This window comes from Hevea brasiliensis, chromosome 14 (genome assembly GCF_030052815.1).
Source record: "Hevea brasiliensis isolate MT/VB/25A 57/8 chromosome 14, ASM3005281v1, whole genome shotgun sequence".
Lineage (NCBI taxonomy): Eukaryota > Viridiplantae > Streptophyta > Magnoliopsida > Malpighiales > Euphorbiaceae > Hevea > Hevea brasiliensis.
Genome location: NC_079506.1, coordinates 45,045,659 through 45,189,837, shown reverse-complemented (window position 1 = coordinate 45,189,837; position 144,179 = coordinate 45,045,659). Strand labels below are relative to the sequence as shown.

Here is a 144,179-nt window from a genome sequence, read left to right as displayed (position 1 = left end):
TGTTTGTCTTGGATGTATTGATCCAACCACTTCTTGAGATAAGTCCAATAACTTCCATGCGTGTTCCCTTTGACAGTTTGCCTCGCCTTTGCTTCTTCTGGTGGAATCCCCAGCATATGTGCGAATCGTTTCCAGGTTTGCCTATGCTCGAGGTGCAGGTAAATCCGATTCTGCGCCGCATAAGGAATTTCTAGCAATGCCTGATATTCTTCCATAATGGGAGCAGTATCGATATCGTTGAAAGAGAACACCCCATACTTAGGATTCCAAATTGACAACATGGCCTTTAATGCCGGGACTTGAACTTTAACCCGTATCAAGGTTGCAATCCTCCCATACCTCTCCTCAAATCGTGCTTTGACTTGATCGGGAAATGACTTCCAACCATTAACCAAACCCTTGAGACTGCTCATTCTGACCTCAATTTTGCTCAGGTCCAATGGAGGTAATAAGCTAGTGTCACTTTGTGAGGGCATTGAACTATAAGGCGGTTCGGGCCATGGTTTAACATTCTATTCTGGTTTAAGAACTTCTTCTGCCGACTGACTCGAGGATGCCATGTTAAAAATGATGCTTATCCTTTTACAGACCCTATTTTGGTGATGCCTGCAGGAAAGACTTGTTAGCAGGATAAATTTAGGTAGTCTTGAATTATACTGTTGGCAAAGTGACACCTACACATTTATCAAAGTAGGAAAGTGTAGGTTTTCTTAACAGTATGATTCAAGATTACCCTTAAAAATAAGAACAAAATAAACACAAGCAAAATAGGGTAAGAGTAAGTATGCTCCTTTTGTCCTAAAATAAGGAGAGTCCTAGTACCGGCTAGGTGCTACCTAATTGGATAGTTCTTTCTTATAAGGTAGCTTGCTACGGCTCCCAGCTATCGTGACAGTTTAGCTCAAGGTCTAATTTTCTAAAAGCCACAGGTTCCCAAATTGCCCCTACTATAAACAGTAGAGCCCCATTCTATCCCCCATGATACTGTCGGGAAAGTTCTACGGGTATCACAGTAGATAGAATGAGTTTCAATCTGAGCAGAAGCCTTCACAGATACTAACGGGGTAAAACCCACGGGTACCGCTACATGACCCCCTCCTACTTTCCTAAAAGGGTAAGAAAGCCCGGGTATAGGGCTGAAGTGTGTGAGGACATCGTGTGAGTGTTCAGTATATGAAGGGACACCTTTACCTCTTCCCAGTATGGGGAAATTTTCTCTTTTTTCTTTTAAACGAAGAGCGCTGTAGGAAATAAAACAAGCAAGACAAGCAAAACGGTTAGCAGGAATAACAATAATTAACGTATAGAATTTTGCGGAGTGAGCCCACCTAACTATGGTTTGATCGCAAAATTAAATCTACGTTTGGACCTCTGGACCGGGGTTAAGTCAAAAGTTATCCCCAGTGGAATCACCAAGCTGTCGCAAGGTGTTTTGCGGTCGCCTGGACGAACACTCACCGAAGTGCGAAAGAGTGAGGAGTCGCCACTTTAATTTTGAGAGAAATTAAAGAAAACCATTTGTGAAAATAAATTAAAATGAAACCACTTCAAATATAGAGATTCTAGGTTCGGGGTCCGTAAACGGGTGGGGAAGGTGTTAAGCACTGTAACATCCTCACTTTAGCTAGTCCGTACAGTCTACTGTTCCGGTAATCGGTGTCAGTCCGAACAGCTAGAATGTATGAAAAAATATTTAAACTAAAGTGAGGGACTATAATTAACTCAAATATTAATAAGAAAAATTTAGCAAAAATTTTAGAAATAAAATACAACCAAGTTAAATGAGCCGCTGCCCTAGCGATGGGTAACCTAGTGAGAAGTTGCGGTTCTCGCAACTAGGAGCCCTAGACCTGGGGGAAAAATTATAAAATAATTTTTGGGACTCCAGAGAAGGGTTATTGAGGTTCTTATGGCATTAGAATGCCAAGAAAATACTTAGAAAAATTTTTCAATCGATACAGACAATTTTGGCCCGTTAAGCCAAACGGAGGGCATTTTAGTCATTTCGCCTTCAGAGGTGATTTTTGGCCGACTTGTCCAGTTAAGTAAATAATTATTATGACATAAAATGTGAATAAATATTACTAAAAGTTGAATTGAAAATGAGTAGAAAAGAAAAGAAAAAAAAATGAATTAAATGGGAATTTATGACATCACATGATGTCATTAGTGTGCCTTCACCCACTCAAGTGTTGACACATGGCATAAATATGTTTAAAAAGACAAAATGGGCTGAAAAATGAGAGAAAGAAATCAGATTTCCATTTCCTCTTCTTCCTTGCCGTAAACCAATTTTCCCTAACCTCCATGGACAAGCTTTTTCAAGCTTGATTTTCCCTAGCTTCCATACCATAAAAGCCCTAGTTGTCTTCACAAAAAATTCACCCCACACCTTGAGGAAGCTTTGGGCAGCAAAATCTTGAAGAAAAATTAAAGTTTTGGTTGGCTTGGATTTGAGCTAAAAGAGGTTAGTGACCAAAACCTTAAATTTAAATTCAATTCCATGTTTAAGCATTATATTGGTGATTAAATGACAAAGAAACTTGATGAAAGAAATTGGTATGCCATCCCTTATTTTTGGCAGCCATGGTTAGGGTTTGATGGTGTTGAGTTTAATGAAGTTAAAAGGGTATTGGGGCTGCCCACAATGTGTATTTGCTAAGTAGATTGAAGAAATAAAGTGCAAAATGCAAGTTTGATAATGTTGAGTTAGGGTTTGGAGGGGGGAAAAATGAGACTTTGATCTTGTGATGATAGAAGTAGGTTTTAATGGTCAATTAGTGACCATTTGGTTTGGTTTGAACCAGAAATGAAGTGAATTGGGTTGTGGGATTTGAGGTTGGAGTGGCTGCCTTGGGTGACCTGCAGGTGTGGCTGTGAGTCCAGCCTGTTTGGACAGCCATAACTTGAATTGTAGAGGTTCAATTGGTGTTTGGTCAATTGGAAATAAAACTAGACACATAATGGCACAACTTTGATGAAGAAACCATGCCCAGAAAACCAAACCAACTTGACCAAAAGCTTGCCCTAATTCGGGTGACCTGCACTCTGCCTGGGCAAAATGACCAAATGAACAGTGTTTGGTCATTTGGCCATAACTCAATGTAGAAAGGTCTAATTGACCTAAAATTTTACCAGAAACAAGGTGACATATAGACCAACAACTTTCATGAAGAAACCTGACCCAAATTATGATCATAACCTAGTCAAATTGCCAACCAAACTTGAGACACCAAATCTGGCAGAATCAGTTTTGCCCAGAATTTTGGAATCTGCCCAATCCGGCAAGTTATGGTGTTTAGGCCATAACTTGAGCTACAAAACTCCAAATGGAGTGATTCAAAAAAAGAAATTCATCTAGATAAAATAAGGAACAACTTTCATGTTGATCACTTTTCCAAAACACCACTGAAAAGGTGACTAATGGAACAGTAAAGTTAAAGCATGAAAACTGAAAATTTTGTCTAATTATCATTAAGCTTAGAGATGGTGTTGGCAACCAATACCAACAAGTTTAAAATGTAAAATGTGGTATGTTGATGATATTTAACCTAATTTACCTATTGTCAATGCAAAAGTCAACATTTTGGTTGACTAATGAAATGAATAGTAATCATTAAAATTTCAATTTCAAATAATTACACAAATTAAAAGTGTTAAATGCCCTAGTAGTCCTAATGTGATTAGTTTGGATAGGTTGGCATGCCAATAGGGTTACATTAGCGATCGCATATGGCTTCATGCCGTTACGTATTTCATGGCATCCCATGCCATTCTCAGAACATAATAGCCTTTGGCTATGATAGTGAGTTGTTATACTTTGGTTTAACACCCGATAATTATTACGACTTATTAGTCGCATTACAGCCGGAGACACAATGTGACCGATGGTGTGATGGTCCAAGGTACTTAGTACCTGTGCGGTTACCGTTTATCCATCCGATCAACTAGTATAGGTTACTCGGGCAGTGTTAATAAATCTTACTCAACTTTAATCGAATAATATTGTAATAAATATTTGAAATTTAGTCCACCCAAAAACGTAAACCTATATTCTGCATATTTTATTATATTTTATTTTATTCTATTTTATATTGTCACCACTAAGCAGAATTGCTTAGCGCGTCGCTTTTGCCACGCGCAGGTACTGGAGATTTAGCTTGGGAGTCCAGCAGACCGCATACTGGGTGAGCCATCATATCTGCACTCAGAGTTCAGAGTCACCTCACATTGCAGTGCATTTGGTAGGACATTAGGCCATCTGGGATATTTTGATATTTTGTTATTTTGTATTTTGTAAACTTTTGTTATGTATATTATAAACTCATGTACTTAAATTTTTGCTGTAATTGTCTATGAACTGTGTTCAGAATTAAATATGAGTATTTCTCATTGAACTTGGTGAATATGAGTTGAATGTAAATTTTGGAATACTGAATTGATTTGAGAAATGATTGAGATTGAGATTGTAATTATATTGGGAGTGTTTTTAAACAGGTGCAGAAGAACTGTTTTCCAAAATATAGCCGGCACTCTGCCGGATTTTCTATAAAATTTGCGGTAAATATAGATTTTTTTCAAAAATTGTAAATAAATAAATAAAAAGGGATAAATTGAAATTAAAACATGAATTGATGTTCCAACACACTGAGTGGCATAACTTGCTCGGCTACACTGTAGACGGGTAAGGGGTGTCACATTTAGTGGTATCAGAGCATCGGTTTAGGTTTTTCTGGGCCTAGATAGAGTACATACCATTGCATTGCATTTGTAAATGTTGAGGTGACACTGATGCAGTCTGTTTGTCTTCTTATTTTGAATAGGACATGGATCCTGCTTTGCAAAGACCAATTGATGAAGAGGTGGAGAGTCATGCTCCACCAAGGGCTGAGTCTGGGGGCAGGGGAGAATCTGCTCCACCAGCAGCTGAGGCACCTGCTCAACCTCAGTTTGCGCTATTTCAACAAATGACCGAATTCTATCGGCAAATGATGGGGGCAATTCCACCACCACAGCCACAGCCACAACCTCCACCAGCCCCACAGAAGTCCCAATTGGAGAAATTGCGAAAACATGGGGCTGTAGACTTCTTCGGAAAAAGGGAGGATGGTCCCATGGCTGCAGAAAATTGGTTAGATAGAACCATCAGAGTACTGAAACAGTTAAACTGCACCCCCGAGCAGAACCTGGTGGGTGCTGTGTCCCTACTTCAGGATGACGCATATCAGTGGTGGGACACAGTAACCAGTGAGGTGCAACCTGAACGGATCACTTGGGAATTCTTCCTTACAGAGTTCAGGAAGAAATATATTAGCAAAGTATATTTAGAAGAGCGAAGAAGGAATTCATCGATTTGAGACAAAAAACGATTGTCGATGGTGAGTTTGAGCGTGAGTTTGTCAGACTGAGCCGGTATGGGAGGGAGATAGTCCCTACCGAGGCGGAGAGGTGCAGACGGTTTGAGGAAGGGCTCAATGACAACATCAAAGTTATGATCACAGCACTAGAGATTACGGATTTTTGCTAAACTGGTAGATGCAGCATCGAAAGTGGAAAGGGTCAGAATCAATGAACAAAATAGAAGGGAAAGACAGCAGAAGAGAGTGCAGGTCGATCCAGTGCATTTTCTGCTCCCCAAGAAGAAGAGTAAGGGTCCTCCTCTGAGAGTTCAGGACCACCACAGGTCGTGGGCCTCGTGGGCCTGCATCATGATTCACACCGAGGAGAGGCTAGCCCACACCATCAATGGGCAGCTCTCCAGGGACGGTGTTTAGGGGACCAGCCCCTGCATCTTCTGCCTGTCAGTACTGTCAGAAGTGGCATAAGGGGGAATGTTGGCGAGTGACTGGTGCATGCTTACGGTGTGGATCAACAGAACATCAGATCAAGAATTGTCCGAAGAGGACTACTACAGTTGCTCCAACACAAACTGATAGACCTGCTCCTGCACCACAAAGAGGTAGGAAGCCTGGTAAACTTGAGACAGCTGGTCCATCACTGAGGCCTGCATCCGAGTCAGCTGGGAGGCCAGACACTAGAATGCCAGCTAGGGCTTATGCCATCAGAGCTCAGGAGGAGCAAGATGCCCCGAATGTCATCAGGGGTACGTTTTCCCTCTACAATACTTCTGTACATGCATTGGTGGATCCAGGATCCACTCATTCCTACATTTGCATCAAACTACCCATAGAGAGGGGAGTTTCAGTAGAGGAGAGTGATCAAGACATTCTGATCACAAATCCACTAGGCCACAGTGTGGTAGTGAATAAGGTGTATAAAGGTTGCCCGTTGAGGATTCAGGGGTATGAATTCTCGGCAGACCTAATTGAATTGCCCTTCCACGAGTTTGATGTGATTTTGGGTATGGACTGGTTGTCACGTCATCAGGCAATAGTTGATTGCAAATTGAAGAGGATTTCTCTGAAAACTTCTGAGGGTAATGAGATCATTGTTGTGGGTGAAAGGACGATTTCTGTCAATGTTATCTCAGCCACAGTTGCAAGAAGAATGATGAGAAAAGGCTGTGAAGCTTACCTAGCACACGTGGTTGATACAAGGCAAGCTGAGCCAAACTTGTGTAATATACCCACAGTAAGAGACTTCCCAGATGTGTATCCTGAGGAGTTGCCTGGTTTACCACCAGAAAGGGAAGTCGAGTTTGCTATTGAGGTAATGCCTGCACAAAGACCCATTTCTATTGCTCCTTAGAGGATGGCACCCACTGAATTGAGGGAGTTGAAAACTCAGTTGCAAGAGTTGCTTGATAAGGGGTTCATACGCCCCAGTGTGTCACCGTGGGGAGCTCCGGTGCTATTTGTGAAGAAGAAGGATGGAACCTTGAGATTGTGTATTGATTACCGGCAGTTGAATAAAGTAACTGTGAAGAATAAATATCCATTGCCCAGAATCAACGATCTGTTTGATCAGTTGAAAGGAGCTGGTGTATTTTCAAAAATTGATCTCAGATCAGGATATCATCAGCTGAGGGTAAAGGATACAGATGTGTCAAAAACTGCATTCAGAACTCGGTATGGGCACTATGAATTTCTAGTGATGCCGTTTGGGTTAACAAATGCACCAGCAGCATTTATGGACCTTATGAACCGTATCTTCCATCCATACTTAGATCGGTCTGTAGTGGTCTTTATTGATGATATTCTGGTGTATTCCAAGACCAGGGAAGAACATGATGAACATTTGAGGATTGTTCTGCAAACCCTGCGAGAAAAGAAGCTGTATGCTAAGTTGTCCAAGTGTGATTTTTGGATGAGTGAGATCTCCTTTCTTGGACACATAGTGTCAGCTGAGGGGATTTGAGTAGATCCCAAAAAGATAGAAGCAGTGATGGAATGGAAGCCTCCTAGAAATACAACTGAGGTAAGAAGTTTCTTGGGGCTAGCTGGATACTACAGACGATTTGTGAAGGGGTTCTCTCTCATAGCTGCTCCAATGACCAAGTTGTTGCATAAGAATGTGAAATTTAGCTGGAACGACAAGTGCCAAGCCAGTTTTGAGAGGTTGAAGGCTATGTTGTGAAGCACAGTGTTAACGGCCGGTGTCGAGAAAAGACTTTGTGGTCTATAGTGATGCCTCGCATAATGGGCTAGGTGTGTATTGATGCAAGAAGGAAAAGTGGTTGCCTATGCTTCCGTGCGATTAAGGCCACATGAATGTAACTACCCTAATCATGACTGAATTAGCGGAATCATCTTCGCATCAAGATATGGAGGCATTATTTATATGGTGAAAAATGCTACATTTATACAGACCACAAGAGTCTAAAATATTTGCCAACCCAGAAGGAGCTCAACCTTAGACAAAGGCGATGGTTTGAGTTCCTGAAGGACTATGATTGTGTGATAGATTATCATCCTGGGAAGGCAAATGTAGTGGCTGATGCTTTGAGTAGGAAGTCCATCACAGCTTTAAGATCACTAAATGCCTGTCTGTCCTTAGCTCAAGATGGAGCTATTTTGGCTGAGTTGCAAGTGAGGCCAACTCTGCTACAGCAGATACAAGATGGGCAGAAGGCAGATGAAAAACTAATGGCCATTATGGCTAAAATTCCTGAGGGGAAGGAAACTAAATATGAGGTGAAAACAGATGGATGTTTATACTACAGAGGGAGAGTGTGTGTACTAGATGATGGGGAAATGAGGACTAATATTCTGAATGAAGCACACACTAGTGTTTATGCTATGCACCCGGGGAGCACAAAAATGTATAATGATTTGAAGCCTCATTATTGGTGGCCTGGTATGAAGAGGGATATAGCTGACTATGTGACTAAATGCTTGACATGTCGAGAAGTTAAGCGTAACATCAAGTTCTATCGGGTTTGTTACAGCCTATAAACATACCTGAATGGAAATGGGACCGGGTCACCATGGATTTTCTTAGTGGTCTACCTCTCACCCAAAGGAAGCATGATGCAGTGTGGGTGATAGTGGACAAATTGACGAAGTCAGCACATTTTCTGCCAGTTAGGACTGACTACTCACTAAAGAAGCTAGCAGAATTGTATATCAGTGAGATAGTTAGGCTGCATGGAATCCCACTTTCTATCATATCTGATCGAGACCCAAGGTTTACATCAAGATTCTGGAAGAAATTGCATGAATCCTTGGGTGCACAACTCCGTTTCAGCACAGCTTTCCATCCTCAGACGGATGGGCAATCAGAAAGAGTAATCCAGGTAAACAACTGAAACCAATTGAACTAATGCAAATATTGAACTGAAATGATAATAATAACATGAAATATATGTCAGGTCCTTAAGGATATGCTGAGGAGTTGTGTCATTGAGTTTGAGAGAAGTTGGGATAGATATCTTCCACTGGCAGAATTTGCATACAACAATAGTTATCAAGCTAGCATCCAAATGGCCCCGTATGAAGCACTGTATGGGAGGAAATGTAGAACTCCAGTGTGCTGGACTGAATTGAGTGAAGATAAGCTGGTAGGGCGGACACAGTGAAAACGATCGAGGAAAAAGTGAAAATAATCAAAGCTAACCTGAAGATTGCCTCCGATAGACAGAAGTCTTATGCCGATCTGAAGAGAAAAGAGATAGAGTATACCGTTGGTGATAAAGTGTTTCTCAAAGTCTCACCATGGAAGAAAATATTGAGGTTCGGAAGAAAAGGTAAGTTAAGCCCTAGGTTTATTGGCCCATATGAAGTCATTGAACGTGTGGGACCAGTAGCCTCTGAGCTAGCTTTACCACCGTAGTATAAGATCCACAATGTGTTCCACGTGTCTATGCTAAGACGATACCGCTCAGATCCTTCACATGTCATCTCCATGGAAGAAATTGAAGTACAACCGGATTTGACATATGAAGAGGAACCCATACGAATCCTGGCTCGGGAAGTAAAAGAGTTGAGGCATAAGCAGATTCCACTGATGAAAGTGCTTTGGAAGCACCACAACACCGAGGAGGCAACTTGGGAAAGTGAAGAGATGATGAGGCAACAGTTCCCTCAACTGTTTGCATCAGGTAAATTTCGAGGACGAAATTTTTATTAGAGGGGAAGAGTTGTAACATCCTCACTTTAGCTAGTCCGTACAGTCTACTGTTCCGGTGATCGGTGTCGGTCCGGACAGCTAGAATGTATGGAAAAATATTTAAACTAAAGTGAGGGACTATAATTAACTCAAATATTAATAAGAAAAATTTAGAAAAATTTTAGAAATAAAATACAACCAAGTTAAATGAGCCGGTGCCCTAGCGATGGGTAACCTAGTGAGAAGTTGCGGTTCTCGCAACTAGGAGCCCTAGACCCGAGGGAAAAATTATAAAATAATTTTTGGGACTCCAGAGAAGGGTTATTGAGGTTCTTATGGCATTAGAATGCCAAGAAAATACTTAGAAAAATTTTTCAATCGGTACAGACAATTTTGGCCCGTTAAGCCAAACGGAGGGCATTTTAGTCATTTCGCCTTCAGAGGTGATTTTTGGCCGACTTGTCCAGTTAAGTAAATAATTATTATGACATAAAATGTGAATAAATATTACTAAAAGTTGAATTGAAAATGAGTAGAAAAAAAAAGAAAAAAAAATGAATTAAATGGGAATTTATGACATCACATGATGTCATTAGTGTGCCTTCACCCACTCAAGTGTTGACACATGGCATAAATATGTTTAAAAAGACAAAATGGGATGAAAAATGAGAGAAAGAAATCAGATTTCCATTTCCTCTTCTTCCTTGTCAGAACCAATTTTCCCTAACCTCCATGGACAAGCTTTTTCAAGCTTGATTTTCCCTAGCTTCCATACCATAAAAGCCCTAGTTGTCTTCACAAAAAATTCACCCCACACCTTGAGGAAGCTTTGGGCAGCAAAATCTTGAAGAAAAATTAAAGTTTTGGTTGGCTTGGATTTGAGCTAAAAGAGGTTAGTGACCAAAACCTTAAATTTAAATTCAATTCCATGTTTAAGCATTATATTGGTGATTAAATGTCAAAGAAACTTGATGAAAGACATTGGTATGCCATCCCTTATTTTTGGCAGCCATGGTTAGGGTTTAATGGTGTTGAGTTTAATGAAGTTAAAAGGGTATTGGGGCTGCCCACAATGTGTATTTGCTAAGTAGATTGAAGAAATAAAGTGAAAATGCAAGTTTGATAATGTTGAGTTAGGGTTTGGAGGGGGGGAAAATGAGACTTTGCTCTTGTGATGATAGAAGTAGGTTTTAATGGTCAATTAGTGACCATTTGGTTTGGTTTGAACCAGAAATGAAGTGAATTGGGTTGTGGGATTTGAGGTTGGAGTGGCTGCCTTGGGTGACCTGCAGGTGTGGCTGTGAGTCCAGCCTGTTTGGACAGCCATAACTTGAATTGTAGAGGTTCAATTGGTGTTTGGCCAATTGGACATTAAACTAGACAAATAATGGCACAACTTTGATGAAGAAACCATGCCCAGAAAACCAAACCAACTTGACCAAAAGCTTACCCTAATTCGGGTGACCTGCACTCTGCCTGGGCAAAATGACCAAATGAACAGTGTTTGGTCATTTGGCCATAACTCAATGTAGAAAGGTCTAATTGACCTAAAATTTTACCAGAAACAAGGTGACATATAGACCAACAACTTTCATGAAGAAACCTGACCCAAATTATGATCATAACCTAGTCAAATTGCCAACCAAACTTGAGACACCAAATCTAGCAGAATCAGTTTTGCCCAGAATTTTGGAATCTGCCTAATCCGGCCAGTTATGGTGTTTAGGCCATAACTTGAGCTACAAAACTCCAAATGGAGTGATTCAAAAAAAGAAATTCATCTAGATAAAATAAGGAACAACTTTCATGTTGATCACTTTTCCAAAACACCACTGAAAAGGTGACTAATGGAACAGTAAAGTTAAAGCATGAAAACTGAAAATTTTGTCTAATTATCATTAAGCTTAGAGATGGTGTTGGCAACCAATACCAACAAGTTTAAAATGTAAAATGTGGTATGTTGATGATATTTAACCTAATTTACCTATTGTCAATGCAAAAGTCAACATTTTGGTTGACTAATGAAATGAATAGTAATCATTAAAATTTCAATTTCAAAGAATTAAACAAATTAAAAGTGTTAAATGCCCTAGTAGTCCTAATGTGATTGGTTTGGATAGGTTGGCATGCCAATAGGGTTACATTAGCGATCGCATATGGCTTCATGCCGTTTCAGTATTTCATGGCATCCCATGCCATTCTCAGAACATAATAGCCTTTGGCTATGATAGTGAGTTGTTATACTTGGGTTTAACCTCGATAATTATTACACCTTATTAGTCGCTCTGCACACCGGAGACACAATGTGACCGATGGTGTGATGGTCCGAGGTACTTAGTACCTGTGCGGTTACCCGCTTATCCATCATCCAACTAGTATAGGTTACTCGGCGTGTTAATAAATCTTACTCAACTTTAATCGAATAATATTGCAATAAATATTTGAAATTTAGTCCACCCAAAAATGTAAACCTACATTCTGCATATTTTATTATATTTTATTTTATTCTATTTTATATTGTCACCACTAAGCAGAATTGCTTAGCGCGTCACTTTTGCCACACGCAGGTACTGGAGATTTAGCTGGGGAGTCCAGCAGACCGCATACTGGGTGAGCCATCATATCTGCACTCAGAGTTCAGAGTCACCTTACATTGCAGTGCATTTGGTAGGACATTAGGCCATCTGGGATATTTTGATATTTTGTTATTTTGTATTTTGTAAACTTTTGTTATGTACATTATAAACTCATGTATTTAAATTTTTGCTGTAATTATCTATGAACTGTGTTCAGAATTAAATATGAGTATTTCTCATTGAACTTGGTGAATATGAGTTGAATGTAAATTTTGGAATACTGAATTGATTTGAGAAATGATTGAGATTGAGATTGTAATTATATTGGGAGTGTTTTTAAACAGGTGCAGAAGAACTATTTTCCAAAATATAGCCGGCACTCTGCCGGATTTTCTATAAAATTTGCGGTAAATATAGATTTTTTTCAAAAATTGTAAATAAATAAATAAAAAGGGATAAATTGAAATTAAAACATGAATTGATGTTCCGACATACTGAGTGACATAACTTGCTCGGCTACACTGTAGACGGGTAAGGGGTGTCACAGGCACTCCACCTCGTCCCTCAATAAGGGTGAGCAGATTAAACCTTACGTTCTTTATAAATTAAAATCGATAGTTAGGGGGGTTCGAATGGAAATATTAATCCTTCTGATAAAAAGGAATATTTGATTTTTCACTAATTCGGATTACCCAGATACATAATTAAATGAGACAACCATAGTGAATTGGAGTTGCGTTGCGGTTTTCTTTTGTAGGATTACTTTGCGTATTTGTTAGAATTCAATTTGAGAATCGGATAAGAACTCTCCTCCGATCTCTTTTAGATTAAAATTTCGATTGGAGATCGGATAAGAACTCTCCTCCGATCTCTTTTAAATAGTTATTAAAATTTTTGGATTGAGAATCGAATAAGAACTCTCCTCCGATCTCTTTTAGATATTTGTTAAAATTTACATTGAGAATCGGATCTCTTTTAAGTATTTATTAAAGATTTTTGGATTAAGAATTGGATAAGAACTCTCCTCCGATCTCTTTTAGATGTTTGTTAAATTTTAGATTGAGAATCGGATAAGAACTCTCCTCCGATCTCTTTTAAGTATTTGTTAAAATTTAGATTGAGAATCGGATAAAAACTCTCCTCTGATCTCTTTTAAGTATTTGTTAAAGGTTTTGATTGAGAATCGGATAAGAACTCTCCTCCGATCTCCTTTACTTAAATGGGAGTCGGATAAGGACTTTTCCGACCTCTTGAAATCTTACATATCGAGAGAGCCTAAGGCTAAGGGTTCTGGCATTCCAAGATGTCGGGGGCCTGAATAAGACTTCTTTTGACTCATTGGTACCCCATGGCTTGACAGGGGGTACAGACCGAATTTCACCGACCTCCTAGGTAGTCGCCTCAATAGCACCTTTTGGCAAGCGATACCCGATCTGTCCCATTTGCTTATCTAAGGTTTGGTTTTACTCCGCCTTGTGACGTCTTACCCAACCGTCTTTTGTGTTATTCTAGTGATTCTACTTTATTATTTTCCTGACTTATTATTCAGACCTTTTATTATTTTAAAGAAACTCTTAAGAGACAGTCACCTACATTTTATCCAACTACTTATACGCTACTCGAGATTAGGGCACTTACATTTAGAAGCAACAAAGATTAACAAATAGAATGGACTGATTAACAAAGAAGCAAACTCGAGAATAACCTTCTTCGTGTTTTTTAACACAATATAAACTTGGTGAAAATTACAAACATAAAAACGAAGGAAATACGCAAAATAAAAATGAGCACTTGATAAAGCAGTGATATGAGCACTCACCTGTAGGGAGCCGAATCTATTGAACTAACTACGGAATCACAAAACATAAAAGGACTGCAGGCTGATAGCCTGAGGGCTAAGGTTCGCCTTGAAATGAAGGATGCTTCGCTAAAATGCAGTCAGGTCAAAATAATAACCGAGTTTGAATGAAGTTGAGCTTGGACAATGGGAGTGGAAATAAAGATAACAAAGAACTGAAAGTGAGAGTGTCACAGGATAATGAACGAACTGAAAATGGAGAGTTTCAGTATTCAAAAATCCCTTTGCAAGAAAATACTTCAGAAAATTGGTTTCTAAAGTTTTCCTTATGCAAGCTTAAAAATAGCAGAGTAACGAACTGAATTAAGTTTCAGAGTCCTTCCGCTATAGTCGCCACCTTTTTTCTTCGTCCTCCTTTGAACAGTTTTCATGCAGGTATTTATAGGAATCGGGTGCTCTCCATGAAGGGTCAGGATTTATTTTGAGGGAGATGGAAGGTTAGGATTTTAAAGGAAATGATCTGAGGCTCAGGAATTAAAGAGAATCAGAACGAACGGTTGAGATCCCTTTCAGAATATTTGTCCTTTCTCTCTTCTAATCTGACGGCCCAAAATTTTCCTGTCAAGGGCGATCCGAGGGCTGGGAGTGAAAGGCGCTGGTCTTGTCGTCTTCTTCTTTGATCCAAGGGCTCCAGACTCGTCCTTATAAGTAAGATCAACGGTGGAGATTGGGATGTACAGCACTGTCATGACATACTCTGGCACATGTCAGTAACGCGGGCGATTTTGGGGCGTGCGGTGGAGATTTCGTCTGTGACGCTTTAACTACCTCGGCTCTGATTATGACGATAGTTAGTGGAAGTTGTCTTATTCTCTTTGTTTTCTGACCTCCCCTCCCTTCCGATCTTTCTAACATGATCCCTTTCCGATCTCTTATGCCGGGCTCCCCTCTTCCGACCTCTCCTACTCCGGTCTTTTCCTCTTTCTGGTTCAGTTCAGTCAAAGCATTTATTCCTTCGATTTCCGAGGCATCCGCTTCGTTTTCTGCTCGCAATAAATGCTCAGATTTTTCCTATATATACCTTCAACGGGAAAGCCCTCTACATTTGATTTTCTCCTCTTCCTTCTCACATTCCTTGTTCTAACTGCTCCGACAATGGTCCCGGCCATGATAGTGGCTTTTGATCTTTTCCCGATTGTCCTCTTTATTCCTCGATTGAAAATTTACAATCCCGGTGATCGGGAAGTTATGATAATCTCATTTGATGATAGTGAGAGAACTGGACTAATTTGCCGACATGGATCGAGGACTTCGATCGTGTCGATCTCGAATCGTTCGACCGATATAATCGGCGAACTGATTTCGGGCGAGAAGACTGCTAATATTCCCTTTAACATTGGTGACTGTCCCTTGAAGTTCATTCGGCTTCTCTCCACATTGGGTGTCCCGACAGCGGCTCGGTTCCGAGCAATAACATTGATGATGACCTCTCTCATCTTCATGAGAGTCATAATCCCCCCATCTGAGCTGTACATCTATCCGATGTCGATGGCTGGTCTAACACATCTTTTGATTCAGCCACGAGACTAGGTTTTGACATAGGTCTTTATTAGATGGGATGCACTGCCAATCTCTAGAGATCGCCCAAATGATGTAATTTGACTTTTATGTAACCCGATCTCTGGAGATCGCCCAAATGATGTAATTTCACCTTTAATGTAACCCGATCTCTGGAGATCGCCCAAATGATGTAATTTGACCTTTTCGGAAATAACATTTTATTTTGACAACTATCATATTTATTATTATTGCATTGACTGTTTTCCAATCTCTGATGTGTCTTTCCGATCCGGTTCCTAACTGTACAACATTTAACCGATCCGCCTTAATTCACCGATCTGTAACTAGCCGATCTCTTTTATTATGGAATTTCTGAAATATTCGTGAGACGTGTCAGAAAAAGCTGGCGAATCCCGCGAACCTATGTGCTGCTTGGGACATCGTGAGCATTAAATGCTCAGACTAGTATAAATAGGGGATGAGTTCGCCAGTCGCTTATTTATGTCATTTTCAGCCTTTCGCGAACAGTTCCAAAATCCTCTCGTTTTTCCAAGTTCTTCTGACACCGATCACACTCCGGTAAGGGTTTTGATCTTTCTTTTATTTTAAATTTCCTCTTTTCTTTGAAAATGAGCGGTGCCGAGGGTCAGAGAGCGGCAAGCTCCCTTTTCGTTCAGGTCTCGTGGTCGTCAGATGAGATAGAGGCAGTCGGAACGAGCGGGCGATCTGAACCCCCTAGGACTTCCATTCCAGCCCACGGTCAAGCAGCCTCCTCGAGGCAAACACATTCTTCAGGGAGAGAAAACCTTCCCATGGACGAGCTTCCATCAATCCTTCAAGAAACTGACCTGCAGTCGTTCAGCGAGGAGTATAACATTGAGCCTGATTCATACGAACTTATCCAGTGTCACGGCGATCTCCGAGCCGATCACTTCTTTGAAGAGAATGACATGATTATGGTATACGAAGAGTAGTTAAAAGCCGGGCTGCGGTTCCCTCTTGACGACTTCTTCAAGGAAGTCTTAAAATTTCACCAAGTGTGCATAGCCCAAGTTCACCGAACTCATGGCAGATCCTAGTAGCCTTCAGAGGCCTTTGCCGAGCCAAAGGACTCCGTCCTGCAGCTAAGGTGTTCGCCGAGCTACATAGGCTAACTCGCCGAAAGGACGATGAGTACTGGTTCTTTCAGGCGAAGCCACATTACGGGCTCTTTATCAATCTGCCCTCCTCCCTGAAGAATTGGAAAAATCGCTTTTTTATTCTGAGGAGCAAAATTCCAAACGGCTTTGAGGGTTTCCCTCGCAGCTGGCTACACCAGGGGCCCTTACTTCCGAAGCGGATCACCTTGAATAGGGAAGAAGGCCTAATGGTGATGGAACTGAAAGTTCAGACGGCCAGGCAGAAGTTCTCTTATTTAGATGCAGTGACGGCCGAACTACATCATTGGACTATGCAGCTGATCACCGGTCAAGAACGCGGGCTTCAACTCTCTGACCTCGGCTTTGGTACTTTCTATATCTCTGATCTATGGGCCTTAGCGATCTCATTGACCTTTTCTCTGTGCAAGTATGGCAAGCGGCGAGGCTTCTAAAGAGAGCAGAAAGCGAAAAAGAGAGGTCTCCCGGAAAGTGCAGGAAATGAAGCGGGCCGAGCTGCTTGAGACGCCAAGGCATGATCCTGGGGAGATGCAAGGAGGCTCGTCTCAACCCTCGGGACAGCCGATCTCCGACGTGGAAGTAGTTCGGTCTCCTCCTCATCAAGAAGAGCCGCCACCACCACCCTCTCCAATTGCTTCGAGTACGGAAGGGGGTCCTTCCCAACCACCTGTGAGGACCCTTTCCCGCAGCGCCCAGATCCTGATCCACTCGCTGGAGAAGAACCGCACGGTTCGGGAGAACCCGGGTTTTGCTAAGGTCTTGGGGTCCTCCATCTGCCTTCGGGAGGATCGGGATAGGCTAACCCCGAACAGCCTTGACAATATCCTGACACAAACCATGAGCCTAAGCGTGGAGAGTCTGGTGAACCAACATATTATCCGGGAGAAGGCTCACCGCTTGAGGCAGGATGTCGAGAAGGTGGGTCAGGAAGCTGCTTCCCTTCGATCTCAACTTTTGTCCGCCCAAAACTACATATCTGAAATTGAGGGGCGAATGAAATTTTATGAGGATAAGCTGGCCGAGTAGGCTCATGTTCTTGAAGAGGTTCGGGCGCTTCGAGCTGCTGAAGTCGCTCTCCTCACTGAGGAGCTTAAAGTAAAAGAAGAAGAGGCAGTGACAAGGGAGACTAGAGCTTATGTGAACGCTCATGGGGATCTTCTGGCCGAGTTCAGGAAGCGGTATCCCGAGGAGGACTTCTCTTGGATGGTGGATCTGGCTCCCCAGGATGAAGGTGAAGATAGTGAGGAGGAGGCTGAAGATGAGAGGGGAAACGAACAAAATGTAGAACAGGCTAGGGGTGATCCTCCAGCCGAATGACTTGTATCAATTTCAATTTGAAATGAAATGAAATTCCCTTTTTGTTTAATGAATGGATGGGATCAGAAAGCATCTGAATTGCATAAGCACTTGATTGTCTGAACATGTCACAACAACTAAAAGTGATTATTAATCTAAGTGTAAGAGGTCAGAAAACACTATAAGCATGAGATCGGCTGAGAACAAACGCTAAACGAGACTTGATTAAAATTAGAAATTTGATTTGAACACTTAAGATCGGAATCATCATTAAACTGGATTGGAATCTTAACTTCATTATTCCCAAACTTTTGAAAGGGAGATCGGCAATAAGACTGGTGACATAAAGGTCTAGTGTTGGTTCAATTTCACTTGACAAGAGAGATCGGAAATGTAATTGACTAATCAGGAGACTTGACAATTGGTTTGAGAGATCGGTGATGCTTTAAATGATATGGGGACTTAGCATTGATTCGATTCCTTTTGAGGGGAGATTGGAAATGTGATTGACTGGTTAGGAGACTTGATAATTGGTGAGGCTTTAGACTTAGTATTGATTCGATTCCTTTTGAGGAGAGATCGGAAATGTGATTGACTGATTAGGAGACTTGATTCAGGGGATCGGTTTCATAGTTTATTGATTTCGAGAACCAGCCAAAATATAGTGTCGACAGGTGGAGTTCGGTAATTCATTAGGTATGCTAGGGAAACATGTCATGTCTTGCCAGGGATAAAGTGTGACATTCCCAGCCCTTGGATCATTTCTGTAAGGCAGGACTCCTAACCGTTGGATGAAAGAATGAAAGGACAGAAATTTTAAACTAAATCACAACCTTCGATTTTAATTCTCTTTAATTCTAAGACGTTGGATCCTATCCTTTCAAATCTGGACCCTCCATCTCTTCCTTCTGAAATCCTAACCCTTTATTTTGAGTACTCATTCCCCATAAATACCTTGCATGCAATATTGAAGATGGGGATGACTGTGCTGAGAGAAAACTCTGTATCTAAATATTGTTGTTGCTTTCATTTTGGGGGAGCCCTTAAGAAACTAGAGACTTTAGAAACAAGTTTTCTAAATACAAAGAAAAACGAAAAATCGAGAAACAGACAAAAATCGGTGTTATCGAAAAATCGGGAATACAATCCGAAGAGGGGCATTTTGGTCATTTGACATCGAGAGTTGCCTTTTGACCTCAAGGTCCATTAAAGACAAATGATATTACACTTTAGAAATGTCATAAAAAATTTAATTGTTATACATTATGTAAATAGTGAAAAAAAGGAGATAAATGTGCAAATAAAGGAAAACTTGTATAATTAAACATTAAATTATTGTTTAGTGCTCCACTAACTACATTATGAAAGACATAAAATAAGTCTTAGTGGGCAGAAATTGGTCATCTTCAACCTTCACAAGAACCAACCGAAACTCTCACCATTGAAAGAACTCCATAGCCGGCCATGGAAGGACCTCCATGCAACCTTGATCAAGTCATCTTTTTCACTAGGTTCCTTCACTAAACCTTGTCTACACACCTTGGGCAGCATACTTGGAGCAAAAAGAAGGAAGTTTAGTGAGGTTTGAGTAAGCTACAAAAATAAGTAAGTGTCCACTTCTCTTTCTTTCTTTAGTAAAAGTGATGCTTGAGTTAAGGGATGTTGTTTGGTGAAGAAAATTTGATGAATTGTTGAGTATTGGAATTGAGCCATTTTCTGCAGCCATGAAGGTTTGTAGTGTTTGAGTTTTTCTTACCTCTAATGGATGGAAATTAAGGTTGATTAACTCAAATGAAAGATGTAGTAAGTTAATATCCAAGGATGTGCATGTTAGTGCTTGAATTAAAGGTTTGAAAATGGGTCTTGATACTTTGGTAAACTGCCATATTTGGCAGCCTATAATACTGTAAAATTGTATGGGAGTTTATGTGAATTATTGATGAAATGTGATGGTGTTAAATAGTGGGCAGCATGGGTAGTTTTCATGGATGTGTATGTGAAACATTAGTGTTGAGGTATGTTGTATTTCGGTGGAATTGAATGTTGGACTTTAATGGTGAATTGTGTGCATTGAGCACTTGAATGTTCTACCCAATATGCTTGCTGGAATTGTGTTTAGTATTTGTAGAAGTGCTATGAATAAATAATGAAGTCATGAGGAGGAGGAGGAATGTCAAAATGGAAGTGCAATTGTCTTGTGCAGGTTGTATATTGTTGGCAGTAGTTAAATTAGGTTATAAGTGCAAAACAGTGAACCCAATTGGTATGAGGCTAATGGGGGGTGAAACTAGACACCAAATAGGCCAACTTTCATGTAGAATTGTTGCCAAAATTCTACCTAGAAACTGACCTTAAAAATGACCAAATCTGGAATGACAACCTTGCAAACCCAGATTTTTGATCATATGAACAGTAATCATTAGGATGACCATAACTCACTCAAAACAGGTCCAATTGGCCTAAAATTTTTACCATGGATAGCTTAGACATAGAGATACAATTCTTATGGAGACAACAAAGACTAGAAATGGCCAGAACTAAGTCAAATAGCTTGCACAAGTTCGGGTACCAAAACTGCCAGAACTAAAAGTGACCTAAAATTGATCAAATTTTGCACTAAAGGTGCAATCTGTCCAGCTTTAGTAAATTGACTATATCTTGGTCTATACAACTCAGAATGACCTGAAATTTTGCCCAGAGTGCAATAAGACATAGAGCTACAATTTTGCTTCTGTGACCAGAAGCTAAAGACTAAGAGAAATAGGACTTTAAAATAGACCAATCTAGCACACAAAAATTGAGAATTTGACATTTATATATAATGATGCTTGAGGTAATTTGGCAATGAATGCCAACTTGTAAAAAGAGTCAATTGCATTATATTGACAGCATATTGAATTGTAAATTGTGACATGTTGGTGCTAGAATCAACTTATCCATATTTCCTAAAAAGGTCAATATATGCATTGCCTTATGAAATTACATAATAGCTAGTAAACTCTAGAAATTGAAGAATTAAACAATTAAATTATAAAATGCCCTAGCTTGCCTAGTTGACTAGTTTGGATAGTTTGGCATGCCAATAGGATTCGGACAGCATTTCTATAAATGGCTTTACGCCATACTGTGTTTTTACAGCTTATTATGCCGCACTGTAACTTTAATAGCCTACGGCTATATGTATTGTGTTATTATACTTGGCTTATCGCCAGATTGACTATATGGCTTTTTAGCCGCACTATTTGCACATCGGTAGACACTTTGTGACCGATGGTGTGATGGCCCGAGGTACTAGGTACCCAGTGCCAGTATATCCGTTTACCTAGTCTGGCCAGTAGATAGGCTACACGGGCAGTTAATTTAAGCACTATTAAATTCAAATGGCTAAATCCAGTTTTCTGACATACAGCACCACCAAAATTAGCACAAATTGAAATGTTAGTAAATAAAAGTAGAATCAACAACTGTAAATAATAACGATGTCATAAATTCATAAACAATTCATGTACTTTATTTTAGTGTATATTTCTCTATATTTGGCACCACTAAGCAAAATTGCTTAACGCGTTGCTTTTGTAACGCGTAGGTATTGGAGACACAGCTGGGGAGCCCAGCAAACCTACGACCGGGTGAGACATTAGATCTGCACAGAAGTCTAGAGTCATCTGCACTGCATTGCATACATGGTAGGACTTAGGATATCTTGTATTTTGTACTTCTGTTGTATATTTTGAAATTCGGCCCTTTATTTTGTAATATTATGAAAGCTCTAAAGTTTATAATATTTCGTATATATTAAATAACATGGAGATTTTTTGGATATATTTAAATTATTATGGACTGTATTATGAAACTGTTTAATGACTATAAAAGTCTATTGACATTACTGAGAAATTGAAACTGTGAAATAGTTGAGATTTTGATATTATCATATTGAACTATTTTTAACAGGTTTGAAAGGATAGTTTGTCCGAAATACAGATGACACCTTGTCAAAATTTTATTACCATTTTTAAAACACTGATTTTATTAAAGTATGATAATTGTATCAACATGATATGAATATTACATAAAAGACTTCTTAAAAATCAATTGAGTTTAGGAAATGAGTTGATTACAGACTAGGTGCTCTGGCATGCCGTGTAGCACGCACTGCTCGACTATACTGTAGGCGGGCGAGGGTTGTTATATTTAGTGGTATCAGAGCACGGTTTAGGCGTTTCTGGACCTAGATAGATTGCATATCATGCATTGCATTGTAAGCGTCAAGATGACTCTAATGCAGATCTTTTGATTTGTTTTGTTAGTTTGATCAGAATATGGACTCCACATTGCAGAGAGTGGTCGATGAAGAGGTGGAGAGTCATGCTCTATCTATGACTGAACCAGGAGACAGGAGGAACCTGCTCCACCAGTACCAGATGCACCAGCCACATTTTAGCAAGTGGCTGAGTTCTTTAGATAGATGGCAGGAGTTATGCCACCAACACCACCACCTCCACATCAAAAATCTCATATGGAGAGACTTAGGAAGTTCGGAGCAGTGGATTTTCTGGGCAAAAGGGAAGATGATTCTGTCACAACTGAAAACTGGTTGGACAGAACTCGAAGAGTCTTGAAACAACTTCATTATACTCTAGAGCAGAATTTGGAAGCTGTTGTATCACTACTGGAAGATGATGCATACCAATGGTGGGATACAGTAACTAGTGAGGTGCCACTAGAACAAATAACTTGAGATTTCTTTCTCACTGAGTTCAGAAAGAAGTATGTGGGCAGTGTATACCTGGAAGAGAAGAGAAGGGAATTTATTACCCTACGCCAGAGACAGCTGACAGTGGCTGAATATGAAAGAGAATTTGTCAGACTAAGCTGCTATGGGTGGGAAATAGTCCCTAATGAGGCCGAGAGATGCAAGAGATTTGAGGAAGGACTCAATGATAACATTAAAGTAATGATTACAGCCTTAGGGATTACAAAGTTTTCCAAGTTAATGGAAGCCGCACTGAAGGTTGAAAAAGTTAGAATGAATGAGCAAAACAGAAGGGATAGACAGCAGAAAAGAGGTCAGGGTCAGACCAATACATCTTCTGCCCCTAGTAAGAAATTCAGAGGTTCGCCTACTCAGAGTTTCAATAGAGCACCAAGTCAGGGTTAGTCACAGAGGCCCAAATCTTAGTTTGCACCAAGGAGAGGCCAGTCCACACCTTTAGTGGCTAGCTCTCCAAGGACAGGGTTTAGAGAACCTGCCCCAACAGTATCTGTTGCTTGCCCATATTGCCAAAAATGGCATAAGGGTGAATGTTGGAGGATGATAGGTGCTTGTTTACGGTGTGGATCTACAGACCACATAGTCTGAGATTGTCCTCGCAGAACTACTACATCCACTCCGGTATCAATTGTTAGGCCTGCCCCTCCAGCTCCAAGGGGTAGAAAGCCAGGTAAGGCTGAGGCAGCCGGTACTTCACAGAAACCTATATCAAAGTCAGTGGAGAGAGCAGAAGGTAGAAAACTAGCCAGAGCCTATGCTATAAGGGCACAGGAGGAACAGGATGCTCCAGATGTCATCAAGGGTACGTTCCTCCTCTATAATACTTTTGTGCATGCATTAGTGGATCCTGGATCTACTCATTCATATATTTGTATCAAGCTGCCCGTAGAAAGGGGAATACCAATAGAGGAAAGTTACCAAGACATCCTGGTTATAAATCCGCTAGGCCACAGTGTAGTAGTAAATAAAATGTATAAGGGCTGTCCATTAAAGATTCAAGGGAAAGAGTTCTCAGCAGACTTAATCGAACTGCCTTTCCATGAGTTTGATGTGATTTTGGGAATGGATTGGTTATATCCCATCATCAAGCAATAGTAGATTGTAAATTGAAGAGAATCTCTCTAAAAACTACTGAGAACGAAAAAATAACAGTTGTGGGTGAAAGGACAGATTTCTTGCCCAATGTTATCTCAGCTATAGTTGCAAGGAGATGGTTGAGAAAAGGGTGTGAAGCCTATCTGGCACACATGGTTGACACTAGGCAGGGTAAACTTGACTTATCTAACATACCCACAGTAAGGGATTTCTCTGAGGTATTTTCTGAGGAATTGCCTAGTTTGCCACCAGAAAGGGAAGTTGAATTTGCTATTGAGATTATGCTGGATACAGCTCTGATTTCAATTGCTCCATATAAGATGGCACCTGCTGAATTGAAAGAGTTAAAAATCCAGCTGCAAGAATTACTAGACAAGGGGTTCTACGCCCTAGTGTGTCACTGTGGGGAGCTTCGGTAGTGTTTGTAAAGAAGAAAGATGGGACACTGAGGTTATGTGTTGACTACCGACAGTTAAACAGAGTAACAGTGAAGAACAAGTATCCGTTGCCTAGAATTGACAATCTGTTCAATCAGTTGAAGGGAGCCGGTGTGTTTTCTAAGATTGATCTCAGATCAGGGTATCATCAGCTAAGGGTTAAGGATGCAGATGTGCCTAAGACTGCATTCAGAACCCGGTATGGGCATTATGAATTCCTAGTAATTCCATTTGGATTAATAAATGCTCCAGCAGCATTCATGAACCTTATGAACCTTATCTTCCATCCATACTTAGATCAATTTGTAGTGGTCTTCATTGATGACATCTTGGTGTATTCCAAGGATAAAGCAAAATATGATGAACATTTGAGAATTATTCTGCAGACTCTAAAAGAGAAGAAACTGTATGCCAAATTGTCCAAGTGTGAGTTCTGGTTGAATGAGATTGCATTCCTTGGACATGTAGTATCAGCTGGAGGGATTAGAGTGGATCCCAAGAAGATTGAAGCAGTGATGGAATGGAAGCCTCTAAGAAATACAACTGAGATCAGAAGTTTCTTGGGGTTAGCTGGATATTATAGAAGATTTGTAAAGGGATTTTCCCTAATAGCTGATCCAATGACCAAATTACTACACGAGAATATGAAATTTGACTAGAATGACAAGTGTCAAGCTATTTTTGAGAGGCTGAAGGCTATGTTGACAAAGGCACTAGTGTTAACACAACCAGTGTCGAGAAAAGACTTTATAGTCTATAGTGATGCCTCACATAAAGGGTTAGGGTGTGTACTCATGTAAGAAGGGAAAGTGGTCACATATGCTTCCAGGCAGTTAAGGCCACATGAAAAGAATTACCCTACTCATGATTTGGAGTTAACAGCAATTATCTTCGCATTGAAGATATGGAGACGTTACTTGTATGGAGAAAAATGCTACATATACACAGACCATAAGAGTCTAAAGTATCTGCCAAACCAAAAGGAACTTAATTTGAGATAGAGGCGATAGATTGAATTCCTGAAAGATTATGATTATGTGATTAACTCTCACCCTAGGAAGGCAAATGTAGTCGCTAATGCCTTAAGCAGAAAATCTATTATAGCATTAAGATCTCTGAATGCCCAACTATCCTTAACTCATAATGGAGTTATTTTGGCTGAGTTACAAGTGAAGCCAAATCTGTTACAACAGATACAAGATGGGCAGAAGAAAGATGAGAAATTAATGGCTATTACGGGCAAAATCACTGAGGGGAAGGAAACTAAAAATGAAGTGAAAAAAAATGGGTGCCTGTACTATAAAGAAAGAGTATGTGTACCAGATGATAAAGAGTTGAAAACCAGTATTCTGAAAGAAGCACATAACAGTGTGCATGCTATGCATCCAGGAAGCACAAAAATGTACCATGACCTGAAACTTCGATACTGGTGGCTGGGTATAAAGAAGGACATAGCTGACTATGTAACTAGATGCTTGACATGTCAACAAGTCAAAGCAGAATATCAAGTTCCATCAGGTTTGTTACAGCCGATAAACATACATGAATGGAAATGAGACCGTGTCACTATGGACTTTGTCAGTAGTCTGCCTCTCACTCAGAAGAAGCATGATGCAGCATGGGTGATTGTGGATAGGTTGACCAAATCAGCACATTTTCTGCCAGTCAGAACTGACTACTCACTGGAAAAGCTAGCATAATTGTACATCAGTGAGATAGTTAGATTACATAGAATTCCACTTTCCATCATATCTGATAGAGACCCTAGGTTTACATCTAGATTTTGAAAGAAATTACAAGAATCCTTGGGAACACAACTCCATTTTAGTACAACTTTTCATCCTCAGACGGATGGACAGTCAGAAAGAATAATCCAGGTAAATTTTGAAACTCATTGAGTTATTGTAAACAATAATTGAACTGATAATGATAATAATAACCGAACATATGTGATAGGTCCTCAAGGATATGCTGAGAAGTTGTGTTATTGAGTTTGAGGGAAGTTGGGACAGATATCTTCCACTGGCAGAATTTGCATACAACAATAGCTATCAAGCTAGCATATAAATGGCACCCTATGAAGCACTGTATGGGAGAAAATGCAAAACACCTGTATGTTGGACTGAATTGGGTTAAAATAAGCTAGTGGGGCCAGACCTGGTAAAATAGACAGAGGAAAAGGTGAAACTGATAAAGGCTATAGCATCCTCATTTTAGCTAGTCTGTACAGTTTACTGTTTCGGTGACCAGTGTCGGTCCAGACAGCTAGAACGTTTGGAAAAATATTTAAACTAAAGTAAGTAACCAAAAAAAAAATTAACTCAAATATTAATAAGAAAAGAAAATTTAGGAAATATTATAAAATCATTTTTGGGACTCCAGAGAAGGGTCATTGAGGTTCTTATGGCATTAGAATGCCAAGAAAATACTTAGAAAAATTTTTCAATCGGTACAGATAATTTTGGCCCGTTAAGCCAAACGGAGGGCATTTTGGTCATTTCATCTTCAGAGATGATTTTTGGGCCAACTTGTCCAGTTAAATAAATAATTTATATAACATAAAATATGATTAAACGTTGTTAAAAATTTAATTGAAATTAATTGGACAAGAAAAGGATGGAAAAATGAAAGAAATTGAAATTATGACATCATAAGGATGTCATTAAAAGTCTTCAACCCAATCAAGTGTTGACACATGTCACCAAGGTATTTAAAAAGACTTAATTAGCAGAAAAAGAAAGAAAAAGAAGTCCAAAATTCGGGAAGCTCCTCTCTCCTTCTTCTTCATGCCGCCCCCTTTGCCCTCCATAACCAAAGCTTTACCAAGCTTGATTTCTTGGGCTTCCATCCATTAAAACTTAAACTTCTCAACACAAAAACTTACTCTTACACCTTGGTAATTCTTTTGGGAGCAAAAAGAAGAGGAAAACAAGAGCTTTAGTAAGTGGGAAAATCTCACTTCTTTGAGGTTAGTGACCTAACCATGAATTTTTCTTTAAATTCATATTAAGGACTTTGAATGAGTGTAAATTACAAAGAAAAAAATTGTTAAATATCATTTGTATGTAAATCCTAGATTTTTCGTAGCCATGGTTAGGGTTTGATTGTGTTGAGTTTAATGAAATTAAAAGACAATCATGGCTGCCCACAACATGTATTTACTAAGTGGATTGATGAAACGAAGTGAAAATGCATATGGGGTAATGTTTGAGTTAGGGTTTGGGGTGGAAAATGGGACTTTGACCATGTGATGATAGAAGTAGGTTTTAATGATCAAATAGTGACCATTTGGTTTGGTTTAAATAAAAAATGAAGTGTGTTTAGTGATGGGATTTGGGTTTAGTGTGGCTACCCTAGGTGATCTGCAGAATTGGACATGAGTCCAACAGGTTTGGGCAGCCAAAACTTGAATTGTAGAGGTTCAATTAGTGCAAGGCTAATTGGACATGAAACTAGACACATAATGGCACAACTTTGGTGAAGAAACCATGCCCATAAAACCAAACCAAGTGGCCCAAAAGCTTGCCCTAATCCGGGTGACTTGCAGTCTGTTTCTGCAGAATGACCAAATGAACAGTGTGGCCATAACTTAATGTAGAAAGGTCCAATTAACCTGAAATTTTACCAGCAACAAGTTGAGATATAGACCAACAACTGTCATGAAGGAATCTAATCCAAATTATGACCAGAACCTATCCAACAAGTGAGTTGCAGTCACTATTCATTGCAATGTAGATATGGTCAGTCCAGAAAAATTTCAATCTGGCTAGTTGTGGTCTTTGGACCATAACTTGAGCTACAAAACTCCAAATAGAGTGATTCAAAAGAAGAAATTCAACTAGACATAAAAATGAACAACTTTCATGTTGATCATTTTGCCAAATTCCTACTGCAAAAAATGACCAATGGAACAGTAAAGATGAAGCATGAAAACTGAAAATTCTGCTTAATTAACATTAAGCTTATAAATGGTATTGGCAACCAATACCAACAAATTTTAAATACAAAATGTGGTATGTTGGGAGCATTAAAACCAATGTACCTATTGTCTATGCAAAAGTCAACATTTTGGTTGACTAATGAAGTGAATAGTAACACCAAAACTTGAAATTCAAAAATTATAAAACTCGAAAATGTAAAATGCCCTAGTATGCCTAACAAGATTGGTTTGGATAGCTTGGCATGCCAATAGGGTTCTGTTAGTAGTACTGCATATGGCTTCATGCCATTCTGTGTTTCATGGCTTTCCCATGCCATTCTGTAAAATGATAGCCTTTGGCTATGTTATTTGAGTTGATATACTTGGGTTTTAACCCTGATCATTATTACAGCTTATTAGCTGTTCTGTTGCACACCGGGAGACACAATGTGACCGATGGTGTGATGGTCCGAGGTACTTAGTACCCAGTGCCAGTTTACCCATTTATCCAGTCCAGTCAACTAGTATGGGTTACTCGGGCAATGATAATAAACCTTACCAAAGTTTAATCAAATAATAATGAAATTAATATCAGAAGTTAAGTCTACTAAAAAAAGTAAACACACATTCTGCATATTCGTTTCATTTTATGTTATTTTATATTATTTTATATTGTCACCACTGAGCAGAATTTCTTAGCGCGTCGCTTTTGCCATGCGCAGGTACTGGAGACCTAGCTGAGGAGCCCAGCAGACATCAGACGGGGTGAGCCTTCAGAGCTGCATCCGGGGTCCAGAGTCACCTCACATCTGCACTGCATATGGTAGGACATTAGGACTATAGGTGGCCCTTTTGTATTTTGTATTAGTTTGGATTGTAACTATAAACTCTTATAATTATGTATTAATGTAAATATATGAAATTTCATATTATTGAGGTTTTCTGCATTATGTATGTTGAAAAATGAAATGTTGAGACTTTGAGATTGACTTGAATGTGTATAATGGAGTTTGGATTTGGAAATTATTTTAGAAGTGTTTTTAAACAGGTTCAGAAGAACTGTTTTTCCAATTTACAGCCGGCACTCTGCCGGATTTTCTATAAAATTTGCGGATAAATTCAGATTTATCAAATTGAAAATAAATGAATTATAAAGGGATAAATTGTAATAGAAACATAAATTGGTGCTCCGGCACACTGAGTGGCATAACTTGCTCGGCTACACTGTAGACGGGTAAGGGGTGTCACAAAAGCCAATTTGAAAGTTACCTCAGACTGACAGAAATCTTATGCTGACTTGAAAAGAAAGGACATTGAGTATGAAGTTGGCGAGAAGGTATTTCTCAAAGTATCACCGTGGAAGAAAGTGTTGAGATTCAGGAAAAAGGGAAAGTTAAGCCCTAGGTTTATTGGCCCATATGAAGTTATTGAACGTGTGGGACTAGTAACCTACAGATTAGCCTTACCACCTGAGTTGGACAAGATACATAATGTGTTCCATGTCTCGATGCTCAGAAGATACAGATCAGATCCTTCACATGTCATCTCAGCAGAATAAATTGTGGTACAACCTAACCTGACATATGAAGAAGAACCGATTAAAATCTTGGCACGAGAGGTAAAAGAGCTTAGAAACAAAACAATTCCACTAGTGAAAATCCTATGGAGGCACCACAACAGGGAAGAGGCAACATGGGAGAGCAAGGAGACAATGAGACAACAGTTTCCTCAGCTCTTCACATTAGGTAAATTTCGAGGACAAATTTTTTATTTAGAGGGGAAGAGTTGTAACATCCCCACTGTACGTGTTCTGTATGTTCTGTTGCTCCGGTGACCTAATGTCAGTCCAGGCAAGTTAGGATATCTGGAAATACACTTCGGTGATAGTGAATAGACATATATTGATTAAATAAATAAAAAGAAAATACAAGAAAAATCAAAGAAAAATGAAAGAGAGAAAATAAAACTAAGTTAAACAAGCCGGCACCACAGCGATGGGTGACCGCACCTGGAAAGCCGTTGCCAACCCTAGGACCGCGAGGAACCGTCGGAATTAAATTTCGGGATGTAAGTAAAGGTTTATTGAAATGTAATTGACACTAGAAATATCAAAGAAAAATTAATAAATTAGTACAAAGAAAAACAAAAAATCGAGAAACAGACAAAAATCAGTTTTACCGAAAAATCAGGAATATAATCCGAAGAGGGGCATTTTGGTCATTTGACACCTAGAGTTGTCTTTTCTTGACCTCAAGGTCCATTAAAAATAAATGATATTACACTTTAGAAATGTCATGAAAATTTAATTGTGATACATTATGTAAATAGTGAAAAAAAGGAGATAAATGTGCAAATAAAGGAAACCTTGTATAATTAAACATTAAATTATTGTTTAGTGCTCCACTAACTACATTATGAGAGACATAAAATAAGTCTTAGTGGGTAAAAATTGGTCATCTTCAACCTTCACAAGAACCAGCTGAAACTCTCACCATTGAAAGAACTCCATAGCCGGCCATGGAAGGACCTCCATGCAACCTTGATCAAGTCATCTTTTTCACTAGGTTCCTTCACTAAACCTTGTCTACACACCTTGGGCAGCATACTTGGAGCAAAAAGAAGGAAGTTTAGTGAGGTTTGAGCAAGTTACAAAAATAAGTAAGTGTCCAATTCTCTTCCTTTCTTTAGTAAAAGTGATGCTTGAGTTAAAGGATGTTGTTTGGTAAAGAAAATTTGACGAATTGTTAAGTATTGGAATTGACCCATTTTCGGCAGCCATGAAGGTTGTAGTGTTTGAGTTTTTCTTACCTCTAATGGATGGAAATTAAGATTGATTAACTCAAATGGAAGATGTAGTAAGTTAATATCCAAGAATGTGCATGTTAGTGCTTGAATTAAAGGTTTGAAAATGGGTCTTGATACTTTGGTAAACTGCCATGTTTGGCAGCCTATAATACTGTGAAATTGTAATTGTATGTGAGTTTATGTGAATTATTGATGAAATGTGATGGTGTTAAATAGTGGGCAGCATAGGTAGTTTTCATGGATGTGTATGTGAAAAATTAGTGTTGAGGTATGTTGTATTTCGGTGGAATTGAATGTTAGACTTTAATAGTGAATTGTGTGCATTGAGCACTTGAGTGTTCTGCCCAATATGCTTGCTGGAACTGTGTTGAGTATTTTTAGAAGTGCTATGAATAAATAAAAGAAGTCATGAGGAGGAGGAGGAATGTCAAATTAGAAGTGTAATTGTCTTGTGCAGGTTGTGTATTGTTGGCAGTACCTAAATTAGGTTATAAGTGCAAAACAGTGAACCCAATTGGTATGAGGCCAATGGGGGGTGAAACTAGACACCAAATAGGCCAACTTTCATGTAGAAATGTTGCCAAAATTTTGCCTAGAAACTGACCTTAAAAATGACCAAATTCAGAATGGCAACCTTGCAAACCCAGATTTTTGACCATATGAACAGTAATAATTAGGATGACCATAACTCACTCAAAACAGGTCCAATTGACCTAAAATTTTTACCATGGATAGCTTAGACATAGAGCTACAATTCTTATGAAGATACCAAAGCCCAGAAATGGCCAGAACCAAGTCAAATAACTTGCACAAGTTCGGGTACCAAAACTGCCAGAACTAAAAGTGACCTAAAATTGACCAAATTTTGCACTAAAGGTGCAATCTATCTAGCTTTAGTAAATTGACTATATCTTGGTCTATACAACTCAGAATGACCTGAAATTTTGCCCAGAGTGCAATAAGACATAGAGCTACAATTTTGCTTCTTTGACCAGAAGCTAAAGGCCAAGAGAAATAGGACTTTAAACTAGACCAATCTAGCATACAAAAATTGAGAATTTGACATTTACATACAATGATGCTTGAGGTAATTTGGCAATGAATGCCAACTTGTAAAAAGGGTCAATTGCATTATATTGACAGCATATTGAATTGTAAATTGTGACATGTTGATACTAGAATCAACTTATCCATATTACCTAAAAAGGTCAACATATGCATTGACTTATGAAATTACATAATAGCTAGTAAACTCTAGAAATTGAAGAATTAAATAATTAAATTATAAAATGCTCTAGTTTGCCTAGTTGACTAGTTTGGATAGTTTGGAATGCCAATAGGATTCTGACAGCTATTCTGTAAATGGTTTTATACCATACTGTGTTTTTACAGCTTATTATGCCGCACTTTGACTTTAATAACCTACGGCTATACGTATTGTGTTATTATACTTGGCTTATCGCCAGATTGACTCTATGGCTTTTTAGCTAAACTATTTGCACACCGGGAGACACTTTGTGATGGATGGTGTGACGGCCCGAGGTACTAGATACCTAGTACCAGTATATCCGTTTATCCAGTCTGGTCAGTATATAGGCTACACGGGCAGTTAATTTAAGCACTATTAAATTTAAATAGCTAAATCTAGTCTTCTGACATACAACACCACCAAAATTAGCACAAATTGAAATGTTAGTAAATAAAAGTAGAATCAACAACTGTAAAGAATATCGATGTCATAAATTCATAAACAATTTATGTACTTTATTTTAGTGTATATTTTTTTATATTTGGCACCACTAAGCAAAATTGGTTAGCGCATTTCTTTTGTAATGCGTAGGTATTGGAGACACAGCTGGGGAGCCCAGCAGACCTACGACCAAGTGAGACATCAGATCTGCATAGGAGTCCAGAGTCATCTGCACTGCATTGCATATATGGTAGGACTTAGGATATCTTGTATTTTGTACTTCTGTTGTATATTTTGAAATTCGACCCTGTATTTTGTAATATTATGAATGCTCTAAAGTTTATAATATTTTGTACATATTAAATAACCTGGAGATTTTCTGGATATATTTAAATTATTATGGATTGTGTTATGGAACTGTTTAATGACTGTAAAAGTTTATTGACTTTACTGATAAATCGAGATTGTAAAACAGTTGAGATTTTGATACTATCATATTGAACTATTTTTAACAGGTTTGAAAGGACAGATTGTCCGAAACACAGAATATACCTTGCCAAAATTTTATTACCATTTTTGAAACACTGATTTTATTAAAGTATGAAAATAGTATCAGCATGATATGAACATTACATAAAAGACTTCTTAAAAATCAAATTGAGTTCAGGAAATGAGTTGATTACAGACTAGGTGCTCTGGCACGCTGTGTAGCTTGCCTTGCTCGACTATACTGTAAACGGGCGAGGGGTGTTGCAATTATTTTATTTTATTATTGTATTTTTCTTCCACTTTAATTTTAAATTTTCTAGCTTACTTAATCTCAATTATTTTATTTTATTATTGGATTTTTATTCCACTTTAATTTTAACTCTAATTTTTAATTTAATTTTAGTTTCTTTAAAAAAATGAATGAAAAAATTTTTAATCTTGACAATCAATTTTATGGAGATTTAATTTCAACCATTAGATTTAGAATTTTTATTTTTAGAAAAATTGAAAAAAAATAGTAAAATTGTTTCAATTAATCACCAACATTGATTTTCTTTTTAAATTTGTTTTTTCACTATTAGATTTAGAAGAATAAAACAAAATGGTATATTTAAATTTCATCCATCAAAATTTGTTGGAGTTTTTTTAACCATTAGATTAAAATTAGTTAAATTAATTTGTACCTTTTAATCTTGACCCTTTAATTTTTTAAGATAAATTTAGACCTTAGGATCAAAAAGTGATAAAATAAATTTGTCCTAATTAATCCTAACTATTAAATATTTTGGGAATTAATTTTGAACCATTAGATTAGGAGTTTGTTAAATAAATAAAGACTAATGTTTGTACTATTAAATCCTAACCCTTAATTTTTTTTTAGATATTAAATTTCCACCGTTGGATTAAAATTCGTTAAAGTAAAAAAGAAAACAAATTTAGTACTTTTTTATCTCAACCTTTGATTCATTTTGTAAAGGGTAATTATTGATCCTTGGATTAAAAAGAAATAAAACAAAATAATCCTCTATTTGATCTAAATCCTTAATCCTTTTTCTATTTGATTTTAGATCCTTAGATTAAAAGTAAAAATAAAATAAAATTATCGATTTTAATCTCTACCTTTCTTTTTTTTCTCTATAAATCACATCCCTCTATTCTGAGGTTTAACTCTGTGATAAATAATCTCCTTTCTACTGTTTAGTAGAGTCTTTTAGTATAGTGTAATCAAAGTTATAATATAATCGCGATTATATTACGTATTTGATTACGTTATTTGGTAACACAAAAAAAGCTGACGTGATGGAATGACAATTACGTAATGAATTAATTATACTTAAAGTAACGTAACGGTTAGTACATACAAAAAAATGATATAATTATGATTACTTATTTTGATTTTTTTAATTTATTGTCAATACTATCACCATCACCACTACTAAGCCACCGCTGCTATTAACACTAATACTCCTATTCTATCAACACTACTGTAACACCCCTTACCCGCAGACAGTATAGCCGAGTAAGGCATGTCACATTCGGTGCCGGAGCACCCTATCTTATCTTACTTTATTCCTAAATAATTTTAATCTCATTAAATATTCTAAGGAGAAATTAACGGAGTTTCCCCTATTATATTACCATTTGACGTGTTTCACTGGTTACCTGTTTAAGAATCTCAACAATATTTTCTATACAATAACTCATCCATACTCATATCATCATTTCAAAAATCATTATATAATTCAATTTCATACTCATTTGTACAAATTCATTCATGCTTATTACATATATCAAAATTCTCAATTTCATGAGTTCATATAATTTGCAAACTAATTATATAAATTCATAATTTACATCAAGTGCATATTAAATACAATTTCCTAATTTACATAATAACATAAAAAAAAATTATAATACACAAAATACATAATATCACTAATGTGAGCCCTATCTACATGCATTGCTGGAGAGGTGATAACCTTGAACACTTCTGATACTTCTGCAGATTTAGACTCCAAAAATCTCAGTCCAATGTCTACTAGATTTTATATTCAGTACCTGCGCTAGGAAACAAATCCATCGCGCTAAGCATTGCTACTTAGTGATGTAATAATATAATAAGAGAATAATATACAAATAAAAATAGAAATAAAATCTAATTTGGGTAATCCATAATTTCTTTAATCTCGTACAAAATTTCTAATATTAACTATCTTTTACCCTAATTTGTTCATTTCTCATTGGAGGTGCTTAGTTCATAAATTATAATAATAATATACAATATAAAAATATTCTAAAAATATTAAATTTTTGCTTATATTATTATGTATGGCACATTTGCAATTATAATTACTTTGAAAATCTTTTCATCACTTTCTCAGTATTACCTAGGTTGTCTTAGATCATTTCATAATAATTAAAATTGTAACACCCTCCCTACAGCAACTCCGTACATTCTACTGTTCCGGTGACCAATGTCGGTCCAGACAGCTAGAACATCCGAAAAAATATTTAAACTAAAGTGAGAAACCATAATTAACTCAAATATTAATAAGAAAAATTTGAAAAAAATTTTAGAAATAAAATACAACTAAGTTAAATGAGCCGATGCCCTAGCGATGGGTAACCTAGTGAGAAGTTGCGGTTCTCATAACTAGGAGCCCTAGACCTGAGGAAAATTTCATAAAATAATTATTGGGACTCCAGAGAAGGGTCATTGAGGTTCCTATGGCATTAGAATGTCAAGAAAATGCTTAAAAAAATTTTTTGATCGGTACAGACAATTTTGGCTCAATAAGCCAAACGGAAGGCATTTTGGTCATTTCGTCTTCGAAGATGATTTTTGGCCGACTTGTCCAGTTAAGTAAATAATTATTATGACATAAAATATGAATAAATATTGCTAAAAATTAAATTAAAATTGAGTAGAAAAGAAAAAAAAAAGAAAATAGAATCAAATACCCAATTATGACATCATGCATATGCAAGCATGATGCAATAAAATTTATGGGCCAATCAGAATTCAACAAGCACACATTAAAACAATTAAAAGGAGATAAATTTGAAAAAAATCAGTTGTCTTCCTCCCTCGTTTCAGCCAGTCGAGACCCTTCCCTAAACCTTTTCTACCATTAAAGCTTTATCAAAGCTTACATCCCATATAATTCTACCATAAAAACATTAGTCTTCTTCACAAAAAATTAACCTAGCACCTTGAGGAAGCTTTAAGCAGCAAAAATTTGAGGAAAAATTGAAGTTGTAACAAGCGCAAAGAGTATCCAATTCAAAGTTAGTGCACCAAACAATTTCTTTTCTTTCTTTAATCTTGTAAGCATGCTAAATCAAGTAGAAATTGTGTGAAATTAAAAGAAAAACTTGAGTAAATGAAATCTCTAAATTTGACAGCCATGAGAAAGTTTAAGGATTATTGGTTTTTGATGAAATTAAGTGGCTTAATTATGTTATTGATGAGTATAGATGATGGATAAAGTGATTTGGTATGAGTTTGGTGTGTGTATGCCATGAATTGGAAATTGGAGTTAGGGTTTGAGCATGAAATTGAGACTTTGATCATGCAATAGTGAAAGTAAGTTTTAATGGTCAATTAATGACCATTTGGGTATGTGTGAATGAGAAATGAAGTGGTTTGTGTAGTGAGAATTGAAGTTAGTGTTGCTGCCTTGGCTGACCTGCAGGACTAACCATGAGTCCAGTAGGTTTGGGCAGCAATAACTAGAGTTGTAGAGGTTTAATTGGTACAAGGATAATTGGACATGAAACTAGACACATAATGGCACAATTTTGGTGAAGAAACCTTTCCTAGAAAACCAAATCAAGTTAACCTAAAAATTGCCCTAATCAGAGTGACCTGCATTCTGCCTGGGCAAAATGACCAAATAAATAGTATTTATTCATTTGGTCAAAACTCAGTGTAGAAAGGTCCAATTGACCTGAAATTTGACCAGAAGAAAGCTGAGACATACACCTAAAACTCTCATGAAGAACACAAATCCAAATTCTGACCATAACCTAGTCAAATTTCTAACCAAACTTAGGTTACCAAATCTGGCAGAACCAGTTTTGCCCGGAATTTTGGATTCTATCCAATCCGGCCAGTTATGGTGTTTAGGCCATAACTTGAGTTACAAAACTCCAAATGGAGTGATTCAAAAAAGGAAATGTAACTAGACAAAATAAGGAACAACTTTCATAAAGATAATTTTGTCAAATTCCTACTGTAAAAATGACCAATGGAACAGTAGACACAAGGTTTGAAATCTGAAAATTTTGAACAACTAGCACTAAGCTTAAAAAATGGTATTGGCAACCAATACCAACAACTTTAGAATGTAAAATGTGGTATGTTGGGAGTATTAGAACCAATGTACCTATTCTCTACGCAAAAGTCAATATTTCAGTTGACTAATGAAACGAATAGTAACACCTAAACTTAAATTTCAAGAATTGTACAATTTAAAAGTGTAACATGCCCTAGTACACCTAGCAAGATTAGTTTGGATAGGTTTGCATGCCAATAGGGTTCAGTTAGCAGTACTGCACATAGCATTATGCCATTTTGTGATTTCATGGCTTTTAGCCATTCTGACATTGTGTTGATACTTGGCCTTATGCCTAATGTTATTACAGCTTATTAGCAGTTCTGTTGCACACCAGGAGACACATATGTGATCGATGGTGTGACAGCCCAAGGTACTTGATATCCAGTGCCAGTTTACCCGTTTGTCCAGTCTAGTTATCCAGTATAGGTTACTTGGGCAACCAAAAATGAAAGTTGATAAATTTGATGAAATAATGAATATAACAAGTATAAAATAAATAAGATTACCAGTAATGATCGAAAAATTGTCTGCATAAGATATCAAAACATGCACTGCATATTTATTTTCTGTTATTTCTTTTTATTTTATTATTGGCACCACTAAGCATTATTGCTTAGCGCGTTGCTTTTTGCCATGCGTAGGTTCTGGAGAGACCGACCGAGAGCCCAGTAGACCACAGACTGGGTGAGACCTTCTGCAGCTCTGTATAGTGTCCGTGTCACCTCACCGATATCAGTGCATTGGTAGGATACTAGGTTGTGTTTTGATATTTTGTAATTAACTTTTACTTTCTCATGTGAAATTGAGACCCATGTAATGTATTTTGTTATCAATATAAATAGTGAAAATTATGTTTATTAATGAAAAAGTAAATATTTATTGATGACTTTTACATGAATATCATATGAAATGAATGTTTGAGAAATGGAAATGTTGTTGAAAAATATTGAGATTTTGTTGATGAAATGGAGTTTGGGATTGATTGAAAATTTTGAAAATGTTTTTCACAGGTTCCGAAGAACTGTTTTATCTATTTTTAGCTGGCACTCTACCGGATTTTCTATAAATTTGCGAAACCTCAAATAAATTATAAGTTCAATAAATGACTTAAATGAATGATATTTCATGAATTTTACTTCATAACTATGAAATAAATAAAGTAGGAAGAATAAAAATAATTGAATTAAAATAAGGTGTTCCGGTATACTGCGTGGCATATCTTGCTCGGCTACACTGTAGACGGGTAAGGGGTATCACAAAAATTCTTAGAGTTATTTCATAACAGATAAATTTTAATATTAATCTAGTTCATTTCAGTTCTTTCAAATAAATAATTTCTCAGAGCTAGTCTAATTTATTTCGGATCTTTCTAACTCGTTTATTTAATTTCTAATATTTTTAATTTTTAATATTCTTAATTTATTTCACTGCCCAAGTAACCTATGATAGGCTGACTAAACTGGATAAGCGGGTCACTGAGCACTAGACACTGTGGTGTCTCGGGTCGTCATACCATGGGATGTGAAATACGGAAACCACGTATGCAGTCAGTATGGCTAAAAAGCCATGGTAACAGATAATCAGATAGTCGGGCATATAAGCCATGCATGCGGGCATAAAGCCAGAAATACAGGCATAAAGCCTTACGCAGTACTGCTCAAACAATACCATATTGGCATGCCAATCTATCCAATCTAACACATGTGTCTAGGCAATACATGGGCACATTAGTACCATTAAATGTTCCTAAGTTTTACTATTTTATTTTATTTTTCGATTATAATTTAAAGCATTTAAATTTTATCCATAGCAAAAGCATAAATATCTAATCTCATTTTTACATAACTTTGTACATTCATCCTAATTTATACATTTATTATATTATATATATTGATCACAATTCATAAAAATTATTCTTATATATAACTGTACTCAAAGCAGTTTTTCCTTTCTCCAATAAAGAGAACTAATGTCTCATGCTTATATTCATTTGATTCATTTATTCATTATACCATTTATATAAATTATCATTCAGATTCCAAATAATCCATGAACATTTCATGGATTTCATATTAACTTAAATTTCTCTTTTTAATCATTTATTTTGAAGTAGTATAACTCTAATTTTAAAGAAATAAGTAATGACTGTCCATGGTGCTAAACCTTGTAAGTCTATTTATTTCCAGATTTTCTATTTTTATTGGTCATACAATTCTAAGCACTCAGGCTTAGAATTGGCTCTAGGTTCCAAAAATAAAATCCTAAGTCTTCATCTTATTTATTCATATTAATTTGAATTATGCCAATTAAAGTTTTAGGGGTCCAGTTATGGTCAAATAACAATAACTAGTGCATTGTTTTCTTCAAAATCCAGAACCAGGCAGATTCTGGAATCCCAATCTTGTCCAAATAGTTGAACATATTACAGTCATAATTTTTGCCTAAGGTAAGCCTTTGGCAATCGAAGTCCAAGATTTCAGCAGCTGCAGTAACTACTACCCGAAGAGGGGCAGCTAATATTCAAGGTTTTAGTAGCTGAAGTCCAAGACTTCGATAACTGAACCTAGTTCTGTCAGCCTTATTTTTCCTTTAGTTCTAAGGCTCTAAAACATGATTTTATTACCCAAAAGAACCTAGATGATGTATATTAAAGGTCCATTATATGTTTTCAGGAAGTCTAGAATATATATAGAATTGATATATTTGTTGTTTCGCCATTTGATCAGAGTGGGTGATCAAGGTTCAAGGAAGCCAGGCCCTTAATTGGTTTGATGTTAGAGCATCCTAAGAACTACACACAAAATCAAGTCTACCTTCCAAATTTATGGGGTAAGAGTAAATAAATAAGTATTACAAGACGTAAGTATAAACTGCTTAAATTAATTTCAAATGCTTTTTAGCTACTTTAATTACTACTTTAAGCATAATCATGCATCACGAAATGCATTGATATTTTGGTGTAATGCATTAGAACCATACTAGATGTAATTGCATATGTGTTTATGATGTGAGGTAGATTATGAATGACCCACTGACTTCCCCCATGATTATGACTATGTTATGTTATGTATGTTATGGATCCATAAAATCCAAGGAGAGATCTTTACGATGCCCCTAGTGCATGATGCATGTCATGCTTTAAGTGAAAGTTCTAAGGAGCCTCTGTATGAGCCGGACACATTAGATATATTAAGCGAAAGTTCTGAGGAACTTCTATATGAGCATGGTACATTGGATTATAGGGAAGTCACTGATAACATGACTACCATGTTTGCATATGTTTGATGATTGATGCATTCATATGTTTGACAAACCATGTGTATGTAATTACTTTAAGAAATTTATACTTACTGAGCCTCCCAGCTTACCCCCTCAACCAAATAGTCTTTGCAGGTAGTAAGAGCACAGGAATATAGGAGTAGTTCTGGCATGTTAGAAGAACAGAGGTTGTAATAGTGTTAGCAGTCAGCATGTTATGTACAAATGTATTAATAGAATAGAAGTATGTAATTATGTCATGTCATGGTGTCATGTAAGTAAATGTATTTTATGTATTATGATTGTATATTTTATATCTGTGGTGTGGGCATGTGTGTCTAATGTATGATGGCATCATAAAAATGCGCTTGCCAGTAGGTTGTTTAGATGTATGTGTAGTGAGTTGTTCCAATGAAAGAGCATGACAAAATTTGAATGCATAATTATATAATGAAGATAGAGTAAAGTATTGTTCTATTAGTCATACTAATTTAAGAAAGTTAGAAGAAGTCCTCTGGGGTAATCAATGACCCTTATGAGTGTCTTGATGCCACGGGTAGATCAAATGTTCATAAAGAAATAAAGAGAGTGTGATTAATAGCATGTAGTTAAAGTTAAAAATACTTTGTCTAAGTAAAAGAGGTCCTTTTCAGGGGACATTTCCATAGTTTTATGTATGAAAATGATAAATAGCCATAATAGAGATAAGAAAGTAAAGGTTCATAGCTTACTCTTCTTGGGGAAATAATTTAAAGGAAGTTATGTGGTTTATAGCAGACATGTAAAGGTTACAGAGAGAGCTTAGTTTTATACAAATAAAGTTTAACACAATAATGATGATAATGAAAAACAGAAATATAAGAAGGAATTTCTACATAATGCATGTCACACCTTACCCCTCTGTAAGGCATAACATGATCCCGTAGAATACCTAATGAACTATCGCACTTCACCTACCGATAACTCATTAAGTACCCTACAAGGGATTTTGAAATAATTTTCTTACTTTTGTTAAGTGGTGAGCATTTTCTAATAGGTATTTAAAACATTTAATTGAAATTAAAAACTAGTTAAAACTATTGGCCCATTTTAATTTTCCATAAATTTTATAAAAATTTTGACAGAGTTCCGTTTGTATTTTGAGAAAATAGTTCTTTAAATACCTGTAAAAAGCACTTCTAAAAATTTTTCTCAACCACTACTTCAAACTCTCAATCAATCTCAAATCTCAAGATTTCACAATCAACATTTCTCAATTTCCAAAATTCAATAATCCTCAAAATACTAGCAATTCATCTCATTAAAATTAAATAAAATAGTTCCACTCATATTTCATTAGAGATAAAATAATTTATATATACATCATTACAAAATTTACATCAAAGGAAATTCAAACTAAATTTTTATTACAAACTTCATACAAACTTTGTACAAGCTGCTCAAGACCCATTTTACATGTCCATACATTTATGTGCAATACATACATCAAAAGAAATATTTACAGTTAGGGTATAAATTATACCCAATGACTTCAAGCTGATAAATCCTCAATCCTCAGCAGCTCAGTCTGCTGCGCCTCTAGTCTCATATCTGTGACAGCAATAACAGTTATCGCTGAGTACTAGGACTCAGTGATGCACAACATACTAAAATAATCTTTATGCAAAACTTAAATCATATTTATTCAAAAATTTGACTTAACATGAGAATTAAATACAAATCATGCATTATGAGATTTTAATCTCAAACAATTTCGTTTTGAAGTATCAAATCACATTTCATAAAACCCACAGTTAGATCATGCCATTCGAAACAAATAGAATCTCAATAGCCAGAGGCTAAAGAGAAATCACATCACAAGGCTAGCTAGCTCAAATATATGGATACCCATTCACATCCTCTTCTACTGGCACACCTCAACACTTCTCCAGAGAAGGAATCAAAATTCGAAACTAATTACCCCCACTAGTCGTGCTAGTGAGGTATTCAAATATATGGTCATGACACTGTGGTTTCAAAACTTATCTTAACAATTTGCTAAATATTGTCATTTCAAATATACACAATAACTTTCACAATTTAAATCAAAACATCATAAATAAGGTCACAATAAACTTTCAACAATTCAAAGTAAAAGTAAAATGCATATTTCATTCACTGTATCAATAAATTTTAAAGCATAGTGATGTTGTGCACAAACCTCAAGTGAGTTGCCTCTTGGCCTTGACTCGGTTCCTCGGGTTCTTTTCCGGTATTCTTTTCAACTGAAACACACAGTTTTACAGTGTTTCAGTATCATAACTTAGCATAAATCCAAAAATAAATTTAACTTCACTTTTACCTAGCTCTAACGTGTTAAACTCGAAGTTCTTGAAATTTTGTGTTTCGGGGTTACTATTCATTATACTATTCAGTCAAAATTGTTGACTTTCTAAGGCTTAATAGGTATGGGAATTCCAACTTCACCCACATACCACATTTTGATCACTAAATTTGTTGGTTTTGGTTGTTTATTCAAATTCTAAGTCTTTTAGGCAAATTTGATAAATTTTCAGTTTTGGTGTCTAAGGTTGCACTATTCTATTGGTCACTTTACTATTGAAATTTGGCAAAGCTTTCTACATAGAAAATGTTTCCTATTGTCTTAAGTTTATTCTCCTTTTTGAATCACTCCAATTAGAGTTTTGTAGCTCAAGTTATGTCCAAAATACAGTTACTGTTCATGCTGCAGATTTTAGTTCTGGCAGATTTATTGATTCAACTTCGTTCAGTAATTTGATCAAGTTAAGTCCATAATTTGGTCTAATTTTCTTCATATGAAATGTTCTACTATGTCTTAGGTATCCATCGATTCAAGAATCACTTAAATCAGAGTTTTCTAGAGAGAATTATAGCCATTGAAACTTTACTATTCATATGGTAAATTTGCAGTCCTGCAGATTCAGTGATTCAAATTTGCTCAGTGATTTGATTGAGTTAATGGCATAATTTGGGTTGGTGTTCTTCATGAAAGTTTTAGGTCTATATCCCATCTAACCACTGGTAAAATTTCAGGTCATTTTACCTAGCTCAAGTTATGACCAAATGAACAAACACTATTTATTTGGTCAGTTTGTACAGGGCAGCCTGCAATTTCTCAACTTTAGTCAATTTGTTTATTAGGTTTTGGTCACTTTTTGGGCATGCTTCCTAAATGAAAATTGTGTCATTTAGTGTCTATTTTCATCCCCAATTGGTCCCATACCAATTGGACTTGTAAAATTTCATTTTTGGTCTCTCAAAGGAAATTTGGTCATGCTGCATACTCCATCCGAATTTGGCTTTGATTCAACTACTTCTAACACACTTAATTAGGTCACAAACGACCATTTCTCACTTCATATTAGGTCAAAAACACCATTTACCACTTCCTCACATTTTTTGTCTCTAAACCCTAACGTTCAAAACCCTAATTCACCAACCTCATGCATTTAACTACCTTCAAAGCTTTTAATCCTAACCATTCAACTAACTAAAGTTCCTAAACCCATTCAAATCATGCAAATCACCTTTCCCTTCATGCTGGCTGAATTTCAGTTTGGTCCCTCAATAAATTTTCTTTTCATTTTAAGTTTATTTCTATGTTCTTGATGCTATACATACACTAATTAAACTAAAAATTTGAAGTTTGCATTACTAACCTTAGGTGAAGTCTTTGATCTTCACTTCCTCTAAATTTTCTTCAATTCTTTGAGGACAAATCTTCCTCTCAAGTGACTAAATCAAGTTTTTGTGAAGCAAGTATGGAAGAAGTTGAGATTTAGTGAGGGTTTCAAAGCTTGAGTGCAAGCTTTAATGGAGTTAGCAATGGTGAGGGAGAGAGAGATGGGAGGCGGCAAGGGATAAGAAGAAGAAGGCTTTTTTTATTTTTTTTTTATTTTCCTTTTGTTTTTATGTCTTTAGGAAGACAAAAAATCTAATTAATTAAATTCACAATTTCTTATTTTTATGGCATCATGCATGATATCATGCATGATGTCATCACCTGTTTAACTTTTTTATTTTCTTTTTTTTATTTATTTTTCTATTAATTCTTTAATTTAATTCTCGATTCTGAAATTTTCTTTTCCCCGATTTTATTTGACAGTTAGGTCAGGAGTCAGCTCTCGGGGTCAATTGACCAAATTGCCCCTCGCCGGTTCATCCCGGTTTGCAATTAATTCAATATTTCTTCCGGCTCCCTAACATAATTATTTAACTGACTTAACAGTTCTTTTTCGTGATTTTCTCTTTTCCACATTGTTCGTAAAGGTCCTAAGGACCGCAGCGTCACATTTTACGGTTCGAAATTTGAGTTTAAATTGATTTCGCAGTCGTTCCTGAGAAGGTCGGCTCGTTTAACTTCTTAAGTTCCATTTTTCTTATTTATACTTAACTAATTGAACATTAATAATTATTTGTGTTTATGACTTCTCTAGTTGTCTTAAGTGTGGTTCTAATCCTCTTAATTATCTGGACCGACATCGGTCACCGGAACAGTGAAATATACCAGGCTATGCAATTAGGGGTGTTACAATGCATTTAAAGTTTTAAACTCTTTCTGATGAGTTTAAGTCTTAAGGAGAAAAGAACATTCCTTAGACTTCGAGGAAAAGTTTCAAAGTAATTATGTGGGCCCTTAAAAGGTCAAATTCTATAATTTTGGGCTTGCTATGAGTTCTGGTAGCCTTAAGTTGACCCATTCCCTAGCTCTGGTTACGACCCCCTTCCCATGGGAAAACCTGCCTCAACCCCAACCTCTTGTGAAGCGGGGACGAGAAGAGCGATCTCTACCCTCGACCTGCCCCGATGCCATTCCTAAGAAGGCTTGGACTAATTATGTAACATCCTCCCTGTAGCAACTCCGTATATTCTACTGTTCCGGTAACAAGTGTCGGTCCGGACAGTTAGAACGTCCTGAAAAATATTTAAACTAAAGTGAGGAACTATAATGAACTCAAATATTAATAAGAAAAATTTAGGAAAACTGTTAGAAATAAAATACAACTAAGTTGAATAAGCCGGTGCCCTAGCGATGGGTAACCCAGTGGGAAGTTGCGGTTCTCGCAACTAGGAGACCTAGACCTAGAGGAAAATTCATAAAATAATTTTTGGGACTCCAGAGAAGAGTCATTGAGGTTTTCATGGCATTAGAATGCCAAGAAAAAACTTAGAAAATTTTTTCAATCGGTACAAACAATTTTGGCCCATTAAGCCAAACGGAGGCCATTTTGGTCATTTCATCTTCAGAGATGATTTTTGGCTGACTTGTCTAGTTAAGCAAATAATTATTATAATCTAAAATATGAATAAATATAGCTAAAAATTAAATTGGAAATGAGTAGTGAAGAGAAGAAAAGAAAATGAAAGAAAATACCTAATTATGACATCATATGATGTCATTAAAAACCTATCTACCAATCACAATTAAGCACCACTTAAATTAGCCTATTAAAGAGGATAATTGAGACAAAAAAATAAAATAAAAGCCATCTGCTCTTCCCCACCCAAACCAGGCGTCACTTTCTCTCCCAAAGCCATTCCACCATGAAAGCTCACTAAAGCTCCCAAACCTCACCTTATTTCACCTTGAAACCACAAACTTGCTTCACAAAAAATTAACCTAGCAACTTGAACATCCTCTAGGCAGCCAAAAGAGGAAGAAAAAAAGAAGTTTGGGTAGCTTGAAATTCTGCTCCATTCAAGGTTAGTGCCATAAACAATTTCTTTTCTTTCTTTAATCTTGTAAGCATGCTAAATCAAGTAGAAATTGTGTGAAATTAAAAGGAAAACTTGAGTAAATGAAATCTCTAAATTTGGCAGCCATGAGAAAGTTTAAGGATTGTTGGTTTTTGATGAAATTAAGTGGCTTAATTATGTTATTGATGAGTATAGATGACGGATAAAGTGATTTGGTATGAGTTTGGTGTGTGTATGCCATGAATTGGAAATTGGAATTAGGGTTTGAGCATGAAATTGAGACTTTGATCATGTAATGATGAAAGTGAGTTTTAATAATCAATTAGTGACCATTTGGTCATGGGTAAACAAGAAATGAAGTGTGTTTAGTGATGGGATTTGGGTTTATTGTGGCTGCCCTAGGTGACCTGCAGAATTGGACATGAGTCCAGCAGGTTTGGGCAGCCATAACTTGAATTGTAGAGGTTCAATTAGTACAAAGCCAATTGGACATAAAACTAGAAACATAATGGCACAACTTTGGTGAAGAAACCATGCCCATATGACCAAACCAAGTGGACCAAAAGCTTGCCCCAATCCCGGTAACCTGCAGTCTGTTTCTGCAAAATGACCAAATGAACAGTGATTGCTCATTTGGCCATAACTCAGTGTAGAATGGTCCAATTGACCTGAAATTTTACCAGCAACAAGTTGAGATATAGACCAACAACTTTCATGGAGAAACCTAACTCAAATTATGACCAGAACCTATCCAACAAGTGAGTTGCAATCACTGTTCACTGCACTGTAGATATGGTCAGTCCAGAAAAATTCCAATCCAGCCAGTTGTGGTTTTTGGACCATAACTTGAGCTACAAAACTCCAAATGGAGTGATTCAAAAAAGGAAATTCAACTAGACAAAATAAGAAACAACTTTCATGTTGATCATTTTTCCAAATTTCCACTGCAAAAATGACTAATGGAACAGTAAAAATAAGGTATGAAAACTGAAAATTCTGCTCAATTAACTTTAAGGTTAGAAATGATATTGGCAACCAATACCAACAAATTTTGAATGCAAAATGTGGTATGTTGGGAGTATTAAAACCAATATACCTATTGTCTATGCAAAAGTCAACATTTTGATTGACTAATGAAGTGAATAGTAGCATCAAAACTTGAAATTCAAAAAAAAAAAATTGTAAAACTCAAAAGTGTAAAATGCCCTAGTATACCTAACAAGATTTGTTTGGATAATTTGGCATGCCAATAGGGTTCAGTTAGCAGTACTGCACATGGTATTATGCCATTCTGTGATTTCATGGCTTTTAGCCATTCTGACATTATGTTGATACTTGGCCTTGTGCCTAATGTTATTACAGCTTATTAGCTGTTCTGTTGCACACCGGGAGACACATATATGGCCGATGGTGTGACGGCTCGAGGTACTTGATACCCAGTGCCAGTTTACCCATTTATCCAGTCCAGTATAGGTTACTTGGGCAACCAAAAATGAAAGTGGATAAATTTAATGAAATAATGAATATAAACAGTACAAAATAAGTACTACTACAAATACTCATCGAAAAATTATTTGCAATGAGACATCAATACATTCACTGCATATTTATTTTCTGTTATTTCTTTTTATTTTATTATTGGCACTACTAAGCATTATTACTTAGCGCGTTGCTTTTGCCACGCATAGGTTCTGAAGATACTGACCGAGAGCCCAGTAGACCATAGACTGGGTGAGACCTATTGCAGTTCTGCATAGTATCCGTGTCACCTCACCATCTTCAGTGCATTGGTAGGACACTAGGTTTCATTTTGGTATTTTGTAACTAACTTTTATTTTCTCTTGTGTAATTGTGACTTATGTAATGTATTTTGATGTTAATGTAAATAGTGAAAATTGTGTTTATGAATGGAAAATTGAGTATTTATTTATTGCTTATATACAAATACCATGAGAAATAAACGATTGAGAAATGGAAATGTTGTTGAAAAATATTGAGATTTTGATGATTATTGGAGTTTGAGAATGATTGGAAATGATTATTGGAAGTGTTTTTAACAGGTTCCAAAGAACTGTTTTCTCCATTTTTAGCCGATACACTGACGAATTTTTTATAAAATTTTCGGAACCTTAAATAAATTATAATTTCAATAAATGACTTAAATGAATTATATTTCACAAATTATATTCAAAACTATGATAAAAATAAATTATGGAAGAATAAAAATGATTGAAATAAAATAGAGTGTTCCGATACACTGTGTGATATAGTTTACTCGGATATACTGTAGATGGGTAAGGAGTGTCACAAATTAGGCTAAGCAAACATGAGTGAGAGCTATGGATGCTCGCCTAATAAACCGAGTATCAACTTGACCGAGCATCAGCAGTTCCAATCAATGATCAGGGTAGATGTATAAGAGGGAATCTTGGAACAATAGCTGAGTATCCAAGATTCTCACAGTTAGTCACAACAGCTCTTTAACCCATAGTTTATAAATATAAGAACCAAGTATTAATCAAGTACGCTCATTTTGTCAAAATTATTATTGAAGCTTTCCATTATTCAGCATTTTTAATTTCAATAAAATTTCTAACTTGAGCGTTGGAGTGGCTGACCAATAAGCTATCGACCTCACCTTATTCCTCCTTATGTTTCCAAGCTGATTTGGCAATATAACTGGATTTTGGAGACTCAGGGCATCATCAATATTTAGACCCTATTTATTATAAATTGTAACATTCATTAAATAAAATATACATATTAACTAAATTAAATTATATATACAACACACATTCTATTTAATTGATGCTACTATTTATATGTGATATATTTTTTTAATTATATATTCTATTCAAAATTGCTTTATAAAAATATATAAATTTATTTTTACATTTTATATATTTAAATATATAAATTTATTTGACTTGATTTAAAAAATAATTATATTAATTAAAATTAATAAAAATATTTTTTAACATAAAATTTTAATTAAAAATAATATAAAATAAATTTATTAAATTTTAATCAATGAATTATAAATATTAAATATTAATATTAAATCACAATTATTTTCAAAATTTTTATATATTAATTAAATAAAATTTTAAATATTATATTATAATTACTATTAATTTTTTAAATTTAATTTTATTTATTTAAAATAATAATAATAAATACTATTTTACATAGAAATATAAATATAAATATAAATATAAATATAAATGTGAATTGCCATGGACATTTAGCATTTACAGTTTAACTGGCCCCTCCAAAATAATTATTAGAATTTAGAGAAACAAAATAATTAATAATGGCAAACAGAGGACAAGCTGATCGCCCGTGTTTTCTTTCCCCGACCCGAAATCAGTTTCGTTCTTCTGCTCTTCTAACATTTATTAAATACCGAAATTGCCCCTTCAATCGAAGGGAACTCCTCCCATTTGCCATCAGTGTGGCAGAGTTCCTTTTCTTACTTCTTCCTCTCTCACCCTCAAATTTCTACATTGTAGCTTTCTTCGATTCCTCGATCGGACGGCCACTGTTGCCATCCATGACTTTGATGGCTCCTCCACCATTAGATGTAATCGGCATAAACTCTTACTCCTTTCTTTGATCACTCTCGCTGAACACATCCCTCTTTCTTTCGTTTACTTCAATTGAATCCAGTTTTGATTTGGAAGTGATTAGTTTTTACTATTTCGATGGTTATTTAAGTAACTTAAAAAATTCTCCATTTCTGGCTGACTGTGCTTAGCTCTTAGGGTTTCGATAGGCAGATCCAAGCTCTCGCATTTGACTGTTTTTTTTTCTTTTTTGTTCTCTTTTTCTTTTTTTCCCCAAATTTGAATTTTTTTTAGCAGCAAGAGGACGATGAGATGCTGGTCCCCCACAACGACTTGGCTGATGGTCCTCAGCCTATGGAAGGTACATTCCGTTCCTGTCCTAATGATTACTGATTGACTGTGGAAGCAATTGGAAAATCCTAAATGAGTTCAAAAAATGTGTTCTTCCTCGAGAAAAATTATAAATGCTGAAATTAGTTTTATATGTTAGTTTGAATTTGGTGGTTAGTATTGCTCTGCTAGGCTCAGTTGAGCGTAGTCTGGGTTTTCTCTAGGAGTGAATGTCCCATTGCGGGGAGTTTAGAATTGTAGTGGATAATTTCTTAATTTGAAGGAACTGGAAAGAGGGCTTTTTTTTTTTTTTTTTTTGTTTTTTGGTAAGTTGCAGTTCTGTGATTTCTTTTGACGTGAAAGTTAAAATTTTATCTATTTCTTGCTTTTATGCTTTATTTTTTTGAACATTTAACGCTTGGTTCTGAAAAAAAAAAAAATCATTTTGATATATTTGGTTTACAATTTTTAGTAGCACCAGCAGAAACAGCAAGTGCAGTTGATGCGCAGTCAGTGGATGATCCACCATCAGCAAGGTTCACGTGGACAATTGATAATTTTTCTAGGCTCAATACCAAGAAGCTCTATTCTGATATTTTCATTGTTGGAGGCTACAAATGGTATTTTGATCTCTTATCATTGCAGCTGACTTTGATACTGTTTTTGGTTGCTTGATTTAGTTAAGTTTTTCGTTGACCATTTGAATTTGCATTGTTAGGCGGATCCTGATTTTCCCAAAAGGGAACAATGTGGATCATTTGTCCATGTATTTGGATGTTGCAGATTCTGCAACTTTGCCATATGGGTGGAGTAGATATGCTCAGTTCAGTTTGTCTGTTGTCAATCAAATTCATAAAAAATACTCAATTCGAAAAGGTATTGTCTCTCTACTGGTGGCATGGAATAATCTATCTTATCTTTTCTTTCTAAATCTCCCTATTAATGTCCATCTGTTGAAAATTTGCCTGAATGTTTGTTCTTAACTTTGCTGGATTTGTTCGTGTAAGTTATAATTTGACGCAACGTGAAGCTTAAATAGAAACACTCCATGCACGAGTGAAAATAGAGAGAAATTACTCTGCTGGATTTTATTTTTATTAATAGAAATCTGTACAGAAATACACAGATTATAGAGATTTTGGACTCCTAATCCTAATAGGAATATGAAGCTATTGATTAAGAAGTTTAGATAATCCTAAATATAATAGTAAGATATAAATAAAATTGGAATTAATCTAATCCTAGATGGAATGGGAAAATATAATTGAATCCTAAATAGAGTTGGAGAGTTACTAAATTAATTCTCATCAATTTTCATAGCTGCTGGGAGTCTTTTCATGAAGTCCTAAGTAAAATAGGACTGCTGGAGATTAAAAAAAAACAACAAAAAACGTGGCTGCTCTTGCTGGGACAGAAAACACATCACCACAAGCTGCCACAGAGGGAAGCACGAGTTTCTGACTCTGTTATGCCCTGTGGAACACACTCTGGGTATGTTCTGGACTGCTGGAACACATCAAGGGTGTGTTCTTTGCTGTTTGGCACTGTGTCATACTCCCCCACTTGGAAAAAACTCATCATCAAGTTGCAATTTTTTGCAACAAACCCAAACAAGACCACAACAACTTCCACGCCATTCTCCTCCACTTGGAATAAATCCTCCCTCAAACTTTGAAGCGGAAGAGAATGAAAATCTTCATTGGAGAAGCTACTTTGCCTTCTTTGATGAGGTAGTCCATGAAGAATTGAGCAAGATTGAGCTAATCAATTTCACCTTCGTCTTGTCTCCATAAAAGCACTTGGCAAACAAAATCAACGGAAACAATAGAGGGTAAAGAGTTAGAAAATTCTTCAATCTCCATCATCTCCAAGACTTTCTCCAATTTCTAATACTGTCTCCATGGATTGCTTTTCCTCCACTTTTATTGAAACCTCCATGATGTGATTTTTTTTATTCCCTAGGACACATTCTTCAAGTTCTTCATCTTCAATTATAGCAAAGGAAAATTCAATCAAAGCGTCTATTTTCGATCCTTTGACATTAGTCTCCTTAACTTCGAGTTGAGTTTCGGATTCAAGTTGCTTTTGCCTTTCTTCCCTTTCCACTAATAGATATTTGGGTTGGGTGTCCTTGCACACCTTGCACTTGGCTATAAATCTAGATTGGGTTTGAGTTATGGCTAGAAAAACCTTCCCATCATATTCATTCACACCTCTTTTCTGATAGTCACTATTCCGTTGATGCCTATGGTACTTGATTCGTTCCAATTCATCCTCCTCTGAATCTTTGTCATAAACATATTGTTGGCGTAAAAGAATTGGTTGATATGCACATCCTCTATTCTTTCTGCGTGGATGTCTGTAGAACCTGTTTGGTTTATAGTCATCTTCCTCCTCTGAGTCTTCCTCGTATTTACATTGCCTACGTGCAAAAAAGGTTTGTTGATAGGGTCACCATGAGCTAACTTTACCCTTGGCCTTCTATCATCATGTTGATCCCTGTTTGTATTGATTATCAAACATAGTTGTCAAAGGCGCGTCTCATGTGCAAGGCGCACCGAGCTCAAAAGGGATCGCCTCAGGCACCAAAAGGCGGGCTATCTCTCCAAGGTGCAGCGAGGCGCAAGGCACGCTTGGGTGAGGTGGGGGAAGAAAAAGACCAAAAAGATGAAAAAAGGAGGAGGAGAAGAAGCAGCCTACCCAACAAAGACAACCTCAACTCAACTCAACTCCACCTTTATTCCAAAAATTTATTGGGGTTGGCTATATGGATTCTCTTTCTCCACTCTAAACGATTTTATGTTAAATCATTGAAAATGTGTAATGCTTCTAGATCATGTTGTGTTACTCTCTTCCAAGTTAGTTTAGGTCTACTCCTTCTTTTCTTTCCATCCTCTAACCCAATGTGCTTTACTTGTCTAATTGGAGCCTCCGTATGTCTACTCTCAACTTATCCTCAATTGACACCTCAATCTACATGACCAAACCATCTCAATCTCCCTTTTCTCAACTTATCTTTAATTGACACCACTCCTACTTTTTCTCTAATATTCTCATTACGTACTTTATCTAGTTAAGTATGGCCATTCATCCACCTTAACATTCTTATCTCCGCAACTCTCATCTTAGACATATACGGCTCCTTCATTGTCCAACACTCACTGCCATATAACATGGCTGATCGTATGGCTGTACGGTAAAATTTTCCTTTCAACTTATTGGGAATCTTGCGATCACATAAAACTCCCGTGGTACGTTTGCACTTCAACCATCTGGCTTTAATCCTATAACTAACATCCTCCTCATATCCCCAATCTACTTAAAGGATTGAGCCGAGATATTTAAAGTGATTACTTTGGGGTAATATCACTCTATCCAAACTAATTCCTTTTCTATCACCAGTTCAGCCTTCACTGAACTTGCAATGCATGTATACTGTTTTCGTTCTATTTAACTTAAAGCTCTTTGACTGTAGAATATTTCTTCAAAACTCTAGCTTTCTATTGACTATTTCTTGCGTCTTATCTATCAGAACTATATCATCCGCAAATATCATGCACCAAGGGATACTCTCTTGTATATGTTTTGTCAATTCATCTAGAACTAATGTAAAAAGGTAAGGGCTCACAGCCAAAACTTGGTGTAATCCAACTGAGATAGATAAATTTCTTGTGTCCTCTCCCACTGTGTGCACAATAGTAGTTGCTCCTTCATACATATCTTTCAATACTTGTTTGTACCTAATAGATACCCTCTTTTGTTCTAACACTCTCAATAAGACATCTCTTGGAACACTATCATAAGTGTTTTTTAAATCAATAAAAAATTATATGTAGATATTTTTTCACTTCTTTATATTTCTCTATCAAGCTTCTAATGAGAAAGATCACTTTCATAGTTGAATGATCGGGCATGAAGCTAAATTGATTGGAGGAGATAGAAGTGTCATGACGTAGTCGATGTTCCATAACTCTCTCTCACAACTTCATAGTATGGCTCATGAGTTTAATTCCCCTATAGTTTGAGCAACTCTGTATGTCTTCCTTATTTTTAAAAATAGGTATTAAAATATTCCTCTTTCATTCATTAAGCATTTTCTTTGAGTTTAAAATCTTATTAAACAATTTTGTTAACCATGCCACTCCTATATCTCTCAAAACACTTTCACACTTCAATTGGTATTCCATCGAGTCCACAGGATTTATCCACTTTCATTCTCTTAAGTGCTTCCTTTACTTCTGAAGATATAGTCCTTCTAGTGTAATTCACTTTCTTTTCTATTGCTCTGTAGTCTATATTGACGCTATTACAACTTTGACTATTATTAAAGAGGTCATCAAATAATTTCTCCATCTTTCTTTAATGTTCTCATTTTTCACCAATACTTTTCCTTCTTTATCCTTAATGCATCTAACTTGATTGAGATCTTGATATTTCTTTTCTCTCCTCCTTGCTACTTTATAAATATCTTTCTTCCCGTCTTTAGTTCTAAGTTTCTCATATAGCTTTTCAAAGGCCTGCGCTCTTACTTGACAAACCGCCCTTTTTGCCTCTTTCTTTGCTATCTTGTATTGTTTATAAGCCTCATTATTATCACACTTAGGTAATTTCTTATACTATTTTCTCTTTCTCTTCATTGCCTTTTACACTTCCTTATTTTACCACCATCTCCCTTTTGAGGGTGGTCCATGTCCTTTAGACTCCCCAAGTACTTTTCTAGCTACTTCTCTAATCTTTGATGCCATCTGTATCCACATACCATTGGTCTCCATATCTAGCTTCCATGCTTCGGACTCAAGAAGCTCATTTTTGAACTTCACTTGCTTTACTCCTTTGAACTCTCACCCCTTTGTTTGAGTTACAATATTTCTCCTAGCTTTACTTGAATTATTTTTAAACTTGACATCCAAGACCACTAACCGATGTTGACTTGTTAAAGCCTCTCCCGGAATAACCTTGCAATTCTTGTATAGAGCTCTATTTGTCTTCTTGGTTAAGAGGAAGTCAATTTAACTTGTATGTTATCCACTTTTGAAAGTCGCTAAATGAAACTCTCTTTTTATAAAGTAGGTATTTGTTAGTATTAGGTCGTACACTATGGCAAAATCCATGATACTTTTCTCCTCCTCATTCCGGCTACCAAAATCAAAACCTCCATGAACATTCTCATAACCTTGCTTATCACTTCCTACATGTCCATTCAAATCTCTACCGATGAAAACATTCTCTTCATTCGGTATGCTTTGTATTAGATCATCCATATCTTCTCAAAACCTTAGTTTACTCTTACTATTTAGTCCTATTTGTGAGGCATAAGCACTAACTATATTTATTATTTCTCTTTTTAGTACTAGCTTTACTAGTATAATTCTATCTCCTACTATTTTCATAGCTATTACGGCATCATCCTGTCTATGATCATGCCCACTCCGTTCTTGTTCCTCTCCTTTCCGGTAAATCACAGTTTGTATCTTGAATTACTTACTTTCTTGCTTTTATCTCTTACCCATTTAGTCTCCTGAATGCAAGCAATATTCACTATTCTCCTTTCAAAGGTATCCACAAGTTCCATTAATTTTCCTGTAAGTGATACAACATTCCAATTACCAATTTTGATTCTCCTTCTATTCTATTCTTTCATAATTGATCTCCTTCTATGATATCTTCTATTGTTCTTTATGCCTATCTTGTGTTCTGTTCCACTATCTGTTCTATGGACTAACTTCTTTAGCCACACTAGTCCATGATGTAGGAATCCTTGCTCATTTAACACCACAGCCGAGTGCCGGTATGGCGCGTCGCTTTCGGTGAATGCCCTATATCCTTGCATATTTCTCACTACACCCGGGCTTTGATGTAGCGTGTCGTATGTAGAGGACGCCTCAACGTTTATATCATAAGAATTCATATCATGAGGTGTGACGAAATTTTTACGCTGGTTATTACCTACCGCAACTCTTCTCCTTCAACCGGGTTTGAGACCGGCCAAGCACAACCTACTTAGGCAGAGTTGACCCTACAAAGACAACCACTAAAAAAAAAGAAATAAAATGGAAGAAGAAGAAAAAGAGGAAGGAGAGAAGACACAAAGTAGATTTACTTGGCTGGCTCTGGCTGTCTTTGCTCTCAATGATAAAACGTGGCTATGTCTGTGTATTGGCTATGTATTCCAATGTGGCTAGTGGATATTGCTTAAAATGGGCTAGTGGTTAATGGGCTTAAATATAATTTAGAGTTTTTTTAGTGCTCTTTTGCATTTGCATTTTTTTATTTTTTAAAATCCTATTTTAAATAAGTTAAAAATAAATGTAACATAGTTATTCTTAATGAGTTTATAAAATTCAATTTAGATTATTTTATATGATGATTAATAAGGTATTATTAAATTAAAATTTTTAATTGCATTTCATTTTGAGACATTAAAATGAAAGTCAATATATGTGTGTGTGTGTGTGTGTGTGTGTGAGACATTAAAATGAAAGTCAACATATGTGTGTGTGTGTGTGTGTTAGTTTCTTAAACTATGACTATGAGTAGTTTATTTTCATTTTATTTGGGTTGCAAACTTATTATTACTTGAATGCTAGTTATTATTATGTTTAATTTTATGTTATTTTAAGTTCTCTCATTTACTTGATTTTTATGATTTTTTTTTTTAATTTTTTGCGCATCTCCTCGCTTTGCTCAGGCTCGCGCCTTGCGCCTAGGCCCTAGGACCCTTGGGGCCTTGGTTTAACAACTATGTTATCAAAGCATCAAGACTATTTACAATTTCTTTGAAGCGCCTCTCGATACGCTCGGATATGAGATTCATTTGTTGCTTCGGACGTCACTTCCATCATTTTAACATTTTGTCCCTATGGTAAAGGGCTCTAGTTCCCTGATCATTGTCACAAGAACCACTACAATTGCCACCTCCATCAAGGTGAGCCATTTTGATTGGGACGATTTCCTTGTTCTGATATTACCTGACGCAACATGAAGCTCAAATAGAAACCTGAAGCAGCGTGAAGCTCAAATAGAAACACACTCCATACACAAGTGAAAATAAAGAGAAATTACTCCGCTGGATTTTTTTATTAATAGAAATCTGAACTGAAACCCAAATTTTTGGGATAAAGGTTTAGTTGAGTTGAGTTGAGTTGAGTTGAGTAGAAATCTAAACTGAAATACACAGATTATAGAGATTTTGGACTCCTAAACCTAATAGGAATATAAAGCTATTGATTAGGAAGTTTAGATAAACCTATAATAGGAAGATATAAATAAAATCGGAATTAATCTAATCCTAGATTGAATAGGAAATATAATTGAATCCTAAATAGAGTTGGATAGTTACTAAATTAATTCTAATCAATTTTCATAGCTGCTGGGAGTCTTTTCATGAAGTCCTAAGTAAAATAGGACTGCTGGTGATTAAAAAGAAATAACAAAAAACGTGGCTGCTCTTGCTGGGACAGAAAACACCTCCACCAGCTGCCACAAAGGGAAGCACGAGTTTCTGACTGCATTGTGCACTGTGGAACACACTCTGGGTATGTTCTGGACTGCTGGAACACACCAGGGGTGTGTTCTTTGCTGTTTGGCCCTGGGTCATAATTGGTATTTCTTTTTCTTTTTATCTTTATAAACTTCTTATTGGGCAATCTGTTAAATTGAGCAAAGCTTGTTGTCAGTATTACCTCAGCTTGCTCTGAACCCATTTCTGTATCAGCTGTGGTTTTATTTATGTTTAATTTTCACACTGAAGTTCATTGTGTTTTTTTTCCCCTTTCATTTTTGCCTTTTGGTGTATGGGCTCAACTTGTATCATTGAATCTTGAAATTTCTCTTGGACTTCTGAAAGTTGATGCTAGCTTTACTTCGGTAGGCTGTAAAGAGTCTGTGGGTTGGAAGATGGTTCGCTGTTTGATGGTGGTGATAGGGTGGAGAATGATAATGATGATTTGGATTTCCTTGATCTCTGATTAGAGTGGCAATCCTGGTGTTGTTGCCTCTGTTATCGTAGTGACTATTTGTAGTTGGTGAAACGGATCTCAGTGATGGTAAATTAACTTACCTGCAAAAGTGGCTGAGTTAACTCAGTTTTACATCTTGTATTTTCACATAACTTCTCATGTCTGCACTCTGGAGAGGTATTTCTGTACTGAGAGCTATGTTACTGGTATATGTGGAGGCCTAGAACCTCCCTACTTCTTTCCGTTGTTTTGAACTGTCAAAAGTGTCATTCATATTTGGGTAATTTTCATCCTGTATGGGTCAAGCTCAACTAAAGAGTTTAACTTTGATTTAGACGTGTTACTAGAAATTGCTGCTCTCCTATCAATTTCTGAGATGAGCTCATGGATCATAACAATATGGATTGTTGAAATATTTAAACACACGAACAACCATGGGGCAGGGAAATAATATAACTTAATCACACTAACTTTAGGCTTCATTTGGATGGGTTTGAATTTCTAACGATTAAGTATTTGAATTTGAAATTGTCTTTAAATTTTATAAAATTTTCGATTGAAACACAAATCTAAATTCTCTCATTTCAAATGCACATATATTTAAATGGAGCCTTAGATTATTTTGATATTGGGGATTTGCATGATTTTTGATAGTATTGAGGTAGTTAACGTAGTGTTCAAAATTTAGACTAAGTATCATGCTCATATGTTCTTAGAAAATCTGAGATTATTTTTTATTTCATTATAATTAGGTGTTTGGCATGTGTGATATTTACATATGCAACAAAACGTGTTTGGCTTGTATGCTATTTACAAGCAAAAATAGTGCACTGGTCTCTCACATTCATGTATGATCCACTCATGAATTTAGCTTTGTAAGTCCTATATGGATGTAAGAGCTTGATGCACTATCCATGTGTGTTGAATGCACTGAATAATTCCTCCCTCTAATTAGTCCTGTCCTTCTTTCCGTTCTCCTTTATTCTTCAGTTAGGCGCTTAGTTTTTTGCTTTTCCTTTCTTCCAATCTCCTTTATTTCACATCCTTTTTATTATTGTTATTCTTTTTCCTCCCCCTCCTCTCCCCCAATCCTTTCTCTCTCCTTCCTCAATTCTTCTCTTGTGTCATCTGTTTTTTTTTCCCCCTTTGTTCATCTATTGCTTCTGTTTTTCTTCCCTATTTTTCCAACTGAATTCTATGAAACCTAGAATATTGTTGCCCCTTTCTCTTAAGAAGATAGGCATTGACGTTCATTGTGTCTCAATCTCAAAAATGGATTCTAATGTTTATCGTCCTCTATTTTTTGTACCCCTTTGCATTGATTTAGAATATGATTTTCAGTAATTCTAGCATTAATAATTCCATAAGGGATCATGTATGGAAGTATGGAATTCACTCTTATTTTCATTAGGAGTATTGACTATAGATTAGCTGTCTTATTAATGTATTATGTCTATTTCTAGTTCTTCAGCAAAGATTTTATTTCATTTTGGGCATCACCTCTCAAAGGTATGTGCACGTGCCTTGAACATTGCACTTGGGCTTTAGGATCCTGTTAGGGTGGAAACCCTAACTGAGGTAGACCGAAGAGAAAATAGAATAGGAACAGAGCAGAAAGAGAATAAGAAGATAGAGATAGGAAATAAGGAGACAAGATAGATTGTATTATTGATTCATGAATATCCAGAATGGATTGCAGGTAACTGAACTACATTCTTTATACAACTTCTCTGTAACTGACTCTAACAAATCCGACAGCTATAACCTATAACCAACTCCTACCAATTCTCCCATTCAGTTATCAACCACTAACAACTTTACAACCGCTAAACAGATTTTCCCTCCAACTAACTTCTTCACACATTCCTATTCCTGAACCTTCTTCTCCCATATGGAACAATACCCCCTCCATGAGAGCATGCTTGTCCACAAGGATGCTGAAATTCTGGAATCCATTCATTCCCAATTTATCAACTGTTGCTGAATCAGAATTCCATTCCAAAGGTGCCACACAGAAGAGTGGAGATTGAAAATCGTTCCCTTCCTTAGCAAATAGCCTGTTAAGGCTAAAGCATTCCTGTAATGAACGAGATTTCCCTCCATCTTTAGTGCCATACAGTGTAATTTTGTTCCCATCCTTTGGGAATGAAATCTGCAAGCCCTCAAAATCAGATAAAATGGGATTAACACTCTTCATGCAGTCTACTTACAAAATTTTATCAAACCCTCCTAAATCCAATGTATTCTCATTGGAAAAAAGAATTGATGCTGCTGCACCTGCCAGTGGAATGCAGGACACATAGTTCAAGTAACTATGGTTCTTTCATCTGCCACTTTAACTATTGCAGGAGGTACTTGCACTAAAGGCACCTTCAATACATTAGCCACTCTTTCATCTAGAAAAGTATTAGTGCTTCCACTATCCACTAGAATTACCAATTGCCTATCCTTATACCTCCCAAGCACTCTAATTGTATACATGCTTTGGCTATCCTTATTGGCATGTACTGAGAGTGTCATCTCAGGCTGCTCCAGTGGTAGATCCCCTTCTGATATTGCCATCATTCCTTCTTCCACATCATCCTCTGTTCCTTCCTTCCCTTGCTCCTCCATTTGTATTGCTAATGCTGTTTTTGGCTTACATTGATGGCCAGGAAAGAATCTGTCACCACATCTGTAACAGGTCCTCCCTTTTCTAGGGTTAGAAGTAGGGTTAGTTTGGTTGGACTTGGTTGAATTCTGGTTGACAGAACTAGTGCTTACTGCAGGAATTGATTTGGTGGAATTAGTAGAAGTGTTTTTGGCTTGGGTAACATTATTTGGTGGTTTTGGTGAATAGGAAAAATTTTGACTCAATTGTGATGCCTTATAGGTTAAGGATGGAGTAGTATTGGAATTTGCGGAGTTGGTATTTGAAGTTGATGGTTTATAGTAACTGAAAGCGGGTTTGGAGGACACAATGGGCCTGCCACTGTATTGTAAGTTGTAACAGCTGTTCCTGCAATTTGGCTATCTCAAAAGCATAAGTAAGGCTGGTTGGCTTAAACATCCTCACCATAGGCCTAATTTCATACCTGATACCCCTGATAAACCCTGACAAAAAATAATTTTCATCCAAAGCAGGCAAAACCCTCTCCATTCTAATTCTTAAGTCTTCAAATTTATCTTGGTTATCCTCAACAGACCCTTCTTGCCTTATTTTCATAAATTCCTCTGCAATGTCCTCTAATCCCTGTTCACCAAATCTCCTACACAGATCTGCTTCAAATTCCTCCCTAGAATGGCTAATTCTTCCCCTAATCCAATTGTGATACCAAGCATCAGCTTTGTCAGCTAGTATAAACTTGCTATTCCAACCCTCTTTTCCTTAGGTACTTCATAAACCTCAAAGTATTTGCAGCACTTCCTAATCCAAACTTGCAGATCCCCTCCTTCAAAGCCACTAACTCAATTTTAGGATGCATTTTCTGAAATTTTTCTGAGTCAATTGCAGGACTGGAACTACTAGATACCCCCTTCTGTCCATTAGCCAATTCATTTGGACTGAGTAATAATCCTTTCCCAGTTGCCCAATCAGAATCTTTTGCCCCAAAATTATCTTTCCCAGTCTCCACATTCGAATCTTTTCTCTCAAGATCTACTTCTTTACCTTTACTTTTGAGCAATTTACTCACAGCAGCAGCTAACACTCCTATAGTTGTTACCAAACCCTCAATTGCTTTCTTACAATCCATAGCATTTCAATTAGATTCCTAAGTATTTCTAATAATTTCTTCCCTTATCTGTTTTACATCCACTCTGAGTTTCTCCACATCTTTCCTTGTATCTCGAGAATCTCCATGGGAACCCTAACTTGTTCCTCAAGATCTGCAAGTTTCACACCCTCTGGACCTACTACAGAAAACCTGGTCAGGCCTTGTGACTCGCAATCACCAATTTCCGAGCCAAGCCCACCAACTGAGAAGCTTTGATGCCAAATGTTAGGGTGGAAACCCTAACTCAGGTAGACAGAAGAGAAAATAGAATAGGAACAGAGCAGAAAGAGAGAGAATAAGAAGATAGAGATTGGAAATAGGAAGAAGAGAAGATAGATTGTATTATTGATTCAAGAATATCCAGAATGGATTACAAGTAACTGAACTAGGCTCTTTATACAATGTTATGGAAAGTTAATCACTATATTATTTCTCTGTATATTCTATTTTTTGTATTCCTATTTAGGATTTCTTATTTAGGATTTCTTTCTTAATTAGTAGAACACAATTATAGGAATCAATTGTATATATATACCAATGTACAAATTAATTGAAATTAAGGAGAATCATCTCTTTCTACATGGTATCAGAGCCATGGTACAATCAGTATGTGAGGTAATGTGGATACTACAATTACTAGATGAGACAGGTTTTAAGATCTTCCTGCCTGCGAAATTGTGATGTGATAATTAAGCTGCTCTCCATATTGCTTTTAATCCGGCGTTTCATGAGCGGACCAAACATATTGAGATTGATTGTCACTTTGTTCGTGAAAAGATTCAACAACAGATCATCTCAATAGAACACATTAAAACTGGAGAGCAGTTAGGAGATATTTTCACAAAAGCTCTGAATGGAGCTAGGATTACATTTGTAACAAGTTGGGTATGATTAACATCTATACTCCAACTTGAGGAGGAGTGTTGTGAAAAGTCAATCACTATATTATTTCTCTGTATATTCTGTATTCTGTATTCCTATTTAGGATTTCTTATTTAGGATTTCTTCTTAATTAGTAGAACACAATTATAGGAATCAATTGTATATATATACCCATGTACAGATTAATTGAAATTAAGAGATATACCCATGTACAGATTAATTGAAATTAAGAGAATCATCTCTTTCTACATACAACTTCTCTGTAACTGACTCTAACAAATCCGACAACTATAACCAACTCCTACCGATTCTCCCATTCAGTTATCAACTACTAACAACTTTACAACCACTTAACAGATTTTCCCTCCAACTAACTTCATCACACATTCCTATTCCTGAACCTTCTTCTCCTATACGTGATAGATCCCTTTGAATCTTTATGTACCTTGCACCTTTTTTAACTACAGTGGGAACTGGGAATGGGAAGCGTGGGGTCCATAGTCCATTGTACGAGAGTACATTGACTACATGGGAGATGCATGGGTTTTGAAGCTAAGAGGGACAGGGAGATGATACTGACTTTGGAAATAAGAGCCCCAAGTGTGACTAGCTTGTATTCTTGAGTTGGTTTTTTATGGTTGCTCTAAAGGTTTTTAAGGAGCATCTGAAATAACAATGGCACATCTATCAGCAGATTTGCATCAGATAAAACACTGAAAATGGGTGACAGAGCAGTAACATATGTGACAAGATGGATGAGCCATGAGATGAGGTGTCTTTGGTGCCTCTGATGAGTTATGTTGACATACTGATTTTGACTAAAATTAAGACAAGGTTGAATATTATTGTGCCATATCTATAGTGTTTTCTTGGTGGGCTAAGTTGTGCATTATTTGTGCAATAATTATTTTTATAATATGTTGAGAGAAAAGGTCATTTAGTACAACAGGAGGCTTGGCTTGTTTGAAATAAATTGCTTATCTAAAAAAATTATTTAGGCTTCATATGTTCCACAACATATTTTCCTAGAAAACACCTTTCTTCTTTTTGCATTTTTTGATATTTGTATGCTTAGAAAAATTGGTCCATAGAAGACACACACACACACACACACACACACACACACACACACACACACACACACATTCAAAGGGAATGCTAAACATTTTTCCAGGAAAATGACGCTTTGTTTTCAAAATAGGAAAGATTTCCAGGAAAATGACTTTTTTTTTTCAAAATAGGAAATTATTTTTCCAGATATTTTCAAACTCATTAAAAAGAAAGTAATCTATAAGGGAACCATAGTTACATATCTACTAGTCCGCCTACCTTTGCAGATCATCTCTAGCAATGGCTAGCTACCAGTGACAACCACAGTTTTTCTGTGTAATTTTTGTGTTATTCAATTGCATATATAAGAATACAAACACCTTGTAGGTCCAAACATTTCATCATTTTATTTATTGGAAAAAATAATTCCAACTGATTTTCAGTGTTGCTACTTAATAGCAGAAAGTGAATTTTTTTTTTTTTAAGTTTTTGGTGAAATGCTTTTCCTTATACATACATATATATATATATATATATATATATATATATATTTTTTTTTTTTTTTTTTCTATAGACAGATTTTTGTGAAACAAATGGAGCCTAAATGAAAAGTATTTAGTTATATTCCTGAACAAGGCAGTTGATCATATATCTTGTATATGCCCTTAATCTTTGGCCTAGGTAAAAAGGAAGGAGTTGGTTTATTCCCATTCAAATCCCAGCATTTAGAAAAATTTGAGATGTACTTTCTTATGGATACTTTACGATATAGAGAAAACCATGATTATCATTGATTACTTGTTCCAAAAGAAATAAAATTTATCCATATTGCACATATGTTGGTAAAATTCTTTAAATTGTTGGTGCTGATTATATTTTTTTGCTGTCCACAGACACTCAGCACCAATTCAATGCGCGTGAGAGTGATTGGGGCTTCACTTCATTCATGCCTTTAGGGGAATTGTATGACCCTGGTAGAGGATATCTTGTTAATGACACATGCATCATTGAAGCTGATGTTACTGTCCGTAGGGTCATTGATTATTGGTCGCATGATTCCAAAAAGGAGACTGGTTATGTTGGACTGAAGAACCAAGGAGCTACCTGTTACATGAACTCTCTCCTTCAGACATTGTACCATATTCCTTATTTCAGAAAGGTTAGTGTATTTGGTCTTTATGGTTTGAATGAAGGAAATTATTTGCAATTGAAATGTTATTTGCAGGCTGTGTATCATATGCCAACAACTGAGAATGATATGCCATCGGGGAGCATTCCTCTGGCTTTACAGAGTTTGTTTTATAAGCTTCAATACAGTGACACTGGTGTAGCAACAAAAGAGTTGACAAAGTCTTTTGGCTGGGACACATATGATTCTTTCATGCAGCATGATGTGCAAGAACTTAATAGGGTTCTGTGTGAGAAGCTTGAAGATAAAATGAAGGTATAGAGCTTTCATGGTTTCATGGTTTCACTGGTCATTGCTGAAGTTTATAAGGGATCAGTAAATATATACCTTTGTTTTACTGTTTCAGAGAACGGTTGTAGAGGGTACAATACAACAATTATTTGAAGGGCACCATATGAATTATATTGAATGCATCAATGTGGACTATAAGTCGACGAGAAAGGAATCATTTTATGGTACACATTTGGGTTACGTTGTGTAACTAAATTATCGAGATTCATCTTGTGGGCCTCACGGGATTTTATATATAATTGTAGATCTTCAGCTTGATGTTAAAGGGTGTCAGGATGTTTATGCTTCTTTTGATAAATATGTGGAGGTGGAACGTCTTGAGGGTGATAATAAATATCATGCTGAGCAACATGGGTTACAGGTGAGGTGATTTTGGGACGTGGGCACTTTAAGCTTTTGCACATTTATACTTGCTTCTGGATCACTCAACTATTAAATATTTGTTTTCAGACGCTTAAGGTTTTAAACAGATTGATTTATTTGCATTTGTGCCGCTTGTCTTATTCTCAGGGATTTCATTCATGTCTCGAATCTTATTTACTTGTTTAATTTTTGAAATCATTAACCATTAATGAAGTGCGATAATTTATGGTTCTCTTTCTATTTTTGCTTCTTTCTTTCTATTCTAAAAGATTGTTTGGTAAATGCTTGCTAATGTTAGCTTATTTTATTCTTCTGGAAATTGTTATCTAATATGCCTAATATATTTTTTTCAGGATGCTAGGAAGGGTGTCCTATTTATTGACTTTCCTCCTGTTCTTCAACTTCAGTTGAAACGATTTGAGTATGATTTTATGCGGGATACCATGGTAAAGGTTAGTCGTTGGCCACATTGTTTTCTTTCTAAAGTTGTTTGTATTTTTTGCATTTGGCCCATTGAATGAGCTATATAATGGGGGTAGCTCTTCGCATTCCTGTAAACCTGCTTCCCCAACCTAGTGGGATTCAAATTTGAGCCTCTCAAGAGAGATGTCAAACTTTTTCCAATAGAATGTCTTCTTGGGGATTCTAGTTTGTATTTATCATTTAAGATGACTGCTTATTTATTGCTTGGATTTTTTGTATTTTCATTTTCTGTTTGGTTGTGGTAAAGTTTTATTTAATAGCAGTTGTATGGAAAACAAATAGGGTTCTATAATTTCAATGCTTCTTATTTTCTTTCCCCTCTCTTGATCCGCCTCTCCTAATTGTACTTGAATTCATGCTGATGAAACTTATTTAATGAAATTGACTTAGTTGTGAATTTTAACCTGTAAATAAGTAAAGATGAACATGTCATGCTTGGTGTCATTTGTTACATTAATACAAGGATAGAAAGCTCTCCATGCTTCATTTTTTTTGTGGGTGGTTGGTTCCTCCCTTACGCAATGTTTGGGTAGGATTTTGATGTCATGGCTTTATCAAGGTTTTTTAGGCTTAACATCATGCTTTGTCCTGTGGAAATAAAAACTCAAACATGGATAACACGACTGGCTAAGTGGAATTAGTGCTTATTGCTTATGTAAATTCATTTTGTTTTTCCATGCTTCATCCTTTGTGTTGATAACTAAGCCTTCACTTATGTATCCTAGATTATGTTCTGTTGATATAGTTAATCTTAGGGATTGCAGTTTCTCTTGCCCTGAATAAATGTGGCAGAGGTAGGTTTTGATTTTAGAATGGGGTTGGAAAATGGAAGAACCCTATCCATTTATATGTAATATGTTTTTCAAAATTATTTTGAATAATAAATATTTCAATTTTTTTAAATTTCTTTCATTTCATATTCATACATTGTATGGAAAGATGAAAGATAAAAGGCGAAAAAGTGTGGAAGTATGTGTAAATGCGGAAATGAAACTGAAAAAATATCTTATGACCTATGGTAGGGCGGGTGGGTAATGATATTCAATAGTGGGTTGAGTATGGGTTTGGAAAAGCTGCCTTATACCTGACTCGTATCAATCCTAATTGATACTCACTACTATTGCTTCTTTATATACTGCAAAAAATGTTTGGATGTGTTGCAGAATGCTGCTATTATGTGTTTGATTAGAAAGGTATAGAAGTTAGTGTCAGCGTATGTTTTGTGACAACTTTTTTGAGTACACTAATTCAAAAGGTTGGTTGGGCTGACATTTTGAAGTTTGGCCTAGAATTGACTTGACTTTTCAGGCTTATGTATTGACCAAGCCTGGCCCAATATAATGGAAAAGGGTAAATATTGTTGATCAGAGAGGAAAAAGACACTCTCATTGAATTTCAATTGAGTATACACACAGTTATTTATATATGATGCTATTCTATACTAACTAGGAAACCCTCACTATTAGTAATCCTTATAAACCTGGGAAAAACAACTATATAGGACTTTACAAGGGTTGACTTTCATAACACACCCCCCCTCTAGTTGGAGCATAGATGTTAATTAAGCCAAACTTGTTACAAATATAGTTAATATGAGCTCCATTCAGAGCTTTTGTAAATATATCTCCTAACTGCTCTCTAGTTTTGACATGACCTGTTGAGATGATCTTTTATTAAATTTTTTTATGAACAAAGTGACAATCAATTTCAATATGTTTGGTTTGTTCATTAAAAATACAGGACTAGAAGCAATATGGAAAGCAGCTTGATTATCACACCATAATTGTGCAGGCAATAAGATCTTAAGACCCACTTCTTCTAATAATTGATGTATCTACATTATTTCACACACTAATTGTGCTATAGCTCTATATTTTGATTCAGCATTTGATTGAGAGACCATGTTCTGTTTCTTAGTTCTCCAAGATACTGAATTGCCTCCCAAAAAGACAATACCCATTAGTTGCCCTTCTGTTGGCCTTAGATCTTTTCAAGTCTGTATCTGAAAACATTCAACATTCAAATGCCTGTGATTACCATATAACAAGTTTCGCCCTGAAGCACCCTTCAAATGGCGTAGGATTTGTCACAAAGCTTCCCAATGGGCAACAGTGGGGGAAGTTGTAAATTGACTTACCAGACTGATTGATTATGCAATACTAGGGGGAGTTATTGTGAGGTAGTTCATTTTACCCACTAGTAACTTGTACTTTTTTGCATCTTCAAACAATTCACCATCCTTTGTCATAAGTTGCAAATGTGGTGTCATTGGTGCAATATAAGGCTTAGCACCCAATTTTCCTATTTTTGATAATAAGTCAATGATATACTTTCTTTGGGACAAGAAGATACCTTTTTTATTTCTCAAAATTTCAATAACCCAAGAAATACTTTAATAGGCCCAAATTTTTTGTCTGAAATTGGGTTTGAAGGAAGGATGTAGGGGATGAAATACTTGTAGAGTCACTTCCTATGATAACAATATCATTCACATAAACCACTAGCAAATTTAAACCAACTTCAGATTGCCTATAGAAAATTGAATGATTACACCTACTCTTTTGCATTCACTATATCTCCTAAACCAAGCTCGAGGACTTTATTTCAGGCCATAAAGAGACTTCTGAAGGCTGCAAACTTTACTCAACTCTCCCTGGGCAACAAATCTAGGAGGTTGCTCCATATACATCTCCTCCTGTAGATCACCATGACGGAAAGAATTATTGATATCTAACTGATACAAAGGCTAATCATATGTACTTGCTAGAGAGAGACATTTGAACAGAAGCAAGTTTAGCCGTAGGAGAAAAAGTGTCAGAGTAACCAACCCCATACGTTCGTGCATGTCCTTTGGCTACAAGGGAGGCTTTTAATCTAGTTACAGAATCATTAGGATTCACCTTCACTGAAAACACTCATTTGCAGCCAATAGTTTTCTATCCAAAATGTAAAGGCATTAGTTCCCATGTACCATTAGTATCTAAAGCTACCATTTCCTCTTCCATTGCAGCACGCTAGCTTGGATGAGACAAAGCTTCAGCAACAGTTTTAGGAGTGGAAATAGAGTTTAAAGAAGTAAGAACAACGAGAAGAAGTAGACAATTGATCATAAGAGACAAGAAGAGATAGGATAAGTACATGTATGCTTACCTTTGCCAAGAGCTATGGGAAGATCTAGGTCAAACTGAGGATCAATGAGGGGGACTGGATCTTTTGACGAAGAAGTTAGTGGAGGTTTTGAGTCAAGAGTCTCTAATCTCTTGGAATATACATAAACAATGGGGGAGGAATAGGTGCTGAGGTCGGTGAAGCTAGAGGATTTTGAGGACTATCCAACTGTTGGATAGTGTAAACCAATAGATCATCTTCCTCCCCCTAATATTCATAAATAGATGGAGGAGGAAAGAATGTAATATCAACAGACATAAGATAACGATTGAGAGTTGAAAAAAAAATCAGTATCCTGTTTGAAGCCGAGAATAACTGAGGAAGACACATTTAAGAGATTTGGGATTCAATTTAGTGGCTTGTGGAGAACATATCGCACAAAACAAGTACTACTAAATATACGTGGTTCAAGGGGAAAGAAAGCATTAGGGGGAAACAAAACATTATGAGGAATTTCACGATTTAGGACAAAAGAAGACATACGATTGATAAAAAAGCAAGCAGTAGAAACTGTATCAACTCAAAAATATTTAGATATCTTCATTTGAAAGAGAATTGTTCTAGCAACCTCAAGAAGATGGTAGTTCTTTTTTTTGGCAACCTCATTTTGGGACGGAGTATCAACACAAGATGACTGACGAAGAATACCATTCTATGACGTATAAGTTTGGAAGTTTCCAAAAAGATATACTTTTGCTTTATCACTTCGCAAGATATTCATAGAAACGTTAAATTACATTTTTAATCTCAGCACAAAAGGCACAAAAAATAAAAAATAACTCAGAACATTTTGTCATTAACAATAACCAAGTAACATGAGAATAATCGTCAACAAATATAACAAAACACTTGAATCCAGCTTTAGAAGAAGCAGGACACGGACCCCAAATGTTAGAATGGACTAATTTAAAAGGGGATGAAACTCATTTATTGACTCTAGGAACTTAATGTAAATGATAATCTTTAGCAAATTGACATGACTCACATTCTAAAACTGACAACGACTGAAAATGAGGACACTATTTTTTCAAAATAGATAAGGATTGATCTCTAAGATCTTGGCATCTGTTTGTTGAGGATGTAAAGACCTCTAGACTCATGACCTCTACTAATAATTTGTTTCATCGTAAGATCTTGTAATAGACGATTGTTAGGAAAAAATGAGATGAAATAATTCAAGTCTCGAGTGAGTCTACTCATAGAAATTAAGTTAAAAGAAAACTTAGGTAAACCTAGCACAGACGAAAAAGAGATTGATGAAGATAGATCAACAGTTTTAGAACTAAGGACACAAGAGGTGGGCCTATTTGCTAAAGTGACTTTAGAGGATGTTGTGTGTGATTGAAAGTAGAATGGAAATTTGAATACCTGTCGTATGATTTATAGCACCACAATTAATAATCCACGTAGATGATGAGGAAATAAGACACACTGAGGATTTACTTGACTCAACAATAATAGTTGTAGAGAAAGTAGTGGACTTCGATGATGCCTGATATTGGTGTTGTTAAAGGCTCTTCGAGGCGTCAAGCGAGGCGCTTCGAGGCGTCGAGCGAGGCGCTAGGCGAGGCGAGGCGAGGCAACCCTCTAGTGCCTCACCTGGATTGCATGAGGCGAGTGCCCCAGAGAGAAAAGCGTTAGGCTTGAGGCGACAGAGGTGACAAAGGCGACGGCTTTTTCATATAACGTTTACTTTTTTTTTTTTTAATTTGTTTTTTACACAGTAAGAGATTAGAAGGTAATTTCTTCATGTGATGCTTGTCATCATTCGGGATTACAACAAAGTAGGAACTAAATCTGCACTGATAGCTTAATACTCTCCTAAGACTTAGGAAATCACACTAATTTAGGCTAGTTGTACATAACAAAACTATACTTTTAATTTTTAATTTTAATTTTTTATTTTTTTAAGTTACACCAAGAAAACCTAACTAAACAAGGAAAAAAAAAATACTAATAAGGGATTACAACAAATTAGGAACTAAATCAGGGATTATACAACTAATAAGGGATTATAATAAATTAGGATCTAAATCAAGGATTGTATGGCCAAGTGATTATATAGCTAGTGAATTCTAAGTCAATTCTTCCTCATATAAGGAATAAAAATAAATAGGAAAGATTTTAGAGATTCTAACAGTACATATTTGATATTCTCCATTTTTGGTTATAATACAAGATTTGATTAAGTTAGAATATTACCTTTCACATGTGTAAATTTTCTTGTCCCATATAAATCTTATCTATTAAAAAGTTCTTAATGCCTTTTTTGGCAAACACTTGCTCTAAACCTTAATAAAGTGGAGTTAATTAATCTTTCTTTGAATTTCATTTCCTTTCTATAATCTTGTTATTTTTTGCTTTATATTTCTCTTATATTACATATAGTGCAGTGCAGATAATTTTTTTTTTTCTTTCAAGTTAAAAGTATGGTAGCTATGGTACCTCACTTCGCAAAGGCCATCGCCTCTTGCCTAAGGTCATAAGGTACCCTATTGCCTTAATGTCGCTTTTCGCCTTAATAACATTGCCTGATACCTAAAGAATTGGGCATATTCATCTACTGTCACTAAGACAGTCTTTCTTTCTGCCATTGTGATTAATGAATTATCAAATGCTACACGAGCGTAATCTAAAAGAGAGATCCAAACACTGAACAGGAATATTGGAATACTCACTAGATCCAAAGTACTTCAGCTTCATAAAATACTCCCAATAAAACACTTGTTAGAGAGTATTTCAATTCACATTAATATGCACAGCAAATACCTTAAAAGCAAAGCAACTTCAAGGTGTGGCTTAGCAAATACTCAACAAATAAGAAAAGAAACGATTTCAAGTTCCAAATGGTAACTCAAATAGGTTACCGAAGCCAAATCATAAGGAAAACCTCCAAGCAAGACCAAAGCGCTAAAACACAAGAAGACCCAAATACACCCTTTATTAATAGGTGCAGTAACCCAAAACAGTAGCTCACAGGGACTACTGAAGAACATGCAGAATAGGGTAATCCACAATACTCCCACAAAACACCTTTAAGAAACACTCAAACAAACCAAACTGTACTACCACAGTAGAGTTGATGTGGAGAATGGATCCGGAGCATAATCCGCTGCCAAATGAGTGCAAATTCACCAGCAGGTGAATTGGAGCTGGAAGAAAGGAACGGTGCGTGGAGGCCTCTCGCTGGGAATTTGATGGTCGAAGTTTGATGGTGGCCTGGTCGACGGCCAGTCTTCCTTCCTAGACTGGCAGTGAGGCATGTGGGTCACGCTAGAATGGTGACATTTGTAACAGTAGTTTCTCTTTCAATGCAGAGAAGTTTGAAAAAAAAAAAAAAATCCTTAAAGGAAGGTTCTGTTCTGATCTTGTGGGGTTTCTCAAACTGTAGCTCTGATACCATGTTGATCAGCTCATTGATTTCAATTGAGTATATACATAGGTATTTATATACAGAACTATTCTACACTAACTAGGAAACTTGCACTAATAGGAATCCTTATAAACCTAGGAAAACTAACTATACAGGGCTTTACTAGGTTGATTTTCATAACAAATATTAATATTTTGATGAGTGGACATGTTGGGAATAAACACAAATCGGAACCCTGGCTTTCCTTGGAAGTCTACCTCAATTCCAACTTCTAAGAGAGCTGCGCAACTTCCTGGCCCCATGAATAGATCTTCATTTGGGCATAGGAATTTTCTTCATGACAAACATAAAAGAATAAGTGGCGGTTTCTATTTGATACAAACAACAGGGGCTTAATTAAAATCATGGTAAGGGCCTTTTAATGTTGGAAGCACTTGAAGAGATGTAGGTGCTGATTAAAAAGTTGAATATCTAATTATGGTTGATTTTGTTTTGTAGTAGTTACTTAGTAGAATGATTTGTTATTGTGAGGTGGATAATATGTTAAGGAGTTGAATTATCTAGGGATAGCAGGTCAATCCTATGGATATGTCATGGAGAGTGGTAGTAGTAATTGGAAAAAGAAAACCCTTCTTTTTCCAATTTCGGTTTGCATATTATTTCCAATTGTCATTAGCCACGGAAATTGCACAAAGTGTTCATTTTTACCTCCATTTCTACTTTTTATTTTTTTTAGGTTTTAGTTGCACTGGAAAGTTTGTTATGTTAATTGTTATTATTATAAATACAGTAGCACAGCCTACAGTGAGGATGTGGTGGGGTGAAGGAGGTGATTGGTGATGGCAGCGGGATTGGAGATGACAGATTGTGATAGCAACAACATTAGCAAGTTGATGTCTTGGGTGGTATTATGATGCTGGTAGCCAAGTAGTGTTACTAATGATGGTAGTGTTAATAACTTGGCATCCATTTCTGTCATATAGATGCTTATGCTGTTGAGGAGTATTATGTAATGGTTGGTTGGGAGGTAGCATGCAAAAGACCATTGCACTACAGACAGTCTAAAATCCAAATATGAGAACAAATTTTCTTGATGGGACTCCTACTTTTGGCTGTCTATATGGAAGTGTAAGTTGGCTTGTAGGGCATCAAAGAAGTCAAGCAATGCCATGTCTTGGTGGTTTTAATTTTGTGTGCTTGAGCTCAAAACTAAGTTTGCTTTAGTTTCTTGATGTTATTTAGTATGATTTAATAATTTAAATACATGATACTAGATTTGTGTAAAACAGTGACCTTACATCTATAAATATGTATTTTTTGAGAAATGTGAAAAATGAAAAAAAAGACTCCTTTTTGTGAACGCAAAAACCCTATATATTTGAATTTTTATTTTATGTGAGAAGCTAATACAATCAAGATATTTGATGCATAAATTAGCTCATAAATGAGCCAGACATCTAGTTTATTTGCAAGGTTGTTTATCCTGTTGATGAATTTAAACAAGTTCAGAGTCAAGTTTGAGTTTTTCATTAATATTAACCAACAAACAAAAAATTTGGATCTGTAAGTAGCCAAGTTTAAATTGTTCATGAATGGCTTGCTTGGTCTTCTGTTCCAACAGCATAGTTTGAACCAATCACCTTAATTACTTTTAGTATGTTTCTTTATGATGGACAGCTGAAGAATTTTGTTCTAGATTTTCTAAACCATGAGAATCATCAAGTCAACATTGTCTTGTGGACTCAGAACCCATAGAATCTTTCTATTGAATTTTTGAGTTGTTTTAATTGGGTAATTGAATTGCCTAATTGAAAGCCTCTTCGAAGGAGTGGATGAATTGTATGGGTTAGAAAAAGTCGCATGATCTCATTTGGAAAAGTACGTTAGCTATATTTTGCCTCTTCTTTGGGCTTTTGGTTTTAGGGTGTAAAATATAATTGAAAAAGGCTATGATTGAACATCTTTTAGTTAATTGTTGACAGGACACAGCAGATCCTTGTATGGAAAATAAATGTCATTCAGTTCACTGACTAAGATATCAATGAAGAAAATTCATATTGTTGCTTATGTATTATTGTCCTTACTTGGTCTCCCTTCCTTTCCTTTTTTTTCCCTTCTTTCCTAATGCGATGCAATGTCATCACATTAGCCAGGCACACAGGCCATAAACAAATATACACAAATATTTGTTGTTTTCTTTCTCATTGAGGGACAATGATTCCTAAAGGGCTACAGATTGGTTTTTCTGAAAGGTTAAAAGTTTGTAATGTTTTCCTTTTCAGTGAAGGTGCTGTCTTTTTGTTGGAATACTTTTGTCATTCATTGATTTTCTTGTCTTTAGATATGTTGTCTTTTAGGTGCATGTACTTTTTCATGGTTTCCTCATTTTTCAGTTTTCTTCACCTATTTCACTGATGCCTTGCAGATAAATGATCGCTATGAGTTCCCTTTGCAACTTGATCTTGATAGAGAGGATGGTAAATATTTATCTCCTGAGGCAGAGAGAAGCGTCCGCAACCTGTACACTCTACACTCTTCACAGGTAAAAATTTGTGTTGTAAAAGAATCCGAGAACAAATTATAAGATCTTTTACTCGTTAAATTGATCTAAAGTGAGAATTAATTTGAAACTGAGTGCACTTTGAGGACATCCTTTGCGTGTGAGAAACTGATCAATTTTTCCCGATCTCACTTTGACACCGATATTGTGCGGGGTGGGGACAGACTTTTTCCTTGCCCTGAATCCACGTAAACTGCCTCGTACAATAACATATTATTAATTTTTATTAAAAAATAATTTATTTTTATGTCTTTATGTATTTAAATATTATAATTTTAGCTAAAAATATAAATATATTAATGAAATTATGTTTAAAACTCACATTTCTAACTTATATTTTATTTTTGATAAATAAAGTTGTATTATATAATAATAAATTAAAAGAAAAAAAAATGAAAGGAAAGACCTTACGGGGAAACCCACCTTGATCCTGAACTCCTGTGGGGCAGGGATAGGGGGAGCAATCCCCACCCGCAACCGACCAGTTGCCATTAGTAACCTGATGTGGTGCTTGGGTTTTTCTGTGGGAATAGGACAACCTGTGAGTAAGCTGCACTAGCTATTTGAAAGAGAAGTCATGATAACAGAAAGTAACTAATAATTGTCTGTTGAGGAGACATACAAGTGCAATGAGAGCTTAAAGGGGCCAGAAGCCATGCATGAGGATCACAGATGGACAATCTTAAATAGTTGCATAGGAAGCTTGACATTTTTAAACAACAGATTATTTTGCATTTGATCCAAAATCAGGCTTTAGATGTGTGGAATGCCTTAATTTTATCGAGTGCAAATATTCTGAATTTCTAATAGACCAATGTCCAGCATTGTAACTCAGTAAATGCTTTTTTTGTTTTCTCCTCTTTCACTTCTTTTTGCTTCATGCATATATGAATTGATTGCTTTCATATGTAGTCCTATATAGTTGGGTGAAATGTAGTCGTGCTCTGTGGTATCTGAAACCCCTTGCCTTTGACATTTTTTTGTTTCTTTGTTGTTAGTTTATCCTGTGATGGTTCGTTTTTGTGTTGATGTTGTAAATTTTCTTTTGATTCATTGGTATCCATAAAATGAGTATTTTGTTACTGATGTGCATATTGGGATGATAATTATGAGCTGTTGCTTGTTTTCAGTGTTTTAGTTCATAGTGGTGGTGTGCATGGTGGGCACTGTTATGGAAAGTCAATCACTATGTTATGGAAAGTCAATCACTATATTATTTCTCTGTATATTTTGTATTCTGTATTCCTAGTTAGGATTTCTTATTTAGGATTTCTTCCTAATTAGTAGAACACAATTATAGGAATCAATTGTATATATATACCCATGTACAGATTAATTGAAATCAATGAGAATCATCTCTTTCTACATGGCATCAGAGCAGGTCATCAATCTAGGGTGACTATTTGTTCTCACTACCCAGCTCAGGAGAGACCTTGGCCACCGACTGGCCGTTTCAACCCCGATCAACATCGCCGGCGTCGTCTCAACCCCCTCCATCGTGTGTCTTTGTTCGATCCAAGATAACCATTAAAGGACTTCTGAGGTTTGGCTCTCAGATCCTATTTTGGTATTTGCTTGATTTGTGATTTTGGGTTATTTTGCTGCTATAAGCACTTTGGATTAGCGTTTCGGTTAGTTTTTTTTGTCTCAACAAATGGCAGACAATAAGAATGTTATTTTTGATGTGATTCCGGTGATAACTAAGATCACGGAACACAAACTTAATGGTTCGAATTACCTAGAGTGGAGTAAGACTGTTAGGGTCTATTTGCGTAGCATTGATAAGGATGATCACCTTACTAAAGATCCACCCACTGATGATACACGACAAACTTGGCTAAGGGAGGATGCTCGGTTTTTTTTGCAGCTTCGGAACTCAATTCTTAGTGAGGTAATTAGTTTAATTAATCACTGTGAATTTGTTAAGGAATTGATGGATTACTTATATTTTCTGTATTCTGGTAAAGGAAATATCTCCCGTATTTATGATATTTGTAAGGCATTCTACCGTGCTGAGAAAGAGGATAAGTCTCTCACGGCTTATTTTATGAATTTTAAACGGGTATATGAGGAACTTAATGTATTGTTGCCTTTTAGTCCTGATGTGAAAGTTCAGCAGGCCCAACGGGAGCAACTGGCTGTTATGAGTTTTCTTGCAGGCATTCCTTCAGAGTATGAGACTGCTAAATCTCAGATCCTCTCCGATTGAGATTTCCTCTTTGCATGAAACGTTCACACGTCCTTCGCATGCAGAGTACTCAATCTTCACACCGCCAAGAGTGCTCTTATTAGCCGTAATCCAAATGGACAACAGGGTAATAGAAGAGAAAGTAGAGGAGGAATTACAGGCAACAGAAGTAATCAACGTAATGGAGAGGCTAGTTCTAATAAGGACTCAAGAGGAGTCATTTGTTATTATTGCCATGAGCCTGGTCATACAAAATATAATTGTCCGCAACTTCAGAGAAAAAATCAGCGATCACAGATGGCAAATATGGCGTGAAGAATTCTCTGATATCTTCCTCTGAAAACTATTTTGGTATCTGCAGAGGATTTTGCACAATTTTCCCAGTATCAGGCATCTCTAAAGCCTACCAGTTCCCCTGTCACTGCGATCGCTGAGTCAGGTAAATCCACTACATGCCTTGTGTCTTCTTCATCCAAATGGGTTATTGATTCTGGTGCGACAGATCACATGACAGGTAATTCTAGTCTTCTATCTGCTTTTCAGTCTAATCTCACTTCCTCTACTGTTACTTTAGCTGATGGTTCTACTTCTTGTGTCATGGGTTCTGGAACTGCGAACCCGACTTCGTCAATTTCTTTGTCTTTTATTTTGTGTCTACCAAAATTCTCTTTTAATCTACTTTTTGTTAGTAAACTTGCTCGTACCTTAAATTGTTCTGTTTCCTTTTTTCCTGACCAGTGTTTGTTTGTGATCTTACGGCGGATTATTGGTAGAGGACGCGAGTCAGGTGGTCTCTACATTCTGGAAAATCATGTACCGCGGTCGCTTGTTTGCTCCAGTACCTTAACACCTCTTGAAGCTCATTGTAGATTGGGTCATCCTTCTTTGTCTACCATGAAGAAGCTGTGTCCTCAATTTCAGTCTTTATCAGTACTAGAATGTGAGTCGTGTCAGTTTGCAAAACATCATCGTTTGCCTTCTGTGTCTAGAGTCAATAAACGGGCTTCATCTCCTTTTGAGTTAGTTCATTCTGATGTTTGGGGTCCTTGTTCTGTTACATCTAAAACTGGATTTCGTTATTTTGTTACTTTTGTTGATGATTACTCTCGTGTTACCTGGTTATATTTAATGAAGAATCGTTCTGAGTTGTTTTCTATCTTTTGTGCTTTTTGTAATGAAATCAAAACTCAATTTAATATTTCTGTGCGCATATTAAGAAGTGACAATGCCAAAGAATACTTTTCAGCACAATTTCAGCCTTATATGACACAAAATGGCATTCTTCATCAGTCTTCCTGTGTGGATACCCCATCCCAAAATGGCGTGGCCGAAAGAAAAAATCGTCATCTTCTTGAGGTAACTCGTGCTCTTCTTTTTCAGATGAAAGTACCTAAACACTTTTGGGCGGATGCAGTTTCTACGGCATGTTTTTTGATCAATCGTATGCCGTCTTCTGTCCTTAATGGGGATATTCCTTATACTACTTTGTTTCCTACAAAATCTTTGTTCCCTATTGAACTCCGTATTTTTGGTTGTACCTGTTTTGTGCGTGATGTTCGTCCACAGGTTACTAAATTGGATCCAAAATCTCTCAAATGTGTCTTCCTTGGGTACTCCCGACTCCAAAAAGGGTACCGTTGTTTCTCTCCTACTCTTAATCGTTATCTTGTTTCTGCAGATGTCACATTTTTTGAGTCCACTCCATTTTTTTCCTCCATCATCTGTGTATGAGAGTTAGGAGGTGGAGGATGATCTCTTAATATATACTGTTCAACCAATGTCTAGTCCTCTCCCACAGCCTGTTCCTTCTGTCTCTAGACCTACTCGACCTCCCGTTGTTCATGTTTATTCCAGGAGATTAGAGATTCCTGACTCAGATCCTCCACCAGCTACTTCGTTGGGAGATCCTGTACCTCATACTGATCATGATTCTGATCTAGACTTACCCATTGTTCTTCGTAAAGGTAAACGTTCATGTACTTACCCTATCTCTTCTTTTGTTTCTTATAATCAATTGTCTTCTTGTTCTCGGTGTTTTGTTACTTCTTTAGACTCTATTCCTATCCCTAATCATTAATGAGGCCTTTGTCTCATCTGGCCGTGTGATGCTATGAAAGAGGAAATGGAGGCTTTAGATGCTAATGGTACATGGGAACTATTGCCTTTGCCCACTGGTAAGAAAGCTATTGGTTGCAAATGGGTATATACAGTAAAGGTAAATCCTGATGGTTCTGTGGCTAGGTTAAAAGCACGCCTTGTAGCAAAAGGATATGCTCAGACATATGGGGTTGATTACTCTGATACTTTTTCTCCTGCAGCTAAACTTACTTCTATTCGCTTGTTTATCTCTTTAGCAGCTACATATGATTGGCCCCTGTATCAATTGGATATCAAGAATGCTTTCCTTCATGGTGATCTTCAGGAGGAGGTGCATATGGAGTAACCACCTGGGTTTGTTGCTCAGGGGGAGTTGGGTACAGTTTGTAGGCTTCGGAAGTCTCTTTATGGCTTGAAACAAAATCCTAGGGCATGGTTTGGGAGATTCAGTGAAGCAGTACATGAATTTGGTATGCAAAAGAGTAAGTATGATCACTCAGTATTTTATAGGCAATCTGAGGCTGGTCTAATTCTTTTAGTAGTCTATGTGAATGACATTGTCATCACTGGGAGTAACTCTGCAGGTATTTCATCTCTTAAAACCTTCCTCCAAACTCAGTTTCAGACAAAAGACTTGGGATTGTTAAAGTATTTCTTGGGTATCGAAGTTATGAGAAGTAAGAAAGGTATTTTCTTGTCTCAAAGAAAATATGTCCTCGATCTATTGACAGAGACAGGAAAATTAGGTGCTAAGCCTTGTAGTGCACCAATGACTCCAACTTTACAACTGTTAGCAGGGGATAGTGAGTTGTTTGAAGATCCAGAGAGATACAGGAGATTGGTAGGAAAATTGAACTACCTTACAGTCACTCGTCCTGACATTGCTTATGCCGTTAGTGTGGTAAGTCAGTTTATGTCTTCCCCAACTGTTGCTCATTGGGAAGCCTTGGAACAAATCTTGTGTTATCTGAAGGGCGCTCCAGGAAGAGGTTTGCTATATGGTAATCATGGGCATTTGAATGTTGAATGTTTTTCAGATGCCGACTGGGCTGGATCTAAGGTTGACAGGAGGTCAACTACTGGATATTGTGTTTTTATTGGAGGAAATTTGGTGTCTTGGAGAAGCAAGAAGCAGAGTGTAGTTTCTCGATCTAGTGCTGAATCCGAATACAGAGCCATGGCACAATCAGTATGTGAGGTAATGTGGATACTTCAATTACTAGATGAGACAGGTTTTAAGACCTCCCTGCCTGCGAAATTGTGGTGTGATAATCAAGCTGCTCTTCATATTGCTTCTAATCCGGTGTTTCATGAGCGGACCAAACATATTGAGATTGATTGTCACTTTATTCGTGAAAAGATTCAACAACAGATCATCTCAACAGGACACATCAAAACTGGAGAGCAGTTAGGAGATATTTTCACAAAAGCTCTGAATGGAGCTAGAATTGACTACATTTGTAACAAGTTGGGCATGATTAACATCTATGCTCCAACTTGAGGGGGAGTGTTATGGAAAGTCAATCACTATGTTATGGAAAGTCAATCACTATATTATTTCTCTGTATATTTTGTATTCTGTATTCCTATTTAGGATTTCTTATTTAGGATTTCTTCCTAATTAGTAGAACACAATTATAGGAATCAATTGTATATATATACCCATGTACAGATTAATTGAAATCAATGAGAATCATCTCTTTCTACATGCATTATTATGCTTATATTCGGCCAACTCTCTCGGATCAATGGTATGCTTTGTCTTCCCCCGAGTTTTTCTAGTTTCAATGATGCATTATTATTTTTTAATTTTTGTTTTATTTGAAGCATTTATGTTAAACTATTTATCTAATTCTGTTTTTTCAGTTGAAAAAAAAAAAAAATCTAATTCTGTTGTTGAAATGAGCATTTATAAGCTATTCCAATATCTTTTATAGCATTCTCGATTTGTTTTGTTCAGTGTTGTTGGATGACTGTTATGTTACTGTTTGTCATTGCCCTCTTCCCTTCATGTTTTTCAGACAGTCAATTACTCATTCATGTTACTAACTTACTAGTGTTCTTGAACTTGAATTTTTGGGCATTCTCTTGAGTACCTGTCTCAAGTAGCTCTTGCTTATTCTTGTTTGGAAGCTCTTTTAATTTAACTTTTGTATTCATGATATGTCTTGGCTGCATCTCTTTTTTGTAATTTGCTGTTCATTTGGATTTGTGCATGTAGGTTTAAGTTTGATGATGAGCGGGTAACAAAGGAAGATATGAAAAGGGCGCTAGAGGAGCAGTATGGTGGTGAGGAAGAGGTAAGATATTTAAGCATTACTTGTTAGCTTTTATTTGATTTTAAATGTGTTTTAATTTAGCTTTTGTATGGCAGTTACCACAAGCAAATCCCGGCTTCAACAACTCTCCCTTTAAGTTTACAAAATATTCAAATGCCTACATGCTTGTATATATATGTGAAAGTGACAAGGAAAAGATAATCTGTAATGTCGATGAGAAGGACATTGCAGAACACCTCCGGGTGAGATTATGATGATGATGATTTTAATCAATTTGTATTTTCAATATTCTATTGTTTAGCAATGTTTCACTTTTCATTTCTAATATCCATTTTCAGATAAGGTTGAAGAAAGAGCAGGAAGAAAAAGAACAAAAGAGAAAGGAAAAAGCTGAGGCCCACTTGTATACTATCATAAAGGTAACAACTTTCAAAATTTTATCCTTATACCCCTCTTGCCCCACCCAATACTCATGCACAGAGGGGGAGAAAAGCAGTTGCAACCTATTGCCACCTGTGTATGTACACTCATTCACATGAACTGGCACATCATTGTTTGTCATTGGCATGATAATAAAATGTCTCTCATGGAACTTCAATCGATTATTTATTTATTTATCATGTGCTTTTAGGTTGCCTGCAGTGAGGATCTATTTGAACAGATTGGGAAAGATATATATTTTGATCTTGTGGATCATGCCAAAGTTCGTAGTTTCCATATCCAGAAACAGATGCCCTTTAATCTTTTCAAGGTATCTCTTTTCTTTCTCTTTCCTTCCATGCTGGTGCTCTTCGTTCCATAATTTGGAGATGCCTTGCTTTTTCTAATTGGATCAAGCTCTTTCACTTCTTGGACATTACTAAGCCAACATTTATGCCTTACAAAACAATATCTAATACAAGACTAACTAATATATCCAACATTTAATCCTAATTGGGAAGATTTATAAGTGCATTACTAAATTTTCATTTACCTAGTCGCTTACAATTGATTTGCAATAAAGTGGATTGAAATCCTGTAGTTTGATTTTTTTTGTCATTAATACAGCCAATATTGTTTATTACTTCATTATTGCCTTGTTGCACTCCTAATTGTCAATAAATATGCATCTTATTTGCACAATCAGATGCAATCAAATGCTTGTGTGATTTTATAAAACATGTTAGTGTAATTTAATATTCTTTGGCAGATAACCTAGTTGTGTGAGTTAAATTTTGAAGAAAGTCATCTAATATAAATTTTTAAAGATTAGGACCTTTTGTGGGTCATATGGTGTAACATGTTGGTCAGCAACAAGACTAATACTGAATCACTACTGATAATGGTAGGCTTTGATTTTATACCGTTACAATCTTCTCATGTGTGTGTATATATATGAATATATTCTTCAAGTTACTTTTGTGAAAAACTATATTTTTGAAATTTTCAATACTTGAAATTGTTAAATATATGAGATCATTAGATATTTGGTTATGTTCTTCATTTAATGTTGGTTTGAGTTATTTTCTATTTTTGCAAAAACATTTTCCCCCTGTTTGGGAACTAGAATTTTATAAGAATTCTATTCAATTGTTTTCTTTTTTGTCAATTCTCATGTTTGGAAATCTAATAGGTGAAAGAATTAATTCTTTTTAACTTAAAAAAAAATTTCATTTTAAAAAAATAGAAATCATGCAGAAAAAAAATACGATCGTGTGAGAATTAAATTGAATTATTTTCTTGCGAAAGAAATATATATATATTTTTTTTTCCAAATGAAGCGTTTACAATAGCTGCAGCTGATTTGGCTACATTCAGTTTACTTCTTTCCAATTCCATGGCCCCATTTTGTGTTATGCTATTTCAAACCTGATTCTTGCCCTGTTGCCATCCCTAGCATGACATCTTACGAAAGCATAGTATAGGCCTTTTTGCATTCAATTACATGCCATGTGAGGAAGGGCGGAGGAAGGGGAGACAAGGTGGAGCCTTGATCCCCTTTACCCTAAAATTGTTAAATGTATATATGCAGTTGTAAAGAAATTATTTTATTTTAGATATTGGCTTTGCCAAAAATAATTACATTGTTTCATTATGTTATATTTGATTTGAAATATTCAAACCACTTATTTCCCATCATTTTAGTAAAAAAAATCAATTAATAAAAATTTTATTTTTAAAAGATTAAATATACATTACATTGAATGACACTGATATTTGAGAGAATTTTATGTGTATTTCTTGATGATAAAAAATGATATATAAGGCTTCTATTTATGTTCAAAGACCTAGACCTAAATAGGAAGCTAATTACAAGGAGCTAATTATAATAGGAAGATACAATTAATGCCTAATAAACCGTATTCCTAAAATCATGGAATTCCAACACTCTCCCACAAGCTAGTTCATGAATATTACACGTGCCAACTTACAAATTAAAGTGAATATTTTTTTGTATATTTTATTGAATGAGATACAGGGTATTTATATACAAAGGATCCTATAATTAAGTATTCTAATTGGGGTGATATCCTACTAATTATGCTAACTAATTAGCTAACTAATTAAGAAAGAATATTATTTATATAATTATAGGATTGAATTCCTATAATACTCCCTCTCAAGTTGGAGCATAGATATTAATTATGTCCAACTTATCACAAATGTAGTCAACCCGAGCCCTATTCAAAGCCTTTGTGAAGATATCTCCTAACTGCTCCTCCAGTTTTGACATGCCTTGTTGAGATGATCTTCTGTTGAATCTTTTCTCGAAGAAAGTGAATCAATTTCAACATGCTTAGTACACTCATGAAACACTAGATTTGAGGCAATATGGAGAGCGGCTTAATTCTCACACCATAGTTTGGCAGGAGATGAGGCCTCAAAACCCACTTCTTCCAATAACTGACGTGTCCACATTATTTCACACACAGCTTGGGCCATAGCTCGATATTCTGATTTAGCACTCGAACGAGAAACTACAGTCTGTTGCTTACTTCTCCAAGACACTAAGTTTCCTCCAACAAAGATACAATATTCTATAATAGATCTCCTATCAATCTTTGAACCTACCCAATCTGCATCTGAAAAACACTCAATATTTAAATGCCCATGGTTGCTATATAAGAGACCACGACCTGGAGCACCCGTCAAGTAACATAAAATTTGCCGTAAAGCTTCCCAATGGTTAACAGTAGGAGAGGACATAAATTAACTTATAACAGTAACTGCATATGCAATATTTAGACAGTCACTGTGAGATAATTAAGCTTGCGAACTAATCTCCTATACATCTTAGGGTCCTCAAATAGTTCACCATCTCCTACTGTGAGTTGATGATTTAGAGTCATTGGTGCACTGCATGGTTTGGCTCCTATTTTTCTTGTTTTCGCTAATAAATCAAGGACATCCTTCCTCTGAGATAAGAAGATGCCTTTCTTACACCTTGAAACTTCAATGCCTAAGAAATATTTCAACAAACTCAAATCTTTGGTTTGAAACTGAGTTTGAAGGAATGACGTAAGTGATGAAATGCCTGCAGAGTCATTTTCAGTAATAACAATATCATCAACATATACTATAAGTAAGATTAGTCCAGCTTTAGAATGTCTATGAAACACCGAATGATCGAACTTGCTCTTTTTTATATCAAATTGTTGAACTACCTCACTGAATCTGCCAAACCAAACTCTAGGACTCTGTTTCAAGCCATAAAAGGATTTTCAGAGCTTGCAAACTTTGCCTAACTCCCCTTGTGCAACAAAACTTGGGGTTGCTCCATATAAACTTCCTCTTGGAGATCATCATGAAGAAAAACATTTTTAATATCTAACGGATGTAAAGACCAATCATATCTAGCTGTCAAAGAAATAAACAAGCGAACAGAAGCTAGTTTAGCAACAGGAGAGAGTGGTAGTAATCAGTTTTATAAGTTTGAGCATATCCTTTAGCAACAAGGCGAGCCTTGAGACGAGCCACAGTACCATCGGGATTCACTTTGACTGTAAAAACCCATTTACATCCAATGGCTTTCTTATCCGGGGGCAGATTCACCAATTCTCAAGTACCATTAGTATCTAAAGCCACCATTTCTTCTTTCATTGCAACACACCAGTCAGGATGGGACAATGCCTCAGCAACAATTTTAAATAGAAATAGTATCTAGAGAACTGATAAAACAACAAGATGAAGGAGACAAGTGATCATAACATACAAAGGAAGAGATAGGATAAGTACATTAATGTTTATCTTTGCGAAGAGCAATGGGAAGATCTAAGTCAGATTGAGGAGCAGTGGATGGAACTAGATCTTCTGAAGAAGAAGCTGGTGGAGGATCTGCGTCAAGAGTCTCCAATCTCCTAGAATAAACATGAACAACAGATGGACGAGGGGGTTGAGCTGATTCTGGTGCAGGAGAATTCTGAGGACCTGGCTGAGGACTTGACACTGGATGGACAGAATAGACTAAGAGATCATCTTCCTCCCCCGGACTCTCATAAATAGGGGAAGGAGGAAAGAATGGAGTAGATTCAAAAAAGGTAACATCAACAGACACAATATAACGATTAAGGGTTGGAGAAAAACATCTGTACCCTTTTTGAAGTCGAGAATATCCAAGGAAGAGACACCTAAGAGACTTGGGATCTAGTTTAGTAACCTGTGGACGAACATCTCACACAAAACAAGTACTATCAAATATACGAGGTTCAATAGGAAATAAAGATTTAGAAGGAAACAAAATGGTGCAAGGAATGTCACCGTTAAGGATAGATGATGGCATATGATTAATCAGGAAACAAGTTGTAGAAACTGCATCAGCCCAAAACTGTTTATGAACCTTTATTTGAAAAAGGTGTGCTCGTGCTACCTCAAGGAGATGTCTATTTTTTCTTTCAGCAACCCTATTATGGGATGGAGTATCAACACAAGATGTCTGATGAAGAATACCTTTTTGTGACATATAGGTTTGAAAATTGGCAGAAAGATATTCCTTAACATTATCACTTCTCAATATACGCATAGACGTATTAAATTGATTTTGAATCTCAGTACAAAAAGCACAAAAAATAGAAAACAATTTCGAACGTTTCTTCATTAAAAATAACCAAGTAACACGAGAATAATCATCAACAAATGTAACAAAATACTTGAATCCAGAGTTTGAAATAACAGGACATGGACCTCATACATCAAAATGAACTAACTCAAAAGGGGACGAAGTCTGTTTATTGACTCGAGACACTTTAGGCAAACGATGATGTTTGGGAAATTGACAGGACTTACAATCTAAAATTGACAAAGACTGAAACTGTGGACATAACTTTTTTAAGACAGATAAAGATGGATATCCCAATCGACAATGGACTTCAATGGGTGTTAAAATAATGGAACACAAGAGATCTTGGCACCTGTTTGTCAAGAACGTAGAGGCCTTCAAACTCATATCCTCTACCAATAATCTGCTTCGTCGTAAGATCCTATAACAAACAATAATCAGAAAAAAAATGAGACTACAATTTAAGACTCGAGTACGTTTACTAATAGAAAGTAAATTAAAGGCGAATTTGAGTAGACACAAAACAGATGATACAGAAATGGATGGTGTGAGATTTGCAATGCCAGAACCAATGACACAAGACGTGGACCCATCGGCTAAAACAACAGATGATGACGGATGATGAGGTTGAAATGTAGACAAAATGTTAGAATTACTTGTCATGTAGTCTGTAGCACCATAATCAATGACCCATTTGGAGGAGACAAGGCATGCAGTAGATTAACCTCACTCAGCTATTGCAATGACTGGGGAACTAGAGGACTTTAGAGAGGCCTGATACTGTGAGAATTGTGCATATTCTTCAGCGGATGCTAAAATTGCTTTCTCAGAAGGAGCTACTGAAGAGTCATTAACTACTATATTGGCCATCTGAGATCGTGGATTCTTATTCTAAAGTTTCGGACAATACCTTTTTGTATGACTTGGCTCATGGCAATAGTAACATTCAATTCCTCCTGAGTGACGATTAGGGGCAACCTCCCCATTACGTTGGTTACCCCTATTGTCACTATACCCTCCTTTACTGCCTCCTTTATGAGTTTGCCTGCCACTGTGAGTACGACTTACAAGAGCACTATTAACAGATTGGGAGAATTGGGGAGCTTCAGTACAAAGTACTCTTGAGAAAGTATCATGCAGAGATGAAATTTTAGAATCAGAAAGAATTTGGGATTTAGCAGTCTCAAACTCTGGGGGAAGACCTGCCAAAAAACTCACGACAGCCATTTGTTCTCGTTGAGCTTGCTGAACTTTCACATCTGGACTAAACGGCATTAAAACATTAAGTTCCTTATAGATCCTTTTAAAATCCATAAAATAGGCTGTGAGGGACTTATCTTGTTTCTCTGCACAATAAACTACCTTACATACCTCATAAATATGAAAGATATTTCCTTTACCCGAATATAAGAATTCTAAATAATCCATTAATTCTTTAATAAACTCACAGTGATTAATTAAGCTAATTACCTCACTGTTAATGGAATTTTGAATTTGCTAGAACAAATGAGCATCCTCCGTCATCCAAGTTTGCTTTGTATCATCAGTAGGTGGATTTTGGGTGAGATGATAATCCTTATTGATACTCCGCAAATAGACCCGAACCGTCTTACTCCAATCCAGATAATTAGAACTATTAAGTTTGTGTTTCGTGATTTAAGTCATCACAGGAATCACATCAGCTATTACACTTCTACTTTGCGCCATTAAAAGAAAAAAATTCACAGCAACAAATCACAGAAATCTCCTTTCTCAAACCAATAAACACAGAGCAAACACGCCTCAAGACACAATTTTAAAGTAGCTCAGTGTAACAGAAGTCAGAAATATACCTAACAGTAGGTGGACCAAGACAAATCACCTCCACAAAGGCAACCTATGGCAAAACAACTAATAGGGATGCAATATACACCCAAGGCAATGCCGTCAAGAGCAATTGGAGTGGCAGAGGACGTCGGATGCGCCTCCATGTGCTGGCGAGTGGGACGGCAGCAGGAGCTTGTACCAGCGCACGAGCCTCACTCGTCGGTCTTCTGGTGACTGGATTTTCTAGGTGAGGTCGCCGACAAGGGATCTTCCTTCCTGGGTTGGCGGTGAGACTTAAATGTCACCTTGAGATGGTGACCTAACTCCACGGTAAAGATTCTGATAGTTTTCTCAAAAAAATTTTTTTTTCCAACAAAGCTTTGATACCATGAAGTGAATATTTTTCTGTGTATTTTATTAAATGAGATACAAGGTATTTATATACAAAGGATCCTATAATTAAGTATTCTAATTGGAGTGATATCCCACTAATTATGCTAACTAATTAGCTAACTAATTAAGAAAGAATATTATTTACATAATTATATAATTGACTTCCTTTAACACAAATTAAAGTGTGGAATACTTTGCTGCTTAGACCCTTTGTAAATACGTTAGCCAATTTCTCCTTTGAAGTCACATAAGTCACAGTCAATGAACCATCTACAATGTTCTCCTTTATTAAGTGCTGATCAATCTCTATGTGCTTGGTTCTATCATGTTGAACTGGAATGTGGACAATATTAATAGCAGCTTTGTTGTCACAAAAATAAAGATAAACTATTAGTCTCTGACAAACTCAACTCGTCCATCAACTTCCACAACCACAATAGCTCATAGATGTCTTGTGCCATAGCCCTATATTTTGTTTTTGCACTTGATCTAGTTGTCACATTTTTTTTTTTGCTTCTTCAAGTAACTAGGTTACTACTAACGAAGGTGCAATAACATGATGTTGACCTCCTATCATCAAGAGATTTAACCTAATATGCATTTGTAAAGGCTTTTATCTGGAGATTACCATGCTTTGGAAAAAGAAGTCTTTTGTTTGGAGTAGATGTAGATACCTCAAAATGTGGAAAACAGCTTCTAAGTGAGGTGCTCGAGGATCATGCATGGATATTTCATGTACAAATTTAATTTTTCTGTTTTATATGTCTCAATATCATTTCACTTTTATAATTTTTAAAATTTAATTTTAATTTATTTGGATCGATTTAAAACTGAATTAACCAAATGCTCGCACTTAAAATTAATTAATGAAAATAATATCACATTTAAACTTTTATATTCTTTCACATTCTATATACAGGACAGCAATAATAAACTAAAAAATATAGTTTTACATTTTGTTTCCTCTTAAAGAATTCCTAAGTTTTTAGCTTTCATTAGGTAAAATTTAAGAGATATAAATTTGATCTCCAAGATTGTTTTAACATCAATTGTTTAAGATAAGGTTATTATTATTTTTTTAAATTTATTCACATAATTATGATTATTGACACAGCTTGAAGCTCAAGATACACACTCACACAACGCACAATGCGTTTGAGAGAATAATTCTGCAGAATTTTATTAATCAAAACTCAAAATCTGAAAATACTTGGAATATATGGGCTATTTATAGAGTTTTGATCTCCTAAACCTAATCAGAAAATTAATCATACTATTTAGGAAGTTTAGATAAACTAAAATACAATACGAAAACTAGATAAAATGAGAAAATAACTAATCCTAGTAGGAGTAGGAAACTTAATCAACTAATCCTAATTGAATTTGAAAAATCAAACAAGCTAATTTTGGCAACTAAAACTCGTCCAAAACAAGTAGAAACTTTCCTGAAACAAGTAGGAACTACTTAGGATTGCTTAGGACTGCTGAAAATACACTTCAAAACACATCTCGACATGCTGCCACAGAGGGAAACTCGAATTTCTGCCTCTGTTGTGCCCTGTGGAATGCACCCTTGGTGTGTTTTGGACTGCTGGAAGTCTGAAGCACGCCATGGGTGTGTTCTTTGCCTTTTGGAACTCCAAACCCAAAGTCAATTAGTGATCACTATTATCTTTTACTATTATATGATGTAATTTATTAAATGAAATTACATATTTAATTGATCATCATATACTTAAATAAATACTAAATGATTAATTATATATATAAGATTAATAATGAGTTCATTAATGATTAATTTATAATTTCTTTTAATGAGTTTAACATGTTTAAATGATGAGTTTTAACATATTTAAGTTTGATTTACGTTTTTTGGTCTAAAAAAACCGCTTCTCACAATTTAGCAAATTAATCATTGGATATATAATTTTATTTTAAAAATAATATTATGTTTGAATTCCTCAAGCAAAATTTTCTGGCTTTGCCCTTGCATGTTAGAGAGACTAGGTGCAAGGTAGGATTTTAAGCAATGGTTTTGGTCATTGTGGCAAGTCACAAAAAGAACGATGAACAAATCTTCAATCAAAATTTTTTTGTAAAGCATTATGAAAATTTAAGAAAATAATTTTTAAATAATTTGGAGCTAAAATCATGATTGTATAGAAATGGTTAGATCCCCGCTTAATGAATGAGCTGCTAGTGTTAAACTAAGTAAAAACCTAAAAAAAAAAAAAATCTAGCAGACATTAGGGTTAAAGAAATTGAAGATCCATTCGGCACTAGGACAATGTACATCTGTACCTCTGTTGCCTACCCCCTTTCTTCTCTCTCTCTCTCTCTCTCTCTCTCTCTCTTTTTCAGTCCAGGCTGTTATGCTGATTTCATGTACTTTTTTATGGTGCAATATGTCTGCTGCAATTGTTACTTATGATAGTATGAATTCCAACTCAAAGTAAAATATCTGTGAAAAAAGGCATTGAAAGCCTTAAAATCTGTTGACCTCTCTGTCTCTATACCCTCCTTTTGTCTTACTACCTTGTAATCTGACCATCAATATTCACGTAGAAGAAAAATATGACAAAGCTTATTAACATGAGACTTCGTTTAAAAAAGTCTTTGATTTTTGTACTGTACTGATAATGGGTATGTATGCATTTTATTAAATTTTGCAGGTCCTGCTAAATTGCCAAACTCTAGAACGTTAGAATTTGTGCCTCCATTTGCTCGGTTGATCCTCCTCTTTTTTTTTTTTTTTATATATATATGCCTCAAGTGTACGTGCAATAAGAGGATCCATTGCCTTGAGTGCGCATTTTGCTTTTGACTGCCTTGCCTGCTAAGCACATGCAATATACAAATATTATGAATAAAATATTTGGTTTTATACAATGAGTTTTTTTACACCACATAGATTCTATGTAACTATAATTTTAACAATAGTAGTGAAAATGATACTAGTGATAATGATGGATATGTCATCTACAAAAAGGATAGATATAATCACAATCCCTCAAAATGGAAAAGAACTAAAACTATGAAGGCATGTTTCTACATTTGCTGTTATGTCTTCTATTTTATTTTGTTTTTATATATGTGTATTTTGCATGCATCTTTTTGGGCCTTTGTTATCTATGATATTTTCTAATCACCAAGTTCTTTGCAGGAGGAAGTTGCTAAAGAGTTTGGTATACCAGTGCAATTTCAACGGTTTTGGTTGTGGGCGAAGCGCCAAAACCATACATATCGCCCAAATCGACCGTTGACTCCTCAGGAGGAAGCACAATCTGTTAGTACATATTTATTGTCCGTCTTTTTGCTGTGGCATTTTGTGTGGTATAACACATTATTGTACTATCTTGGTTGGAATTGGGTATGGGCATCCAATACAAGTGTCTGCATGCTAGGCTTACCTATTTTTCAAGTTCATATTAGATTTTTCACAACTAATTGCAGGGTGAAAGTGCTTTACCCATGTTAGGATATCTTTTATCAAACATGGATATTTTAGTGTAAAGTGAATTCTTGTAGTCAGTTGGTAGAAGATATCCAATTTTAAAGAGTTGTTTAGATGAAAAACTTAGAAATATCTAGTGACTATATATTATTTTGCATGAGTGATGTATTTTAAGATATCCTCAAGTGATGTATTTAAGAGCAGTGGAGTTGTTATTGCACTTGAAAATTAATTAAAAAACATTATGCTATTAAACGAATTATTATTTTTTAGAAAGTACTGAAAATTAGGATACTGTTGTACATTATTAGTATTAAAATTGATATTTCACAGATCAAAAGAAGAAAAATTATGAAAGAAATAATAAAGTGTTCACAAAGCAAAGTAAAAAAAAATGTATATATTCAATCTATAAGGGGATTTTTTTTTATCAAATTAAAAACTTTTAAAACTTAAAAAAATAACCAACAAAATGATAGTTTAAAAAATTAAAATAAAATAATATAATACAACCAACTTTTTAATTAATGGTTTTAGTTAGTTTTAACTTTAATTTTATTGTTTAACTAATTTCTATTTATTTATCATTATTTTGTTATTTTTACTTTTTTTTTTTAAAAAGATATTTTTGATGAATGAATGACTATAAGTCTTATTTGCTGTGTTAAGTTACTATAAATTTTTTTAAAAAGTGTTAAAAATTAAAATATGAATTGTTATTTTCTTTAATATAAGACTAATTTTTTTAGTATTGGGAGAGGAGAATTTTTAATATTGGCGTTTTTAGAATAATTTTAAAAGGTAAACAATATATTATGGTTAATTTTATAATTATTTTAATGAATGTATATGTTATGATAGATTTTTTTTACTTATTTTTCTGCAACTGGGATGGAATTTAAATATAGTTGTGCAACTCGCAATTTTCAGGCTTGTTTATTGTGAAATGCTTTCCAACATTTTTGCATGCAGGGATTTATTTTTTTTTTTATTTTTTTTTTTGATGTGCTTTGTACTGGTCTAAATATAGGCATTATACGCTTTATGCCTATGTGTGAAGATGTGCTGGTTGTAGCTGTCTTGCGCGTCTATGTTTGTTTGCCTATTTTCTTGTTTGTAACAGTAAAAATCCATTGCAGGTTGGACAATTAAGGGAGGTTTCCAACAAAGCGAATAATGCTGAGCTGAAGTTGTTTTTGGAAGTAGAAATTGGACAGGTATTGTTGATTATGTATACCATAGTCATCTTTTCCTATGGCTTTCCAGATGGACATTGATGGATTTTATTTGGCACATCCTTTATATCTTTTCACCATGATAATCCAGGATTTGAGGCCAATCCCTCCACCAGAGAAGACTAAAGATGACATTCTTCTTTTCTTTAAACTTTATGACCCTTTTAAAGAGGAACTACGGTAATCTTAATTTACAGGTTCTCTTACTTTATGAGAATGTAGTTAGCTGACCTTCTGTGATGACAGGTGTGTTGGGTGGCTGTTTGTGAAGGGGAGTGGCAAGCCATTGGAGATATTGACAAGGCTAAATGAAATAGCTGGCTTTAGTTCTGATCAAGAGATTGAACTTTACGAGGTCTGTCATCCAGATTTAGTTTGAATTACAATTATGTTGTAGATGACTAGAGGTGTTACCTCGTTACAACATCAATTATATGGCCAACAAATATCTTAGGCCAAATACATTATTTCACCCCAAAACCTGTTTGCTTTAATCCATCATACCCTTGAACTTTTCGAGAAACCTATTAAACTCCTGAACTTGCAAATTTCATAACAATTGAGCACAATTTTGCTTTATCAGCATGGAGCACGAATACATGCCCATTTGTGTGAGTGAACAGTAAATAATTCAAATTTAGTCCAATTATAACAAGACAAATGGCACACTTATAGAAGAAAATACATTAGCTAACCCTCTCTTTCATTTCCTCTCGCTTTTTGCAAAAAATGACACCAACTCTCCCTATCTTTTTTCGCGAACAAAAAACTTGTTTTTAGAAATTTGAACTCACAAATTTCCACTTTGGAATGGTCATTAAGCAAAATGAATCTCATTCAAGCATAAAATGCAAACACCTAGAGAGCAATATAATTTGCAGAAAGAAACAGAGAGAGGGAGAGCAAAGAGGACAGTTTCTTGATTGCGCTGATCATGCCTTTTCAAATGAAGATCCTGCCAATCGATTCTTCACATACCCTTGAAGAGCCATTAGGTTGGAGGCAGTATAGCCAGTGGTGAAATTGCATCTTAAGCGGCCCTTTAAGCTCCAATGCATTTCCACAAGGACAATGCTAATGGCTCAACCGAGCTTGAGTTGAGCTCCCTGTGCTTGGCCATGATGGTACTGAACCTCATCAAGGAGAGCAATCGTTCGCTGCAGTAAGTCGTGGCCAGAATTGCTGCATCTACTCTGAAAGGAATTGTAATTACTGCTTGGAAGACAAATTCGAATCATTTGGTGGTTAACTTTAGATTGTTTTCTCCTTTCCTTTTTTTTTTTTTTTTTTTTTTTTTTTTTTTTTTATGAAGCTTCAATTTGCATGTCTTGTTGGGAAAAATCTCCTACACATAACGCTGGTACTTTATCTCGCTTAAGCTGCGTCTCTCTCTCTCTCTCTCTCTCTCTCTCAAATTGCAAAAATATGTCTGCTTGTTTGGTTGCTGGAAGCTATCCAGGTCATGGAAAAAGAAGAGGTGGAGCATGTAGTGAGACTTAAGGACACAAAAGTTGGGGTTTTGCTAGGTCTTGAGGCCTTAGAGGAGAGACTCCTTGGAGAGGAATAAGAAGCTGAGAAGGGATGGCATGTGATGTGATTAATGGCATTGCTAGAGCTTGAGATTGAGAGAATTTTTGTAGTTTCTTGGAGGAGAGAATTTTCTTTTTCTTTCTTGAACTGTGAGAACTCCACCTAAATAGTTTGTGCTTAGCCGGTTCCAAGCCTCGATAAAGGAGGAGGGTTGCGGTAGGTGACAACCAGCATAAAAATTTTGTCGCACCTTATGATATGGATTCTTACGATATAAACGTTGGGGCGTCCTCTACTTACGACACGCTACATCGGAGCCCGGGTGTAGTGAGAAATATGCAAGGGTGTAGAGCGCTTACTGAAAGCCTTGATGTAGTGTTAAATGAGCAAGGATTCTCACATCCTGAACGGGTGTGGGTAAAGAAGTTAGTCTATAGAACAAATAGTAGAATAGTCAGTGGAACAGAACATAAGATAGGCATAGAGAATAATAGAAGATATCATAGGAGGAGATCAATTAGGAAGGAACATGATAGGAGAAGAATCATGGTTGGTACTTGGAATGTTAGATCACTTACAGGAAAATTAATGGAGCTTGTGGATATCTTAGAAAAGAGAAGGGTGAATATTGCTTGCATTCATGAGACTAAATGGGTAGGAGAGAAAAGTAAAGAAGTGGGTAATTCAGGATACAAATTGTAGTTTACCGGAAATGAGAGGAGCAAAAACGAAGTGAGCATGATCATAGACAGGATATTGAAAGATGCCGTAATAGCTGTGAAAAGAGTAGGAGATAGAATTATAATAGTAAAGCTAGTACTAGAAGGAAAAACAATAAATGTAGTTAGTGCTTATGTCCCACAAATAGCACTAGATAGTGAAAGTAAATAAAGGTTTTGGGAAGATATGGATGATCTAATGCAAAACATACCGAATGAGGAGAATGTTCTTATCGATGGAGATTTGATTGAACATATAGGAAGTGATAGGCAAGTTATGAGAATGTTCATTGAGGTTCTAGTTTTGGTAGCTGAAATGAGGTGGGGAAAAGCATCATAGATTTTGCCATAGTGTACGACCTAATACTAGCAAACAGCTACTTTATAAAAAAGAATTCGCATTTAGTAACTTTCAAAAGTAGACAACATAAAAGCCAAATTAACTTCCTCTTAACCAAGAAGACAAATAGAGCTATATGCAAGAATTGCAAGGTTATTCTGGGAGAGGCTTTAACAAGTCAACATTGGTTAGTGGTCTTGGATGTCAAGTTTAGGAACAATTCAAGTAAGGCTAGAAGAAATATTGTAGCTTGAACAAAGTGGTGAGAGTTTAAAGGAGTAAAGCAAGTGAAGTTCAAAAATGAGTTTTTCGAGTTTGAAGCATGAAAGCTGGATGTGGAGGCCAATGGTATGTGGATACAGATGGCATCAAAGATTAGAGAATTAGCTAGAAAAGTACTTGGAGAGTCTAGAGGATGTAGACCACCCTCAAAACAGAGATGGTGGTAGAATGAGGAAGTACAAAAGGAAGTGAAGAGAAAGAGGGAATGGTATAAGAAATTACCTAAGTGTGATAATAATGAGGCTTATGAACAGTACAAGATGGTAAAGAAAGAGGCGAAAAAGGCTGTTAGTCAAGCAAGAGCACAGGCCTTTGAAAAGTTATATGAGAAACTTGAAATTAAAGAAGTGGAGAAAGATATTTATAGATTAGCAAGGAGGAGAGAAAAGAAATGTCATTCAGAAGTAAAGGAAGCACTTAAGAGAATGAAAGTGGCTAAAGCCTGTGGACCCAATGGAATACCAATTGAAGTGTGGAAGTGTTTGGGAGATGTGGAGTGGCATGGTTAACTAAATTATTTAATAAGATTCTTAACTCAAAGAAAATGCCTGATGAATGGAGGAGGAGTATTTTAGTATCTATTTTTAAAAATAAGGAAGACATATAGAGTTGCTCAAACTATAGGGGAATTAAACTTATGAGCCATACTATGAAGTTGTGGGAGAGATTTGTGGAACATCGACTACGTCATGACACTTTCTATCTCTCTCGATCAATTTGGCTTCATGCCTAATCATTTGACTATGGAAGCGATCTTTCTCATTAGAAGTTTGATGGAGAAGTATAGAGATGTAAAGAAAGATCTACATATGGTTTTTATCGATTTAGAGAAGGCTTATGATTTTGTTTCAAGAGATGTCTTATGGAGAGTGTTAGAACAAAAGAGAATATCTATTAGGTACATACAAGTGTTGAAAGATATGTATGAAGGAGCAACTACTATTATGCGTACAGTGGAAGGGCACACAAGAGATTTTCCTATATCAGTTGGATTACACCAAGGTTCAGCTGTGAGCCCTTATCTTTTTATATTAGTTATAGATGAATTGACGAAACATATACAAGAGAGTATTTCTTGGTGCATGATATTTGCGGATGATGTAGTTCTAATAGATGAGACGCGAGGAGTCAATAAAAAGCTAGAGCTTTGGAAAAGTACACTAGAGTCAAAGGGTTTTAAGTTAAGTAGAACAAAAACAGAATACATGCATTACAAGTTCAGTGAAGGCTGAACTGGTGATAGGGAAGGAGTTAGTTTGGATGGAGTGAGTTTGGATGGAGTGGTATTACCCCAAAGTAATCACTTTAAATATCTCGGCTCAATCCTTCTAGTAGATGGGGGATGTGAGGAGGATGTTAGTCATAGGATTAAAGCTGGATGATTGAAGTGGATACGTGCTACGGGAGTTTTATGTGATTGCAAGATTCCCAATAAGTTGAAAGGAAAATTTTACCGTATAGCCATACGACCAGCCATGTTATATGTTAGTGAGTGTTGGGCAATGAAGGAGCCGTATGTGTCTAAGATGAGAGTTGTGGAGATGAGAATGTTAAGGTGGATGAGTGGTTATACTAAACTAGATAAAGTCCGTAATGAGAGTATTAGGGAAAATGTAGGAGTGGTGCCAATTGAGGATAAGTTGAGAGAAGGGAGATTGAGGAGGGTTTGGTCATGTGAAGCGTAGACATACGGAGGCTCCAGTTAGACAAGTAGAACACATTGGGTGAGAGGATAGAAAGAAAAGAAGGGGTAGACCTAAATTGACTTAGAGGAACGCAGTACAACATGACCTAGAAGCATTACACAGTTCCGAGGATTTAACTCAAAATCGTTTAGAGTTGTGAGAAAATAGAATAGAAGAAGAATATTGAGAATGATTGAAGAGTTTGATTATTCCTTCAAGCCAATGGTGTCAATTTATAATATGTACAGGACAATTAAATAGGAAATACAATCCTAATCAAATACGTAATTATAGCTACGATTCTAGCACCTAAATATATTCACACAATCACTACAGATACACATATCCTAGCTATATATGGTACATATCTTAACACTCCCTCTCAAGCTGGAGCATACAAATCATATGCTCCAAGCTTGTTACAAATATATTCAATCCGAGAGCCTTTGAGAGATTTTGTTAGGATATCTGCTAATTGGTTGTAGAAAGAGATGATTCTCCTTAATATCAATTAATCTGTACATGGGTATATATATACAATTGATTCCTATAATTGTGTTCTACTAATTAGGAAGAAATCCTAAATAATAAATCCTAAATAGGAATACAGAATACAGAATATACAGAGTAATAATATAGTGATTGACTTTCTATAACACTCCCCCTCAAGTTGGAGCATAGATGTTAATCATGCCCAACTTATTACAAATGTAGTCAATTCTAGCTCCATTCAGAGCTTTTGTGAAAATATCTCCTAACTGCTCTCCAGTTTTGATGTGTCCTGTTGAGATTATCTGTTGTTGAATCTTTTCACGAATAAAGTGACAATCAATCTCAATATGTTTGGTCCGCTCATGAAACACCGGATTAGAAGCAATATGGAGAGCAGCTTGATTATCACACCACAATTTCGCAGGCAGGGAGGTCTTAAAACCTGTCTCATCTAGTAATTGAAGTATCCACGTTACCTCACATATTGATTGTGCCATGGCTCTGTATTCGGATTCAGTACTAGATTGAGAAACTACACTCTGCTTCTTACTTCTCCAAGACACCAAATTTCCTCCAACAAAAACGCAATATCCAGTAGTTGACCTCCTGTCAACCTTAGATCCAGCCCAGTCGGCATCTGAAAAACATTCAATATTCAAATGCCCATGATTACCATATAGCAAACCTCTTCCTGGAGCGCCCTTCAGATAACACAAGATTTGTTCCAAGGCTTCTCAATGAGCAACAGTTGGGGAAGACATAAACTGACTTACCACACTAACGGCATAAGTAATGTCAGGATGAGTGACTGTAAGGTAGTTCAATTTTCCTATCAATCTCCTGTATTTCTCTGGATCTTCAAACAACTCACTATCCCCTGCTAACAGTTGTAAAGTTGGAGTCATTGGTGCACTAAAAGGCTTAGCACCTAATTTTCCTGTCTCTGTCAATAGATCGAGGATATATTTTCTTTGAGACAAGAAAATACCCTTCTTACTTCTCATAACTTCGATACCCAAGAAATACTTTAACAATCCCAAGTCTTTGGTCTGAAACTGGGTTTGGAGGAAGGTTTTAAGAGATGAAATACCTGCAGAGTCACTCCCAGTGATGACAATGTCATCCACATAGACTACCAGGAGGATTAGACCAGCCTCAGATTGCCTATAAAATACTGAGTGATCACACTTACTCTTTTGCATACCAAATTCCTGTACTGCTTCACTGAATCTCCCAAACCATGCCCTAGGACTTTGTTTCAAGCCATAAAAAGACTTCCGAAGCCTACAAACTTTACCCAACTTCCCCTGAGCAACAAACCCAGGTGGTTGCTCCATATACACCTCCTCCTGAAGATCACCATGAACGAAAGCATTCTTGATATCCAATTGATGCAGGGGCCAATTATATGTAGCTGCTAAAGAGATAAACAAGCGAATAAAAGTAAGTTTAGCTAAAGGAGAAAAAGTGTCAGAGTAATCAACCCCATATGTCTGAGCATATCCTTTTGCTACAAGGCGTGCTTTTAACCTAGCCACATAACCATCAGGATTTACCTTTACTGTAAATACCCATTTGCAACCAATAGTTTTCTTACCAGTGGGCAAAGGCAACAGTTCCCATGTACCATTAGCATCTAAAGCCTTCATTTTCTCTTTCATGGCATCACACCAGCCAGGATGAGACAGTGCCTCACCAACAGTATTAGGGATAGGAATAGAGTCTAAAGAAGTAACAAAATACCGAGAACAAGAAGACAATTGATTATAAGAAACAAAAGAAGAGATAGGGTAAGTACATGAATGTTTACCTTTACGAAGAGCAATTGGTAAGTCTAGATCAGAATCATGATCAGTATGAGGTACTGGATTTCGCAAAGAAGTAGCTGGTGGAGGATCTAGGTCAGGAATCTCCAATTTCCTGGAATAAACATGAACAACGGGAGGTCAAGTAGGTCTAGAGACAGAAGGAACAGGCTGTGAGAAAGGACTAGACATTGGTTGGACAGTATATATTAAGAGATCATCCTCCTCCCCCTGACTCTCATATACAGATGATTGAGGAAAAAATGGAGTGGACTAAAAAAATGTGACATCTGCAGAAACAAGATAACGATTAAGAGTAGGAGAGAAATAACGGTACCCTTTTTGTAGCCGAGAGTACCCAAGGAAGACACATTTGAGAGACTTTGGATCCAATTTAGTAACCTGTGGATGAACATAACGCACAAAGCAGGTACAACAAAAAATACAGGGTTCAACAGGGAACAAAGATTTTGTAGGAAACAAAGCAGTATAAGGAATATCCCCATTAAGGACAGAAGACGGCATACGATTGATAAAAAAACATGCCGTAGAAACTGCATCCGCCTAAAAGTGTTTAGGAGCTTTCATCTGAAAAAGAAGAGCATGAGTTATCTCAAGAAGATGCCGATTTTTCTTTCGACCACGCCATTTTGGGATGGGGTATCCACACAGGAAGATTGATGAAGAATGCTATTTTGTGTCATATAAGACTGAAATTGTGCTGAAAAGTATTCTTTGGCATTTGTCACTTCTTAATATGCGCACAGAAATATTAAATTGAGTTTTGATTTCATTACAAAAGGCACAAAAGATAGAAAACAACTCAGAACGATTTTTCATTAAATATAACCAAGTAACATGAGAGTAATCATCAACAAAAGTAACAAAATAACGAAATCCAGTTTTAGAAGTAATAGAACAAGGACCCTAAACATCAGAATGAACTAACTCAAAAGAGGATGAAGCCCGTTTATTGACTCTAGACACAGAAGGCAAACGATGATGTTTTGCAAACTGACACGACTCACATTCTAGTACTGATAAAGACTGAAAATGAGGACATAGCTTCTTCATGGTAGACAAAGAAGGATGACCAAATCTACAATGAGCTTCAGGAGGTGTTAAGGTACTGGAGCAAACAAGCGATCGCAGTGCATGATTTTCTAGAATGTAGAGACCACCTGACTCACATCCTCTACCAATAATCTGCTTCGTCGTAAGATCCTGAAATAAATACTGGTCAGGAAAAAAGGAAACAGAACAATTTAAGGTACGAGTGAGTTTACTAACAGAAAGTAGATTAGAAGAGAATTTTGGTAGACACAAAACAGATGACAAAGAAATTGACGAAGTCGGATTCGCAGTTCTACAACCCTTGACACAAGAAGTAGAACCATCAGCTAAAGTAACAGTAGAGGAATTGAGATTAGACTGAAAAGTAGATAGAGGACTAGAATTACCTGTCATGTGATCTGTCGCACCAGAATCAATAACCCATTTGGATGAGGAAGACACAAGACATGTAGTGGATTTACCTGACTCAGCGATTGCAGTGACAGGGGAACTGGTAGGCTTTAGAGATGCCTGATACTGGGAAAACTGTGCAAAATCTTCTGCAGATACCAAAATAGTTTTCTCAGAGGAAGATATTGTAGAATCCTCTGCTGCCATATTTGCCAACTGTGATCGTTGATTTTTCCTTCGAAGTTGCGGACAATTATATTTTGTATGGCCAGGCTCATGGCAATAATAACAGATGACTCCTCTCGAGTCCTGATTAGAACTAGCCTCTCCATTACGCTGATTACTTCTGTTGCCTGTAATTCCTCCTTTACTTCCTCTTCTATTACCCTGTTGTCCATTTGGATTACGGCTAATAAGAGCACTACTTGCAGGCTGTGAAGATTGGGTACTCTCTGTACGAAGGATCCGTGTAAAAGTTTCATGCAAAGAGAAAATCTCAGAACTGGAGAGAATCTGAGATTTAGTAGTCTCATACTCTGAAGGAAGGTCTGCAAGAAAACTCATAACAGCCAGTTGCTCCCGTTGGGTTTGTTGAACTTTCACATCAGGATTAAAGGGCAACAATACATTAAGTTTCTCATATACCCGTTTAAAATCCATAAAATAAGCCGTGAGAGACTTATCCTCTTTCTCAGCACGGTAGAATGCCTTACAAACATCATAAATACGGGAGATATTCCCTTTACCAAAATACAAAAAATCTAAGTAATCCATCAATTCCTTAACAAATTCACAGTGATTAATTAAACTAATTACCTCACTGTGAATCGAGTTTCGAAGCTGCAAAAACAATCGAGCATCCTCCCTTAGCCAAGTTTGTCATGTATCATCCGTAGGTGGATCTTTAGTAAGGTGATAATCTTTATCAATGCTACGCAAATAGACTCTAACAGTCTTACTCCACTCCAGGTAATTCAAACCATTAAGTTTGTGTTCCGTGATCTTAGTCATCACCGGAATCACATCAGAAATAACATTCTTATTGTCTGCCATTTGTTGAGACAGAGAAAACTAACCGAAAAGCTAATCCAAAGTGCTTACAGCAGCAAAATAACTCAAAATCACAAATCAAGCAAATACCGAAATAAGATCTGAGAGCCAAACCTCAGGAGGGTTGTGGCGACGCTGGCGATGTTGATCGGAGTCGAAACGGCCGGTCGACGGCTAAGGTCTCTCCTGAGCTGGGTGGTGAGAACAAATAGTCACCCTAGATAGATGACCTGCTCTGATACCATGTAGAAAGAGATGATTCTCCTTAATATCAATTAATCTGTACATGGGTATATATATACAATTGATTTCTATAATTGTGTTCTACTAATTAGGAAGAAATCCTAAATAATAAATCCTAAATAGGAATACAAAATGCAGAATATACAGAGTAATAATATAGTGATTGACTTTCCATAACATTGGTCATTTGAGCTAACAAAGCTAGTGGCAATATACCAAGATTCAATTTTTTGTCTGATGAAATGACAATCCACCTTGATATATTTCGTTCTCCAATGAAACACTGGATTAGAGGCAATGTGAAGTGCAGCTTGATTGTCACAGATTAGCTGCATTTGTTTAAGTTCGCCATACGTCAACTCTTGGAGAAGTTGTTTCAACCATATAAGTTCTCAAGTTGCCAAAGCCATAGCTCGATATTCTGCTTTTGCACTTGACCTAGCACCACATCTTGCTTCTTATTTTTCCAAGGAATCAAATTACCTCCAATCATAATGCAATATCCTGAAGTAGACCGTCTGTCTGAAGGAGAACCTGCCCAATCTGCATCTGAGTAACCAATAATCTGTGAATGACTTGTCTTCATATAATAGGTCTTGTCTTGTAGCTCCTTTAATATATCTGAGTATCCGAATAACTGCATCCCATTGACTACTGCATGGTGCTTGAAGGAACTGATTGACCACACTTACAGCAAATGAGATGTTTGGGCGTGTGATTGTAAGATAATCGAGTTTTCCAACCAATCTCCGGTATCTATCAGGATCCTCCAATGGCTCCCCCTGTCCAGGAACAAGTTTGACATTTGGATCCATAGGAGTATCTGCGTGTCTACAGTCTAACATGCCTGTCTCTGTCAGTATATCGAAAGCATATTTCCTTTGAGAAATGGCGATACCTGTCTTGGATTGTGCCACTTCAATCCCTAAGAAATACTTTAGCTTCTCAAAATCCTTAGTCTGAAAATGACTGGACAAGTGTTGTTTGAGTTTTGGGATCCCAACATGATCATTTCCTGTAATAACAATGTCATCAACATAAACAACGAGATAAATGCACTTATCATGGCCATTATGGTGGAAAAATATTGAATGGTCAGCTTCACTCCGAAACGTTCCAAATTGTTGGACTACAGTACTGAACCATCCAAACCATGCTCTCGGAGATTGTTTTAAGTCATATAAAGAACGCCGTAGTCGACACACCAAACCAGACTCCACCTGAACAACAAACCCTGGTGTATGATCCATATAAACTTCCTTAGCTTGCTTGCCATGTAAAAAGGCATTTTTGATATTCGGTTAATGAAGCGGCCAGTGATGGATGGCAGCTAAGGAAATAAGAAGGCGAACCGAGGCAATCTTAGCCACAGGAGAGAAGGTATCATTGTAATCGAGGCCAAAGATTTGAGTATAGCCCTTTGCAACAATGTGAGCTTTAAGTCTATCAATTTGGCCATCAGGCCCCACCTTGACTGTATAAACCCATCGATAGCCAACAATAGATTTGCCCTTCGATAGTGGCACCAAATACCAAGTGCCATTGTTATGGAGAGTTGTCATCTCTTCAACCATTGCATTTGACCATCCTGGATGTTCCAAAGCTTCTCTAACAGTCTTAGGTACAGATATATTAGACAAAGTGGTGATAAAAGCATAGTAGGAAGGAGACAAATGATGATAACTCACAAAATTATAAATAGGATGAGGATTTTGAGATGAACGAATACCTTTTCGGATGGCAATGGGAGGAGTAGCATCGTCTGTTGAAGGCGAGACCGGAATAGATGAAGATGAAGAAGGGCAAGAGTCACCAGGAGCCGGTGTTGTACTTGTATCAAGCAAAGGAGCGTCAATGATGTTAGTGGGAGGATGAGGATGACGTGAGTAGACGTGCAGAGGTGGTGGACTGATTGGTGGTAGAGGAAGAGTAGGAACTGGTAAGGCGGTGGGAATAAAAACCTTGGATGCGGTGTTGGAGGAAAAATAGGGAGATGTTTCAAAGAAGGTTATATCAGCTGACACAAAGTATTTATTTGTAAGTGGATTGTAGCATTTGTAACCTTTTTTAAGTCTAGAATATCCCAAAAAGACACATTTTATTGATTTGGGCTGAAGTTTGTCTTTGCCAGAAGTGTGATCATGAATAAAACAAATACAACAAAATATACGCAAGGGACAACTGATGGGCATCTTGGTCGGGAAACAAAATGGAATGAGGACTTTAATTCTGCAAAACAGAAGAAGGCATTCGGTTAATTAAGTAACAAGCAGTAAGAATAGCTTCTCCCTAAAAACGAAGAGGAATATTATGGTGAAGGAGTAAAGTGCGGGCATTCTCAACTAGATGCCTATTCTTTCGTTTGGCAATCCCATTTTGTTGAGGGGTATAAGCACATGAAGTTTGGTGAGTAATACCCTGAGAAGATAAGAAATGAATAAAGAGAGTAGACAAATATTCTTTTGCACTGTCACTACGAAGTATTTTAATAGAAACACCAAATTGATTATGTATTTCAGTAGAGAATTTTTGAAGTATAGAGAATACTTCAGAACACTTCTTCATTAAAAATAACCATGTGCAACGAGAATAATCATCAATAAAAGTAATAAAATAATGAAATCCCAAAGTTGTACTGACACGACTTGGACCCAAATGTCTGAATGGACAATTTCAAACATGGACTTAGCCCTATTATTGAATCGCTTGGGAAAGGAAACACGACTTTGTTTCCCAAGTTGTCAGGACTCACATTTAAAAGAAGATAAACTAGAAAGACTAGGAACTAATTTTTGCAATTTGGCAAGACTCGGATGACCTAGACGATTGTGAAGAAGATCAACGAAAGTGGTAGAGGCAAGAGCAACTAGAGAATTTGAAGTAGAAAGATGGTACGACCCTTGTGACTCATATCCTACTCCAATCATCTTTCCCGTACTCCAGTCCTGCACAACAACAGAGTCAGCTGTAAAGGTGACAGAACAATTGAGATTTTAGTCAATTTACTAATGGAGATTAAATTATATGGGCATTTTGGAGTGAACAAAACTGTGGTTCAAGAAATAGATGGAAATATTTTTACTTCTCCTATGCCTTTAACTAAAGTTTGTGAACCATTAGTCAAAGTAACTTTAGACAAAATCGGAGGAGAAACTAGAGATGAGAAAAGACTTTTGTTACTAGATATATGATTAGAAGCACCAGAGTTTAGGATCCATGGACCAGTGAGCGAAGACTGTGTTAGACAAGCAAAGGAATTACCAGAATAAGCACTGCTAGAAGATTGCTGTTTGGCTGTTTGATATTGTAAATACTCCTTGTAATACTCTAGTTAATAGGATAGAATCTGACACTTGATCCTTTCCATCAGGTAATGGACGAATACCATTTTCACCGGATTGAGCCATATGAGCAGTTGATTGGAAAAAGAGGGAAAGTTCTTCCCTATGAGGACTTTGTTTCAGATTTCAAATCAGACCCACCGAGGGCTCTGATACCATGTGAGAAAATAGAACAGAAGAAGAATATTGAGAATGATTGAAGAGCTTGATTATTCCCTAAAGCCAATAGTGTTAATTTATAATCTGTACAGGACAACTAAATAGGAAATACAAGCCTAATTAAATACGTAATTATAGCCACGATTCTAGCACCTAAATATATTTACACAATCACTACAGATACACATATTCTAGCTATTTATGGTATACATATTTTAACAAGAGTGGAGAAAGAGAATCCATATAACCGACCCCAATAAATTTTTAGAATAAAGGCTTAGTTGAGTTGATTGAAAGTGAGAGGGAGGAGAGAGAGCCAGAGATGTGTTGATTGACGAGTGGATGGCTGTGATTGTGCGTGGATGGGACGCGCATTACCTAGTTGGGGACAAGGCAAAATTGTCCTCAAGTGTTATGAAATTCGTAAGGTTAGGAGTTTAATTGGTTTTTGAGAAGTTCAAGGGTGTGATAGGTTAAATTGAACAAGTTTATGGGTAAAAGCATGTATTTGATTTTGGCCAATATCTTACTATCCTCATTTGTATCTAGGAAATAAAATTTGAACCTAATGTCATGTGTGAACACATTGACAAGAAGCTCACGTTTCGTGCTAGTCAGGTATGTAAAATCAATTTATGTTTGCAGCGTTCTTTTTTTTTTCCCCCCAAATTGCTCTGTAGCAATTAATTTTTTTTGTTTCATCTTTGTTTTCATTCTCATGAGTTCTTTATGCAGCTTGAAGATGGAGATATAATTTGCTTTCATAAATCCCCTCCAGTTGGAAGTGGTGAACAATGCCGCTGCCCTGATGTACCTTCATTTCTTGAATATGTGCATAACCGCCAAGTATACCATGGATTATTCTGACAAGCATTGTAGTTTTCAATATTATTTTCTCGCTTGCTGCTTTCCAAAGTTTATTTTTATGGTTTAATAGTGTAGAAAGAGATGATTCTCCTTAATTTCAATTAATTTGTACATGGGTATATATATACAATTGATTTCTATAATTATGTTCTACTAATTAGGAAGAAATCCTAAATAGAAATAAAGAATGCAAAATATACAGAGAAATAATATAGTGATTGACTTTCCATAGCACTCCCCCTCAAGTTGGAGTATAGATGTTAATCATGCCCAATTGTTACAAATGTAGTCAATCCTAGCTCTATTTAGAGTTTTTATGAAAATATCTCCTAATTGCTCTCCAGTTTTGATGTGTCCTTTTGAGATGATCTGTTGTTGAATCTTTTCACGAACAAAGTGACAATCAATCTCAATATGTTTGGTCCGCTTATGAAACACTAGATTAGAAGCAATATGAAGAGCAGCTTGATTATCACACTACAATTTCGCAGGCAGGGAGGCCTTAAAACCTATCTCATTTAGTAATTGAAGTATCCATATTACTAATTGTGCCATGGCTCTGTATTCGGATTCAGCATTAGATCGAGAAACTACACTCTGCTTCTTGCTTCTCTAAGACACTAAATTTTCTCCAACAAAAACGCAATATCCAGTAGTTGACCTCCTGTTAACCTTAGGTCCAGTCTAGTCAGCATCTGAAAAACATTCAACATTCAAATACCCATGATTACCATATAACAAACCTCTTTCTGGAGCGCACTTCTGATAACACAAGATTTGTCTCAAGGCTTCCCAATGAGCAATAGTTGAGGAAGACATAAATTGACTTACCACACTAACGGTATAAGCAATGTCAGGACGAGTGACTGTAAGGTAGTTCAATTTTCCTACCAATCTCCTGTATCTCTCTGAATCTTCAAACAACTCACTATCCTCTGCTAACAATTGTAAATTTGGAGTCATTGGTGCACTACAAGGCTTAGCACCTAATTTTCCTGTCTCTGTCAATAGATCGAGGACATATTTTCTTTGAGATAAGAAAATACCCTTCTTACTTCTCATAACTTCAATACCCAAGAAATACTTTAACAATCCCAAGTCTTTGGTCTGAAACTGGGTTTGGAGGAAGATTTTAAGAGATGAAATACCTGCAGAGTCACTCTCAGTGATGACAATGTCATCCACATAGACTACCAGGAGAATTAGACCAGCCTCAGATTGCCTATAAAATACTGAGTGATCACATTTACTCTTTTGCATACCAAATTCCTGTACTGCTTAACTGAATCTCCCAAACTAGGCCCTAGGACTTTGTTTCAAGCCATAAAGAGACTTCCGAAGCCTACAAATTTTACCCAACCCGCCCTGAGCAAAAAACCCAGGTGGTTGCTCCATATACACCTCCTGAAGATCACCATGAGGGAAAGCATTCTTGATATCCAATTGGTGCAGGGGCCAATCATATGTAGTTGCTAAAGAGATAAACAAGCGAACAGAAAGTAAGTTTAGCTACAGGAGAAAAATTATCTGAGTAATCAACCCCATATATCTGAGCATATCCTTTTGCTACAAGGCGTGCTTTTAACCTAGCCACAGAACCATCAGGATTTACCTTTACTATAAATATCCATTTGCAACCAATAGCTTTCTTACCAGTGGGCAAAGGCAACAGTTCTCATGTACCATTAGCATCTAAAGCCTCCATTTCCTCTTTCATAGCAAAGACACCACCGGTGATGAGACAAAGGCCTCACCAATGATTAGGGATAGAAACAGAGTCTAAAGAAGTAACAAAACACCGAGAACAAGAAGACAATTGATTATAAAAAATAAAAGAAGAGATAGGGTAAGTACATGAACGTTTACCTTTATGAAGAGCAATTGGTAAGTCTAGATCAGAATCATGATCAGTATGAGGTACAGGATCTCCCAACGAAGTAGCTGGTGGAGGATCAGAGTCAGAAATCTCCAATCTCCTGAAATAAACATGAACAACGGGAGGTCGAGTAGGTCTAGAGACAGAAGGAAAAGGCTGTGGGAGAGGACTAGACATTGGTTGGACAATATATATTAAGAGATCATCCTCCTCCCCCTGACTCTCATACACAGATGATTGAAGAAAAAATGGAGTGGACTCAAAAAATGTGACGTCTGTAGAAACAAGATAACGATTAAGAGTAGGAGAGAAACAGCGGCACCCTTTTTGGAGCCGGGAGTACCCAAGGAAGACACATTTAAGAGACTTTGGATCTAATTTAATAACCTGTGGACGAACATCACGTACAAAACAGGTACAATAAAAAATACGGGGTTCAACAGGGAACAAAGATCTTTTAGGAAACAAAGCAGTATAAGGAATATCCCCATTAAGGACAGAAGACGGCATATGATTGATAAAAAAACATGCCGTAGAAACTGCATCCGCCCAAAAGTGTTTAGGAACTTTCATCTGAAAAAGAAGAGCACGAGATACCTCAAGAAGATGTTGATTTTTTCTTTCGGCCACGCCATTTTGGGATGGGGTATCCACACAGTAAGACTGATGAAGAATGTCATTTTGTATCATATAAGATTGAATTGTGCTGAAAAGTATTCTTTGGCATTGTCACTTCTTAATATGCACACATAAATATTAAATTGAGTTTTGATTTCATTACAAAAGGCACAAAAGATAGAAAATAACTCAGAACGATTTTTCATTAAATATAACCAAGTAACACGAGAGTAATCATCAACAAAAGTAACAAAATAACGAAATTCAGTTTTATAAGTAACAGAACAAGGACCCCAAATATCAGAATGAATTAACTCAAAAGGGGATGAAACCCGTTTATTGACTCTAGACACAGAAGGCAAATGATGACACGACATACATTCTAGTACTGATAAAGACTGAAACTGAGGACACAGCTTCTTCATGGTAGACAAAGAAGGATGGCCCAATCTACAATGAGCTTCAAGAGGTGTTAAGGTACTGGAGCAAACAAGCGACCGCGGTATATGATTTTTCGAAATGTAGAGACCACCTGACTTACGTCCTCTACCAATAATCTGCTTCGTCGTAAGATCCTGAAACAAACACTGGTCAGGAAAAAAGGAGACAGAACAATTTAAGGTACGAGTAAGTTTACAAACAGAAAGTAGATTAAAAGAGAATTTTGGTAGACACAAAACAGATGACAAAGAAATTGACGAAGTCGGGTTCGCAGTTCCAGAACCCATGACACAAGAAGTAGAATCATCAGCTAAAGTAACAGTAGAGGAAGTGAGATTAGACTGAAAAGCAGATAAAAGACTAGAATTACCTGTCATGTGATCTGTCGCACCAGAATCAATAACCCATTTGGATGAGGAAGACACAGGGCATGTAGTGGATTTACCTGACTTAGCGATCGCTGTGACAGGGGAATTGGTAGGCTTTAGAGATGCCTGATATTGGGAAAGCTGTGCAAAATCCTCCGCAGATACCAAAATAGTTTTCTCAGAGGAAGATACTGTAGAATCCTCTGCTGCCATATTTGCCATCTGTGATCGTTGATTTTTCCTCTGAAGTTGTGGACAATTATATTTTGTATGGCCAGGCTCATGACAATAATAACAAATGACTCCTCTCGAGTCCTGATTAGAACTAGCCTCTCCATTACGCTGATTACTTTGCCTGTAATTCCTCCTCTACTTCCTCTTTTATTACCCTATTGTCTATTTGGATTACGGCTAATAAGAGCACTACTGGCAGGCTGTGAAGATTGGGTACTCTCTGTACAAAGGACCCGTGTGAACGTTTCATGCAAAGAGGAAATCTCAGAATTGGAGAGAATCTGAGATTTAGTTGTCTCATACACTGAAGGAAGGTCTGCAAGAAAACTCATAACAGCCAGTTACTCCCGTTGGGCCTGCTGAACTTTCACATCAGGACTAAAAGACAATAATACATTAAGTTCCTCATATACCCGTTTAAAATCCATAAAATAAGTTGTGAGAGACTTATCCTCTTTTTCGGCACGGTAGAATGCCTTACTCCATCATAAATACGGGAGATATTTCCTTTACCAGAATACAGAAAATCTAAGTAATCCATCAATTTCTTAACAAATTCACAGTGATTGATTAAACTAATTACCTCACTGTGAATCGAGTTCCGAAGCTGCAAAAACAATCGAGCATCCTCCCTTAGCCAAGTTTGTCGTGTATCATCAGTAGGTGGATCTTTAGTAAGGTGATCATCCTTATCAATGCTACGCAAATAGAACCTAACAGTCTTACTCCATTCCAGGTAATTTGAATAATTGAGTTTGTGTTTCGTGATTTTAGTCATAACCAGAATCACATCAGAAATAATATTCTTATTGTCTGTCATTTGTTGAGACAGAGAAAATTAACTGAAACGCTAATCCAAAGTGCTTGCAGCAGCAAAATAACCCAAAATCACAAATTAAGCAAATACCAAAATAGGATCTGAGAGCCAAACCTCAGAAGTCCTTTAATGGTGTACTGGATCAGGCAACAGCACACTGTGGTGGAGTGAGGGGGTTGAGGCGACGCCGGCGATGTTGATCGGAGTCGAAACGGTCGGTCGGCGGCCAAGGTCTCTCCTGAGCTGGGTGGTGAGAACAAATAGTCACCCTAGATAGATGACCTGTTCTGATACCATGTAGAAAGAGATGATTCTCCTTAATTTCAATTAATCTGTACATGGGTATATGTATATAATTGATTCCTATAATTGTGTTCTACTAATTAGAAAGAAATCCTAAATAAGAAATCCTAAATAGGAATACAAAATACAGAATATACAGAGAAATAATATAGTGATTGACTTTCCATAAAAAATAGTTGCTTTCATGTTGCGAACTTTGCATTCACCATAGTTTTACAATTTTTGAAGCTTGTATGGGTGCAACTACTTTGCTTAAAAAAAAAAAAATCAATATCCTAGGTCTTAAGCTTGTTGTTAACAGAATTGGAATGAATTGGTCGCTCCTATTGTCACGTCGCTTCCTTGCGCAACTTGTCATACTCCCTCGCACATAGGAGCCCACACACCATTTGTTGCGCTCACCCAACGCAAACACTTGAGCAGCAAGTTGGCCACCAACTAGCCAAAGCACTCGCCCACTGCTGCACGTAGACATTCTCAGAAATGCCTTGCGAAGATTCTTCACATTGCTCGCCAGACACTAATATGCTGCATGACAGACCACACTTGTCCCTTGGATCGACCCCTTTCTTGTCCGATGTGGGGTTGAGAAGCCATTGTTTATCTCTGTCCCATTGAGGCCTGACACTCTCCTCCACCCGATTCCCACAACACCCTTGTCGCTATCGGCACCCTGACTACCCCTGTCTCGTTGGGGCGCTTGGCGTGATTTAGAAGCATTATACATTTCCGAGGACTTAATCCAAAATCGTTTAGAGTGGAGAAAGAGAATCCATGTAGCCGACCCTAAATTTTTGGGATAAAGGCTTAGTTGAGTTGAGTTGAGTTGAGTTTAATATTTTTCAGTAAAAAGGAAAAAAGAAAAGAAATAATTTATTACAAAAATGGGTGTAAATTGATATATGAAACTAATAAATGTTCTGAATTAAATGTTCTAAGAAATAGATTTTCAAATTGTATAAAACAAATCCCTGAGGTTAGGCAAAAAACACAACTTATTCTTGTTGTTTGAAAGCCTAACGATTACATCCCCAATGTTTAATTCCTTTATTTTGGAGGGAGAAGGAGAGACAATGGCATGGGCAATTTTAGAATTCAAATTTATTTTAGGGTTTGACTTATTCTTTTGTTTTTTACTAACAATGATTTGGATTGATTTTGGATGGAGGGACCAATTTGTTGACGGAATTAGGAAGAAAAACAGGGACTTAATTTTTTTATTTTTGTTTTTTTTGGCAAACTCGGATTTTTCTGCAAAATATCTTTAAAATTATGATATTTAACTGTGAATCTGAATAGAAACCTATTACACATTAGAGTTCTAAAATTATAAAAACACCATTGCACATTGGGGCTAAAAATCAAAATTAAAAAAAAAAAAACACATTAGAGTTCTAAAATGATAAAATCAGTGCATCAAAATTTGAAAGGGGAAAAAAAAAAAAGAACAGAAGATGAAGACAATGGTTAGATGTTAGGGCTAAAATCGAAATTAGAAGGGACAGAAAAATGAGAGAGAAGCAATATAACATTGTATACAACAGGTGATGCTCCCTCTTATTTCGTTTTCTTTGGGATCTTCAAATGGTCTTACCCTCCTTTCTATCCAGATCCCTAAGATTTCAGGTACTCTCCCTTTTCTGCATCTCTTCTTTTCACTGCCTCCTTACAGAATCAGAGCTATCGTTGGGTCAAATGAGGAAAGGAGAGGACCTGCTGCTTGGGAATAAAGACTGCCTGTAGCCTGCTACCTGACATAAAAAAAATAAAATAAAAAAACTTCCTTTTCTGAAGTGAAGTGGTTGTTTTAGTGCTCTTTTGTTCAAGTTCCAACTCACAGTAGACGTAACAATCAATATCTTAAAACTGGAAGTAAATAGATAAATTGAACCAATGGATGATGGGTAAGTGAATTTATATCTAACTTTTAATTGGAGACAATGAATGATGGCACTAGGGTGTTGACTATTTAGAGATTCCATTATGTCCCATGTTTGACATTCTGCTAGATGGTTAGCATTGGCTTTACTTTTCCTGATGCTTTGTAGGTTGTTCGTTTTCGATATTTAGAGAAGCCAAAGGAAGATGAATTTTGTCTTGAGCTGTAAGTCAAACCTGTAATATCTATACATTTTGGGCTCAAAATCAATTTATTGTTCTTTCTTTTTACGTTGTCCAATAAATTTCAGGTTGAAGCTTCACAATTATGATGATGTTGTGGAAAGAGTAGCTCGCCATCTTGGCTTGGATGATCCATCTAAAATTAGGCTTACATCCCATAACTGTTATTCCCAGCAACCCAAACCCCAACCTATCAAGTACCGAGGAGTGGATCATTTGTCTGACATGCTGGTCCACTACAACCAGGTAAACCAGTCACAGTGTAGATCTATATCATTATTGTTTCTTTGTTTGCTTGATTGATGGTTGGAATAAACTGGTTTCTTTTGTTGCTCGATAGATATCTGATATTCTGTACTATGAGGTACTGGATATCCCTCTTCCAGAATTGCAAGGCTTGAAAACATTGAAAGTTGCTTTTCATCATGCGGCCAAGGATGAGGTTGGTTTGGATCATTAAAATTAGATTTTCAAATATCATATTATGTATGTTTCAATTTTTTTTAATTCATTGTACCAACTTGATTTTCTCAGGTGGTGATTCATACTATTAGATTGCCAAAACAGAGCACTGTAGGTGATGTTATCAATGACCTTAAAGCAAAGGTAGCTACCGTAACTTTGCAGTTCAGTTTATTTATTTATTTCTTCCTTCCTAACATATTTGGTAATTGAAGTATGAGTTGCCTTGATTGGTGTGCATTGCCATTGACCTGCTTCCTATTAAGGGTTAGGGCATCTTAATTTTGAGTAGGGTGTAAATGAATCAATTCAAGTTTTGAATTGCTCAGGCTTGACTCAATATATTTTTTTTAGACTCGAGCTCCGCTTGTCTTAGGCTCATTTATATTATATACGAACTAAGTTTGAGCTCGTTAATATTATTATATTAAATTAAATTAAAATGTAATTTAAAATTAAAATATAATTTAAATTTTAATTCAAATGCACAAACGGGCTCCACATTATGGCTTGTGCCAAAATGCCCCCCCCCCCCAAAAAAAAAAAAACTGGTAACATAATATAATGTATAGTTAAAATTGTCATATTTATTATAATATATATAATTTTTTAAGTTTATATTTGATTAAAAATATTTCAAAAATATGTTAGCATATATATAATCAATACAAATTGAAATTACCAAAATACTTGGTAGTTTGGCGGTAGAAATGCTCTTCATATAATTTTATGTTAATTTATATTTTTTCTTTTAGAGGTAATTTTTTGAGTTTTTTCGTAGAAAAATATTTAATTTTAAAAACTCTATCATAAGTTATTATATGATAGAAATATATTAATTATTTGATGTGTTATTTGGAAAAATACTTTTAAGGTTTTAAAATTTATTATTATGTATGTGATTAACTGCAACTTTTAATCATTAACATTTTTTAGCTCAATAATTAAGAGCAATATATTAATTAGAATCTTTAATCATGTATAAAATAGATTGAAAGAAAAAAACTCATTATTTTAATACGTAGAAACAAAATACAATAGAAGTATGTATGTGTGTGTGTGTATATATATATATATATGTATTACGTGTTTAATTTATAAAAAAAAGCACTTAAAAGTGTTTAAATCTTTGTAATTTACGCATACTTAAACTCCATGTGCAATTTATTCCTACATAGTTTAGTTTGTTATTAAGGTCTATAAAATTGAGATTTAGAATTTATATTACATAATTCATATCTTAATTGAGAGAGAGAGAGAGAGAAAGATAGAGAGAAAGAGAGAGAGTAATAGTTAGATAATTTATTAGTAAACTTGGACTTCAAATCTTTTAAAGGTTAAAAGTTTAAAGAGAGAGAAAAGAGTAATAGTAATAAAAATAGTTAAATTATTTATTGTTACATTTGAATTTTAAACCTTCTAATGGTTAAATGTTTAGAGAGAGAGAGAGAAGGAGAGAAGTGTGTGTTTAAAGGTAGACTTAGCCAAGGCCGGTTCTGGGTTGAAACTGCCAGTCCGGTTCGAAATGGTTTCTGTTCTGTATGAATTTTAATTCAACATTCTTGAAAAAATATAAATTTAATAAAATTACAAATAAAAGATTGACATTCATTTTTGATTAAATAATGTCATATTCGGACCTCTTATAATGATTAAACTGACCATCCATTAATTAGTACAAATCAAGATCTATAAAATAATTTCATTTACAAAAAATTTAAATCATTTTTCATATCTCAATTCACATCAATTATATTCTAATTGTAGAAAGAGATGATTCTTATTGATTTCAATTAATCTGTACATGGGTATATATATACAATTGATTCCTATAATTGTATTCTACTAATTAGGAAGAAATCCTAAATAAGAAATCCTAAATAAGAAATCCTAAATAAGAATACAGAATACAAAATATACAGAGAAATAATATAGTGATTGACTTTCCGTAACATAGTGATTGACTTTCCATAACACTCCCCCTCAAGTTGGAGCATAGATGTTAATCATGCCCAACTTGTTACAAATGTAGTCAATCCTAGCTCCATTCAGAGCTTTTGTGAAAATATCTCCTAACTGCTCTTCAGTTTTGATGTGTCCTGTTGAGATAATCTGTTGTTGAATCTTTTCACGAATAAAGTGACAATCAATCTCAATATGTTTGGTCCGCTCATGAAACACCGGATTAGAAGTAATATGAAGAGCAGTTTGATTATCACACCACAATTTCGCAGGCAGGGAGGTCTTAAAACCTGTCTCATCTAGTAATTGAAGTATCCACATTACCTCACATACTGATTGTGCCATGGCTTTGTATTCGGATTCAGCACTAGATCGAGAAACTATACTCTGCTTCTTGCTTCTCCAAGACACCAAATTTCCTCCAATAAAAACGCAATATCCAGTAGTTGACCTCCTGTCAACCTTAGATCCAGCCCAGTCGGCATCTGAAAAACATTCAACATTCAAATGCCCATGATTACCATATAGCAAACCTCTTCCTGGATCGCCCTTCAGATAACACAATATTTGTTCCAAGGCTTCCCAATGAGCAACAGTTGGGGAAGACATAAACTGACTTACCACACTAACGGCATAAGCAATGTCAGGACGAGTGACTGTAAGGTAGTTCAATTTTCCTACCAATCTCCTGTATCTCTCTGGATCTTCAAACAACTCACTATCCCCTGCTAACAGTTGTAAAGTTGGAGTCATTCGTGCGCTACAAGGCTTAGCACCTAATTTTCCTGTCTCTGTCAATAGATCGAGGACATATTTTCTTTGAGACAAGAAAATACCCTTCTTACTTCTTATAACTTCGATACCCAAGAAATACTTTAACAATCCCAAGTCTTTGGTCTGAAACTGAGTTTGGAGGAAGGTTTTAAGAGATGAAATATCTGCAGAGTTACTCCCAGTGATGACAATGTTATCCACATAGACTACTAAGAGAATTAGACCAGCCTTAGATTGCCTATAAAATACTGAGTGATCACACTTACTCTTTTGCATACTAAATTCCTGTACTGCTTCACTGAATCTCCCAAACCATGCCCTAGGACTTTGTTTCAAGCCATAAAGAGACTTTCGAAGTCTACAAAATTTACCCAACTCCCCCTGAGCAACAAACCCAGGTGGTTGCTCCATATACACTTTCTCCTGAAGATCACCATGAAGGAAAGCATTCTTGATATCCAATTGATGCAGGGGCCAATTATATATAGCTGCTAAAGAGATAAACAAGCGAATAGAAGTAAGTTTAGCTACAGGAGAAAAAGTATCAGAGTAATCAACCTCATATGTCTGAGCATATCCTTTTGCTACAAGGCGTGCTTTTAACCTAGCCACAGAACCATCAGGATTTACCTTTACTTTATATATCCATTTGCAACCAATAGCTTTCTTACCAATGGGCAAAGGCAATAGTTCCCATGTACCATTAGCATCTAAAGCCTCCATTTCCTCTTTCATAGCATCACACCAGCCAGGATGAGACAGTGCCTCATCAACAGTATTAGGGATAGGAACAGAGTCTAAAGAAGTAACAAAACACCGAGAATAAGAAGACAATTGATTATAAGAAACAAAAGAAGAGATAGGGTAAGTACATGAACGTTTACCTTTACGAAGAGCAATGGGTAAGTCTAGATCAGAATCATAATCAGTATGAGGTACAGGATCTCCCAACGAAATAGCTGGTGGAGGATCTGAGTCAGGAATCTCCAATCTCCTAGAATAAACATGAACAACGGGAGGTCGAGTAGGTCTAGAGACGGTAAGAACAGTGTGGGAGAGGACTAGACATTGGTTGGACAGTATATATTAAGAGATCATCCTCCTCCCCCTGACTCTCATACACAGATGATGGAGGAAAAAATGGAGTGGACTCAAAAAATGTGATATCTGCAGAAACAAGATAACGATTAAGAGTATGAGAGAAATAACGGTACCCTTTTTGTAGTCGGGAGTACCCAAGGAAGACACATTTGAGAGATTTTGGATCCAATTTAGTAACCTGTGGATGAACATCACGCACAAAACGGGTACAACAAAAAATACGGGGTTCAATAGGGAACAAAGATTTTGTAGAAAACAAAGTAGTATAAGGAATATCCCCATTAAGGACAGAAGACGGCATACGATTGATCAAAAAACATGCTGTAGAAACTGCATCCGCCCAAAAGTGTTAGGTACTTTCATCTGAAAAAGAAGAGCACGAGTTATCTCAAGAAGATGACGATTTTTTCATTCGGTCACGCCATTTTGGGATGGGGTATCCACACAGGAAGACTGATGAAGAATGCCATTTTGTGTCATATAAGGCTGAAATTGTGCTGAAAAGTATTCTTTGGCATTGTCACTTCTTAATATGCACACAGAAATATTAAATTGAGTTTTGATTTCATTACAAAAGGCACAAAAGATAGAAAACAACTCAGAACGATTCTTCATTAAATATAACTAGGTAACACGAGAGTAATCATCAACAAAAGTAACAAAATAACGAAATCCAGTTTTAGATGTAACAGAACAAGGACCCCAAACATCAGAATGAACTAACTCAAAAGGAGATGAAGCTCGTTTATTGTCTCTAGACACAGAAGGAAAACGATGATGTTTTGCAAACTGACACGACTCACATTCTAGTACTGATAAAGACTGAAATTGAGGACAACTTTTTCATGGTAGACAAAGAAGGATGACCCAATCTACAATGAGCTTCAAGAGATGTTAAGTTACTGGAGCAAACAAGCGACCGCGGTACATGATTTTCTAGAATGTAGAGACCACCTGACTCGCATCCTCTACCAATAATCTGCTTCGTCGTAAGATCCTGAAACAAACACTGGTCAGGAAAAAAGAAAACAGAACAATTTAAGGTACGAGTAAGTTTACTAACAGAAAGTAGATTAAAAGAGAATTTTGGTAGACACAAAACAGAAGACAAAGAAATTGACGAAGTCAGGTTTGCAGTTCCAGAACCCATGACACAAGAAGTAGAACCATCAGCTAAAGTAACAGTAGAGGAAGTGAGATTAGACTGAAAAACAGATAGAAGACTAGAATTACCTGTCATGTGATCTGTCGCACCAGAATCAATAACCCATTTGGATGAAGAAGACACAAGGCATGTAGTGGATTTACCTGACTCAGCGATCGCAGTGATGTGGAACCGTAGGCTTTAGAGATGCACGATCTTTGGGAAAATTGTGCAAAATCCTCTGCAGATACCAAAATAGTTTTCTCAGAGGAAGATACTATAGAATTCTCTGCTGCCATAGTTGCCATCTGTAATCGCTGATTTTTTCTCTGAAGTTGCGGACAATTATATTTTGTATGGCCAGGCTCATGGCAATAACAACAAATGACTCCTCTAGAGTCCTGATTAGAACTAGCCTTTCCATTACGCTGATTACTTCTGTTGCCTGTAATTCCTCCTCTACTTCCTCTTCTACTACCCTGTTGTCCATTTGGGTAGGCTGTGAAGATTGAGTACTCTCTGTACGAAGGACTCGGGTGAACATTTCATGCAAAGAGGAAATCTCAGAACTGGAGAAAATATGAGATTTAGCAGTCTCATACTCTGAAGGAAGGCCTGCAAGAAAACTCATAACAGTCAGTTGCTCCCGTTGGGCCTGCTGAACTTTCACATCATGACTAAAAGGCAACAATACATTAAGTTCCTCATATACCCGTTTAAAATCCATAAAATAAGCCGTGAGAGACTTATCCTCTTTCTCAGCACAGTAGAATGCCTTACAAACATCATAAATAAGGGAGATATTCCCTTTACCAGAATACAAAAAATCTAAGTAATCCATCAATTCCTTAACAAATTCACAGTGATTAATTAAACTAATTATCTCACTATGAATCGGGTTTCGAAACTGCAAAAACAACCGATCATCCTCCCTTAGCCAAGTTTGTCTTGTATCATAAGTGGGTGGATCTTTAGTAAGGTGATCATCCTTATCAATGCTACGCAAATAGACTCTAACAGTCTTACTCCACTCCAGGTAATTCGAACTATTAAGTTTGTGTTTCGTGATCTTAGTCATCACCAGAATCACATCAGAAATAACATTCTTATTGTCTGCCATTTGTTGAGACAAAGAAAACTAACCGAAACGCTAATCCAAAGTGCTTATAGCTGCAAAATAACCCAAAATCACAAATCAAGCAAATATCGAAATAGGATCTGAGAGTCAAACCTCAGAAGTCCTTTAATGGTTATACTGGATCAGGCAATAGCACACAGTGGTGGAATGAGGGGGTTGAGACGACGCCGGCGATGTTGATCGGGGTTGAAACGGCCGGTCGGCGGCCAAGGTCTCTCCTGAGCTGGGTAGTGAGAACAAATAGTCACCCTAGATTGATGACCTGGTCTGATAACATGTAGCAAGAGATGATTCTCATTGATTTCAATTAATCTGTACATGGGTATATATATACAATTGATTCCTATAATTGTGTTCTACTAATTAGGAAGAAATTTTAAATAAGAAATCCTAAATAGGAATACAGAATACAAAATATACAGAGAAATAATATAGTGATTGACTTTCCGTAACATAGTGATTGACTTTTCATAACACTAATTAAATTCTAACAGTATCCATTTTAAACAAAAAAAATTCTCTTATTTAGTTCTAATGTTCTTCCATCTTAGTCCCCAATTTCATTTAATTGAAAATACAAATAATTCCTCATAAATAATTTAAAAATCTATAAAAATTTCAATTTCCATGCCAACATATCTTACATAATATGCATGCATCAATATAGCATTTTAACTAATAATAAACTCATTTCTTTCAAGGGAAAAAAAAAACTCATTCTTATATAAATCATTTTCTCAAATAATAATTTATAAAATTTATAAAAATTCATAAAAAAAAAAGAAATTCGTTTTTAAGTATTTCTACACCTTAAGCACACCAGAGTATATTTTTGAATCCATTAACCTTTAATAACCTTTAATAACCTGTAATAAAACTAAAAATCTAAAATATGCTAATTAATTTCAAAAATTCATTGAAATTATTGTGTTCTTTATTTGAGAATTGTCCAAGAAATAAAGATGCTCACAATTATCTACAAAATCTAGAAAAATATTAGAAAAAAAAAAGAATCCTTAAAAATTTCAAATTGAACCTAAAAATCTAAATATGCTATGTAACTTAAACAATTCATAAAATTATTATTTACCTTATTTGAGAATGGTGCACAAATTAAAGATGCTCACAATCATATACATAATCTAGGAAAAATGTTAAAAAAAAACACAATTTTAAAAATTTTAAAAATTTAAAATATGCTAATTAAATTCGAAAATTCATAGAAAATAATTGTGTAGCTGATTTGAGAATGGTCCAAGAATTAAAGGTGCTCAAAATAATCTATATAATCACATAAAATATTGAAAAAAGAAACTGAAAAATTTTAAATTGAACTAGAACCGGACCTAACTGCAGGCTTTAGTTGTAGTTCACAGCAGGGGGAACCGTAACTGGCCCGTCCCTCCTACGGTCCCAGTCCAGTTCAAGGACCGGAACTGTTGACCTAGGCCAGTCCTGGCTCGATTCACGGTTTAAACCGAACCATGTGTGAGCCTTTTTAAAGGTTCAATGTTCAAATCTCAGTACATTAAGAAGTACATAGTTTTGATTTATTTAGTAACTTAAAAATGGATAAAATGATTATTATTAATTTTTTTATGTAAATTTTAATTTAATTATTATATATTATTTTATACACTTACTATATTAGTTCATTAATATATTCATATATAATTATAAGTTTATTGTTTATAATAAACGACATAATCCTTTTAGTTGTGAGTTATGCTATAATCAACCATTAAACATTAAACTTAAATGTATGTTGTGTCACTTTATGGTTTTATATATATATACGGAGAGAGAGAGAGAGAGAGAGAAGTTGATTTTCATTTGACATTAAATTTAAGTTATAAATAACTATATTTTATATAATTTAATCAAAAAATAATTTAAAATGATTTCAAATAATAGGTATTAATATATTATTTTATAAAATAATCATAAATAAAGTTAATATATTTACAACATTAGGAAATGCAATAATTAATATAAATGAATTTCACGAGCCTATTTAATGAGAACTTGCGGATATATTAAACAATCTTGTTCATGAGTTAGCTTGCGAGCTTGTTTACGAGTTGGATCACGAGCCTTTACAAGCTTGTTCACGAGCTGGTCCTGAGCCTTAATGATTCGAATGTTGCTGATCTCGAGCTTGGCTCGCTTAGAAAACGAGTAGAATCAAGTCGAGCTCTTATGAAGCTGAGCCTGGAGAAGCTCGTCTCATTGACAACTCTAATTTTGAATTTGGAAACTATAGAAATCAATCTTAGATTCTACAATTTTTTGTTTGAAATACCTAATTGTTTTTTGTGATTGCTTTTAATTATCTTTTCTCTTGTTGCCATTGTGCTTGGAACAGGTTGAGTTATCTCATCCCAGTGCAGAACTTAGATTGCTTGAGGTTTTCTATCACAAGATTTACAAGGTATAAAGTATTATTATTATTTTTTTTTCCAATAATAGTGTTCTATTCTTAAATAGGATATCCTGTTGTGAAGATTTTAACTACATGACAGGTGGGCCCATTTGGGTTTCCATGTGGTGTTTTGTTATTCTTGTCCAATATTTAAAAAAAAAAAAGAATTTTATTTTGTTATTGTTGTCCAATATTTTACCGTACAGCCATACGACCGGCTATGTTATATGGTAGTGAGTGTTGGGCACTGAAAGAGTCGTATGCATCTAAGATAAGAGTTGCGAGATGAGAATGTTAAGGTGGATGAGTGGCCATACTAGACTAGATAAAATCCGTAATGAAAGTATTAGAGAAAAGGTAAGAGTAGTGCCAATTAAAGATAAGTTGAGAGAAGGGAGATTAAGGTGGTTTGGTCATGTGAAGCGTAGACATACGGAGGCTCCAGTTAGACAAGTAGAGTACATTAGGTTAGAGGATAGAAAGAAAAAAAGGGGTAGATCTAAATTGACTTGGAGGAGAGTAGTACAACATGACTTAGAAGAATTACACATTTCTGAGGATATAACCCAAAATCGTTCAGAGTGGAAAAAGCGAATCCATATAGCCGACCCCAAATTTTTGGGATAAAGGCTTAGTTGAGTTGAGTTGAGTATAGTATTGTTGTCCAATATTTAATAAAAAATTGAGAACAAATAAATCTTGTTTCTAAGCTTCTGTTCATTTTCAGATTTTTCCACAATGAAAAAATTGAGAATATTAATGACCAGTACTGGACATTGCGTGCAGAGGAGGTGACTCTCTCTCTCTATTTATCCATCCATTTGTGTTTGTTTGCACTATGCAGTTTGAAATTGCATATATTAGTTAACTGCATCCATTAATGGATAGGTGGATGATAAAAATTAACCAAGCACACCTCTGCCTTTCTTGTTTGACATTAATATCCAGAACATTGTCTGCATTGATACTCTATTCACCATATTAACTTTTCCACGCTTTGCATTGGTCCATAAATTTTAAAAGGATAACATTCTAATATTAAACTGCTTGAGTTTCAGATAATCATGGAAAGGTGTTCCTTTTTTTTCGGTTCATCCCTTGTTCATTCTTTTTAAGACTTTTTAAGAGTTCTCCTATTGAGTGTCTGAACATAGTTTGATAGCTAGTGCTGCTTTTTTTTCCCCCTCATAAATTGCATAGAATACACCTCACTTTCTTTAAATTTTGTTGAAACATCCTTCCAATTGCTGGGAACTAAGAAGAGAGATTGGCAAGGCAGACATGGGACACCTATGGGATGGATTTGCAAATAATTTTTTGAAGTACTTTTTTTATTCTCATTATTAACCTAATTTTCTCCATCTTTTATCTATTTATTTATTTCCTCCTATGTCTGCTTGTGACTTCTGAAATATTACCTTGTTGCCTCAGATTCTAGACGAGGAGAAAAACCTTGCTCCTAATGATCGCTTGATTCATGTTTATCATTTTATGAAAGACCCAGCTCAAAATCAGGTGGCATGATTTAATTTAATTTCCCTTTTGATTTTATATGGAAGAAATTGATCTATATAGCCAATCCTATTTAGTTTTGGATTAAGGCTTACTTGTGTTTTGGTGCTTTTCTTTCTTTTTTTTTTTTTTTTAAATTTCCTTGTGCCTGTGGCTCAGTTTTAGTTGAGGTTTAGTGGGTTATTATTGAGCCATAACTAGTCATCCTGCTACTTCTAACTAATGAATATTTTCTTAAAAAATTTAACAGCAGGTTCAGAATTTTGGGGAGCCCTTTTTCTTGGTTATTCATGAGGGCGACACAGTAGCTGAAGCTAAAGTGCGGATACAGAAAAAATTACAGGTTCCTGATGAGGAGTTTGCCAAGGTATTTATCTATGGGGCATTCTTTTGTTATTCAGTGGAAGTTCACTTTTTTGTCACTGGGCCGTCCCGAGTACCTTCAAGACTCTGATATTGTATCCAGTCGATTTCAGGTCTCTCTCTCTCTCTCTCTCTCTCTCTCTCACGCACACACATTACACAGAAGCAGCTCTCCACTTAAACCACCTGTCAATTTCTGTCTACTGACACTGAATTTTCTTTTTGGTTCAGAGAAGGGATATCTATGGTGCTTGGGAGCAATATCTTGGACTGGAGCACTCTGACAATGCTCCGAAAAGATCAAATGCAGCTAATCAGGTATTTAGTTTTCTTTTCGAACTGAAGATAACTTTCTTAGACATACATGTATGAGTTAATCTATGAGCAAGATAGTGGGGTAGAAAAACGGTAATTTAGATTAATGATGGTGTAATCTTGAGTGCGCACATGCACTGATTACGATGATAATGTTCATTTAGGAAGTTTTTTACTGACATTTTATTAATTTTGCAGAATCGCCACACATTTGAGAAGCCAGTGAAAATCTATAATTAGGAAAGAATGATAAGTTGGAACCAGTCCAGCTTTATCCAGTATCCCAATGGGATTTGCACTGTTGCAAAATGGGAGAAGCTTGCAGTCAAGAGAGAATTATTAGTTGGTACAATTCTTTTCTGTAGGGCAGAGAGGACTTCGGAAAAGACCTCAATAGTTTTGACCTCTCTTGTGCCTGTTTCAGGTGAAATAGGTGCAATTCGATTGTAATTTAGTTGTGGGGGATGTATAGAGGGTATAGGTGTATGTACTAGATTATTTCTTTTTATTATTTTATTTTTTGTCTTTTCCAATCATCCCTTTTGTGGATTTGCATTAGTTGTATTAGAGACTGGTTAAATGTTGTCTGTATAATGTGTTACTGATTCTGGGGCTTCCTGGATTTGTGCAAATACAAAATCAAATTGATATTTATGTTCAGCTTCTCCAACCAACACAACACGCCACCTCCCTCCCCCTCCTCCTCTTTCCTTTGTTTTCTCTATATTCATCATTTTGTATTTTATAATGCAAGTTTGTGATCAATGGAGATGAAATTTCAACTCCAGGATTGTAGAGACAAACATATACCTTCAACTAGTAGGTCACATATTCTATACCTGTTAAGTTTAGTGTAAAAAATAAAAATTAGGTAAATCAAGTAATTATCTTTAAAAATATCTAAAACTTTCAGAGTTCTTTCAATCATTTGCATGGTTTTTTTAAAGAAAAAATTATATAAAAATGAATGCGAAGTTGGATAATAAAAAAGTTTTTTAATTGTATCATTAAAAGCTTGTAGCACGTGTATACTGCAAATATTTTAATTATTAGGATCAAACATAAATGATGAATAACTTGATTTAGCAAATGCATAAGTTTGATTTAGCATTTTATAGGTGTGATTTCACCTTGTGGAGATTTGGGAATTTTTTTTATAGGCGTACTGTTTTCTCCACAAAAATGTCCTTTCTTTCATAACATTTAATGCAATAAAACTGGAATTTTTTTTTGGTGGAACAATTTATTGCACTAAATATACTTCATTTATGTGTTTAGGCATGAAATTGTAGAGTTCAAATTGCTGTGGGTATTTTGAGTGGTATGATAATTTAGAAGCCATCTACAAGCCACATTTAACATTATGAGGGAAGTTATTGCCCCCTACTACTACTTTTAACTCCCCACTTCCTTAAACTGGTTAAACATCCATATCTGCTAACTTCTTCTAACGACGCAAATTTATCCTTAGGCCTTTACTAATTAAATTAATGGAATAAAACTAATTAAATTAATTTTATAAAAATTTAATTTAATTAATCATAGGCCTAAATATAATTAATGTGCTAAAAATTATTATTTTTGTGTAAATAATAGCCATCTACACATTGATTGGCCAATTAGGCTATTCTAACGTGGAGATTAATTTTTTCCTTAGCACCTAAATTCTTTTTCTTCCTTGCTCTGTTATATGTGGGACTCGGTGCAATGTCTGCCTAGGCACTTCTCCTCCATCAGTTGGCTCGGCCCCCAACGAGGCACTCATACTAGGGGAAGGTCTAGCTTTGATATTACAAATGTAATAGCCTAATCCACTGGATAGTATCGTCCGCTTGGCCCGAAGACCTCACGGATTTGTTCCTTGGGCTTTCACTCAAAAGCGCGCTACCCAGTGTTGGAGACCGCCCAATTATGAGCACCCTAACCTCACCTTCCCATTCCGATGTGGGACTCGGTGCGATGTCTACCTAGGCAAAAGGCAGACGTCGCACCAAGTCCCACATCGGAATGGGAAGGCGAGGTTAGGGTGCTCATAATTGGGCGGTCTCTAACACTGGATAGCGCGCTTTTGGGTGAAAGCCCAAGGGACAAATCTGTGAGTGTGTATTGCATTTTGTTAAGTTTTCTATAGGGGGTTTGGTCCAGTTATAAGGGAGACTTTGTTAAAATTTCGGCAAGACCTTAGAATTTATTCTTGCTTCTGTAGATTAAATTAATTGGTTAATTCTATCAATCAATTAATAGAGGTCAGTATGTTTGCATAGGTAACCGAGGCAGGTCGTCTTCGTCCTTCTAGCCAGACCAGCTGCAGTCAAGTCAATCAGTCTGTGAGTTAGATACTGATTATTTTTATAACTTCAACATTAGTTATATTTTTATAATTTATATTTGTTGGCATGCTCATGCATTTATTTATCCATATGTAATTAGTTATATTATTAGGAGCATCCCCTATTTGTTACATTAAAATTTTTTATGTTGTGCTATCTTGGGGATAAGTTGGAACTTATATATGTATATATTATGGATGTGAAGGGTGGTAGCCAAAGGTTGGACTTTTGGCAAATGAAGTCTCTTTTTACTATTCAAATGTCCTTTTGAACAGAAAGGACTCCGATAGCCAAAAGCTAGTCTTTAGGTAGCCGAAAGTCCCCTTGACAGTAGGAGTATAAATTGCTTGTCTTTTTTTTTTTTTTTTTTTTTTTTTTTTTTTTTTTTTAAGAATAATCAGTTTCTCTCCCTCTCTAATTACTGTTACATGTAAGGAGGATCCACTTTGGAATTTCCTTGGCTAATTAGGTGATTAGTGTGCTTAGATGCTTGGATTATCTTTGGAGACTCAAGAATCCTAAGATAAATAAAGTTCCCTTCTCTCTCTAGCCCTTTTTAAAGGAGAAAGGTACCCCTTGCTCCTTTTCTCACCTTTAAATGCATGTTTGAGTATGTTTTTAGGGATATGAGAAGTAGTTTGTATTGCATACAAATTTTGGGTAGTTTTGAACCTTTGGGAAGATTGGGTGAGTTAATGCATGTATGAGTTGTTAAAGGTTTTGTATTTGTGTGTCTCGGGGAGAATTTTCTTATTGAGCTTGTCACACCTTACCACTATGTAAGATATGACATGATCCCGTAGTATATCTAATGAATTACTGAACTCCGCCTACCGATAACCCATTAAATATACTACAAGGGATTTTAAACAAACCAATTTCACTTTTTAATTAAATTATTGCTAAAAAGATAAGAAAATATTATGAAATCTTTTAGGACTCAAAGAATTTATTTTATTTTATTTTACGAAAAATTCGCGTGGTGATTGCTATAATTTTGATAGACCAAGTTTTTAAGCCTGTGAGAAATAGTATATGCTTCAAGTAGTTCACTCAACTGCTTTATCTTTTCATTTACCTGCGACAGCATACAGATGCTATTGTGAGTATTTCACTTAGTGGTGCATAACTAAAAATTTTAAGAAAAACTCACTATAAAACATAATTATCACATCATAACAAAAAGGGTTTACAATATTTAAATTTTTCATAAGTCATGACATCAGTATCACAAATCATTGATTTCAATCACATTTTATCAAAACATTCACAAAGCAAAGGTGTTGCTAACAATCACACAATCTAGGACATGATACAAAATTTCACGATCAATGCCGTGTTATACACTACGACAAAGTAATCTCAACCCCATTAATTGTTATTAATGAGAGAGCAGGCTAGCTAGCAAAATAAGTACTAATCTGATCTCAACCTCAATCGGCAAGCCAGAGAGGGAGGTAACATAATCAATCTCAACTCAAATAATGAGGGACACAAATCAAATTGCCATGCCAACTGTGGTTTCAAAATAAATTTAAAATAATTTCCACTCAATAATCACATTGCAAATCAAATAATCATATTTTATTTATAAAAAGTCCCCATGTAGGGTTGGCAACACATCAATACTCAGAACTCTTCTAAAAGCATTCAAACCGGCTCACCCCATTGCTACAATAATTTCAAATAGCCAACATCTGCCATTCTACAATTATAAATTCATTTCACAATTTAAAATCCTCAAAACAATGCAAATAATTCTTAAATGCTTAAGAAAAATCATATTTGAATCATACAAAGTTTATTCAGTACATTTACAATGTTAAAATAAAGTCTAGTTGTGCACAAACCTTCAATGAATCTCCTTTTCTTTAACTTACTTCTCCTTGTCTTTCAAGGTCTCTTTTTCTACTAAAACACACAAGTACAATGTCTAAATATGCATCCCAATTATCACCAATAACTAGTCAAATAAATATCTAATGAATCCCTAAGCTAACTTTGCAATTTCAATGAATTCTGGGTTTAAGACAGTTTTGGACCCTAACTTTAGAACCAAAATTTAACCTAGTTTCAGTCATAATTTGGTAAGGTGATCTTCATGAAAGTTGTTCCTCTATGTCTTAGTTTCATTTTCCTTTTTGAATCATTCAATTTGGAGTTTTGAATCTCAAGTTATGGCCAAATTACTAGATACTATTCTGGGTGTCATATCATGAATTTCTAGGTTTTTCATATTTGTACCTTAATTTTGCAGTCTATATCTGAGCACCTTATGCACAGTATTTTGTCACACCTTATCCTTACATAAAACATAACATGATTTCGTAGTATACCTAATGAATTATCGAACTTCGCCTACTGATAACTCATTAAATATACTACTAGGGATTTTAAATCAATTTGTTATCATTTTAAAGTGGTGGGTAAGATTTAATGATTATTAAAATCCTTTAATTGGAGTTTAGATCATAAATTAAAATTTTAATTAACTTGAAATCTCCGAAAATTTTATAGAAATTTCAGCAGAGTGTCGTCTATAATTTGAAAAAACAGTTCTTCAAAAATATGTGAAAACACTCCCAATATACATTTAAATCTCAAACTCCAATATTCTCATCACAGTCCAATCTCAATTCAACACCATTTCAAGCAATTCATAAAAAAAACTATGTCAAAAATAAAAGGAAGCATTTTATTAAATAAAATAATAGATTTACATTACAACCATTTACACAGATAAAAAACAGATTGTAACACCCCTAAGTTCGGTAGTGCGTTCTACTGCTCTAGTGACCAGTGTTGTCCGGACAGCTAGGATGCCTAGAACCGTACCTTGATATGAGAGAGGAGACATAAATATTGAAATACAAGAAAAGAAAGTACAAGAAAAACAAAGGAAAAAATCATAGCAAAGAAATGTAACCGAGTAAGTGAGCCGGGAAACCTAGCGATGGGTGACCGCACCGGGAAGTCACGGCGTGGACCGTTGACTGGCCTTGGACTGCGGGGAACCCTGGAAAACATTTTTAGGACATAAATAGAACCTTATTGAAGAATAAATATCATTAGAAAGATCAAAGAAAAATTAAATAATTAGTACAAAGAAAAGTGAGAAATCGAAAAACAGACAAAACCCGGTAATACCGAAAAATCGGGAATGCCACCCGAACAGGGGCATTATGGTCATTTGACATCCCGAAGTGTCTTTTGACCTAAATATCCATTAAAAATAAATAATATTACACTTAAAAAATGAAATGAAAAATTAAATTGGTGGTACCTAAAGTAAATAGTAGAAATTAAAGGTTAAATGTGGAATAAGTGAAAGTTAACTTATAATATGATTTAATTTTAGTTAGTGGACCACTATAGGATTAATTAAACATGAAATATGGCTGATGTAGGTCCACTAACCGCCTGAAATCTCATCTTCCTCAAGTCCTCTCAAAATTGCCGAAATGAAGAACCTTGAAACCTCCATTGCCGTTTGGTTTTAAGCTTGATTTCCTCTCTCCATTTCAACTCCAATCCCTTAAGTAGCTTTATGAAAAATGGTCTACACATCACAAGGAAGATATTGATACCAATTTTGAGAAGTTTGGTGAAGGTTTAGCAAGTTACAATTAAAGGTAAGTTTGCATTTTTGAGAATTTCTTTGTTAAAGTTTATGTTCATGTTATGGGTGTTGGTTTGGTGAAGGAAAATTTTGAGTTTGAAGGGTTATTGTTGTTTTCATTTTGGACAGCCATGAGTCACGTTTTTGATGAGATATTTGTGCATATAATTGATGAGAAATGGTGTTGATCATGATGAATTAGTAACCTAGTGAATTATTTCATGTTTATATGGTGATTTATGCACTTGGATGGGAATTGGTAAATTGGATGGCGCTTTGATGTTGAAGATGGTTTGCAGCAGCTTGGGGACACTTGAGTAATTGTATATATTGAAGGAAGTGTGGGCAGAATATTGACCTAGAAGGTTGATGAGATGTATATAGATTGATATTGTAAAGTGTATGTAAAATTTGTAATGGTTAGGTGTGTTTGTAATGGTAATTAGAAATTGTAATTGTGAATGATATTTGGTGTGTTGAGGGTAATGGTAATCTGCCCAAAATAATGTTAATGTAAAGTAGATAATGCTTTTGGTAATGTACCAAAACAGATTGGTAGGGTATGGAAGTAAACTTTGCAAGTTAAATGTGTGTTTGAAGTGGGGTGTGAAAGGCATAGTGAGGGCAGTGTACAATTTAGCCTATAACCTTAAATGTGTAACCTCAATTGGTATGAGACCAATTTGAGGTGAAACTAGGCACAAAATGTGCCAACTTTCATTGAGAAACCATACCAAAATTCTGCTTGCAAGGTGACCTAAGAAAATGACCAATTCGGATTAGGTGCAATTAGGACCTGAAAAATGACCAATTGGGCAGCAGTGAGTTTTTAGGCCATAACTCACTCAAACCAGGTCCAATTGACCTGAAATTTTGACCAAGAATAGTTAAGACCCATACCTACAAGTCTTATGAAGACACCAAAGCCCAGAAATGACCATAAGAAAGTCAAACAACTTGCACAAGTTCGGGTCCAAAAACTGGCCGAACCAGAATTGACCAATTTGACCTAAAATTGACCTAAAATGGTACCATTTGACCAGCAATAGTATAATGACCATAACTCGGTCTACTTAACTCGGATTGATCTGAAATTTTGCACCGCGGTCCGTAAGACCTAGATCTACAAGTTTGTAGTTTCGATCGAGACCCGAAAACCGAGGGAACTAGATCGTCCGGTTAGGTCAAACCAAAGGTCCCTGAATCCAAAGAATTTGCATTAAAATGCACTAAACAAGGAAATGACTTTGGTAAAATGTACCAAACCTAAAACCCTATCGAATGTGACATATTAACGACACTAAAACCTAATTTACCTAAAACGCAACGAGGGTCGGTATATTAGGTGATTAAGTGAATAATTGAGTTCAGTGCATTATTTACCAAACACCATCGTTAGAGGCAAATTAAATTAGCACTGAAACACTTCAAATTTTATTTCTCAGTTACTAAAGACTCAGGGAAAGGGAAGGAAATACTGAGTCAGACCAGGGAGACAGTCATCAGAGGTTTGTGCACAACGGCTATTTCTTTTGAATTTTTCAATTGAAATGAATTATGACTATTGTACATTATTGTTTTAAATTGTGTTTGTGCACAACAACTATTTCTTTTGAATTTTTCAATTGAAATAAATATTGACTATTTGTACATTATTGTTTTAAATTGTGGAAATGTGTTTGAATGGATATTTATTGCTTGAAAAGCATTGTAAATGATTTGAAACTGTGAGAAATTGTTTGAATGATATTGATGGATACTCATTGCTTAAAAAGCATTGTAAATGGTTTGAAATTGTGGAAAAATCGGTTTAGTGTGATTTGTGAAAATTGAAGTTAATTATGAATTGTGTTGCCATTTTGTGAATGAAATTATGACTTGGGAAATTTATTGGATTCTCACGAATCATTTGAATAAAATGTTTGGAATTGATTTTGTGTTCACACTTAGCATGACAGTATCGTATCATTCCTTCTCCATTTATGGGGTTGTGATCGTTTATTTCCTTCTCCATTTATGGAGTCGTGATCGTTTATTTTTCCCTCTCTGGTTTACCAGTTGAGGTGATCGGATGAGTACTCATTATATAGCTAGCTCCCCTTCCTCATTGATTTCGATTAGTGAGGTTGTGATTGCTTTGTCGTGGTGTACAACACGACATTGATCGGAAATTTGTGTCATGACTTAAGTTGTGAATGAATTGGCAACACTGTATTCTTAAATTATTCGACTAAATTGCGTTATTATGTATTGTGAGATTGTGAAATTGATTTAAACTCTTGTTGACATATACTGTCTATTGAATTCAACCATGATCTGACTTATTGAAAATTATTGTGATATTGACAAATGGAGTTTAAATTCTTGTTGACATTTATTGTCTTGAATTTAACTATTATTTTAAGTATCCACTATTTACATGACTTATGAATTGTGATTTGAAATTGTATTTGGTTAATGTTGTGCACCACTGAGACATTGTCTCAGCGATAGCTTTTTATTGCTGTCGCAGGTAGAGAGACAGACAGGGCAGCAGACTAGGCTGCATATACCTCCAGCGAGAGATTTTTCGGGTATAATGAGTATACCAATATTTTGCATTTTGTACTGTAATGTATGACACTGTATGTACATATTGTTTTTGGTTTTGAGCAGTTGTAAATTAAATAGTACATTGAAGTTGTAAATTAATTATGAGTGTTTTGGATTGTAAAAGTTGTATTATATTTCCTTATCTCAGCTTTTGAAAAATCACTATGGAATTGAGTTGATAAATTATTGTGTTGAGAAATGCGTTGGAATTGAGATTTGAAAATATATTGAAGTGCATTTTTACAGGTTTTCTGAAGAACTGTTTTATCCAAAATACAGATGGCACTCTGCCAAAATTTTTACAGAAATTCCAAGTAAACCAAATGAGTTAGTTATTTCACTCAGTTCACCAAAGTCTTTAACACCTGTAAATAGTGCTCACCACTGTAAAAGAAGTAAGAAAAGTTTTTAAAATCCCTTGTAGTGTATTTAATGGGTTATCAGTAGACGGAGTTAGTAATTCATTAGGTATACTACGGGATCATGTTATGCCTTACTGAGGGGTAAGGTGTAACACAGATCCCTAAATTTATTGCATAACTGCTCAAGTCTAATGTACATACATACAATTACATATACATCAAAATAAAAATTTACAAGGGTATAATCTATATATCCGGTAATGTCTCCAAAATAAGGATCACTGCACGTCACTACCAGCCTACTCTGCTGCTTTATCTGTCTCCTTACCTGCAACAGCAATAAGAAGCTATCGCTGAGCCAAAGACTCAGTGGTGCACAACTTAAAGTAAATACTAAATTACGCAACAATCAATTTATCCTTTTTCCAAACTAAATCAATTGAATTTTTAACACATAATAAATCATGCTTTATTTCAAAGGCTAGAAAATCACTTAATAAAAACATTTTTCATTCCATTAATCATAGAATAAATTCAGTAAAAGACACACAGTGTTGATCATGACACGATTTTCAATTCATCCCAATAACCATAGGTTAATGGGGAATACCAAGGCTAGCTAACACAAATATATGACTACTCATTCAATTCGTCCTCAACTAGCATACACCTCAACACTTCATCCAGAGAGGGAACACAAATCCAATTCATCCCACTAAGCATGCTAGTGAGGAATTCAAACATATAGTTATGACACTGTGGTTTCAAACCACTTTAATAATTTTCCAAGTGTCAAATATCAAATATTCACATTCAAACTTGTTTTCCAAAATTTGGGCTAATAACACAAAATTTTGTCAATCAAGGAATTCATTATAATTTTGGCCATAAAATTTATTTCAACAAATTTTCAATTCCAAATTCAATTTGAAAATCAAAAGAAATTTAGTTGTTGTGCACAAACCTCTAATGAATCGCCTCTTTCCCTTAACCCATTGTTTCCTTATTCTTCCCAGCGTCTTCTTTTACTGAAACACACAATTTAAAGTACTTTTATCACACCTTACCCCACTGTAAGGCATAACATGATCCCATAGAATATCAAATGAACTACCGAACATCACCTACCGATAACTCATTAAGTACCCTACAAGGGATTTTAAAACAATTTTCTTATTTTTGACAAGTGGTGAGCATTTTCCAATAGGTATTTAAAACATTTGATTGAAATTAAAAACTAGTTAAAACTTTTGGCCCATTTTATTTTTTCGCAAATTTTATAAAAATTTCGATAGAGTTCTTTCTGTATTTTGAGAAACCAGTTCTTTAAATACCTGTAAAAAGCACTTCTAAAATTTTTTCTCAACAACTACTTCAATTTCACAATCAAACTCAATCCATTTCAATCAATTTCTCAAGTTCAAAATTTAATAATCCTCAAAATACTAGCAATACATTTCACTCATATTTCATTAGAGACAAAACAAATTATATACATCCTTACAAAATTTACATCAAAAGAATTACAAACTAAACTTTATTACAGACTTCATACGAATTTTTTACAAGCTGCTCAAGACTCATTTACATGTCCATATATTTATATGCAATACATACATCAAAAGAAATATTTACAATTAGGGTATAAATTATACCCGGTGACTTCAAGCTGATAGCTCCTCACACCTCAGTAGCTCAGTCTGCTGCTCCTCTAGTCTCTCAGATTCTGCAATGAATAGAAGCTATCGCTGAGTACTAGAACTCAGTGGTGCACAACATACTAAAATAATCTTTATGCAAAACTTAAATCACATTTATTCAAAAATTTGGCTGAACAAGAGAATTAAGTACAAATCATGCATTACGAGATTTTAATCCCGAACAATTCCATTTTGAAGTATCAAATCACATTTCATAAAACCCACAATTAGATCATGCCATTCGAAACAAATAGAATCTCAATAGCTAGAGGCTAAAGAGAAATCACATCACAAGGCTAGCTAGCTCAAATATATGGATATCCATTCACATCCTCTTCTACTGGCACACCTCAACACTTTTCCAGAGAAGGAATCAAAATTCGAAACTAATTACCCCCACTAGTTGTGCTAGTGAGGTGTTCAAATATATGGTCATGACACTGTGGTTTCAAAACTTATCTTAACAATTTGCTAAACATTGTCATTTCAAATATACGCAATAACTTTCACAATTTAAATCAAACATCATAAGAATGCCATAATTCAATATTTCACATTATTCAAAACAGTATGCAGAAGATAATTATAAAAAGTATACGTTATGCACAAACCTCAAATGAGTCGCCTGTTGGCCTTGACTCGACTCCTCGGGTTCTGTCCCGGTATTCTTTTCCACTGAAACACACAATTTCATAGTGTTTCAGTACCATAACTTAGCATAAATCCAAAAATAAATTTAACTTCACTTTTACCTAGCTCTTACGTGCTAAATTCGACATTCTTGAAATTTTGTGTTTCGGGTTCCTATTCACTGCACTATTCAAGTCAAATTATTGACTTTCTAAGGCTTAATAGGTATGGGAATTCCAACTTTACCCACATACCACATTTTGGTCACCAAACTTGTTAGTTTTGGTCATTTTCTCAACACTTAAGTCTTTTAGGCAAAATTGTCAAAATTTCAGTTTTGGAGTTCTAAGTTGCACTGTTCCATTGGTCATTTTACTATTGGAATTTGGTAAAACTTTCTTCATAGAAAATGTTCCCTATTGTCTTAAGTTTATTCTCCATTTTGAATCACTCCAATTGGAGTTTTATAGCTCAAGTTATACTCAAATTACGGTTACTGTTCATGCTGCAAAATTAGGTTCTGCAGATTTGTTGATCCAACTTCGTTCAGAAATTTGATCAAGTTAAGTCCATAATTTGGTCTAATTGTCTTCATATGAAATGTTCTAATATGTCTTAGGTTTCCATCGGTTCAAGAATCACCTAAATCGGAGTTTTCTAGAGAGAGTTATAGCCATTGAAACTTTACTGTTCAAATGGCAAATCTGCATTCTGCAGATTCAGTGACCCAACTTTGCTCAGTATTGTGATTTGGTTAATGGCATAATTTGGGTTTGTGTTCTTCATGAAAGTTTTAGATCTATACCTCATCTAACCACTAGCAAAATTTCAGGTCATTTTGATCTGTCTAGCTCGAGTTATGACCAAATGAACAAACACTGTTCATTTGGTCAGGTTGTGTAGAGGCAGACTGTGATTTCTCAACTTTGGTCAATTTGTTCACTAGGTTTTAGTCACTTTTTGGGTATGCTTTCTAAATGAAAATTGTGTCATTTAGGGCCTATTTTCATCCCCAATTGCTCCGATATCCATTGGACTTGTAAAATTTCATTTTTGGTCCCTCAAAAGAGATTTTGGTCATGCTGCCAGCACATGACCTTATCCAATCCGAATTGGCTTTTAATTCCAACACTTCTAATACATCTCATTTGGTCACAAATGACCATTTTTCACTCCACATTAGGTCAAAGACACCATTTACAAGTTTCTCACATTTTTGTCTCCCAAACCCTAGCTCCAAAACCCTAACTCACAATTTTTGTTACATTTTACTAATTCAACACATATAAACTTACTTACTCAACTCATTCAAGCTCATGTTTACTTTTAATTCAATCAAATACATGCAATTCTCACCCCTACATAGGCTGGACGAATTTCCCATATGGTCCCTCAACAATAATTCTCTTTTCATTTTAAATTAAAATTCTAAGCTAAAGTAACTCAAATCATATTAATTTAAACATTAAATTTCAATCTAATGCTTACCTCAACTTGGAGTTTCCTCTTCCTCAATTCCTTCCTTTTCCTCTCTTATTTCCTTGCTCAAACTTCTTTTCAAGTTGCCTAGACAAGATTTAACTATGGTGGCTTACTTTTCTATGGTGAAATCTTATAATATGCAAGCTCAAAATTGAGCTTTAATGGAGGTTTTGGTGTGGGAGAGGGAGAGTGAGATGGTTCACGTTTTTGGGAGAAGATGAAGATGACTTTATTTCTTTTTTTCTTTTCTTTTCTTTTCTTTTATGTCTTAAGAAGACCAAAAATCAATTTAAGTAAATTTATTAATTATATTCTTTATGGCATCATGCATGATGTCATGCATGATGTCATCTCCCTACACCTTTTTCATTTTCTCTTCTTTTTTTTTAATTTTTCTATTAGTTCTTTAATTTAATTCTCGATTACAAAATTTTCTTTTCTCTGATTTTATTTGACAATTAGGTCAGGAGTCAATTCTCGGGGTCAATTGACTAAATTGCCCCTCACCAGTTCAACATGGTTTGTAAATAATTCTATATTTTTTCCGGCTCCCTGACCTAATTATTTGACTGGCTTAACAGTTCTTTTTCATGATTTTCTCTTTTTCACTGTGTTTATAAGGGTCCTAATGACCGCAGCGTCACATTTTACGGTTCGAAATTTGGGTTTAAATCGACTTCGCTGTCGTTCCTGAGAAGGTCACCCATCGTTGTGACTCTCGGCTCGTTTAACTTCTTCTGTTCTGTTTTTCTTGTTTATACTTAACTAATTGGACATTACTAATTATTTGTGTTTATGGCTTCTCTAGTTGTCTTAAGTGTGGTTCTAATCTCCTTAATTGTCTGGACCGACTCTGATCACCGGAACAGTGAAATATACCAGGCTATACAAATGGGGGTGTTGCAATTCTCCCCCCCTTAAATAAATTTCGTCTCGAAATTTTACCTGGTATCAATTTCTGAACAGCTGTGGGTGCTGTCTCCTCATGTCCTCCTCTCGTTCCCAAGTAGCCTCCTGGCCCGAATGATGGTTCCACAAAGACTTTTACCAACGATGGCGCTTGTTGCGTAGCTGCTTCACCTCATAAGCCAGAATCTCTATGTGTTCTTCTTCATATGTGAGGTCTAGATTCACTTCAATTTCCTCTACTGGTAGTACATGAGATGGGTCTGATCGATACCTCCTCAACATCGATATATGGAAGACATTATGTATCTTCTCCAACTTTGGAGGTAGTGCCAAACGATATGCCAAAGGACCCACTCTTTCCAGAACCTCATAAGGCCCAATGAAATGAGGACTCAGTTTCCCCTTTCTGCCGAATCTCATAATTCTCTTCCAAGGAGAAACTTTGAGGAAAGCTTTCTCACCCACTGCATACTCAATATCCCTTCTTTTCAAATCAATGTAGGACTTCTGACGGTCTGATGCCGTCTTAAGTCGATCTCGGATCACCCTGATTTTCTCTTTAGTTTGCTGAACAATTTCGGGTCCAATCATCTTTCTTTCACCCACGTCATTCCAACACAACGGGGTTCTACATTTTTTGCCATACAAAGCTTCATATGGAGACATCCCAATGCTTGAATGGTAGCTGTTGTTGTAAGCAAACTCAATCAAAGGCAAGTGTGTATCCCAACTACCCTCAAATTCAATCACACAAGCTCGTAGCATGTCCTTCAAGATCTGAATTACCCTCTCAGACTGGCCATCCATCTGTGGGTGGCATGCCGTACTGAAGTTCAATCTAGTTCCTAGGGCTCTCTGAAGACTACCCCAGAATCTAGAAGTGAACCTAGGATCTCTGTCTAACACGATGGATACTGGCACTCCATGCAGTCTCACAATCTCATCGATGTATAACTTGGCCAATCTTTCTAAACTGTAGTCCATCCGGACTGGAAGAAAGTGAGCAGACTTAGTTAGTCTGTCGACAATGACCCATACTGCATCATGACTCTTCTGTGTACTCGAAAGTCCCATCACAAAATCCATCGTTATTCTTTCCCATTTCCATTCTGGTATTGGTAGTGGATGTAACAACCCAGTGGGTACTTGATGCTCTGCCTTCACTTGCTGACAAGTTAGGCATTTGGATACAAACTCTGCCACATCTCTTTTCATACCCATCCACCAGTAATGCTCCTTTAGCCCCCTATACATTTTTGTGCCACCAGGGTGCATGGCAAAAGGAGACTCATGTGCTTCCTTCAAAATGATCTACCTCAAATTAACATCATTAGGAACACACATTCTGCCCTGGTGTAGCAATAGACCATCATCTTTGATTGAGAATTCTGGTTTCTTGCCCTTTCAGACTTCTTCCATCAGCTTCTGATACTTCTGATCATTCTGAGTAGCCATTCTAATCTGATCAATCAACACTGGCTGTACATGCCATGATCATCATTAATCTCTAAGCTGTCATATAATGATCTCAACTCATGTACCAAAGACAAAGGAGTAACCTGTAGACTTGCCATAGTCTTGCGACTTAAGGCGTCAGCCACAACATTAGCTTTCCCTGGCTAATAGTCTATCAGACAATCATAGTCTTTTATCAACTCTAACCATCTCCTCTGTCTCAAATTAAGCTCTTTCTAAGTGCTCAAATACTTTAAACTCTTATGATCTGTGTAGATGTAACACTTTTCCCCATATAAATAGTGTCTTCAGATCTTAAGAGCAAACACTATAGTTGCAAGCTCCAAATCATGTGTCGAATAATTCCTCTCATGCGGTTTTAGTTGGCGTGATGCATAGGCAATGACATTTCGATCTTGCATCAGTACACAGCCTAACCCACTGTGAGAAGCATCACTATAAACTGTGTATTCTTTACCCGGAGTAGGTAAAGTCAGGACTGGAGCTTCAGTCAAACATCTTTTCAATTCATCAAAACTCTGTTGGCATTTATCCGTCCACTGAAATTTTACATCTTTTCTAAGCAGCTTGGTCAATGGAGATGCCAACATGGAGAATCCCTTCACAAATCTACTGTAGTATCCAGGTAAACCTAGAAAACTGTGAATTTCTGTGACATTTCTGGGTGGCCTCCAGTTAAGGACAGCTTCAATCTTACTTGGATCTACCTTAATGCCCTCTTCTGATACTACATGCCCCAAAAAGGATATCTCCTTCAGCCAAAATTCACACTTCGACAATTTGGCATATAGCTGTTTCTCTCTCAAAGTCTGCAATACAATCCGCAGATGTCTATCATGCTCTTCTGCATTTCTCGAATAGACCAATATGTCATCTATGAATACCACAACAAACTGGTTGAGGTATGGTATGAAGATAGTGTTCATCAGATCCATAAAAGCAGCCGGAGCATTAGTTAACCCGAATGGCATGACCAAGAACTCATAATGGCCATAGCGGGTTCTGAAGGCAGTTTTAGAAATACTCTGCTCTTGTACTTTTAGCTGATAATAACCTGATCTCAGGTCAATTTTGGAGAACACAGCTGCACCCCTCAACTGATCAAACAAGTCATCAATGCGGGGCAATGGATATCTGTTCTTTATTGTCACCTTATTCAACTGCCGATAATCAATACACAACCGGAGAGTGCCATCCTTCTTCTTTACAAACAACACTGGCGCTCCCCAAGGTGACACACTAGGGCGGATAAAGCCCTTGTCAAGCAATTCTTGCAACTGTATTTTCAACTCTTTCAATTTTGCAGGTGCCATTCTATATGGTGTTATGGAGATTGGGTCCACACCAGGCATAACATCAATCTTAAATTGCACCTCTCTTTCTAGAGGTAATCCTGGCAATTCATCAGGAAACACATCCGAAAAGTCACATACAGTAGGGATGTCCCTCAGTGTTGGACTCCCCACTTGGGTGTCCATCACATGTGCCAAGTATGCTTCGCACCCCTTTCTGATCATTCTTCTGGCTAGTGCAGCCGAAATGATGTTCGATGGTAGTAAATGCCTCTCCCCATGTATTACCACATTACCATACAGAGGGAGACCAAAAGTGACTGTCTTCAGTCTACAGTCAATCATGGCGTGATGCCTGGCTAACCAATCCATGCCCAAGATGATATCATACTCTCTGAAGGGCATTTCAATCAAATCTGACAGGAAAACATGTCCTTGGATCACCAAAGGATAGTCTCTATAAATTCTGTTGACACGGACCTCTTGTCCTAACGGACTAGTTACTAGCACTTCAAAACCCATTTGCACATATGGAACAGCAAGTGAACTGACTATGCTAGCACTAACATATGAATGGGTTGAACCCGGATCAAATAATACAAATACTTCTTGATCAGAGATAGAGAATGTACTAGCTACCACATCGGAAGTCTCAGCCTCTTCTCGCTGTCTCATTGTGTAGACTCTGGCTGAAGCACTTCCTTGTCTTTGATTGACCAATCGTGCTCTCATTGCTGAAGCGGTGCATCCGCCTCTGCCTCTTCCTCGCCAACCGATGTGAACCTCGGGAGCGGGACTGCAATAGATCCTCGGCAGTAGTAGGAGCTGGACCATATCTCGAAGACGGAGCATTAGTGCAGTCTCTTGCTAAATAACCCTTGCCTCCGTAGTTAAAGCAGGCTCCAGTGGCCCAATAGTATTCCCCCCCATGAATCTTGCCACAAGTCTCACAGGGGCGGGTAGAATGTGAACCCTGCTTGACTGTTGACCAGACCTAGGGGGTCTCTGTCAAGAAAATCTGCCCCTACCAAATCTTCCAACTCGACCCCTGCTGGGTCCACTAAACTTCTTTTTCTTTCCAGAGGTACCACCAGAACTCGGCTCTACTGACTTTTCCCCTTTGTCTTTCTCTGATTTCTCAGCTTTCTCTGATTTTTCTTTCACTGGGGTCGCTTCTGATTCTATTCTCTCCAACTCAAGTGCTTGAGACATAAGCTCTGAGAAATTGCTGTGTTGAAATCCCACAACTTGCATCCTTATGTTGGGCTTCAAACCCGTCTCAAATCTCTTGCACCTTGCCTTGCTGGTAGTAAGGAGACTCCCCGCATAGTGACTCAGGCGAGAGAACTCTCTCTCATACTCTGCCACTGATTGATTTCCTTGTTTCAAACTCAAAAATTCTTGCAACTTCTGATCAACATATGCATTTGGGATGTATTTCTGTCTGAACTCTCTAATGAAGTCATCCCAGATCAGCACTGGTGGTTCAGCCAAGCTGTGGGGGATGGTCTTCCACCAATCATACGCATCCCCTTGCAGTAGAGACACAGAATACTCAAACTTCAGTTCATCTTGGTAATGTAGCTTCTTAAATACTCTATCCATTCTTTAAAGCCATTGCTCTGCCTCTAAAGGGTCCACTGTACCCTTAAATTCTGCAGCCCCATACTTTAGTAATTTATCATACTGTCTGGCTGGAGGCAGTGGTTGTGTCATAGGTGTCTGGGGTGGAGCTTGAGCAGGCATACCCTCAGCCATTTGTTGAAACATCGCAGCCATCTGCTGTGCAAACTGTGCAGGAAACTACGGCATTTGCGGGGCTGGTGCTACTGACCCACTGACATTCGGTAAAGCTGGGGCTTCCCCTTGTGCCTCAGCCTCAACAGACTGCTCAATAGAGCGATCCCCTTCTTCCATTCCAGGCTGAAGTTAGGGTATCTCCTGAACAAGTAACACATGGAGATTTCC

The 144,179-nt window shown here is 36.2% G+C and overlaps 1 protein-coding gene across 4 annotated transcripts; it reads left to right on the top strand.

Moving 5' to 3' along the window:
• The first annotated feature begins 49,801 nt into the window (after positions 1-49,801).
• On the top strand, positions 49,802-126,267 carry LOC110653621 (ubiquitin C-terminal hydrolase 12-like). Of its 4 annotated transcripts, none has more exons than XM_058134829.1 (33): positions 49,802-49,999; positions 50,280-50,343; positions 50,788-50,932; positions 51,031-51,188; positions 64,851-65,116; positions 65,183-65,401; positions 65,493-65,601; positions 65,683-65,798; positions 66,154-66,252; positions 75,250-75,366; positions 76,498-76,547; positions 81,379-81,420; positions 81,891-81,969; positions 82,044-82,190; positions 82,287-82,367; positions 82,580-82,699; positions 92,346-92,468; positions 93,776-93,853; positions 93,963-94,051; positions 94,118-94,226; positions 107,531-107,599; positions 107,717-107,827; positions 114,554-114,609; positions 114,695-114,872; positions 114,967-115,068; positions 115,161-115,232; positions 123,573-123,638; positions 124,340-124,420; positions 125,061-125,144; positions 125,392-125,508; positions 125,543-125,617; positions 125,736-125,822; positions 126,018-126,267. In XM_058134829.1, exons 1-33 carry the CDS (start codon positions 49,970-49,972, stop codon positions 126,057-126,059), a joined length of 3,381 nt encoding a protein of 1,126 aa, XP_057990812.1. In that variant the 5' UTR covers positions 49,802-49,969; the 3' UTR covers positions 126,060-126,267. The 4 variants fall into 4 exon arrangements, with proteins under 4 accessions (XP_057990812.1, XP_057990810.1, XP_057990811.1 ...); XM_058134827.1 differs by having other exon boundaries at positions 50,785-50,932; XM_058134828.1 differs by having other exon boundaries at positions 50,277-50,343.
• Positions 126,268-144,179: the final 17,912 nt, after the last annotated feature.

Bases quoted from the DNA above. Each gene is read 5' to 3' on its own strand.
- LOC110653621 (XM_058134826.1), top strand. From the start codon at position 49,970: ATGACTTTGATGGCTCCTCCACCATTAGAT. The intron at 94,227-107,530 runs GTCTGTCATCCA...ATTTGTATCTAG, and splicing joins AAGAGATTGAACTTTACGAG to GAAATAAAATTTGAACCTAA. The intron at 125,618-125,735 runs GTCTCTCTCTCT...TTTTTGGTTCAG, and splicing joins TTGTATCCAGTCGATTTCAG to AGAAGGGATATCTATGGTGC.